This window comes from Strix aluco, chromosome 2 (genome assembly GCF_031877795.1).
Source record: "Strix aluco isolate bStrAlu1 chromosome 2, bStrAlu1.hap1, whole genome shotgun sequence".
Classification (NCBI taxonomy): domain Eukaryota; kingdom Metazoa; phylum Chordata; class Aves; order Strigiformes; family Strigidae; genus Strix; species Strix aluco.
Genome location: NC_133932.1, coordinates 106,860,073 through 107,004,251, shown reverse-complemented (window position 1 = coordinate 107,004,251; position 144,179 = coordinate 106,860,073). Strand labels below are relative to the sequence as shown.

The window sequence follows — 144,179 nt, the reverse complement described above, 5'->3', positions numbered from 1 at the left end:
ACTGGTGAGGGACTACTTCAGACATTTTTGAAAAGTACCTGTTTTCATTTTAAGGTTCTGGCCCCACTGCTCTATTAGTCATACACCCCACTGAGCTGCCTGCACTGGACCAAGCAATGAATCGGTACTGTTCCAAGGGCAGTGCCTTCAGATAGACAATTACTCATGCATAGTGTTGAACTGCCATCCATAGTCTTGGAAGCCAAACAAGTTTGCTGAATTGACAGAAAATGCTTTTCTGCATCATGGTCTTGTTGCTTAGCGAGTCCCCTCTGAGGTTCTTTTCAGAATGGTGGCAAAGTAAATGGGTACCTGGAAGCGTGATCAAGATGTTTGTTTGAGAAGCACTTCTAACACCAGAATATTATTAGTTTTTTGATATTTTTTGTGTTTGATATACAACTAATACACCATTGTGGAAGTACCTGTTGTAAAAGTAGTTTCACAACAAACTCTTCAGGTGTTTGAAAGCTTAGACTTAATTGCTCTAAACCCAAGTGTGAAACTTGCTCGATTGGGAAAAAATGGAGGAAAAGTAGAGAAGACAACTTTCATGCCCCCTTGCAGCAAACAAAGGCAGTAGAAGTAGGGTGTGAATGCCTTTCATTGTGCTGTTTTTTCTCTCAGCTTCTACTTCTGTCATGAGTAGTTTGACAGGAACTGAGCATGTTTCAGGAGTACAAATACACATGAGCACTTCATGAGCTCAAAGAACAAAGAAGAAAATGTGCTCCAATCATGAGACTAGTCACAGAATTACTCTTAGCTGAGAAATCCCTGCCAACACGGTACTATAAAACTAAAATACTCAAGTCCATGAATACTTTTGTAATGATATCGCTGACAGTTTTGGGATGACTTGATGTGATTTACAAATAATGCCCTAGAAAATCGTGCAAACACAGTTTTCCTTTCAGGGAACTGATTGAAATTTTGGCAATTTCGAGAAACCAGAAGCTCCCACAACCAGGAGAGGAGAGCCAGGTAAGCTGACCTTCTAAACTGTATTTCTTTGGGTAAGCACAATGCTTTACTTCTATTTTTTTTCTTATTTCCTTTCATTTTTCTCCCTTTGTCCTTGCCTATACTCAAGCTAATGGTGATGATGAGGTTTTGGCCCCACTACAAAGGCATTCTTCGTCCTCATGTTTGTTTGTTTGCTCGCTCATTTGTTGTATGCTTCATAGGCTATTTTTGCAAACAGGAAGGAATTTTGTTTCATTTTTCATGCAAACAGAAATACTGTTGTGGATGTCGGTTGCTCTTTGCAGCACGATTGAGGGTGTGTTGTTACTCTAGCTAAACTAAAAGTTCTACAAAACTCTTGTTCAATAGATCCTGGAACTGCTGATCCAGAGAGATGCAGAGTTTCAAGAGCTAATGAAGTTGGCAGTTGATCAGGGGAAAATCCATCATGAAATGCAGCTTTTAGAAAAGGTAGTAGAAAAGAGGGATAATGATATTCAGCAGCTGCAGAAACAACTAAAAGAAGCAGAGCACATACTGGTAAGTTCATAATGATGTGTTTGCTTTTGAGCATCTACTTGGGAAAAAGGTGGTTCTGGAGAAAGTTGTGTTAGTTTGAGAAGATTTAAATATTTAAAACTTTGTAAGAGCTTAGCAGTTAGGGTTCTTTTTTTTTTTTCAGTAGTCAAATACTATTTAGTTATCATGGTATTCAGTTTTGGCTTATAATGCTAATTTTCTTGCAGACCTACTTTATTTCTGTGTATTTTGAAAGTGTTCGCTGAATACTTTCTCTCTTTAAAATGCAATTAAATGCAAGGGTTTATTCACAGAGCAGACTTTATGTAGAAGCTTACAAATTAAAGATGCATTGAAGATTTGGTTTAGTCTGTTGTTTTTTTACAACTAGGCAACAGCTGTTTATCAAGCAAAGGAAAAGCTGAAGTCAATTGAAAAGGCAAGAAAAGGTGAGTATCCATGATTGTACACACTACGTACATGCAGTTGTAAAGGAAGTTGCTAGTGAGCTCAAGTTAAGGTGTTGTGTTTTTGTTTTTAATTCTACCATCACAGATTTTGGATGCTTTATGTGTAAACAAACTTCCATTTCATTATGAACCTACAGCCATTTCCTCAGAACGAAGGCAGGAATGAATTATTTTTTGTGGCAAACATCTTAATATTAAACTTAAATTCAAGTGTCTCAACACTCTTCTTGGACTGATAATAGTCTATCTCAGGCGTTGTCAACCTTTCCTTCACCATGGACCCCCTTTAAATACCTTTTGTGGCCGCAGACCACTAAGACTTAATTCAAGATTTAAAGCACTAGATGGCATCAAATATTTATTTCAGTGTTCTCATGAAGGGTCTTCAAATTTGGAGAGACGGGGAAATAAGTTAATCTGTTAATGCACACACTCCTATTATAATATCTTTATTGCAATGATTCCATATGAATTTAAAATAATAGCATCCACGCTCTTCTTGCTCAAATGGCCCATTTTATGGTATTTGAATGTACAAATTGCGAATTTGATGCCAATTTTTACATTAAAATTTGATGAAAAGTTTTTACAGTTCTTCTCACCCGTTCCTTGTTTGTCTGTGTTCAGTCACCATATATTTTTGTTTACGGGTGCAGGGCCACCACTTGGAGGAACAGCCTTCTAGCCCCGTTGTGGCCCTAAAGAGGTCCGTTGGGTTAAGAAAATGTCTTTAAGAGAAAAATTGCCTACTTAAAGTGGGTCTCACCAACCATACTAGCACCTAATATACTAGCGTGTCAGGGCTGGTGGGGGGCGGGGCTTGAGTGTGAGAGGAGTATTGAGGGGAGGGGCTGTGGGAAAAGGAGGTGCAGTCCTTGCTGTGGGCCAGACCAAATGTTTCTGGGCTGGACGTTCCTCACCCCTGCTTTAAGCCTTCACGGACCCCCTGTGATGACATCGTGGCCCCCCGGGGGTCTGTGGACCACAGGTTGAGAACCACTGGTCTATACAATTACCAAAGTGTCTCACCAAATTGCCTCAGTAGGTCTGCTGAGGAAAGAATGTTCCTGTACATGTGCGTTGTGTTGGAAAAACTGACTAGCTGGTGATACTGGTTTGTGTTTGTAGCAATTCCTGCCACTCTGTGGCACTTACCCATGCTAAACTGACTTTTTTGTGGGAGGCACTTTCTTGTTTGTTTTTTTTTTACAGTGTCTTTTATCATTTTGTTATACCTCTTTCATCTAAAAAATCAAGGATTTTCATAAATACATAAAATTAATAAATTCAGAAATACATAAAATATGTAAGAGGTACATATTTAGAAGGGCTTTTACATGTATGCAATTACTAAACAAACAAAAAAAATTCTTTACTGCTGAAAATTCCATAATAAAGCAAGTACTGAAATTTTCTTACAAATTGTGCTTGTCAAGTACACTGCTTAAGAGATTGGTTTGTGTTTTTCACAAGATTGAAGAACTGTTGACATTGAAGGTGTACTGAACTCATGGCTGTAAAATCAGTTCACTGTGAAGCTCATCCTTACATAATCTAAGAATCCTCTAAGTAGTCATTGCATTTGAAGCATGCTCTTAATGTTTGACAAAATTGCATTCCCAATCTTTTAGATATTAGTGTCTATTTTTCTGAAATAATTGAATGAATGATGCAATCTCTTGAGAAGATACTAGCTTCTCTTTCATTCTTCCAGGTGCCATTTCCTCTGAAGAAATAATTAAATATGCCCATAGGATCAGTGCTAGCAATGCTGTTTGTGCCCCTCTGACGTGGGTACCAGGTAACTATTATGTTTATGACAGTAGATTGTTTTTTAATAAAGCATGGTCAGTATCTGGTCTTATAATGCTTTTATACAGTGAAAACCACTGAGGTTTATTAGAATAACATGTTTTCCACTGTTATAGCTAATGTTTTCAACAAAAATGGGTATCCAAAGTCCTGTAGACTTTACGTATGTCTTCAAAAAGCTATGAAACTGCATGCTTCCATTAACTGACTGGCCTCCTCTGCTCTCCTTTGTTTGCTTCTTTTCCCTGAATGTTGGCCCCAATTATAAGTTAGAACTAAGTATGTTAAAGGCTTTTCAATGTGCTTGGTTGTGTTCTCTCTTGCCCCTTATAATATTCTTTTCAGAGCTTGTTAGTAAACAGTAGAGTCAGAAGCAGGGCTTTCGTTATGTCATGTCTCAATTCTGGGAACTATTTTCCTTGTCCAAAAGGAGAATGTGTTTTTTCCAATTCTGCTTTTGCTGCTTAGCTGTGAAGTAGCATGGAGAGCAAAGATACCTTCTAAACGTGTTTTTTTTTGTTTTGTTGGGTTTTTAAATGTGCTTTTCTGCCAGGTTTGAATGAACAAAGTCTTAAGTGAAAGACACAGGCTTAGATTTTAACCAAAGAGGTGTGATGTTCATTGCTGATCCAAGCAAACAGAGTATGGGTGTTTTTTCTCAGGAAAGGCGCACGCTTGCAGGGCTATGGTTTTACTGGCATCAGGACACATGATGAGATGACTCCTGTGATGGGAGTGCTGGAATGGAAGGATACAGGCTCTTTAGAAAGGACAGGCAGGGGAGATGAGGAGGGGGTGTCACCCTCTATGTCAGTGACCAGCTGGAGTGCATGGAGCTCTGCCTGGGGATGGATGAGGAGCCATCCGAAATCTTATGGGTCAGGATTAAAGGGAGAGCAGGGACTGGTGACGTTATAGTGGGGGTCTGTTACAGGCCACCCAACCAGGAAGACCAAGCAGATGAGTCCCCCTCTATACAGATAGGAGCAGCCTCAAGTTCACAAGCCCTGGTCCTCATGGGGGACTTCAACCCCCCCAATATCTGTTGGAGGGACAACACAGCAGGGCATAAGCAATCCAGGAGGTTCCTGGAATGCACTGATGATAACTGCTTCTCCAAGTGATAGAGGAGCCAACAAGGAGAGGTGCTGGGCTGGACCTTGTTCTCAACAACAAGGAGGGGCTGGTGGAGAGTGTGAAGCTCAAGGGCAGCCTTGGCTGCAGTGACCAGGAAATGGTGGAGTTCAATACCCTTAGGGCAGTGAGGAGGATGCACAGCAAGCTCACTACCCTGGACTTCAGGAGAGCAGGCTTCAGGGATCTGCTTGGCAGAGTAGCATGGGATAAAGTCCCAGAGGGAAGAGGTGTCCAAGAAAGCTGGTTAATATTCAAGGATCCATGGTAGGGGGTTGGAACTGGATGATCTTTAAGGTCCCTTCCAACCCAACCCATTCTATGAAACTAGGCACTGAAGAAAAAGTTAATGTCTGCAAGACAATTGTTAAATATTTAAAAACATTCCTTTGCTTTTTTTCTTAAAAGGGGACCCACGTAGGCCATATCCTACAGATCTGGAAATGAGGAGCGGTCTCTTGGGTCAGATGAACAACCCATCCACCAATGGAGTTAATGGACACTTACCAGGGGATGCACTTGCAGCAGGCAGACTGCCAGGTAAGAGAAACTCATTTTTGATTTGCTTTTCTTTATTCCTTGTACAGTCATAGGAATTACACATTTCCCTTCGCAAAGGCAAGTCAGAGTTAAAATATTGAAAGTTATGGCTAATGTTGTTCCCTAACAGTGAAGATCTAGTAAATAGAGTTAACAATTAGAAATTGCATAATTTTATTTCATGCTAAATCATACTGCAGACACTACAACTAAGTCAATATAAACAAAACTCCTAGTTATCAGTAACTTCAATTCACTTACTTTAAATTGCTGTAAATTAAGTGATACCAAATCATATTAGAGGCATTTTCAGAGCAACCTTCTCTTAGCTGTGATGGCAAAGTATGGAATTATGAAAGCTGTACTTGGAAGAAAAGAGGTTTATTGTCATCCCCTACTTTAAGTCTACACTCTATATGGCAAGACTGTTTGCTTAGACATTCTGGATTGAAAAGGCATTGCGAAGGACAACTGATGAGGTCGTACCTTGAGTGTAGGAATTGAGCTTAATGGCTTAGTGAAATGGCCACTTCCATGCTAAAATAGAATTTAGCACTGAATCAAGAATTTAGTGGTTCTGTACCTGTGCAGCATTAATCTACTACGGTTAGACTAAAATGGAAAAAATTCTTAGTTTGGATTCATAGATCTGTAACAGTTCTTACCTGTTAAGCCACTTGCAGGTGTTATGGAAAGCTTGTTTTCAAAAATTATACTGAATATATTAAAAAGCCCTGTATCACGACTCCATAGGAGAAATGGTAAGCTTGGATTTTGTGTCATCTGTCTAATCCTATTGTCACCTCTTAGGAAGTGACTTGAAGTTCTGCATCATCTTGCTTTCTAAACCTCTGGCCTTGGATAAAACGTGTCAGTGAGCTGAATAGGAGTGGGACCCTGACGTCTGCCCACAGCAACCCACCAGGGAAATGCTGAGGATGGGCCCATGTATCTTTTCTGTTTTTGAAATACGGTCAGGGGAGATACTAAGGTTGGGTCTTCCTCATGGAGTCTGAGCATTTATTTGCGTAAGTTTTGGTGGAGCCTGTTCTGGCTGGCTCCTCTGCCTTAGGGATGCAGACTTGCTGCTTTTACTTTTGAGTGCTGTCTCTGCAAGAAGTGAAAGCCCACTCTTCAGGACTTTTCCTTGAGAAGCTGGAAAATTTGGGATTTAAACTCCTTAAGTAAAGTTGTTAATTGAATCTGGGTCTCCTATGTCAGGGGAAATCCTCTAATTACTAGACTGTCAAGTAAGAGGGAAACATGAAAACTTCATTTAAAAGGAAGTAGAGGCTGCCCTGGCATTTTGTGTAGGGATCCCGAATCTTAGGTGTTTGGAGGCATGTCCTGAGAATGCTAATTATGGGATGTAGTCCTTTTAGAGACTTGTGCAGAGAATGGTCCAGTTGCTGAGCCCTTACGGAGTCTGCAGGCCCAGCCACTGGGCTGCTTCATAGCCTTAAAACTTTGGGGCTGCTTAGCACACACATTCCACCTGGTTTGATGGTGGACTGGTTCCACCAATGAATCATGGCCACAGGATGTAAAACACTGGCTTACATTCTCAGCTGGTTCAAATAAAGTTGGTTAACTTCACCACAGATGGGATGAGACCACCTGGTACTGTTGTTGGTCTTCCTAAAGCGAGCATAGAACTGACTGCATCTGCTGGTGGGTTGGATTTGTGCAGCTAGGTAATGCATCTGGTGTTAGGGGACTCTTGCAGTAGTTCCTAAGTGTCATCTCAGGTGTTTGCAGACTTAAAGATCAGAAGCTACTATGCGTGTGGAGTCTGCGTGCTTCTGAGGCAGTGCCTGAGTGAGAGTAAGTCTACCATATATGACTCCCTGCTTAGACAGTGCCCTCTCTTTCTGCACTCAGAGTCCCACATGGGTGGACTTTTGTTCACTCCTGACTCTGCCTAATTATTTTTAATTCTTGCTTTAAGTGAGAGATAGCTGGTTTCTTCTATAGGATCGACTTAGCTACAGCACCTGGTAATAAGTGGAGAACTGAAGCACAGCAGTAGGGGTGTAAATTAAAAGGAAGGGAGCAGAAATGGCATATAGATGTGTAGTGCAGCTTTGAAATGGGAGCCATTTTGGGGACAAGGAAGGGAGAGGCTAGGAAATATTGTGAGGGGAGGGGAGGTTGGTAGGGAGTACAGTATGGGATGCTTTGGAAGTAGCAGGAGAAGAAACTGAGAGCTGGGAGAAGTCAGAGGCAACTGAAGCTGGCCTGGCTGGGGCACAGTGGGGCGTTCTCACCTCTCGAGTATCTCTGTCTGTGGCCCTGGTTTTGTAGTAGGATGCTCTTCTCCTTTGCACTTGATGCACTGTATTTGCTGTTGGAAATATGATAACCAAGGTGTTTCAGCCAAATTTGGGTAAAACCATTTACTCTGAATTTCTATGGTCTACCTTAAATACTTTTTTTGATCTAATTTTTTCATCTATTTTTGCGTACTGACAGAGGGTGACCATTTTCATTATTGCCAGTAGTTGTGAATGTTAAATCAGTTCAAACTGTTTTAAAGGTGAAAAGCTCTGAATTAATATATACTGGTTTAAAGTGGACTGATGAGAGATCAAGAGCCACCTACATAAATGGGTCTCTTTGGTAGAGTAGGCTTTTACAGTGATAGAATGGCTCCATCATGAAATGTTTCCCAGCTGTTACTAAAGGGTTTCATCTGTCCAAAATTCAGGAAGATTTAAGATATGTTTTAATTTTAAATTGGAGTTCCAGTTGAGCTGTCTTGTTGAATTTCTCGATATACAAAGCTGATAGTTTGATTATGCCCCTTTTTTCCAGATGTGCTTGCTCCTCAGTATCCTTGGCAGTCAAGTGATATGTCAATGAACATGCTACCTCCTAATCATAGTAATGACTTCATGTTGGAGCCTCCAGGACACAATAAAGAGAATGAAGATGATGTAGAAGTTATGTCAACAGACTCCTCAAGCAGCAGCAGCGACTCAGACTAGGTACAGGAGGGACAGTATCCCTAGTAGACCTTTCCTGTGGTGAAGGTAGGTTGGATGCTGTTCATCACAAAATGCAATACCCTCTTGTTATGCTGGCAGCCCTGTGTAGGGAGAAGATAATAGCTGGCTCAGAAATAGGGTGACATTTAAAACCATGGACTTCAGAATTCTTTTTTTCATTAGATGTTCAAGTAAAATGACTGGGAGCTTGTTGCTGGAGGTGTCAGATTTCCAGTGATTATGTAAATGTGTGAATGTGTATGTTTGCAAGACATGCGCTCCTGTATATCTATATTTACTATACATTAGATGACAGAAGTTCCTGGGAAAAAAGGTGTAAGGGGAATCCCCTTGTATTGTTAGTAACTTTACTCTTTTGATGATAGCCTTTTCTATGGCACAGAAATGAGACATGAAATTTGTAATTTTAATATTTTTTTTGTTACTGCCTAAATCCATGTTCTTGATCATCTTTATGTGTGCAGAGAACAAAAATATGGCAATAAGGTGTAAAAAGGTTGTAATTATTGTAATATATAATGAATGATTTGTCATAAATAAACTCAGCTTTGATGTAACTTTGTTTCATTTTGCAAACTGAAATCCTAGGTGAGTTGTTCTGTATCTTCAATACTCAGCATGTTTTATCTCAGTATGTGGTAGAATTCTGATTGAGTTTCAGAAGTTTGTACTCCTTTTTCCCCTTTGCAAAATGCCAAGACAGTATTAGAAGCAGCTGAGGAGTCAGGAACTGAAAGTCTGTCCTTTTCAGCTGAGCTTTATCAGGTACACACATAACTGGGCAGACCCTGAGGCAGTGATGTAGAGTGCCCATTCACAAGATTTCACCAGTACTTTGGTTAAGCATGCTGGGACGCTGGAGACAACACGCTTTGGGGCACGCTGCAGGTTCAGCTCCTTTCAGTTCAAAGTGCTCACAGATTCTTTATTCTTGTCACCTATAATTTTTTCATTTCTTCGAACCTGCTAATTTGCTTACTTCAGCACTTGCATTTCCTGTCTCAGCTACCATGTTCTTTCATCTTCCCAAGGCACTTCCCTTGGCTTTCCTTTCCTTGTTCTGTTTTGCTTAAGGAGTCATTTTATGACAGTTACTTTTCTCTTTAGTTTTCTGATTTGATCAGAGGGTTACTTATGTGAACTGTTGCTCATGGCAGTTACAGGTTTCTGCACTGCAACAAGGCTTCCTGAGCACAGATCACAATTCTCTCCAGTTTTCCATTTTGTAGATTCCTCGCGAGAAGTTTCTGATAAATCAGGTCCTTCCTCATTTGGTCAGATAATCTTTCAAATATTGCTGTCAGTAACACTGCCACATATGACCAACATAAGTCCCATAAGGATGTAGAAATGAAAAGGACACATAATACAGGGCAGTGGTTTTTGTTGTAAAAGAGAAATGAGGAATTTGGTTTTGTCTCAGCTGTTCCTTTTGGAAGTATTTTCAGTTATTAAAATTTCACTTCTGTTTGGCAGTCTAAAGTTAACTCATATACATATATATTTTAACCTTTTACTCAGTATCAGTTTTTCCTCTTTGGTGTTTACCCCTCATGTCTTTACAAAGAACTGTATTTCCTCTTTAATTCATGGTAATCCCAATACACCTGGCCTCTCTCAGTTATCCTAGTTAACCTTGCCTATGCCTCTTCTAGTTCACACTTTTTTTTCTTAAACATGTCTGATTAGAATCATACACAGTATTGCAAAGTGCAGTTTCTTAATACTTTGTACCACGGAATTAGTATTTTCTTCCCTAAATGCCCCTCCCTTAATGCATTTTATGATATAGCCACAGGTCACTAGTCTCTTTTGTTTTCTCATTTATAAGGACATCGCTTTCTTGGAATGAAATACAGAGGTAATTTATAGTCATGGGAAGTGTAATGTACAGTCTACCCAAAACAGTCTACATGGCTATATCATGTGATTAACAAATATTGTGGAGGTAGGTGATTGTTTCCAGACATAAATAAGAGTGAACAGAGGCAATGACCACTTCTTTTTCTGGGTTGTGTGCTAGTGTTTTAAAGGATTAAATGCGACCAACGTGTACATGTAAAAGGTAAGAAGACAGCTCTGCCCACTGTTCACTTATGTAATAGATTTTCCTAATTAGCAAAAGTACCAAAAATCAAAGTATATATAACATTTAGTTGAAAGGACTGAGTCTTAGCAGCTTAAAAACTACTGAGAATCAAATGGGGGGGGGGGGGGGGGAAGGTATGAATGCATGATACACACAAAACAAGTTATTTAAATTAGGGATTGCTGATAGCAGCAATGCACTGCAATCATCTAATCAGTGCACTTAGAAGGGATACAGAAACCCTGACATACGGAGGTACTGTTTGTCTCCTCATTTCAGTAACTACTTGTATATTTACAACAGATAGAATGAATATAACCATTAATGGTAACAAAATATTTATTGCATGACAAACCATTTTACAGTGACCTTGTTTTTCCTATCAGGAGCTAGATGCCTTTTAAAATTTAAAATTGAGCTAAATAATTTTTTTTTCTTTCTTCATTATTCTTTGGGACAGATGGGCAGGACATCTGTCAAATCTTCCTACAGCCTCTTTGTTGACAGCTGAATGGAATAATATTCAGTGTACATAAAGTTGCTTTCAGGAAGAAAATCTCCGCTTTTGAATAGAAAAAATACGCTTTCTACAAAGATACAGTAGTAAAGGCATTTTCAGCGATATTTTTCATTTCAAAACTGCTTTATAACATTACCTTCTTTCTTCACTTCAGAGAAGAATATTTGTCCTAAGGGAAGTTGCACATAGTTAATACTTCCAATTCTCTAAGCAGGAGGCTTGCAGTCATCAGTAGCATCCTTACAGCTCGTATCACTCCGATTCTCTAGCAATAAGAGCCATCTCCATTTAAGAAAACATATATGCAAAGGAAGAGCTTTAAACCCTTCAAGCTTGTTTCTTTTAAGAACTGATAAGTCAATTCATAATTTCAGACAATTTTAATCTTTCAGTATTGTGCTTCTGTTTTATTTAAAAGAAATCAAAGGTATCTCAGAACATTTTGTACAAGGGGTATATCTAAACGAAACAGACAAAAACTGTGTTTTTAAAGAACCCTGAAGTGGAAAAAACAAAAGAGCGAGTTATTTTTTAAGTCATGTCCTAAAATTAATTGCTGATGTCCTAATGACTACAGCTGGAAAAGATTCAGGTCTGGTTACAGATTCTAGAAAAACGAAAAATATAAACTGACAGTTTTTGTGTATGTCTTTGTGTATTGTGATTTCATTCAGTCACATCAAACTGAAAACTAACAATTCTATCAAATCCCAGTAGCCATACAGAATGACACCCATCTGTGCTGTTTAATACTGACAACCAAAATTAATACTGACTAGCCAAAATGTATGACTGTCTGCTGTGAACTACACCTATGAGATTAGTTTGTACAATGTTATTTGTGTCAGCCTAGTAGAAGACCTCTCCATCAAACTATTAAGAATTTAGTAACATGATCAGGAATTAAGATCAACTGCAGATAAACACTTCTGCAGATAAATTCTAATGTAACTGAGGCTACAAACAGAACTCTAATGAAAGGGGGTGGCAAGAAGGGTCAGGGAATATTCATTCCCTACAACAAGCCACTGCAACCCTTTCATGTTTATAATACCCGGATTTTCAAGTATATACTACCGTCTGCAGGGGAACAAGGCACTGTCTGTAAAATGTCTTTTTTTTCATGACAGTGTCTTAACTGAAGGTATAAGACAAAGCTAAGTTTAAAAATTGGTCCAACATTTATAATTACAGGAAAGCAGCATAATATATGAAGTAGTTTTACATAGAAACTAGGACAGTGGTTTAAACAAAACAGTTTCTCTTGGGCCTGATGCTGCAACTGTTCCCAAGTGAGTAAGCTTATCTGACTAGTTGTGACCTCCAAAGGGCTATTCATCCATATAAAGACTAACCAGATCAAACACTGTGAGTCTTCTAGAAAATAAAACATTGTTAACCTCTAGAGCTAGAAATAGCTCTGGAATGAGAGACAACTGTTGTGTGAAATATGGTAAAAGCACTGAGACATTTAGCATCTTTTTGGGTTTGGGAAGGGTAATATTTTCACGTGAGCATGATAAATCCTTTTCTCTTTTACACCAAAAAAGCAGGTCTGTCCTTTAGTTTGTTATCTAATGTACAACTGGTTTTTACACTAGTTGGTGGCTTCCCGTGTACCCCTTTAGATGATCGAGCTCTTCCGTAAAGGGATTGTAACCTTGCTCTCTTAAACAGCGTAAGGCCCAGAACAGTTGATCTGCTGGAGGAAATTCATCCCATTTAACCCATTCCCAACCTGTAGGAAAAAGAAAAAAATAAAGTCAGAGTGTAAAATGAATCGTGTAGCAATTCTGCCTCTTCAAGTCCGGATGGACTACGCAGAAATTACCCCCACAAATTCAAGTTCTCTGCTGCATGCAGTTAAAGTTACTCCTTTCCTCTCGTGAAGTTCTGCCCCTCCCGGGAACGCGTGTTCTCTCACAGCTGCAGAACTCGCGGGCCTGCAGCCGCGCCCCGACCTCATTATGTCAGAGCGTGTGGCGATAAAGGGAAGTACAAAACGCATTAAGCCCAGACGTGCTCAAACGCGTATTTTGACACCAGGAGTAAGAGAACGGCCCGACCCGGGGCCTGCGGCTCCCGCCCGCCCCTGGCGCGCCCCCGCGGCGCGCGCCCCTCTCTCACCCTCGTTCTTGTCGGGCTCGCGGTTGCGCGGCTCCGCGCCCGGCTCCGCCTCGCCCTTCATGAGCACGGTGACGTAGTGGTAGCGCGCGGCGGCGCACACCGAGTTGACGGCGGAGGCGAAGCGCACGTTGCGCAGCCGCAGCGCCGCCTCCTCCAGCGTCTCCCGCGCGGCGCACTCCGCCAGGCTCTCCCTGCGGCGGGGGAAGGCACGGCCGCCTCAGGAGAGGGCAGGCCCGGCCCGGGGTGGGCAGGCGGCGTGAGCGGCCCCGGGGCGGGTCGTGTTGGGGGGGGGGCGGGTTCGGGCGTCCTACCCGAACTCCAGGTGGCCTCCGGGGAGCTGGTAGGTGCCGGCCCCCAGCGGGCCTTTCCTCTTGCCCAGGAGGACGCAGCTGGGGTGCGCGGGGCTGGTGACCACCACCCCCACGCCGATGCCGGGCCGCGGCGGCCGCGCCGTCTCGCCCATGACAGCCGTGGGCGCTCGGGGAGGCTGCGCTCCGCCTCCGGTCCGGGGCGCTGCAGCGGGCGGGGGCGGCTCCTCCTGTCGGGCGGAGGCCGAATCCTGGGAGGCCGTTGCCCGGGGCAGGGAGGGTGTTGGGGTGCCCAAGATGCGCATGCGCGCCGCGGATGGTGGTGACGTCGCTTCGGGGCGGGGCCTGTGGCTTAGGGCCGAGGGCGGCTGGGCCGGGATGCAGCGGCGTGTTCTTTTGCCCGCCTCTCCCTCCGCGAGCGGAACCACCGGGTAGACAACCACCGGCGGAGCGTTGAGCGCCGGATCCGGTGTTTGGCGAGTGCTCGGCGTGGCTGTCGGCGGTACGAGTGCAGCAGCTGCCCCTTGTGAGGGAACAGAGAGCTTCCCGGGCAGGCTCGGCACGGGGAGAGACCGCCTGCGTGGCAAAATGACCTTCTGTTCTGTACTGCTGTTTGAGGGGCTCTTGGCTGCTGAATACGAAGGGACTTGTGAGGTCACTGGGAATTGAAAAACCATTTCACAGAATCACAGAATCATCTAGGTTGGAAAGGACCTTGAAGATCATCTAGTCCAACCATTAACCTAACACTGACAGTTCCCAACTACACCATATCCCTCAGCACTATGTCAACCCGACTCTTGAACACCTCCAGGGATGGGGACTCCACCAACTCCCTGGGCAGCCCATTCCAACACCTAACAACCCCTTTTGTAAAGAAATACTTCCTAATATCCAGTCTAAACACTCCCTGGCACTATGTGAGGCCATTCCCTCTTGTCCTATCACTTATTACTTGGTTAAAGAGACTCATCCCCAGCTCTCTGCAACCTCCTTTCAGGTAGTTGTAGAGGGCGATGAGGTCTCCCCTCAGCCTCCTCTTCTCCAGACTAAACAACCCCAGTTCCCTCAGCCGCTCCTCATCCGACATGTGCTCCAGACCCTTCACCAGCTTCGTTGCCCTTCTCTGGACACGCTCGAGTAATTCAATGTCCTTGTTGTAGTGAGGGGCCCAAAACTGAACACAGTAATCGAGGTGCGGCCTCACCAGTGCTGAGTACAGGGGTAAGATCACTTCCCTGTCCCTGCTGGCCACGCTATTTCTGATACAAGCCAGGATGCCATTGGCCGCCTTGGTCACCTGGGCACACTGCTGGCTCATGTTCAGCCGGCTGTCAATCAACACCCCCAGGTCCCTCTCTGACTGGCAGCTCTCCAGCCACTCCTCCCCAAGCCTGTAGCGCTGCTGGGGGTTGTTGTGGCCCAAGTGCAGCACCCGGCATTTGGCCTTATTGAAACTCCTACAGTTGGCCTTAGCCCATCGCTCCAGCCTGTCCAGGTCTCTCTGCAGAGCCTCCCTACCCTCGAGCAGATCAACACTCCCACCCAACTTGGTGTCATCTGCAAACTTACTGAGGGTGCACTCGATCCCCTCGTCTAGATCATCAATAAAGATGTTAAACAGGAGAGGCCCCAAAACCAAGCCCTGGGGGACACCACTCGTGACTGGCCGCCAACCGGATTTAACTCTGTTCACCACAACTCTTTGGGCCCGGCCATCCAGCCAGTTTTTTACCCAGCAAAGCGTGTGCCCATCCAAGCCTCGAGGAGCCAGTTTTGCCAGGAGAATGCTGTGGGAAACGGTGTCAAAGGCCTTACTGAAGTCAAGGTAAACAACACCCACAGCCTTTCCCTCATCCAATAAGCAGGTTGCCCTGTTGTAGAAGGAGATCAGGTTTGTCAAGCAGGACCTGCCTTTCATAAACCCATGCTGACTGGGCCTGATCATGTGGTTGTCCCTCACGTGTTGTATGATGGTACTCAGGATGAGCTGCTCCATCAGCTTCCCGGGCACCAAAGTCAAGCTGACAGGCCTGTAATTTCCCGGATCATCCTTCCGACCCTTCTTATAGATGGGCGTCACATTGGCCAGTTTCCAATCTGTCGGGACCTCCCCGGTCAGCCAGGACTGCTGATAAATGATGGAAAGCAGCTTGGCAAGCACCCCAGCCAGCTCCTTCAGCACCCTCGGGTGTATTCCATCCAGTCCCATAGACTTGTGTGTGTCTATGTGATGCAGTAGGCCACTGACTGTCTCCTCCTGGAATGCAGGGGGGTCGTTCTCCCAGTCTCTGTCCTCTGGCTGAGGAGGCTGGATTCCCTCAATACAACTAGTCTTGTTATTAAAGACTGAGGCAAAGAAGGCATTAACCACCTCAGCCTTCTCCTCATCACTTGTTACCATGTTTCCTCCTGCGTCTAGCAGGGGATTCAGACTCTCCTTGGTCTTTCTTTTGCTACTGACATACTTACAGAAACATTTCTTGTTGTCCTTGATTGCTGAAGCCAGATTAATTTCCATCTGGGCTTTAGACAACCTGATTTCCCCCCTGCATAGCCTCACAGCATCTTTGTAATCACTGTGAGTGGCTAGCCCCTTCCCTTTCTGCAAGGGAGGGGCACCTAAAAACAAAGATACAACTTCAGTTTCTTGGAGGTCAGGGTGCCAGTTGGTTTCTGACTGCAGATTTGTTCAGAACTTAAAAAGTGGCCCTTTTTAGGTTAGTCCACAGTTTCTGCTGGGTGAAGAGTCTGACTGGAGAGTCACTTTGAAATTATTAAAAAAGAAACTACACACTTAGCTAAGCAGAGCTCCAGAGGCAGAATAACAGTTCCTGACTGATAAATAAAAATTTCTGCTAGCGTTTACCTTCATTTTCACATTTTTAAAGTTACAGACAATAAGATGCAAACTTTCATATTCCCTACAAACAACTGTAAAGTTTTTCAGATTTTTCCTTTCCCTGGCCTATGTCTCACAAGACAGACACGAAGTATTGCTCCTTCACAGGACTTTCAAATTGCTTTTTGTAAGGTTTTAAAATACTTGTGTACAGATGTTTATATTTAGTTATGAAGGTTACAGGGCCAAACTTGCTGAAGATTAATCATTACTTTTTGATTAGTTTTCTGAAGTTTAATTGCCTGAACTGTCTCAGTACAGTGTTTGCATGAAGGAAATGTCAGGAGCATTCAGCTGGGTGTGCCAGAAGCAAGGCTGCCCTTTGACAGTAGTTGGCTGTGCTGTTTAGCTGTAATGTCAGTCCACACCTTGAATTACTGTCATTAGTAAATAAAAAAATAATAATCTTGGGCAAATTACCAAACTAACTGACTTTATGTAAACCAAGCTCATTCATTTTTATCTGTCCTCCAGTACAGCTGAAGTATCCTAATCTGCAGATTAAACATCACTCAGTATGTCACTGCTGTATTTACATTTTAAGATGACAGTGATCTTACAAAAGTCTTTACAAAGATGACTCCTCACCAACTAAGCTCGTTCTGGTCCAACGTATTAAAACACCACAAGGCTGTGTGTCTGAACAATGAAAGCGTTCTACTTTCTGTGTAGGCCGTTTTCCTGTACCGTATACCAAACAGCAGTTGCAGACAAGTCTGAGGGTGGCCCACTGTCATTATACTTGTATCTTTTTAAATACAAACAATATTCATACAGTCATTATGCTTGTTAGAATGGTAGCAAGATACAATTTCTTAGAAAGATTATATAGAGTATCAAAACATTCATATTTCTTACAAACAACTGTAATATTTGTCAGTAGGCTAAGCATTTCGCTCTCCCATGCTGTTGATCACAACAAGGATGTGAAGTATAATTCTTTTAAAGGAGTTCAAAATAGCTATTTTTGGGGTAAGGTTTTGAAATCTGCTTTTATACAGATATTTGTATTTAATTGTTTCCATTTTTTCATCTTATGTTTGTGGTCATTAAAGAATACTGCATGAAAACAAACACATTTTGTTGACTGACCCTGTTCTAATGGGTTTTGCTTTAGGATTTATTTAGGACATGGGCATGCACTCAGGTTTTGCATAGATTATGAGGTAAATACAGACCAGTATTTCTGAGTTTGATTGTGAACAGACATACACTGAAGAAAAGATGAGAATAAGCCAAGAATGAGAAAGTAAAAATGCATCTTCTGCTATAGTAGTATATTGAAAAGCTTGCAAGGTTATGATTTATATGCTCTTGTAAACTTGTTTATTAATATTTCATCTGACAAAGTACTTCTGTGAGATAAAACAGTGTATTTAAACCAGCATGCATCCAGGCTGCTATTAAAGGAGAGGCACCTACTTTTTGGGCCCAAGCAGTTGTTCTTCATGCTCGTGCTGTTATTGAAAGGGCTGTGCAGTGAGCTGGATGAGTGAACTGATCTGACTCCAAAAAAAAAATTTTCTTTCATGAATTTGTTTTCTAGCATGCTGTGGACAGTACAGGGAGGGGATGGGAAGAGTTAGATCAGACTGAACGTAGCACGATGCCAAACCTAACTCAGCAAACTGGGAAAAACTGCTTTTTCAGCAGGATGGGTTCTCTAATATCACTCAGGTACATGAGAGTGAATTGGCACAAGGGAGACAGCGAGTGTGAGCAGCTGGGAACAAGAATGATGGGATTGACCGTATTCGTGATGGACCAGATTTATGTCAGATTAAAATGACTACATAGCCGTTCCTTAAGAAGAACACACAGAAAAAACAGGTCAGAAATGCGCACAGTGTACAAAAGCTGCTTGAAAAGCAGCTACACAACCAGAAAACACTGTCTTTCTGAGAATCTCATGCACGTGGTTCCCTGGCTGTGGAATTTACGACATACTCACGTTCGCTTAGCAGAAGCATGAACTGGAAGATGGAAGGATTATGTTTAAATATTTTGCATTGCAAAGCTGGCATTCAGAAGCTGGGTGGAATGTGACAGCAGTGCATGGCATCTAAATCCTGCCAGCAGGCTGAAACGTCAGCTTGGAAGATGTATGGATTTTCCCTCACTTGCATTCAAGCAGCTGGTTGTTATCCTGAACCCTAATACTGAAACTTTAACATTGTTAACTCTTTCCTCACTTGTGTTTTAGCAGAAATATTTCTGTGACACCTCATGCTTCCATTAAATCGCCACGTCTCTTACTATAAATCACCCCTTGCTGTAATGTTACCGCTTCATAGAAATTAGTACCAGAAATTAGGCCATGTATGATATGTTGTTTTTATGTTGAAATGTAAACAAGCTCTGATCATATGTACATAATAAAATCCTGCAATACTTTTTTTTTTTTTAAGTGAATCAATAATATTCTATTGCAATTTTAGTTGGATGGAAAGCACATTTCTACCATTATGTATTACTGTGCAGAGAGCTGAGCTTCACCTAAACAAGCAGTGTCAGAACTCCTCTGATCTGGGAGCTGAAGTGTGTCTCCTGGAGACGGGCTGTGCTCCGCTAGAGCAGAGTGTTAAGGTGAGAGTGACAGAGCACTAGAGGAGGTTGCTTGGAGAGGCTGTGGAACCTCCATGCTTGGAGAGACTGAAAATCTGGCTGGACAAAGCCCAGACTGACCTGCTGGAAGCTGGCCCTGCTCTGAGCAAGGGCTGGCATGAGGGGTTGGAGCAGATGGCCTTCAGAGATCCCTTCTAACCTAAACTGTTCTATGATTCTGTTCTGGCAGTGGGAAGATTTCTGCTTACAAACTCATGTACTCAGTATGTGCAAAAATACAGATACTTGTGTAGGAGTCTGGGCCGCGCTGGGAGAAAGTTAGTGCAGACAGAAGAATGCAAGGACGAAGACAAGGCCAGCAAAATAAGGCTGGCAAAAACACACAAGATAGCAGTTAAGTGAGAAACACCTGTGGTCAGCAAAAGCACACAAGTCTGAGCAAAACAGGGTATGAGATAAGGGAGTTTTGGCAAGTTTTGGGCTTTACGTGCTAATTGCAATTAACCAATGCAAATGCTTGTAGAGGCACGTGAACAGCGCGTGTAGATGACCTGTAGCCTATTAGAAGATAGATGAGTGCGTGTACGGAACTTAGTAGGATATAAATGTAACCAGGATTGGAATAAAAAAACATGGACGACCTGATCATCACATTGGTGTTGCGTCGTTTCTGTTCCCGCACGGAGAAATAAGGACCCCGGCTAATGGTGACCCCAATATACTTGTTAAAAGGTGTGCACCTTTTGATTTAAATAATGATTTTACTTTTTCATTTCATAGAAGCAAGTAGCTCCTAACTCTGACATGAGCAGCTACACTAATTTGAAGACCATCTCCTTAAAGCCATGAAGGGATGACAAAGCTTATAAGATCAGAGAGGCCTGGATCTCTTAAGTCCTTTGGGATCTCCTGGGACGTACAGTGCTACAGAAATATGAACATGTGTGGATGATTTTTATTCCTCGTGGAGATCCCAGGTATAGTTGAAGTTGCTTAGCAGTTTCTAATTCCTTGGGTTTAGTTTTTGCAACTTTACTAACCTAAACCATAAATATTAATCCCATAAATTTCTAGCATGTCATTTTTGTGTATCAACATTTGAAGGTAATTTCCGCAAAGCCAATTCAGTTATTTCTAGGAGATAAATTGGGGAAATGTAATTTGGGTTTGAGAGCAAAAAAGCCTGTCAGGAGGAAAAAGATGCTTAGTGGTCAAAGGATGAAAATCTATTAAAGTTAGTGTGAGTAAATCCACATGCAATTTGTGCACAGAGCTTTTCAAAGGCTTGCTGTTACTACCTGAGTATTCAATCTCACATGGCATATTCCAGTGCCTTCATCTTAAATTTACCCAGTTACTTTTCCTTGAGATGCTGTCGGTTAGAACTGGGAGGTGGTTTTGCCTCACAGCTGAGAAATAAGGACTATCTGCCCTTGTCATGTTCAGTATCAGCAAGTGAGTTAAGTCACCAGAAGTGAGTTTTCAGGCAAAAACTGCTCACATCGTTAATAAAGCCGAGACATGATCTAATGAGCTGTCATCTGCTGCCCCTCAGATGCAGTGGTGGCAAGAGAGTATCTAGTCTCCATGTTTCTGGGTGAAAATCCTGGCATTTTTGCCAGAGTCGGATGCTGCATGCTCTTCTTTAAGACAGGAGCTCTTGTCCCCTTTCACTGCCGGGCTGTTTTATTGATACTCAGCTTTAGTTTAGTCATATACCAGAGTCTTTCCCAAGGATGGCCGGTCTGCTTTATGCAGCTGTGGTTCTGTGCTGATCAGGTAAATATAGCTAGAGCACCACTCTAATTATGTCACTTTTAACACTAGGAAAGGTGGTAATTAGAAGAGATTGATCTACAGCTTCCTCCTATGGGATAGTATAATTCCATGACTGATATTTTTCCTTTTTTTCTCCTCAAGCTTGCTATCTTAAAAACATATAAAATTGCACTAAGGAGACACATTATATTAATAAGGGCACAAAGCTTTACACTTGAAAGTGACAATGCAAATTTTACCTACACTTTTAATTTGTTGGGTTTTTTTTTACATGGCAGATGTAAAATGATTAAATGTAGATTAAATGTAAAGAGTAGCTGCCTTAGACAAAACAAGGAGAGAAGACAAATGGGCTTTATTTGGGTTAACTTTTCCATTTAGATTCAGTCACTAAATTGTCCTTATTCAACAGGAATAAATGCTGCCATGCTTATAAGTAGTCTTACATGAAGTTGGGAACCTGTATCTTTTACTAGGATATTGTGCAATAAGTGCTTTGGAGATTTTAGATAAAACAGGATTGTCTAGTAGCATCTGGTTCTACAACAGTAAAACAGACTTTGCTCTTTGCTCTCTCTTAACTTAAGAGAACTCAGATCCTTGCAAGATACGTCTGAATATTGTATATATTTCTATCATTACTTGCGTAAAACATCACAGAGTAACTGACAGGAGTTATTTCCTATTCAATAGCTTGTCATGCAATTTGTTAAGTCGAGATGCACTACCCTGTGTAAAAATGTGTTGTCTTTTGATCCCTAAATCTATGCTTTTTTTCCTCTCTTCTACACGTGGCAAACAGCTCTTGTGATCTTTAGATTTTTGACAATACATCTATTCTGTTTTAGTTTGCCTTCTTATAACTTGAGATTTTTTCACTTAAATTTCCTTGATACTAGTTCTTTCCAATTGCAAATATGCTTTCATACTGATAATATTAATTGCTTGTCAAATAATTTTTCTTTTCAGTTTATAACAGATTTGAAATTTTGTATGTCTCCATCTAGAATTTCCTGAAGTCCACAAAATGCGTTTTAATAGTAATAAAGAAAAATGAAAGAAGATGGGTGAGAAAACAGTTTTTGCTCCAACTCTAAAAAAACCCCCAAAACACTAAGAAGTAATACCTTCCATTTTTAGTACTTGTGCACGTCCCCCGTGATAATGTCTTGCACCGATTCTTACTTGCAAATAGACAGTTTACTTTAGCATGAACAATAAGCTGTTGAACACATAACGTGTTGAATGTTGACTCTGACATATGTACCTCTGATCTGATTTCCTAAGCTTAGCTAGGATTCAGAACTAAAGATGTAGTCAGTGCATTACGATGATAAAGACAAGCTTCATGGTTCAGTGCTGCAATATTTATCCAAATTTCACTGCAGGAGAAGAAATGAACTCAATCTGCCTGCCTAAACTTATTTGGAAGTGCAGGAAAAAGACGGGTTGACATGGCAGGGTCAGTGGTTAGGTCCCATGTGGCTTGACTTCCTTTCCAGGCTTTGCCACGGCTGTCCAATAGTATACTGCTAGAGAACTTTGTTAGGAAATCTGTGGATAAAAAGCAGGCAAGAGTTCATAGTATCCCCCAGTGTGCCACTGGCCTCTCTGTCAGGGTAATTAGTGATTTGATGGAGTGACCAACAATGAAGCTATGGAGAATACTGAGTAAAGAAAAGAAATAAAGATTGCTCACCTGCAGATGAAATACTGGAATTTCCACAAGTGATCCTTCTACTTAAGAGCTTCCAAATAACAGAAGGGAAATTTTGAAGAAGTTAGCCTCCTTTACCTTTGCGAATGCCCTGACCCTACCTTTATTATAAAATTATGGTCTGCATCATGCTCTGCAATCCTGGCTTCACATCAAACTCCAAACAATGTTTTTTCATTACATTTTTGTATCAGAATTTATGCAAACTATGAGATTTTCTACATGACACAGTTCCTTATCATAGAACAGAAAATCCTTGCTTTTAATATTGTACTTCAGAAAGGGCCTAGCTGAGCAAAAAAAGAAGTTTGATTCCTATAACCTTCACTGGCTGTCATGAACTCCTGTACTTTTTCAATACCAAAATATTCTTTTTTATATCAATGATGGAATTATCATTCATATCTGGCTTAATGAAGAGTACTGTTTGTTGTCAAGATGTGCTGTCAGCCCAAAAGTGGTCAGTGTCTTCACAGCAATTCATAGACAATAATGGTGTGCATATGCAAGAGCAATAGGACAAATTAGAGCCGCACTGTGGTGAGAAATTTCTACTGTCTTCATTGCCTGTTAATTATTTCTTTGCTCTGCTGTGTACAGACAAGACTGAGTCATCAGAATGAGTGTAGGCGGCAAGACAATTATGTTTTATTTGTAGCTCTGCCATTAACGTTTTAAATGACCTTGGGCAACTCATAGGCTGTCAAAGTGGATTGTGCTCCAGCTTCTATGAAACTTCTGGCCGTATTCAATCCCAGGGCAGACTGAGACAGAAGAATATGAAAGTGTCCATTAGCTCAGGACAAAAATCCATCTAGGACAGTATCTGGTGGTCTAGAGTAGATGTCTGCAATATAGTAGGCAAGAAAGCATGACAGAGCTTTTGACTACTCTTCTACAGCCATCTGTGGCTCAGTGACTTCTCAAGGCAGAGGTGGCTTCTGTGTATTTACTAACCCTCTTCTTGTTTCTCTTCTTTAAACCTACCAAGACTCCACCTGAGTCCACGTAAACTTCTATCATTTGCAGCATCCATGGCAAGGTTCTCCACAGCTTAGCTATGGGAAGAATCACTTTTGCAAACAAAATCTTTTGCTTACATTGAACCTTTCACCTACCAGCCTTCCCTAGTGTTTCCCAGTTCTTGTATTGGGAGAGACAGTGAGCTGGTGCTTAATGTTCTTACTGTACCCTGTAGAAAACTGCCCGCATCCAGACGTGAGACTGTGTACATTAAATGCTTGTTCCAAGGACAAGTGAAGATGTCAGAATCCTTGCAGGAGAGACACTGGAGCACCTTCAGGGAAGGACTCTGGATTGCCTTTTCTGCATGACAGTCATTGGAATTACCTGCTCATATTGCAAATGGGTGCAGTGACTAGTTCCATGTTATTAGATGCTCCTGAAGGTCCCCTTAGCAACCTGCAGTTTATCCAGAGTCAGCCATGATGGTGCTCCTGCAGACAAGCAATGCAGAAAGAATTCATTGGCTGCAAGACGTGCTATGTAAAGCAATGTAGACACCACTGAAGTATTATTCTCACTTTGTTTCAAGTTAGATTTTTTTGCTCTGACCTTGGCTAGTCCAGCAGTGAAACCAGTTTACTCACCTACCATACTGAAAAAGTGGGCTCCTCCCTCCTGTCTTCAACTAAAATTGTTCTGGAAAGCTCAGTGAGGTTTTCTCCACAGGTACTGGGATGCTTTTTAAGCCCATGCTAAATCTCTTCTTTTGTTCTTGAAAATTTTCTACCCTCTAAACTCATGGCCTTAGCAGAGGCTTTGGCTTTCTCATTCAGATATCCTTGGCAAGATTCTCTGTCCTAATGTTTTTCAACTTAAATAGCAACCAATGGAGCTTTTAAGATCTGGGAAACAAATCAGATTGTACCATTGTCACTAGGCAGATGTGGTAAATCCATAATAAAGCACATTCATATCTATTTCATAATGCCAGAACCTTCTGGGATGCTTTATTTGGCCTCAAACAGCTGTCTGTCTGTTAAAACATCTTTGCTCCTTCTACCTCATTTGCAATGTACCTTTTCCCTCCTTCTCTATAGCTTTAAATACAGCTTCAGAGAAGGTCTCAATCCTGTGTTAAAAAGCTTATTTTGAATTTAGCAAGAAATCTCACCATTTTAAACTTCGAATAGGAAGGAACCTATATATAGAATTTTCTGGAGATTTAGGAAAACATCTGTATATCTATTAGAATCCTACAGTGTATTCCCCTTTCCTTGCAAAATGTCTGCGAGTGTAGGTCAGGTATTGAACTAGGCTGAGCCTATGCAAAAACGAGTTAGTCTAACTGGACTCACTAGGAATTTGCCTGGCTATAGCCAAGACTGTTATCTTTTCCTGTTTCTCTAAGAAAGTGAAGAAAAGGTCAATGTGTAATTTCCAAGAACTGATGTTTTTTAAGGTCTGAATTGCGGTAACTCCCGACCACCTTGTACTGACAGTCTGAGCCGGATGGTGGCACTGGCGATCAGGCAGAAAGCAGACAGAAATTGATGAGTTTTTACAGTGCATTCCAGTTAGACCCATTCTCACATCTGACAATCAGACAATGCAACATCCAAATAATTAAAGCTCTCCATACTGCTCTGTATCAGACTACAGACAATGGCAGCAGCTGCCACAATCTTTCTAGAAGTCCTTCAATATTGCAAGACCATGCAACATTTCTTCTTTCGATGTATAAGGTAAAAACCTTCTTCATCTTAAAACTGGAAGGAGTCACCTGTACTGAGAAGACGATACAATAGTAGTTGTACTCTGAACATCTTACATGTCTTTGCTAAGGCCCAGAGAGATTTGTCCAACTTTCTTGCAGTAGCAAGAAACTGAGTCAGGATTTAAGTCTGCTTTCCTGACCTGCAGCCAGTACTCGTCTCTGAACAGTAGCTTTGGGCTTTCAAGATTAAGGTTTTGCCAAGCTTCATTACATTGTCTTTGTAAATTTTGTTGCATACCCTTTCTTTCCCTTTCCAGGGGTGAGGTCATTTCGGAGAGTCTCCCGGTGTTATGAGAGTTCCTGAACTCTGCATGTGGAAATGACATACCCGTGATGGAGCCACAGGCAGGCAGGCCTGGTGATTAGCGAAGAGCCACTGTGTGCACAGAGGAGAGAAAGAGCACAAAGTTTAAGTGCCTTTTTCCCCATCCCCTTTTGGCAGAAGCAAGTCTTTTATCAGCTCTGGTGGAAAATTTTGGATGGTCTACCAAAATTTTGCAGCTGCTTACAGGTTCAGTGACATGTACTCCTACCTTGCATGTCTGAACATAAGAGGTGCAGAGCTAAGCGCTTTGCTGAGCTTACTGCAGTGCTAACAAGTGACAGGAACACTAGGAAAGCAGAAGACCAGAACCAAAACATCTGAACCATGGTTTCTCTGTCTTTTGCAATACTCATCCAAGGAGAAGCTATGACAGTGCACTTTCAGTTTCAGAAAAAAACCATGCAACTTGCCTGGTTATTGGATAATTGCAGTTACAAAACTCAGGAGAATCACAGCTCTGGCATGGCTTTCCTTCAAATCAGATCTAGCTTTGACATTCATGATGTATGGAAATAACTGCATTTTTCCTTATTATTGGTAGAGGACATTTCTCATTCTGGTTTCCCAAGCCACTACTCTTTTCCTAATTACTTTTTCTTTTAAAGCAAAAAGCTTCAACTCCTTGTGAGTCACAAGGTCTGTTAACTGGTTTCTGCAGAGATGTCTGTCCCCCGCTTAGATTTGCTAGTGATGTGACTCAAGGCCACCATGGTAAATGTACACATACTAAATTGCAAAGGCAGAGATGCAGCTTTGAGCTGTGCAAGGCAAAAACGGTTTTTGTCATGGGCAGAGAGGCCTGGTATGGGGGGAGTGAAGATGGGCTGCAAAGCAAGTACCTAGAAATATTGGGTCTTCAGTTCAGTTCAGTTCAGTTCAATAATGGATGTGTTTAAGTTGTTGCATGAAGACACCCTGAAATACGAAAAAAAAAATTCCTCAGAGTAAAAATATTGACAAATTTTCCATTTTGAAGCGGACCCAGGGCGGGAATGGCAGAATGGTGTTGGGGCCCTCCTCCTCTCTGACACATACGGTGCCAGCCGTGGCCGACGTGGGTGGAACGGTTGTGGGTGGATTACAGCCCTTTTTAGAATCCCTGTTGGAAAATAACCTTTTTTCAAAACAAAACCGTTGGAAAATGAGAGGCTGGGAAGGCGGTTGGGGCCTGCCCCCCCTCAGTCCGCCCCGGCAGGGGGCAGCAGGGCCGCCCGGGCATGGGCGGGGCCCTGGGAGACCATCGAGTCGCCGCGGGGTGTTGTCATTGCGGGAGGGAGTGGCGCGAGCGCTTCCTGCCCCACCCCGTTCCCTCTGCCCCGGCGCGGTGGTAGCGCATGCGCGCTGGGAGGGGCACCTGAGGGCGAAGGGGCTCAGCCATGGCGGCCTCCATGATCTGCAGCCGGGTGTCGGCCGGGCTGAGGGGCAACGGCCTCCGCGCCGCACTGGGCACCGCCACGGCGAAGGTAGCGGCCGCTCGGGAGCGGGGGTGGGGCGGAGTGGGCAGGGCCGGGCCAGGCCCGGGCCTGCGGGGGTCGGGGTCGCTCCCTGCGAAGCGACGGCGGGAGGAGCGGCCGTCTCGTCCCACTCCTGCCACCGTCCTGCCCTGCGCTGCCCTGTCGCGGCGGCGGGGCTGGCAGCCGTGTGCTCGCCTTTGGCGTACGTCCCCCCGCAGCTGCTCTTCTTGCTTGTGGCGGGTCTTCCCGGCGCGGTTCCCTTTTCCTTTCTTTATAAACCACTTTCCCTTAACTTGCTTGGAAATCCCAATGTTTACATCTCCGCCGTCACCTTACTCATACGAGGGGTCGGGCTGTGCCAATAAACTCGTCTTCCAGCTCGCATCTCCCCAGTGTCTGCTCTTGTTTCCTGGGAATGCCTTTTCGGGGTACGGTCTTGTTTTTGGCTGCAGAGCCCCTGGAAAGCAGTGCAAACAAAAGAGCTAGGGAGTCTAAAGTGTGTAACCCTCCTTGCGCCTGTCTTCTTCCCCCATAAGGAGGAAGGTCGCTTTGAGTTCCCCTCTCGTGTTACGCACGGCCTCCCAGGGCCCGGCTGGGCAGTCAGTGCCAGAAAGGGCAGCAGCGGCAGTCAGCACCTCTCACTTGGTTTTCATGCCAAGGAAAGGGCCTGCTGTTTGCAGAAGGAATCCTTTGGAGGTTAAATAGGCCCTGTCGATTCACTGGCTTGAAATGCTGTAGCAAAGCTCCTGTGTTGTCTGCATGCTTACTTTATTTTGAAACCTTAAAAATCCAGTCTATTAAAACTTCCTAATACAGACTGATTTTTGTGGTACTTGTGCCAATAGTACATACAAAAAAAAAAAAAAAAGGCAAAATTTTGCGTGTATCTAAGTTTGTTTTGTAGTCTTTTTAGCTTGAATCTTTCGGAGCTAATCTGTTCATGGATCAGCTGAGCTCAGTAGGTTTGTTGTTTTGTGTGTATATAAAATTAAGGTCCTCTTCCTATATGGTGAAATATGAGAAATGCAGCAAACATTTTTTTACTTTTGTTGTTGATAATTTTCTTGTTACGAGATACAGTTACTTTGCAAGGTACACTTTGGAGATCCATGTGGTCTTAAAGTCCATGAGTTCTTTTTAAAAAGGCATTGCTTATATGTACCACTTTGGATGTGTTATGATCAAAATCAGTTTCTCCCTGAATTACTTTATACAAAATATCTCTCGGAAATTTGTGGAGTTCTGTACATCACTTTTGCAAATGAAATTATGACTCATTCCATAATGGAACTTCCTGGATTGAATATTAGGCATGTTAAATTTTACTTGGCATTTGAAATGTTAAAGTTATTTTGCACCTTTGGCAACCCTCTGATTCAGTGTAGATGTTTGAAATGGGTCATAGCTAGTTTTTTTCTGTTTCACGATAGTCATATGAAGGCTGAATAGTCTGTTCTGTAGCAAATTAAATTCACTACATACAACCACTGAAGGTGGTGTAAGTTAGTTTCTGCTGCCCCTTCTTTCCAGGGCTTAGTTCTTCATTTGGCAGACAGAAGCAATCTGTCAAAACTTGAACAAACCTATTCTGTGTGCTTTTTTCAGTTCTCTTATGCTTCCAAAATTCCTCAAGGTTCTTTTCCCTACAAATATATTCCTTAAAGTACTTAAATGCTAACTAAATACCGTAGAGTGTTTTAACCCGGCCAGTCCTTGTCAGTGCTAGCAGCTTCACCATCTCTTTCCCGCTGCCCCACTAAAACCTCACAAAACCCAATACCAGACCTGACATGAATGACTAATGTGGAAGGGTAATGTACAGTAAGTATAGAACTAAGTGTTTGAGTGTTTGCATTGGTACACTAAACAGTTCTTGTTCAATAGGTAGACTTTTTTAAACCTAAGCAAAGAGGGCAGTTTTTCACAACACAGTCATGTTCTTGGTTCTTTTTGTTTTCTTTTACTTTTTTTTTTTTCTTCTTTTCCTTCAGGTACTTGGTGGAAGTCCAGGAATACTCAGTAATCATGGATTTCAGATGCAACAACAGCAACAGAGGTGGCTGTCGCTACATGAATACATGAGCATGGGACTGTTGCAGGAGGCTGGCATTTCTGTTCCACACGGACTAGTTGCCAAGACACCAGATGAAGCTTACAAAATAGCAAAAGAAATAGGTATAATATTAAAGAGAACATAAACAATATAGGCATGGGATTGATACAAGTGTAACTACTTTTTCTGTCTTTCCTGGTAAGACATTTCTTAGAGTTCTGAATATACCTTCTCTTTAAGAGAGCGTTTCCTGTGAAGCAACTTTCTTACAGATCTGAGTATTTACTTTGAAGCTGACATTTTCTTAATCTGAAGTTTTCTAATGCTTAAGATTGCTCAGTGCACAAGCACACAGTGAAATCAGTTGAGTGACCTAGTTTTAAAGACACTCTCGGTTGTGTTTTGAGACTTGTTTATGAAGCTGAAATGTGTCCCTGAAATTCCACTGGGGAGGGACTTGATCCTACTTCCCTTAAGGGCTGTGAACATGTGTTTTGAGCACCATCACTCCTATATCCCAAATGCTGCTGATGCTTTTCCTGTAACTTGTGAGTCTTGTTTAGAAAGAATGGGGCAGGTATAAATTGTATTAGCCTAGACTAATACAACTACCTAAACTTCTTTGAGATGAGTAATAGACTCTATTTTGTGCAAATCCTGGATTTCTTTTTGCTCTCAAGCAAGGTTAGAGGAAATCTTGTGTGAAGAGCTTCAGTGGTGGTGGCAGGTAAGGCTTCTGTAGTCCAAGATCTCATATAGTACAGAAGATGCAAAGCATACATACCTTTAGGCTGCAGAAGAGTAAAATCCTATTCCTTTGTGAATGTGCTGTTCTGGCAGAATGCAGCTACTTCATGCAAGAGGGGACAACTTTGATGGCTTGTAGTTTTATGCTAAATTCCTGGCTTATTGATGAAAAAGCTTCCCATCTCCTTTGCCTGGTGCTTAAATACTTTAGAGTTGAGCTTTAATTTTGGACTTGACTCTGCCTATTAAATTGTCACTTTACCTGCTATGTGTCTTAGTAAAATTCTTTGTTTTAATTTGGATGTAATATAGAAGTCAGCTTCTATTGTTTGAGGCATTAATACTGTTGTGGGTTTTGTTTTTTAGTTTAAAGCTTCTTCCCCCCTGGAAAAAATGTAATAGGCTTGTCACACAGTTTTAGTGAAGGACATTGCTTGTTGTATTCCACTTTCATATGCAAATGCCTAAATCTCTTTTCACCTCCAAGTGGATAACATTTGTAGTGATTCTTTGGGTTACAGGTTTTGTTAGATTCAGTTTCAGGTGTAGATTTACTGCAAGAAATGAGATCTGAAAAAGAAGGTAATCTTTTTTCTAGAGCAAGTTATGCTGCTTTGTAACATAGAAAGGAATTGGAAAGCTGCTTTTCCTTCATATCTGACACCCCAGAAATTCAGGTGTTATCTGCTTGCCTTCTTTGTCTTGCTCTCGTCAGAGTAAATGATGCAAAATTATAACTTCATTAGTATGAAAGAGAGATGTTAAAATACTTCTGGTCTGAGAATGGTTTAAAATTCAGACCCTAGCCTTCTGTTAAGAGTGAGCTTGTAGCATGATCTAAACGTCACAAATTGGGCATACCCCTTTGCTTACGTTAATGTCTGCACAGACCTCCTGCTAGTGGCAAATGAGACAACCTTTGCCTGTGACTCTTTAATGGATGGCAGGGAAACTCACCGATCAGGATTCCTTTGGTTTGTTCCTTGTTCAGAGAGGAGGACTATAGCCAAGTAGGTATGTCTGACTGCTGTATAGCTCTGTCTCGTCTGTGTGATGCCATAGGTCTGCCCTTTTATCTGGAGTATGTGACCCTGTGCAACTTCTTGGGGGTCAGAAAAATGAAGTGTATGAGTTAGCATCCTTTAGTAAGCTAGAATAAAGGAACTCAGGGCTTCTGGTTGTCAGCCATATTGTTTAAGTTGGTGTGTATTTGATGCTGTGGCTTTCTTTGGTACTTGAGATGGGGAAGGGAAGACTTCCCAAAAGGAGAACACACTGAAGGAGCTTGAGATTTTTAGGCATTGCTCAAACCTTCCCCAGAACTCATTCTGCATGGTGACAGATTATCCTTTGCTCCAGTGTTTTGGATTTCTTTGTTATTGTGGCCATTTCCCCACTAGTTTTCATTTAGTATGTACTTAAACCAAACCAAACAAACCGAATCTCTAGCAGAATGGAAAAAATCTCACTTTTTTTTTGTCCACCTGCTCATTGTTTGTTTTTGTTGTGTAAGAGTTGCTGCGGGTAGATATGAGATTATCTTTTGCTTCTTTTTATGTGTTAAACTGTTTTTTCAAATGTTTGTCTAAACCATTACATAGATAGTTGGTAATACTGCTTGCTCTGTCTCCCTAGTGCTGATCCACATACTCCTGATAACCTTTAGTCGGAAACCTGCTCTCTGTAAACTTGAGCTTGGCATTGGATTTCTTTCCTTTTGCGAATACCTCACTTCAGTTAGAAATGGGTAACTTTTTATCCCAATGTATAACAAACGGAACCTTCTCATTAACAGAGATTATTATAGTTTAGCTGTGGCTGTAGCTAAATCAGTGTAACCCTGTTCTATGAACAAAGCCAAAGCTTAACTGTACTGAGGGTTATTATCACTGTGAGGTAACTAGCATGTGGTAGAATCAAGCTGAGGCATATAAATGTTGCAGTTTGTCTTAGAGCCTAGTTAGAAGAATGCACTAAATATTCTTCAAATAACAAAACCAATGACATTTGTTGGAATTTCATTTGAAGTTATGCTTGAGGTCTGAAGTTAGATGAAACAGTCCAGAAAAAAGAAAGATTGCTTCCTCTCCACCCCTGCAGTCTTTCCTGTACTAAATATTTTTTTTGCCAAAGTGTCCTAAAGAGAGCAAATTGGTTATCTATATGTGAAGTAATTTTGAAATGCATGTGAAGTAAAATACAGTATTTAAGCTTGGATTGTTTTCTTCCCTATAGCATTTTGCTATTTTTAAAAGAAACTGATGAAATCAGATGCTGTGAGCAACTTTTGAGCAATGATGACAGATCACTTATGGTTTGAATCTTAAGGAAATAAAACAACTTTTTTTGCTGTTTTTTGAAAATATTTCTGCTGCAGCTATCAGATTTCTTAAAATGTTTTCAACTTTGATTTCTGTTCTAGCTGGATTCTGCAAATTATTATTGTTTTGCGTTTTTAAAAAACATTTTTTTTCTGTTGTCATGGGAAGCTTGGCCATTGTAATTACTACAACATTGGTTTGCATACAGCTTTTTCTTTTTCATATTTGGCTGTTTAGAGTCATCATTGGAATTTGTTGCTTATCACAAGCAGCTTTTCCCTATAAAAAGCCCTCCATCTCATTTCAAGTAAATGGTTATCACATACTGGTTCATGAAACTATTATTCTTTTAAAATTACTCTTGAGCAATTCAGTCCCTAGGAGTAGGTTTAGACCTCCTGTATATGTCACTGCTCGCTCACTTTTTCTCCAATAGTTCAGTGTCTCCATTCAAGACCTCCAGATCTCATTTGTGCCACTAGAAGAATGCATTCTACTCAGAGCTGAGAAGACTTGTATCTGATGAAGTCTTTAAAAACTTTATTGATTTAAAAAAAAAAAGTATTTGCAGTTATTTGTGGGGTTTGCAGTATGTGGCTTTTCATATGTTACATGAGCGTCTCACTTAAATTTTAAAGTGAGCTGAGTAAATTCTGTTCCAGAGCGTTGATAAGAGGCTGCAGTATGTCTTAATGATTGCCTCTGAGTTTATGGTTTTCTCTCAGCCTATGCATGCATTCCAGCTAGCACTGTGACCAGTGCTGATTTAGAAGCTGATAAGCATTTGTTATCAAGAACATGACTAATAAACCTAAAGACTATTTCTTGAAGAATAGATGCTTCATCAGTGTGATAGCAGATAGCTCAGCAGAACATGCTCCTTGAAATGTATAGTACTGCAGGCTCTTAAGACAGCGCCTATGAAAGTGTATGGAACTTAAGGTTTGATGCTTCTTGACGCCTTCCTCTGTTCACAGTTGTGTGGAAGGCACTGACATATTGTATGCCTGTAGAAAAGCCTACTTTTCTCTTATAGCATGTATTTCTATTCATGACAATTTGAGAGGTAAGACTTCTAAAGGGATTAGTATCTTGAAGCAGCTTTTGTGTTCTGGTAGTTTTGTAGGATTTTAAGATAGTGAATCCCATGGCCAGACTGTCAAATTTTAGTAAAATAAAAAGCTGTACAGAATAGGAAGTGTTGCGAAACTGAGTGCTTAACATTTCACCTTTCTACACCAGAGTTCTTGAAAGGAGACTGAAAGCTGCTACTTTTGCTATTGCGGTTTAAGAGATCTAGTCCATCCCCTTATCAGTGTGGTTTATAAGGTATGATCTTTTTTGTTATGCTTTCTGCAGAATGACTCAAGTAATTGGCTTGGCTGTATTCCTGCAGACAGTTTCATGATTAATGTTTCTTTTCAGAAATTTTAAGTTCTTTCCAATGTTGTTGTTTTTTTCTCTGTCTATTGCTTAAACATACAACCTGTATCTGTTAATAAAAAAAAAAGTAATGCGTAAACCTGGGTAGATTTATAAATAGACTTATTCATCTCAGGCTTGATTTAGTCAGAAACTGAAGTTTAGTACACTGTGTGCAATGATTTTCTTAGGTAAGGTACTAGCTTTTTCTTTATTAGCTCTTCAAAAGAATAGGTATTCCAGGCACTGTGGCACAAAACCACCTGGGGTGGTTTTCTCCTTAGTGTATACCACACCTTCCTTGGTAGTTTGTGATTAAGCTATTTTTCATTGTTCTAGCAAATTTTTGCATAAATCCCCCAGGTGTTAAAAAAACCCTGTTGGAGTGGTCAGGGTTAAGTATCAAAACTTCTAGATAATCGGCAGTAGTAGTCTAGAAACCAGACATCTACTTGAAATCTGACAAACACTACTTTTTTGGCATCTGAAGCTTACACTTCAACCTTTGCTTTCTTCTGTAGTATTTCACTCCTTTGAAGTTCTAATATCCAAGCATGCTGTTGATAATAATTTACTAATTCAAATAACTCACCTAATCAGTAGATTCCAGTTTTGATTGCTGTATTTTAATTGCTTAACTTAAGCTATTGCCAAAACCAAACCTGTCTTGTGAGTTGATGAAAAACGTGATGCAGTTGATTAATGTCAGGAAGTATTTGTGTAGAAAATAGTATTTTGTAATAGCAAAACATCTTGTTTCCTCTCCTGACTGGTATGGTCCTTTCAGTGTAAGTATGAAGATTCCTGGCATGTAATGATTTCAGTAGTCATACTTTTGATTTGCGTGCAGTGATTCTTTTAACACTCAAAAGTTTTAAATGCTGAAAAAATGTAATTTTGAAGTTAAATTCTAAATAACTATACTTATTAACAAAATGCAGACAGTATACTCTGAAGAGATTCTCTGCCTGTGTAGACAGTTAGGGTCAGCATACTCCTTATGTTGAGACTTCTGTTGATAATGGAGTTAGTTACAAGCCCATCTTTTCCCTCCCTTATTCCAGTAAATACAACTATATTGTTTAAACTTAGAGTTTTTATTATATCTGTGCAACAACAAAAGAAAAAAGGTTTGTATTCTAAATGGAGAAATATTCTTCCTGGAAAAACTTTTAATTACAGAGTAATCGAGGCAAAAGTTATGGTCTCTGTCTCTCCCAGGGTCAGTTTGCAGTTGAAAGGTAGTTGAGAGCTTTATTGGCGCTTGAGTTATTAACCTATCACTGCCTTTTACTATTGTTTGTTTTGTCAGGACATGTTAGGCTTGCATAGTTATCATGAAGGTGTTTATAATATGTGGAAAACAGTATTGATGGTGCAGTCAATATTGGACAGAGAAGTGGCAATTAAAGTCATCTGACAAAAGTCAGAATGGAAACTTTTAATAAAGTTCAGAATGGAACTTTTAAGAAGTTCAGAATGCAACATTTTAATAAAGTTTGCCCTAATCATCAGACTTTCTATTTGCACAGAAAACTTCAGAGATACAACAGAACAAGCCATCTTGCCTCTTAAATTTCTCATAAGATTCTATTTTACGTAGATCAGTGCATGCATGCAGGGAGAAAGAGACCTTTCTCCCAGTTTGAAAGCTTAGGTTATGGAATCCAAAATTATTCCTTCCAATAAATAAATACCAGTATTGCTAGAAATGAAGATTGTGCTGTTTCCTGGCTGTATTGCTCTTTCACTGTGTAGTTAATAAACCACTGTTGAAGGTGAAACCTGTAGTGTTAGTACTGTGTAGATTTTTGTTGTCCTGAACAGATAGATGCTAACTCAGTGTTCTCCTGATTTCAGGCACCTGTTCTCATTGGTATCTACTCTTAGTTTTCTAAGCATTTCCTCGTTCTTTTCAGGCTGTTTTACTTACATATGCTTTTCGTGCTAACTGCCATTAATATGGAAATACAGCTTGTAACAAATGCTTGTTCCCGGTTTTGTGCATTGGTCTGTAGCTTGCTTCCTGACACATCAGCTGTACTGAGAGTTTGTTGGTTTGTTCTAGTGCCCTGTGCTAAGGCTTTACAATTTGCTACTGCTGCTGAAAGCAGATGTCCTGCTTACTTCAGTGTCCCTGTGCGTGTGCTTGTCACAGAGTGCACAGGCTTGCAGAAGTACTGTCTGCTGAATTAGCTTTTGCCTTCGGCAGAGTCACTCTTCTGATACGCTTTAAGGTGTGGTTGTGCCAATGCTCATGCTGGCACAAGAAGGGAGGCTGGAGTGAAAAACTGAGGACAGGAGGCAGGATAGGACTGCTGCTGTTGGTGTAGTGTTGGCTGACATAAACTGCCCTAACTTTGTAAGTGGATACCTGCTCTAGGGCAGAAACTGCTATTTTTCATTGAAACAAAAGCCTAGCAGTATTTCAAAGCAGCGTAAGCAAAACAGAAGGGCACAACTGTTGATACTGAGTAGAAAACTATGTTAGCTGCTGGTTTCCAAATTTTTTTCTTGGGTTACTCTGTATCAGCAGTTCTCTGCTGTGTCAGTGCTGCAGCTGTAACACCGCAGATGAGGTGTGTGACCAAACACTTCTGTCCTCTAGTTTTAGGATCACTTTAAATGGGAACTGTAGGAAAAAATGTTTACTGAAGAATAAACTTTCTGCATGAGTTAAGTTAAGGTTGTCTTGGGACATGTTATCTTAAATTTTGTTTCAGGTACATCTGTGCAGCTTAATTGCTTGTAAACATAGCTGGTCAAACAATCCTTGAAGTGTTATGAGTTTATGCAATCAAGCAGCTAGTTTGTTTGCAATGCTGCAGGAAAACAAATTATAAGTTATTAATATACTGATCATTTAATGCCACAGTTGTTGCATTTTGTTGCGTAAGGGATAGTCCAATGACAACTTTGTTATGGCCGAAACTGATTGTGAAAAGTTTAAAGTTGTTTCTCACACACTTTTTTCTGGATGTCTTTATATGTTGTCAAGGCGTAATCATGCATAATAATTAAATTCTTAAGAAATATCTTATGGGATCAGGGCAGTGGTGCATCCAGCCCAATAATCTGCCTCTCATGGTGGCAAAAGAACATGCTGTTTACGGAGATTGTTAGCCTGGCTGTTTTCTGCAGTCTGTACACCTCATTTGCCTCCAGCATTCATAAATGTTGTCTTAGGAATACCAGAGGGAACATCTCTGCCCAGTTCCCTTTGAATCTTCTATTGTCCCCTCATGTCTCCTGACAGGCTTCACTGTCTTCTTTGTAAAGAAGTGTGCTTTTTTTCTTGCGCCTTTTTAAAACTGACTTCACTTGGTAGGTGGCTTTTGGTTTTGGCTGGTGAGGAGCAGGAAGCGGAATGTATGATGTATGTGTAGTTGTGTGTTCTTGCTCTGTCCCTCACCAGGTATGGGTAAAGACTGTAATCATGTTCTTGCTTTGTGCTCCTTTGATTTAAGGAAGTGACAAGCTCTTTTAGTCCCTTCTTGTAAGGGAAGCTCTTAATTTCAGTGATCATCCTGGTAACCAGTCTTTCCTATTGAAAATTGCTTTTCTGATCATGCCCAGAACTAACGTAAAGTTCCACCTGAGATCTGACCAGAGCTTTAGCTGGCATCTGGTTCTGACTTGTTCAGATTCTGATCTTTGTTGCTAGGAGGAGTAATTGCTATGAAGAAGGTGCCTGTGGGTGAACTTCATGGCTTTCCTGAAAAATTCTCTTTAGAAGCATCTTAGTGGACTTAGTGTAGGAGGTGTAAAGTAAGGTGGAGAGATAGGACCCTCTCTTCTGAACTTCCTAGTCAACTGTAAGTTAAATCTCTTAGTCTTGCTTCCTAAGTATATCAGTTCTGAATCTTTGTCAGGTACAAAACTTCTGTAGAAAGCTCAAAATAGTAAAATACTACTGTGAATATTTTAAATCTTAAATATTTGAGTCACTTCAGATCCTTGTGAAGGAGCCCAGGTGAATCCTCTGGGAGCAAGGGAGTAAGTGTGGGGTTTGGTGTGTGGGTTTTTTTTTTTAATCTCTTTACAGAAAATAAAGTATTTTCCTCTCTCTTTTATACTAACGCTAAGAATTTATGCTCCTCCAAATTTTGTTTTTGTATGTATGCACAAGGTAAATTGTTTTTGAATGGATAGAACTTTATTTTTAAGCTCACACATTTGAGTATGTGGCTTCATTTATCCATGAAGCTACCATTTATAATCTTACTCATAGAGGAGGCTTAGTGTTTCCTAAAGTGAGCTTTGTACTTAAAGTAATTGCATAAAAGTTAAGTCTTTTGTGTGGCTTCTATAAAGCTTGTTAACTTACTTGATTGCCAGTACTTAGTACTGAGTTAAATATTAGATAATAGACTACAGTAAATCAACGTATACTTGTATGCTTATAAACTTCATGCTTCTTGTGCCAAAGAACTTCATACCAGTTCGAATTCAGAGATGTGTTGTTAGTAGACAGTCAAAAAGTAAAATCTACAAGTAGCTACCTGAGATAGTAACCTGAGTATTCCTTTTGCTTATAGCCACCTAGCTTGTGATATTATGCAAGTTTAATTTTAGCTGGTGTGCTGGTTTTGACTGTGGTAATTTTCTTCATAGTAGCTAGTATGGGACTATGTTTTGGATTTGTGCTGGAAACGGTGTTGGTAATTCAGGGATGGTTTAGTTACTGCCGAGCAGCGCTTACACAGCATCAAGGCCTTTTCTGCCTTTCACACCACCCCACCAGAGAGCAGGCTGGGGGTGCACAAGACATTGGGAGGGAACACAGCTGGGACAGCTGATCCCAACTGATCAAAGGGATATTCCATACCATATGGTGTCATGCTCCACATGTAAATCTGGGGAAGAAGAAGGAAGGGGGGGACGTTTGGAGTGATGGCACTTGTCTTCCCAAGTCACGATTACGTTTGATGGAGCCCTGCTTTCCTGGAGATGGCTGAACACCTGCCTGCCGGTGGGAAGTGGTGAATCAATCCCTTGTTTTGCTTTGCTTGTTCACGTGGCTTTTGCTTTACATATTAAACTGTCCTTATCTCAACCCAGAAGTTTTCTTTCCTTTATCCTTCTGATTCCCTCCCCCTTCCCACTGCAGGGGGTGAGTGAGTGAGTGGCTGTGTGGTGCTTAGTTGCTGGCTGGGGTTAAGCCATGACATCTGACCAGGCAAGATGCAGGTGGAAAAAGGAATTAATGCAATTTTTTTGTGTCTGCTGTAATCTTTTTCAGTATGCATAGTGGCTAGTTTTGCTCTAGTACTCAAATTTTTCTCAGGCTTTTCCATGGTTGTCTTTTCACATCCAAGAGAACAACAAGTTCTTTCTTTGCTCCGAAGGACCAGAGTGTCTCAGCTAATGGTGGTATGAGAAAAAACGGGATGTGCCACACCAATGTGAATGGGGCAGCTCTTAACATCTTGCAGTCTATCTGCTCTCTGCAGTGTATTTAATGTAATCGAACTTGAATAATAACTCAGGGCTTTGCTTTTCTTCCTGTATCCTCTTAAATGATCTGATGAGCTTTTTTCTCTGCTTTTTGTCTTTCAATGACACTTTGGAATATCCCAGTTGATTTTGATTATATTCTCATACTTTACTTTTTAAACCCAAATGCAGAGTCTCCCCTACCTAGAAGAATATTTTGTGAAGGATTTTTAAACAGTTAAAGACAACTAAAGGTCTTACTCTGCCTACTCTGGGAAAAATAGTGGATTTGCTTAGGCCTCTGACTTCTGCAAAGCACTTGAGCTTATGCGTCAGTGCTCTGCTGAATGGAAGCCATAGTGGACCTGCGAGTTGACTTAAGTGCCATAGTTATGTATCATTGGTGAGAAGATAGTGGTTATGGATATAGGGTATTTGTACTTGACTGAGCAAAATCTTGGATTATGGCGTGTCAAATAGTTTCATCTTGTTAATAGTCTGTGAGATACTAACTATTTCTTACTGGGTACTTAATCATTTGTGATTCAAACACATGTTAAAGATATATTGGGACACTCAAAGTATCAACACTTTTGGATACTAACTCACCAAGGTTTGTTCACAGAACAGCCTAAAGCTGCAATTTGTGGGTGGTTTGAGACTCTTGGAATAACCTATGTGAGTTACAATACAGTCTTTGATTCATATATTTGTGTTTTAAATTGGGGTGGGGGTGGGTGTGGAGAAGGGGGAATAAAATGAAAACAGCCTTTATGATTCTATCTGGGTCAGTTTGTTTTAATAGTCACAGATGACAAATTTTGGGTTTTCTTTCATTCTAGGTTCAAAGGATCTTGTGGTAAAAGCACAGGTTTTAGCTGGTGGTAGAGGAAAAGGAACATTTGAAGGTGGCCTCAAAGGAGGAGTGAAAATAGTTTTTTCGTAAGTTGTTTCTAAATTATCCAACCAAGTGGAAGAACTTCAACGTTTCACATTATGAATTGAACCTATTGCTTAGTTTAAAATCAGTGTTTTAATTATTAACCTTAAAATAACAAAAATCAGATTTTTTTTCTTGGTGCTACTTCTGTTTTTCCAGCAGTTTCTTTGTCACATTCTGAGCTTCTTTTATTCTAGTCCAGAAGAAGCAAAAGATATCTCCTCCAAAATGATTGGAAAGAAGTTGTTTACCAAGCAGACAGGAGAAAAGGGCAGGATATGCAATCAAGTATTTATCTGTGAGCGCAGATATCCCAGGAGAGAATACTATTTTGCAATAACAATGGAAAGGTCTTTTCAAGTGAGTAATGTTAGAAATAGAAGTAAACTATTTAACTTGCTATAGCTGAATGTAAAAAAAACCCCAACAAACTAAAACCAAAACTGTTTACTGATCACTTGCTTTTGAAAATCAGAAATGTATATGAGCTAAATTTTGTTTCCTAGTATCTCTGACTATATGATTACCTTAGTGTTTTAATGCTTTAAAAAAGCAATGCTACAATATAAATTTAAGGAATAATAATAAAGTATTGGGAGCCCCAACTGAAGTTCAGAGTCATGGCTGAAGGGGAGATGGGCGAAATGAGTGGGTTATTTTCGTTTTGGTTTTAGTTTGCACTTATCTACCAGATGTTTATACTAGAGTTTAGTTTAAAAATACAGCTCTATGTGTGCATGTACATGAACACACTACTTAAAAGTGTCAGGAACAAGACAAGTGAAAGTCTTTTTGAAGAGCCAGTGGTCCTGGATAAATCAAACATCCTTTTTTTCCCAATGTGTGGAGGTTCCTAGAGATGCAGAGGTGTGTGTCTCAATTTTGAGAGTGCTGGTAGCTTTGTTATGCCAGTACTAGTCAGGAACTAGTAAGAAGATTTAGGCCTAGAGATCTGTCTTCAGAGCATTCAGGAAGATGAAAACCATAGTCTCTCCTGCTTGTATGTTCTGTATGTGTGGGTATATAGTTTTTAGGCTACAATTCAAACTGAAATGTGTCAGTGTATTTAGTGACAGACTAGTGTTCCATTACGGAACATAGACCATTAATTGCTAAATAACTTCAACAAAACTGGGGTAAAGCAGGTTTTGGAACTTTATTTTCTGAAGCTCAACAAAAAACTGAGTTTGGTCTATCCAACAAAAAACTGAGTTTGGTCTATCCAGATGCTTAAGAGTTTGCAGAGACACTGATCTTGGTAATTAGGGAAGCATCTCTGACAGGAGTCTGAAATAATTTTCTGTGGAGGAATGAGGAAACTAGTCTTAATCTTCTATTTTTCTGTTGCAAAATTAGGAGTTAAATACTGTATTTGTTCCTTTCTCTTCTTCTATAGTGTTCTTTCTGATAGGAAAGTATCAGTTATGTTAGGTTTTAGTACAATTAAGTGACTTGGGCACTTACACTCTGTTGTACTCTATAATAGAGCAGGGAAGAGTCAAATGTACAGTATGTACCCCAGATTTACCACAAGGTGGCATTAGAATACTGTAAATGCCTGGATTTTATAATCTTAAAATTGTGTAAGCAATAAGCAAGCATCCTTATGGAATTAAAATTTACTGTAACTGATTTAAGCAAATTAGATAAAGAAGGGAAACATATTTTCCTGACTTGTTCTTGCTCTCGTATGAAAAAAAATTAGTGTATATTGAGCATAACAGTGTGGATTATTGTCTTTTGATAGGTATGTGCTTCATTTTTACTGCTGACTTTAAGTCATGTTTTTAGATGTGCTTGTAATTGCTGTAACTTGACTAGGATGCTTTAAGATGACAAAATTCAAAAGAATGAAGTGTGAAGGTTGAATAGCACACAGTTTGTGTTCCTGAGGGTGTTGCAAACCTCTTCCTTTAAAGAGGGGAAAAAAGCCTGTGAAATAGTCAGTTGAAAGTGGAATTTGATGTCTTGGGTGTTAGTCACCAATAGGGGCAAAACTTCTAATGTTTTAAACAAAATTGTTCACTTTGGTCAGTTCTGTGGATTGATGAGTTATTTTTATAATGTGTTTGTATTTTCCTGGCTCTTCATGATATGAAAATCCAGAAATGTTCATTGTGTTGAACCTTGCTATTGGATGTAGGATAGTTCACCATCTATATGTTTCCATTTGGATGGATGGTGGTGGGAGGGGAGAGGTGTGGTTAAGCACATTCTCTGAACCAGTGTCATTTTCTGTAATTAATTGTTAACAGTTATAAGGCTGTTTAAGATGTGTGCTGATATGAGATGCTGCCGTAGTACACCAGCTGTCATAATCCATGCGCAGGTGGTGATAAGGGAAGGTAGGTTGAGATGATAAAGTGAGTATGTTTTTACTGTAAACTGGAGGACTGTGCCCATAGGGAGAAATTTTTAGGTTCCGTGGTAGTGAGTCCTTGATGCTTTTGTTGGTTTAGATAGCTTTTTAAAAAAATCTCTGCTGCAAATGTTATCAATTCTGTTTTTTTCATTTCTTTTATTATTGAATAATTGAGTGCTGTTTTGTCGGAACTCCATGCCTGACTTTCAGTGATGGCTATAGTCACTGAGTTTTGTCATACTACTGAACAGGAGTAGAACAGTTTCCAGTAATTTGTCACTAGGTTCTGCAGACCTAGGTTTGTCCTTGGAGTTGGAGCATGGCAGAATGAATAAATGAGTGCCTGGCATTCAGTATGTGTTTGTGTCAGGGTGAGCAGAGAAGGGGGAGATGAGAAGGCTGTTCTTTTTCTAGTGACACCTAGAAGGTAAAATGCATATGATTGAATTGAATCTTTCTATCAAAATTTAAAACTAGTATGTCTATGTTAATTGCTCTGTTGCTACAGTGTATACAAAGGGAATTTTTCCTTGTTAAAAGAAATTGGACCCAACATAGACCTTTAAATTTGGAAGGTATTATTAAAAGGTTTTATGTAGATAGGTAGTAACGTTCTGCTCAGAGCATACAAGTAAAATGCCCAAATAAAAAAATTTCCAGCTAACAACAAGGTTTTATTTCTGTGAGGTATCTTATAGGAAGAACTAAGTTTCAATTGTGTGGTATAAAATTACTTATGCTTTTTTTTTTTCTTTTTCTTCTAGGGTCCTGTGCTGATAGGCAGTTCTCAGGGTGGTGTTAATATTGAAGACGTTGCTGCAGAGAATCCTGATGCGATAATTAAGGAACCCATTGATATAGTAGAAGGCATAAAAAAGGAGCAAGCTGTTAGGGTAATTGTTAATGTGGAAAAGTACACATTAGCGAGGATGGGAGGGTTGCTTCTAAATTTTGTAAAGTGTGCATGCATTCAACCTGCTGAGTTGTCTTAAACCCTTTTGATATTTTGAAACAGATTTGAACTAGATATTTAAGTATTTTCAGGTGATAGTCAATGTAAATCCTACTCTGCATGGCAGTGCTTTACCTAGCTTTTATATAGCTTTGTAAAGGCATATGATGACGGCTTTTTACTAGCTCTTTTTTAGGATAAGTGCAGTGGTTTTTGTATTGAAAACAATCTTTTCAAACCCAAGAGTTACTTTTTTTTCTCCAGAAAGGCAGGAGAGGTTCTACATCTTCAAATTCAATTGACACAGAAATAATAGCTAAACCAGGACATTCCTAATTTGTAATTAAATCAAACCCTGAACGTCAGTTAACTGATAACTGATCTTTTACTTTCAGCTTGCCCAAAAAATGGGATTTCCTCCTAATCTAGTGGATGAAGCAGCTGAAAATATGATCAAATTATATAATCTCTTTCTGAAATACGATGCTACCATGATAGAAATAAATCCTATGGTGGAAGATGCATCAGGAGTTGGTAATGTTTTTTTTTCATATTCTTCATGTAACAGCTTGACATTTTTGTAAATCTTAGTTGCTTCGTATTGCTAAAACTTCAGCTGTTTACAGCAAGAGGACTTAGCATTAAGATGGTATGTTGAAAAATGAATTTAATAAAACATAAATTTGCAAATCTAAGCATAGTAGATACCTGCTTTTAATTGCTAAGTAGGATCTTAAGTTTAAATAGCTTCCTTTTTGCAATTTTTTAATTAATTTAAAAAGAATACATCTTCCGCACTTGAGTGTTTGGCTACCCAGCGTAAGGCATTCCTAGAAATTGGGTCTTCTCAAAATTCATGAATTGAAACTTGAGCCATCTTGTGTTTTCAAAGTTGATACTGAAAAGATAACCAGAATAGTAGCACCTTTGAAAACTAACCATTCTGCAGCTGGATATGCTAAAAACCTGATAAACATCAAGGTATCACTTAAACACCTATAGTCTTTCAATACATCAAACTCAATCAGTCACTCTGATGCCTGAGTAGTAAAAGCAGGAGATTTCTCAATCTCAGTCAATTCGCCTCCCTCCAAAAAATCGATCTGTGGAGAATATTTGTACTTGAATTCCGGTACAAGAGTTTTAAATTTAAACATTAGTGTAGCTACTTCATCAAAGCTTACAATTACAATCATTGTTTGTTTGTTTTTTTTTTAAATAATACTGCTTAAATGAACAGTATGGAGCAGTCTCTCCCATCTGTTTCTCGTGCCTTGTCATTTTTATATCCTCTGTTTTGATGAAGATGTAGAAATGAAGGCTTACATTTGTACAGACAGAAACTTGGTTCTGATGTAAAGAATACTCTAGGTTTTCCATGTCAGCTGCTATATCTAAGTGAAACTTACTTTTGTGTGCATTCTTCTGATGCCTTTTTTTTCCAACTCACATGTTTTTTCATTGCGTTTGTGTGCTTACGTACATGCACATGCACACTATATATTTCATCTAAAAGCAAAATAGTAAGAGGGAGTAAAAAAGCCCCAAACAGAGACCTTCTGTAGGGATTAATTACCTGCTCATTACTGAAGTGTAATTTGCCCAGATTTCTCAAGCAGTTTATTGTAAGATTCTTTGTTTTTAGAGTGTCTCAAGAAATACAGTTACCTTCACTTTTGGTGCAGTTAAAGGGTCTTAACTGATTGGGTCAACTGGAGGGACTCTTGTATTTACATGCAGTGCTAAGTGTGTCTTTTCAGCTGAACTTTTAAGTTTGGACTGCATGAGCTAGCTGCCAAGTTTGACTTAACATACTTTTAACATATTCATGTAGCGGCTGAGGTATTATTCTAGTATTAAATGATGGTTTGGTTTTTTCTCCTTTCAGTGATGTGTATGGATGCAAAGATAAACTTTGACAGTAATTCAGCCTATCGTCAGAAGAAGATCTTTGATATGCAGGATTGGACACAGGAAGATGAAAGAGACAGGGATGCTGCAAAAGCAGATCTCAACTATATAGGATTGGATGGAAACATAGGCTGCTTAGGTGTGTTCTATTTAATGAATTTTAAATGACCTAATGGATTTATAAACTGAATTCCTAAATGTTATCTTTATTCTCATATAGTCAATGGTGCTGGTTTAGCTATGGCCACAATGGATATAATTAAACTTCACGGCGGAACTCCAGCAAACTTCCTTGATGTTGGTGGTGGTGCTACAGTGCAGCAAGTGACAGAAGCCTTTAAGCTTATTACCTCTGATAAAAAGGTGAGGGAAGAGCTGTCATCTCAAGGTCCTACACAGTGGTAAAACAGGCTATGATTTGAAAGACAATGCTTAGTGCATGTTCTCCAGAAAACATGTTTTTATAAGCATAGAATTTAAAAAGGGAAGAAAATGGAGATGTTAGCTTAATCTTGGTGCAGATGAAGAAGGTCTGAAAACCTATTGAATTTTTTTCACCTTTTTAAAAATAAGTTCTTTGGCTGTGTACTGAGTAGGCAGTTGTGTGTCTTCTGGTGCAAGTTACAGCTGTATTTGAATATTTCCAGAAATCTTTGAGTCAGAAACTCCCCCTGCCTGCTGTTTAAACAGAAACTGTATTCAGATGGGTTTCCTTTTTTTCCCAGTTTTCTTTCCTTTTGGGCCCGTTTTTCCAGCTGGGTCTGTTTTGTGCATAGAGTTGTAGAGATAAATATTCACTGTACTGTGCACAAACAAATTTCTAAGCTACTAATTATATGTAATGTAAGATAAAATAACTTTGTAATGGGCTTGGAAGGGCATTTCGATCATCCTATCAAAAGTTTATTAAAAGTGTTTGAATATTATTAAAATAATAAATTGGTTGAAATTAGAGGAAGAGCTTTACTACCCTGGAAAAACAATGTGAGGACTGGATTGATGGTCTGCATAGAGGCGCTTATCCCAGTGGGAACTTGATGGTGGTTTGGGACTTTTTAAAAAGAAGGAAAAATATGAAAAAGTTAACCAAAAAAGGTTGGGAGTGATTGCCAGACCTGGTAATGGTATGCTAGTTTTGCACCAGAATTTCGTGCACCACTTGCTCATCTTTGGAAGGGCCAGAAACAAATAGTGAGTGATGTTACAGAGGAGCTTAGTCTCTTCCCCATTGGAAAGATTTTTGTGAACAAATGCAGGGTCTGACACACTCTCCCAGAGTGTTACATAGAATCATTTAGGTTGGAAAAGACCTTTAAGATCATTGAATCCAACAGTAAACCTGACACTGCCAAGTCCACCACTGAACCATGTCTACACATCTTTTAAATACCTTCAGGTGACTCGACCACTTCCCTGGACAGCCTGTTCCAATGCTTGATAACCCTTTCGGTGAAGAAATTTTTCCTAATATCCAATCTAAACCTCCCATGGTTCAACTTGAGGCCATATACTTTCATCGTATCATTTGTTACTTGGGAAAAGAGACTGGCAGCCACCTCACAGAGAGTGGCAAAGTCTCCCCTGAGCTGCCTTTTCTCCAGATTAAGCAACCCCATTTCCCTCAGCCTCTCCTCATAAGACTTGTTCTTTCAGCAAACTGAGGGAAAAGTGAGGGACACAGGCACAGAGCACCTGAACTACAGAGAGAAGAGGAGAAGAAACAATGAAGAATCTGGGGGTTGTTGATTTGGGACAGGTTCTTGCAGTGCCAATTCTCTGCTTATGGATGGACAGAGGGTGTCCAAAAAGACTTAATATATATTTCCCTTTCTGCCTGCCTTCAGCTGTTCCCTATTTTATGAAAAAGCGATGACTATAGCTGGGATTCCTGGTGCTGAAAGTCAAACAGCAGTACAGCCCACTGGTGTCATGGCTGGTGGTCCGGGTTCAGTTCAGGGGTTGTTTGGAACAGCCTTCTGGGGTGCCAGTCTAAGTTGCTTCTACCCATTAGTAGAAGGAGCAAGAACAATGTCACACAGGTGAGGTAGTCTAATTGCAAGATAATCAGAACCAAGCTACTGTTTGTTAACCAGTGGCACATTAAGCTTATTCTGTCCTCCAAGGCTGTCTACCCATTTTTGCTCCTACTTTATTCCATCTTTCACCATTGACTGTGATCTTTTTACTCCTCCTTTCCACCACTTGAGTAGGAGAAGACTTTCCCTTAACCTCAGGCTTAGTCCTCCTGAATAAAACATATTTCAGATAGCTTACATCTAAGCTTGCTAGCTTTGAAGTAAACTGTGTAAACAGTGTCTTGTGTATGAGTCTTGTAAATTTTCTGTGTTCTTTACCATGGATTCTTCAGTATGTGGAGATACTAGTGTGGGAGGTGCCTCTGCTGGAGTAATGTTAGACATGGAAAGATAAACAATTGACAGATTGTTACATGACTTTACTGAAGTTTTATCTGATGATTTGTTTGAGGAAAATTAATACAGCTCTCTTTATTAATCATGTGCAGAATATTCTGAAGTAATGTACAGTGTTGAATTTGTACAGAAAATGGGTGTGTGTCTTTTTAAGTAGCTACACAGAATACATGCTGTGAATAAGAGAAACGGCTATTGTCTGCAACTCACGCTGGACTGAAGGACAATGTGGAAGTTTTCCAGGGCAGGCATTTTTGCAGTTGGGTTTTTCTGAAGTAACTGTTTTGCTGTATATGACTTCATAGAACTGTACTTTTGTTGCTGATGTTCTCTAGAACAGAAATATTCTGTATCTTTTGCAGAGTCCCTTATTACGCTTCCAGAGCTTGCATTTTCCTTAGACTGAAAGGCTGAGCGGTGCTTTTATTTGATGTGGCTCTGGCCATTTTTAACATGAATATTGTCATTAATTCTGTAGGTACTGGCTATCCTGGTAAATATTTTTGGTGGCATTATGCGATGTGATGTGATAGCACAAGGCATTGTTATGGCAGTAAAGGATTTGGACCTAAAAATACCTATTGTGGTACGGTTGCAAGGTGAGTGTGCTTCAGTATGTGTTAAATATATTTCTGTCCATAGTGACAAATGTTCTTGACCTTATATATTGTGTACCAAGTTGGCTGTAAGCTGAAGACTGTGGAAAAATAAGGCAAACCTGGAATTCAGAAAGTGAGTGTTGTCAAGTTAATAAAAAGAGATTTCCTGCTTTTATAACTACTAAAATTGTTGTCTTCTAGATTTATTCACTTAACTTACTTTTGAAACAGGCTTCCTAGAAAATATGAGTACTCTGGTAGTAGTAGTCTCCTGTTAAATAAGAATGGCATTTTATCTGTTTCTTAAGGTACACGAGTTGATGATGCCAAAGCTTTAATAACAGCTAGTGGCCTCAAAATCCTTGCGTGTGATGACTTGGATGAAGCTGCAAAAATGGTAAGATAGCTTTTTATGAATATTTGTTTCAGAACATAGCACCCATTGCAGAATATTGAAAAGTTGAAACTCCATTCAGTCAACTAAAGGTAGTTTAGGATAAGTCACAGTGCCAGTTATTATCAGGGCCTGAAGCAAATGTTTTACAAGTTAGTAAGTAATATTTTGTAAGGAGAGGAACTATACAGTCAGAAGCTATTATACCCCAGAAATTTCTGTGTTTGGGACTTTTTTTCCTTTTTCCCTCTCTCTGAAAAGCAGGTTAAAAAATAGGTTTAAAACAAAAAAATAAATCAAGTAAATGACCAGATCAGTCACTCTCCTTGGTAGGGGAATGGCTAAGAGTTTAGCTTTAGTAGCTGGAAGAAAATACTTAAATTAAGGTAGCTGAAAAATGAAATGTAACGCTTCCTTTGATAGACCACTATATTTCAGTGTATATAATTAAAACTGAATATAGTTGATCATCCTGTTGCCTCATAAGGTAATTGGATATTCAGATATTCAGTGAGGTTGTTTGTGATTATTATTTTTTTTTTCTGGTGTGTTATGTTTTGCTTTGTTTCCTGGGGTTGAAGCTCTAGAAGCAGCTGTAGATTGCTTGGATGAAGAACTTGCTTAGCTTCAAAGTATGACCCTCTGTTTTAAGGAATAGTATTAAGGCCTGCTGGCTGATCAAGCTTTGGTTAGGTCAATGGAAATCTTCCCTAGCAGTACGTATGGGTCTTTAAGCTATACTGCATCTACATAATGCATCTTCTAAAGCTGCTGCTGAATCTGAAGTTCTCAGCTGAATCATGGAGCCATGCAAATGGAGTTAAAATTAGTTTTGTAATCTTAAATTATCTGCCTCTGTAGAAGCACTTTTGAAAGGGTTACAGGTTTTTTTGTATGTTGCCCATAAGTAATTCCTTAAACATGTTTATGTAGAATGATGCCATGAGTGGTATAAACAAATGGATGAGGGTAGATCAGAGTACTAAGCTGAGTATTCAAAGCAGTGGTTATAACCAGTGATGTTAAAAGTATTTTTTTTTCTACCTAAATATTCAACAGATGTCTGTAAATTAATCTAGCTAACTAGTATTTTAGCTGCTTTTGAAGTTAGGTAATGTGGATGAGAAAAAGATACTACAAATGTGTAGCAACGGTGAAGATAAAAATTTTTGATCTGAAAAAAATTAGAAGGCATCTGGTGGATTTTGTATCATGGGGAAACTTACAGTTCTGAATCTTTTTTTTCCAAAATAGCCACTTAGTTATAATATTTGATTCTAAGCAGGAAATAATTCATAGAGGTTTTGAGCTATTATGCAAGAGAAGTTGAGGCTTCAAAAGAAGATCCAGAAATGCTTGCAACAAAACTCGGGGGAGAAATAGCTTCTAGGTATATAGAATCTCTTGTGAGTGGGTACCCCAACACCTCCCAAGAAAACAAGGTGCCACATAAAGTTATCAAGATATTTGGTTGTAAATGAGAACCAGACATCGTGTAACCGTGTGAGATGTTTTGTAAAAGACTTGACTGATCTTTCATTTAAAAGTGATTAAGAAGCACTGGACTAAGTAATAATCCCACCCTGCCCCTACCCGCCTTAAGATGTTGCTGATGATTCTCTGGCATTACTTTGTTTAAAAAAATTGGTCCAGCTCACTCAAATTAGGATTGTTTTGAAATTAAGTCTTTATTTTCTGTTTTTCAGGTGGTGAAACTGTCAGAAATAGTAAGCTTAGCAAAGCAAGCTCAGGTGGATGTTAAATTTCAGTTGCCAATTTGAGGAATGTCATGCTGGTGTCTAACATGTTCTCCGAAATACTGTGTTCTGTGGGATATTTTTCATTTTTTTGTGTGGAGGTTTTGATTGTTAGACAGGCGCACAAACTGAAGTACCTGGTCTTTAATGTTAACATTCAGAATGGTCAGAGTTCTTGTAAAAGCGTGTATTGCTGATATTTAGTCCTTAGTTGTTGTTCTCAAGCCTCCAGCTTCTGCTGCAGAATGTCACTTGCAGTATACTTCTGCATTGTCCAAAGTAAAGCTTCTGGTTGAAAAATAATTATTCTGAATGAATTCTGAAGTTATACTTTACTTGTAAATTTGTATTAGCCTTTGTTAAAAGTAAATATGACTAGATTATCTAGTTGTCCATGTGGAGAAATGTATTGAAACGGTATTTTATATTGGAGACAGTTGTACTTAGCAGTATAATGGACATGAGCGAACCAATCATTATTTATGAATAGTGCATTTGAACTTGATCAGAAACATTTTTAGAAGTGCTTCACTGAAGTGGCTGGTAACTCTTCTGGACAACGTGTTTAATCACTACAAAATATACTGTAGCACTTAGATTTTCACGATTTCCGGTCCTTACAAAAAAAGCATCATGTAGTTTTATATATGAACAAGCATTTACCAAACTTCAAGGAGACAGACTACATAGAGAATTAAAATGTCTATTGTACATTGCTAATAAAATTGTACATTAATAAAATGTCTCCCAAAACTTCTACTGTGTTTTCTTTATATGTCACCATTCTGATAAATTGCATATACTGATGGATTAAACCATAATTTAAGATGGCAAGCTAAAAGCTTTTTAGGATTATGTCTACAATAGCACATATGTTAATTTTTTTCCTCCTTGAATTGCATTGCGTGGTTAAAAACACATGAACTCATGCTGTGTTGAAAAGGTTGGACAGATACCATGCATGTAACAGCTTACTGAAGTGGCCGTAACTGAACTCTGCACAAACAAATATATAGGAAAATGTTGCTTTTGGGGAAAATGTTGCTTCTACTAACAAATCTTGTATTAACTGTTAATTTTTGTCATCTTACAATGCTGTTGATTTTGGCATTACATAGAACTTGGAACTTGGATGATGATCCATTTACCACTTAGTTTCCAAATGATGTTAAGTTTCTATGACTCATTTTTTGTTGTAGTTTGTAGGGGTTTTTTTGTTTAAAATGCTATTTTCTTGGCTAATGATAGTGTAGTTTTTATCATGAAGTAATGAAGATTTGTCTGTAGTGGGATTTCAAAATGGGAAATCATATAATCATGAACTAAGGACTTAAAAGGATTATGTGCAATGTGGGGAAACTTACAGTCAATCATATGCGGTTTTGAGGTGGGTAAGGTGATAAATGCAGAAACTTTAAACTAGCATGGTATCTTTCATAGTTTTTTGGCAGTACTAAACAAAATCAGCAGAAATTAAACTCACTCTGAATTTAAACTGGATTCTTTTTGATCCTAGTTGGTCTCACAACTGACTACTGTGTGCTGTTGATCCAGCATGCAAAATTGGGCTTCTGGATATCCTTGGAACTGCTTTTATTCAGAGGCCTTGAATGGATTTGCAAAGATAACTAGTTTGAACAGATTTGTTAAGCATTGAATAATTTAGAGAATATAATTCATTTCTAGCATGTGGGTTTGCATCTAGCCTTATTTTTTTACTTTTAAAATCTGTGTGGAATGATAATGTTCCAGGTTCATAAGGAGATCAATTTTTTTTTTAAACATGCCAGGCTAATTCTTTCTAAATCAGAGCAAGGAACAATGAGACAACAGTGACTTGATGTTGCCAAAACTGACAGATGGAAATAGTCTTTTAGTACAAATACTGGACTAGAATGGAGGCAAAACTACATCCTGCTGTTAGTCCAGAATTTCCTTATACCCTGTTTGAACTGTTAAATGTAGTTGAGTAGGGGAGAGAGAGCCAAGAGAAAGTAATTTCCATCTTTGAGAGGAATGTAAAATACTGACATTCTCAGTTAACATATTCACAAGTAATAGACTTGACAGAAAGCAGTGTTTTGCCATTACGGTAATTCTAAAGTCCATAGTATTCCTTTCACAAAGGATGAGGAATAGGAGTGGCATAGGAAGGTGGCTGCATATAATTTCCTGACCAGAGTGTTCAGAGTGTACCAAATCACTCTTGATGGTAAAATAACCATCTGTAGAGTGGAAGGTAGTTGTTTTAAGTTACTTCAGCAATGCTTATGGCTTTGTAATGCAAATAGTTACTAATTGGAAAAAAGTGGAATTTCCCTTTGGAAACAGCAGTGTGTAAGGGGTTGGATATAGTGTCACAGACAGGATGGGAGGCTTGGGAGGAGTGTGAACAGTGATATGAAGGGCTGTGACCAGGATGGCATATAAGTGGTGTATATAGGTGCCAGGCGTGCCCCTTTCCAGAGATACAGGTCTGGAACATTATTTCTTGTTATTTCACTTGATGAAGAAAACAGAGTTAGTGATTGACTGATTTGTGTTGAGTATCTGGAAACTAGGTAGGGACATGAAGATTGCTTTAATTAAGAAGGTACTAGAATGCTATGGGACCTTTTAATTATGTGTGTGTCTTAATCGTTCTTCAGACTGTTTTGCCTAAATCAAAGTATGTTGCAACCAAGGAATGTTAATCCACTTAGTGTGTAGTCGATAATTTAAAGGCCCAAAGCTGATGTAGGAACTAACTGAATCTACTTAAAACCTTGTAAACAACCTCCTTACCCATACTGTATTGTGATATTAATAATCAAAGATTACTAAAATTAGTCTGTACAGCCAAAAGCAAAATTTGTCACAAAGTAAACAAAACATGAAAAATGTGTAAACTTCTCTACGGATAAGAGCTTCAAAGGAACAGGAATTTTAATGACAGTAAAAGGAGTTTGTATTAGACAACTTGCTGCCTTTTGATTCAGTTATCAGTGCAGAGTTTTGTAACTGTTTTGAGATATCATAAGAGCAGATGCCTTTTTGTAAGAATCGTCCTAATCACTACCAACCTTGAAATTCAGGTATTAGCTGTTCTCATGTTCCACAGCTATCTCGAGTGTTAAGACTTGGGGGATGTTGTGACCAATGTGCTTGAAGACAGTTCTGGTGGATATTAAGGGCGAATGTTATTCCATAAGTATTCAAAAAGATTAAGTTTTTTTTTTTTAATGCGTTATCTACTGAACCAGTTTCTATTTAATGTATTTAACCACTTTGTACTGTGATACTTCAGTGAAATAATTGTCCATGGAAAAACAGACAATAGGATTCTAAGTAGTAGTAATATAGATACTGTTGGTGGACATACTCAAGATTTGTTTAAAACAATTCTTATGCTAGAATTCCAATGTTGGACAGTTGGAAAGAAAAGTAAAAAATGAAGCTTTGAAGGAGCTGGGAATAGAGCTGTATTTCAAATTACTAATAAGTCTAATGCATTTAATGTGGGGAAGGCCTGTATAGTAACCCCCTGAAGAACACCCTGCATCAAGGAGAACAACTCCAGTTTCATGAAGGTGAAACTGCTAAGCTCAAGTAGCTAGCTTCTTACCTTGTGCAGATGAAAGAGTAGCCCTGGATTTAATGGAGGCTTCGTTGCAAGATAATAGTACTATTTTAAAACAAATATTTAAATTCAACTATCAAGCTGATACGAACAAAAGAGAAGGTCGATGCAGGATGTGCCTGAAGCAGTAGCTCACCTTTGAGCTGTGCAGGGACTGTAGGCAGAAGGTAGTGAATTGCCACTGTTTTGTAGTGGGGAACCCATACCTCAGCATACCAAGGCTTGCTTCTAAATCATTATGTCAGTCTGCCTGATTAACCTCTTTGCCTGACAGAGACTATCACTGCAGGTGGTATCTTTAATATCTGCTGTATCACAATCATGGGAAGCTGCAGTGTAAGAAAACTTCTGTACTGGCCAATGTTTTGTGAAAGATGTGTGGTAAGGTTTTCATCTTGTGAGGGGAGCTAGGGAAGAGAAAAAAGTGCAGCTTAGCAAACAGAGACTGGGGCCAAGGGAAAGGAGGAGACATCAACTGTCTCTTCTTCCCAGCAAGTTACCTGTCAGTCAGTTGAAGTACCAAGCACCCGAGGAAGAGGAGAAGAGTTTATTACTAGATTTAACTTAAACCCTTGCCATTCCAGCCAGTCTGGATAGATATCGGCAGCCTTGTTGTGTACTTGCTGCAGAGCTTTAAATATGAACTTGTAAATACCACTGAAATTCAATACCTGCTGTTCTACATGATAGGGACTGACAGCATGGGTCAGATAAAATGTTCACCTAGTTAGGGGATGCCTGGGAAAGGTACTAGATCTGGATAAGCAAATATACTCTCCCAGTCAGCAGCGATTTGGGGTTTGGAGTATTGTTACTCAGAGGTAGACACAATTGAGGCAAAACTACTCAAAACTGGCAGTGGCTGAGCCCTGGAGTTCCTATCCTGCAGCTGAGCTTTAGCACATCAGGTGTGTTTATTTTCATTTGAGGCAAATAGCTGAAATACCCTGCAAACTAAACTATGGGGTTTTTTAGTCAATTGAAATAATTAGTTCTGTAAGATGTAATGTCATAATTAAGCAAGCCTTAAAATGTAATGAAAGAATTTCTTCAAGTGTATGTTAAAGTGCAAGAAACCTAATGAAGGGCTATACACACAGGTGTTCAACTGCTTTGTTTGTGGGTTTTTTTCTTCTCCAATTTACAACCACTGGCAACATATTCCCATAAGAAGGGAATGATGGGGCAGTCAGGTGTGTTTTCCCATGAAGAACAGGGAACAAAGGAGTAAAGTCACTCAGGTATGGTGGATGGTATGAGGCCAGTAAACATTTTTGCTCACAAAAAAAATAAATCTAAAAGACAGACCTTACTGAGAATTGATTTCTTAACAAAGTGGGTTTTTTTTACCTGATTCCAAATTTCATATGTTAAAATACAAGAAACTCTACAGATGTCTACAGAGACAGAGGGAACGATGTGTGAGCAATAGATACACAGCAGTGGGGATAGTTTATTCCTAATACAGAGTTGTGGTCTTTTGTGTCTGCAGGGTTTCACAGGCAGTAATTAGCTCCTTGGCTCTAGGAAAGCAGAAATTCAAATTGTTTGGGGTTTGTTTTTTTTGTTTACCCTCTCTCTCACTTTCTTCTGAACTGGTGTCATGCTCTGGACTAAATGATCTTGTTTGGTCTTCATCTACACTGAAGTTCAAAAACACTGTGAGGGGGCTTTATCAGTGTTCCTGTTTCCTACAGTTTCTGTCTCCTGCTGTAGCTTCTGCTGCTGCTTGAAATCTTCACCAGTCTGTTCCTTTGCAATGATGGCTGATTTCTGCAAATGTCGAGGGGCAACATGTGGAGGAAAATGAGAGAGATCTGAAAGGGTACAGCTTGAATAAAAGACTTCGTTGCAAATAACATGAAACTACTATTTGTATTTTTTTTTATACTTCACCCAGATTCTGAGAGAGCATGCCAGTAGTTTTATATATATGCCTGTGTATATATGTGCATTTGTGTCTATGCATGTGTGTGTATAAATATATTGAAAGTGATATTAATGTATATGAATTTGGGAACAGTGTTTATCAGTTCACTGCGGTACAAAGTACGCTGTATTAATGGTAAGTGTTCTCATTCGTGGCCCAAGAAAAGATGTATTGGGGGAAAGAGCCAATATTGCCTCTTGTTTTGAGCATCACCCGGGAGAGGTGATGTACTGTTGTTGCACTATGCATTTCTCTGCTACTACTAACTTTGTTATCCCTTTAAGTGCAGCTTGCAAAAGGTGTGGGTCAGCAGAGCTGTCAGTAGCTTTGGGAGCAAGCTGTGCACGCAGCACTTAGGAAGTTTAGGCTGTTGAGAGAATGAGTTGTGTTCATTGAAAAATAGCACCATACCTGAGGGACAAAACCAGGACCTGGGACTCAGTCCTATGAGCTCGCAGTAAGAAAGCTCTTTCCTCTTCTTTTTTCCACACTTTTGACCTTTCCTGCGCTAGGCAATGTAAAATCTTTTCACTAAAAGAGCCATACCAGGTATTGGATGTGAGCTGATCTTATTGGCTCGGCTGGGTCTGCTCACTTGGCTGAGCAGGTGGGCAGCATTCATGGTCCTTGCAAAGTTGGCGACTGATGGAAGACCCAAAACTGCTTCCTGGCCAGCAATCTTCAGCAATTTTCAGTCTTCCACTTGCTGCTTTCCCCTTTTCTCTGAACTAATCATCTGACTTGTTCAGGGGAATAGCAAGTATGCTTCTAATGTTTTGCTTATATTCACTTTTAATTTACCATGATCCCAAAGGTAAGCAAGCTGCAGTGTTTCTATTTATGATCCTAAACAGCTTGCGGTATTGTCCTTACACTAGAACGGACAAAAAAAGAAGAAAAGAAGCTAAATCTAGTGAAACTTGCAGCTGTGAGTTACTGGATGGTGCTCTCATTGCTATCACAAGACTAATGTACCCTTCACTCTCCTGGTCTCCCCAGCATGTCCTCAACCTGTCATTGCCATGGCAGGTCTATTGCAGTTTGGAGCAGCCCCATGACTGGTGTCTGCAGTGATCAGACATGATTACCTCTGACACCTGCCATTTCCTTTCCTCTAAGAGAAATTGTGGTCATGATCCCCTATTAGACAGGGTCCTTGAAACACCAAATCACACAATTCCAAAGAAAATGGATTTCACAGAATCACAGAATTTAAAGCAGCTCCTGTCCTTGGTGTTCTTGGAAGGAAAAATAATGCCAGTTAAGCACAGCGCTCTGTCAGACAGTCTCCCTGACAGCTTGATACTACCCTTCTTTAAAAAAGGAAAACAAGAAAAACCTCTCTATCCATGCCTCCTCCCCAAAATAACCAACAACCCCAAAACCCAAACTTTTCAACCATGTATTACTGTTTTCTGGTGTTAGTTCCTTACACCTAGAGCAGCTTAGCTGCATGTTCTGTGTGTTTAAAGCGGACTACTCTCTTTCACTTGTTCTTTGACTTCTCCACTGCTTCTTGGCAGCTTGCCTATACCCATCCACCGTGTTGCTTTGATGTTTGATTGTTTTTTCCACCACAGCTCTCTGTCAAGCAATGCTTTCATACACTGCCTCTAGTACAAGTAATGCCGTAACCCCACTTTCCTAACCAATGCATCATTTGCTGGTTAGGGAATCCTTGTATACCTATCCTTAGGTAGTACCTAATTTATTGTTGTTTTATGCAAAAGGTTTTTTAATCTAAAATTGCTGTTACCAAGATGTACTGGGCTGTGATGGAGTTAACATTCTTCAGAGCAGCCCATATAGTGCTGTGCTTTGGATTTCTGTTTAAAAGAGTGTTGATAACACACTGTTTTGACAATTGCTGGGCAGTGCTTGCACAGTGTCAAGGCTCTCCCCGTTTGTCACTCTGCATCCCCTAGCGAGTAGGCTGGGAGGGGACACAGCTGGGACAGCCAACCCCAACTGACCAAAGGGGTATCCCAGACCATATGACATCATGCTTAGCAATAACATCAGGGATTTTGCTTTCCAAACTGACTTGGTCCAAGACTGTAAGGGCATCAGTCTGCTTGTGGGTGGTTGTAAGCGACTGTCTTTGCATCACTTACTAAACTGTCTCTATGTTGACCCATGAGTCATCTTGCTTCTGGTCTTCCTGTTCTTTCCCCTATCCTGCTGGGGACAGGGACAGTGAGCAAGCAGCTGTGTGGATGCTTGTGGAACTTTTTGTCTGCTAGACAAAAGTTCTGCCTACTTGTTTTGAAGTCATAGACTGAATGATTCAAGGGAAAATGATCACCTAACTTCCCTGACCTAGGGCTTGGCACAGACAGGGCCTTTGAGATCTGAATTGCTTATTTTTATAACAACTGACCCACACTTGAATATGACCTGCCCATCTCAGTGTGTGTCTTGAGTTTTGCAAACCTAGATGGTGTGGTGTCAAGGAGTGTTTTCTCTCTCCTTTTTCATATGCTTGACCTCACCATCACATACTAATTTCTTTGATATCTTTGTGATGAAGTTACTTGGGTGTCCTAGTTGCAATCACAACTCTGTATTACTTAAGCATAACACACAGGTGAGAATGCATGGTTCTTGCCCAGTTCTTTCCAGTTCAACTGGAATAAAGGGGGAAGAAAAGATACATATCCCACAGAGTGATGGGGACAACAGTAGGAACAAGGTGCCTTCTTCCTAGCCCCTTCCTTTTAGCTATTTCTGCTCTCTTCAGCTTTCATTGCAGATGACTCTTCTTTCATATTTAACATTCATCTTCACAAGCCAAGGCATCTCTCAGCCACCCTACATTTGTTTATCAACCTCCTCCTTGTCCTTTTTTTAAAAGTAAAGCTAAAACCATCTCACTCACCTTTGGTTCTGATGTGCTGTCTCAACCAAAATCCCACCTGGTCTCCCTTGCTGGTGGGTAACTGCTCTAAGTAGTTGTGATGTGTATCCTCTTTACAGAAGACACGCCATTGAAGAGCTGCTGCCTCCGTCAGTCCAGGGCCTTGTGAGGCAGCGCCATTAAACAAATGCTTTCCCAGCTCAGGGGAAACCTGGATCTGCCTTAATGGCATGTGAATGGCAGCGAAACATGCTGGAAAATAAGCACTCATGGCTTTTGATAGCCTTGGATGACTTGTGTCAAACCATCCACTTTCCTTCCATAGCAGAGTAATAGGTCTTGTAGATAAAAGAAAAGCTGTAGATACCACGTTGCTCAAGTTTTGTGAGGCTTCTGGTGCTGTCCAATGTCATATTTTCTTATGCAAGCTGGAGAGCTTGGTTTGATGAAACTATTAGCAGCCAGGCAGGCCAACAGTCAAGAAATAGCAGTTCACTGCAGCGTGGAAGGACCCAGGGAGCAAGACCATACTGGGATCTGTACTGGGTCTGACTCTAGCTGGTGTTTTCCTTAATAACATTGTGATGGGAGAATATGCTCATTAAATGTATAGATGGCATAAAGCTAGGAGAGGCTGCATGTGCATTTGAAGAGAAGAACAAAATTCAAAATTAATTTCCAGGGTGAAATTTGAGAGACAAAAAGTGAAGTGTTTCACCTGGACTGTGGTAACAAACACCAGGGAACCAGTAGCCAGACAGCAGTTGCATAAAAAGAGGAAAGGGAGATAGCTAGGGTGTATTATTGTGGAAGAGGAATACATTTTCAAGGGATGAATAAAGAGAAAGATTGCTCTACTCGATATCTTCAATGGAGTAACACAGGCAGTTTTCAGCATGTCTGGAAAGATAGAGCTCAGTTGGAGAGAGTGAAGAGGAGGCCAGTATGACTGGCCCGAGGTATGGAAAACCTGACCTTGGAGGAGAGGCAGAAAAACACTGAAGCTGTTTAGATTAGAGAAAAGATGGCTGAGGGTAGACAAAGTTTACAAAAGGTTGTTAGAAAGAGGGTTAAGGAATAATCTGCTCTCCATGTTTGTGGCAGATAGGATGAGGAGCACCAGGCTTAAACAGTAATCTCTGGTTGTGGTTAGACACTAGGAAGGGCTTTTAATGGTAAGGACTGCAAAGCGCTGGGACAGCTTGGCTGGGATGCTGTTGGGTCTTCCCTGCAGAGGCCTTTAGGAACAGGGTAGAGGGGGTGGATTAGACCTTGCCAAATTCCCTTCAGCCCCGTTTTTCTGTGTTTAACTGCAGTGAGGAACCGTTGCCTTGCTGGTGGTGGTGAGGCAGTCCCTCACCATTCCTTAGCTCCCTTCTTTATGGGACATAGGGAATGTTCTTAGCTGTGGGGGTGTATTTGTTCCCACCCTCCAGACAAAGCCTGTAGCACAGGTGCATCTTCATGCTCCTGGGGCTGAGCAGCTCCTGAGAAGCCTCCTGATGAAACTGCATTTATTGATTCCTGGACTAGCTTTGTTTTCCAGGACTGGTGTTGCTGAAGACAGCTTGACTTCCGTGGTTGTGTCTGTGCTCATAATTAAAAGTCAGGAATAGGTTCTCATTGACCCTTCTTTGGGCTGCCTTCCTCCAAGGCAGATATGTCTTGGAGAAAGCTGGTTAGAGCAGTCCAAAACAGAAAGGCAGTGATCTAAAAAATAAGCAGGGTGAGCAATGAGGAGTCTCAGCTTGATCTGGTTTAGCAGAACAGACATGCATTAGATCTTGCTTCTCCCCTGAAGCACATCCCTTCTTGTTCGAAATGCTTCCTTGTTCCTAGCTGGCAGGGAAGTCCATTGCCTCCCTCAAATTTTCAGCCTCTTTGACAGCAGATATTAAATTCCTTCAATTCCCCTGAGACTGTTGCTCTCAAAAACCCAGTCTGCAGTCCCCAATTATAGAGGATTTAAAGGGAGAGAGAACCATTGTGATGTAAAAAGAAAATAATGCAGAAAAAATGGAGAAGAGCAGTCTGGAACTACGGCTGGATGACCCCTGGGTTTAACTGCATCATATTTGGGTTGCATTATCCAAATGTTTTACTGAAGTCTCTCCTGCTTTCCTAGCTCATGTTGCTCTGCTGTCCTTCACTGTGGGAAGCTGTGACTTTGTCAGAGGGTAGCTGGTTCTGCCCTAGGACTCTGCCTCTGCTGTCAGCTCTCTCTGGCCATGTACCCCCCTGGACAGCACGGCTGCTGGGCTCAGGTTTCCCTCATTCAAGTAGCGCACCTGGCAGCAGAGCGTGGGCATGTTGCATGCAAGCAAGAGCAAGGGCAGGAAGAGCATGACATCATTTTCTATTAGCTAACAGTCCAAAAGCTGAGAGGTTTGCCTCCCCTTTTATACAATTTATATTGCATTGCTCTGTATTATCTGTTTGCTGTCTCATTGGTTTGCATACTTCACACAGGTGAACGTGGCTTCCTACACGTCTACCCATTTACATTGCTCTGAAAAGTACAAGTCGGTTGGAAGTATCCTGGTTTTACTAGTCCCTGCCTGCAATTACACATTTTCATTGGTATTTTTAGTGTTAGCACAGCTTCTCATACCAGATCTGTAGTCTTCTGCATTTAAGGATTCTCGCCAGTTGACATGCACACTTGAGGGAGTTAAATCAGCCCAAACCTGCTGGAGTGGTGTTGACTTTGTGTTTAACCTTCAGAAGTACCTTGCCCATTAGATTAACATGCAGACACAACTTTATTTGAGGCTCTTGTCTATTTTCAGAGTTCATTTTCCTCTGCCTTCATGACCTCTTCATGTCTTTTTTTAATTTGGACAAGTCCATACTTGACTGTTCTGAGGAATTTTGCCCATTTCAAGAGGGGTGGGAGATGCAGGACTTGGTGGTGGCTGGTTAGTAGGGAGTCAGCCAAGTCTGGAACTTTCTAGCTGCTTCAGGCAATACACCCTGCCCTAAGCATGAGCTAACACTAAGTGTATGGCAATGGTTCCTTGGAATAAGTAGAACTGTCTTGGTTTTCATTTGGATGTAGCCTGGAAAGTTAACGAAGTATTTGGCAGATAGAAACCAGGCTGCAGAGAACAGTTTTGATGGTCCCAGCCTGCATCTTGTAGGAGATCCGTGCCATGGAGCCACTTCTGTTGGCAGCACCAGCCTGCTGGGAAGGTGGCCGTCCTGCAGGTCCTGGGTGCCAGGGTCCCACACCTCCTGCAGGCCAGGGTGAAGTGGCTGAGAAGCATTGTGGCTGCATGCCGCTCTCCTGGGCACCTTCAGGAATTAGAAGTTCACCCTGAAGGAATGGAGTAGGCTGCGAAGAGAGAGTCTTTGGCTCCAAGACTAGAGTTGAGATGAGATGATGCTGAGTGACTCAACATAATGCTGCCCAGAAGAATTTTAATCTCTTAGCAAATGTAAGTGTTCAAACTGTTTAAGGCCAGAAGCAGTAAAGTTTTGACACTTGCCGCCTTCTTTGCATCTTTTTGTCTTGTTCAGATATTTGAAACCCTGACTGAATTAAAGACTGAGCTTCTGGTCACATTCCAGGGTCAGATTTTTGTCAGAAACTGCCTTTTCTTAGTATTATACATTTGTCTCATGCATAGAGACATTCACATGCACATGCTGAGCAAATAGACTATCTTTGGGAGCAATAATGAAAATAAATCAAATGCCCCAAGTTCATGCAGCCACTAGGCAGCAACTGAAAAAGCAGAGACATATCTTGTCCCCTTGTTTGTGGTATTTGAACAGCACTCAAGTGCAGCACACAGCTGTGGCTACTCCAAGGAAAACTCCCCTACAGCACATCTAAACCTCTGTGGCCACGTACACACCAGTCAATGAAATGCATATGGGAACTCTTTCTGGCTCTGAGACTGACTGGTGTGGAATTGCCTGTTCCCATGCTGTTATACACTCTTACCCCTCCAAAATGGAGAGGACACAGTTGAGAAATCACTCTGGAGCAGACGTTGCCTTCTTCAGTGAAACAGCGAAATGACTAGCTCAGAGAACAAGGGGACAGCAGTGTGTATTGCTTATCTCAACTTTAGCAAGGCTTTCGATGCTGTCTCCCATAATATTCTCATAGAGAAAGGGATGAAGTGCAGGCTAGGTAAGTTGATAGTGAGGTAGATTCAAAATTTCCTGAACAGCTGGGCACAAGAATTTTTGATTAGCGGCACAAAGTCCAGCTGGAGGCTAGTCACTAGTGGTACACCCAAAAGGCCTGTACTGAGGCCAATGCTGTTTAACATCTTTGTTGATGACCTGGATGACAGAGTGCACCCTTAGCAAGTTTGCTGATGACACAAACCTGGGAGGAGCAGATGATAAATGAGATGGTTGTGCTGCCATCCAGAGGGTCACCAGCAGTTCTAGGGAGCTGATCCTTCCTCTCTGTTCAGCACTGGTGACGCACATCTGGAATGCTTGGTCCAGTGCTGGGGTCCCCAGTACAGGAGAGATGTGGACTTACTATAGTGAGTCCAGTGCAGGGCCATGAAGATGATGAAGGGACTGGAGCATATCTCATTTAAGGAAAGGTTTAGAGAGCTGGGACTGTTCATTCTGGAGAAGAGAAGGCTCAGGGGATCTTATCCATGTGGATGAATGTCTGATGGGAGGAGTAAAGAAGATGGAGCCAGGCTCTTCTCATTGGTGCCTAGAGACAGGACAAGAGGCAATGGGCACAAAGTGAAACACAGCAAATTCTGTTTAAATTCTCTTTACAGTGCAGATGGTCAAACACTGGCACAGGTTGCCCAGAGAGGTTGTGGAGTCTCCAGTCTTGGAAGATTCAAAACCTGCCAGGACATGGCCCTGAGCAACCTCTAGGATTGTTGGGTAAAAGAAGTCTTTGTGAAAAAGAGTTATTGGCATGCTAGTAAATTCAGCTTGAAATGAAGAATACTTTTCCAATGAGACAAATGGCTCTTTTTTAGCAGTACTGATTATTTGTCCTATCTATTTTACCAGTATTTCGTACTGGACAAAGAAAGTTTAGCTTGAAGTGTGGGATACTTACACCACTGATGTCTGTAATGTCACTTTTCACAGAATGAAAGCTTCCAAAATGAGACACGGAAAAATTATTTACAATGAAACAATTATTTTAAACATATTCTTAAGGGTTTTTTGCCTACTTAGGGAACTACTCACTTTCTCCAAACTTCCAGATTCTTGGATGAGCATTTTCCCCATTTTTATTGCACTTAAACAGAAGGAAGGGAAAGTCTGCAGCTTGGCTGGTAAATGCTCTCCTGGGCTATGTTTTTGATTCATATTCCAGCTGCTGGGTCATAAGAGGCAGCTCGAATTGCAGAACAGACAGAGGGATTCCCAAGGGAGGTGGCAGCCCTACTTTTCCATCAGATGAGGGACCGAATGGGGCACTTGAGGGAGCTATTCACCTTCCCAAGGAAGCGGTGAGGAGAAGGAATATCCACCAGCCTCTAGAAAAAGAAACTAAATGAAAAGAATGCTTTTTAAAAGAAGTGACAATCATTTGTTTTAAGGAAAAACAGTGCTATTATAACTCTGCAAATAGAATCATTTGAAATACATAAAGCAGAGCTGTGCTATGGGTAGATCTTCTCTTGCTTATGCTGGAGTTAATACTGGAGTGAGCCTAAATGTTATTGAGGTAAAATATACTCATTATAGATTTTGAAAGTCTGCTTTCAAGATGTGAGGACTTTTTGCACAGAACTGTAGTGCATATAGCTACCTATACCTGCAAGTAGATGCTGTACTGGGAGGAGAAAGGGATAAAAAATTAATTTCAGTAGCAGGAGGACAGTGTCTGGTTCTCTTGATAATCAGAAGGGAAAACTGAGCTTGTTCAAGAGGAGCAGCAGCCTCACTCTAGGTTTTCCAAAGGTGCCTGAGATCTCCCAAGTCAGGCCCCTGTCCTAATTCTGTGCTTAAGAGGAGCCTGTCACTACTGATGATATGAGAGACTGTCAGTATTAGGCTTTATGCCTCTTTGATTTCAGAAGCTACGGGTGCCTGGCAGCTTATTTGGGTAGCTAAGTACCTTTAATAGACAGACCCTTTGCTCTTCATTGGTTTTGCTGTGAATGCCACCCAATTACTGAAGAAATGTCTGGTACTTACTGGGAGTGGGGAACACCAAATACCAGGAACAGAGGTAAGCCCTGCAGATATCTAGCTAGATGGAGATGTAACATGGTGGCCCTGGATGCCTGGGAGAGACCTCAGGGGTTTTGCATGAACACCCTCAAAATGCCAGTCTCTCCACTGGTGGAAAGTGAATGAAATCCCCTAAAAGTCAAGCCAGATTCTAGTTAAAGCAAACAAAAATAGCTAGTTAATGGACCTAAACTAGAGGAAGTCTGTCATACAGATTTATAAAGATATGTTAGGAAAACAAAAGAAAATTACATTTAGCTGATTTACTCTAAGATCATGTTTTCTCCTACTCTGCACTTGGCCATGCTTGCTTGCCCAGCTCACACTTTGCATTCTGAGACTGATTAAATATGCTACTATTTAAACCCTTCTTTGAGGTCTTCAGTGGGATCCCCTTTGGATTTAAATCTTCCCTGGGTTCCTCCTTCAACCCCACTTTTGATGGATCTTTAACCCATGGTGAAGGTCGTGCCTTCTCCATATGGGAAGCACTCATACTCCTGCGGCAGATCAGGTGTCCTCTTAGGTTCTCGATGAGATCATGACAAATCATTAATCCACAAAGAGCTGAAAGTTTTTTCTCTCCCTGAGAAGGCAAGGTGGAAATAGCAAGGTGAAACATCTCTAAGCTCTCAACCTTATGTTTCCTATTACTGTACAAGATGTCAGTCATACCTGATACAAGAAGTTAATGTGAGTGGTTTATTACTAGTTTCCTGCTGAGACCAGGCATGTTGGTACTCTCTTGCCTCATGGATGTAGCAACCAACTGGGGGTAAGTGACTTCTGGCCAGGCCATCTCTGTCTCAGAAGAATATATAACATGACAGAGGGGGACTGTCATGGCTTTTCTCCTTCCCAGTGCAGCCTCAGTCTTTGAAGTACCTGGGAGATAGGGACCCACCATCCTACTGCAGATGGGGACCAAGCATCTTTGTTGTGATGCTGGAAGGATGAAGGCTGGGAATCAAAACCCACCCAGGCAGATGTGCATGAGGATGCTGGAATTGTGCTCCACTGGCCTGGAAAATGAGGGCAAAAAGGTTGGTTCCTCAAAGAGCCAAATGTGCTGTTTTTTAAACAAAAGTAATTTCTTGGCTGTCAGTGACAGCTCCTATTTAGGAGGATCCTGTTTTATAGCTGCAAATGAAAAGAGCTGCTTGGCAGCTGGCCAGCAGCACAGCTACTTAATTTACCAATGAAAACTTTGAGGAAATGGGGAAAGTTTGCTAGAAAGCAGGTCTGCTGTACAGCAGACTGTGTTTCTTCTTTATGCAACTGAAAATCGAAGAAAAATTTGAAGGATCACAGAAATATATTTTGTGTTCCCAGATTTACTGAACTGTACAAAATCTAGCTGCTAGAGTAACTAGAATATGCGGAGCAACTCTGCATTACCTTTGTCCCTCTTCTCCTAAGTGCCTTTGTCCATGACTGACAGCCATGAGGACCACCTTGGACCTCCTTGGCTTTAAGGCAGTCAGGCTCTTGCCCTTTGTGTAAGGGTAGACTGGTTCTAGCCTGCTACATCTGGAGCCCTGCCAAATAAATATATAGATAAAAGGTAATTTCCTGAATGTCTCCTCTTGGGATGCATCTCACTGCCTGGAGAGCGAGTGAAAAATCTTCCCCATTGCTGAGAGCTCAGAGGCCACACCAGGGGGACACTCACATCCAAGCAACCAGGAAGAGACCATTTTATTAATGATGGTCCTTGTTGCTAGAGCATGCTTTCTTCTGGAGATTCTCCTCATAAAAACCACCCTTCATGCTGCCTGCTGACACCTGTCAGCTTTATGGACTTTGCAATGAGTCAGCCACCGAATTGGGCTTAGAAATGTAAATTTGCATTGGAACAATAATCATTATGTGACCCCATTGACATACATCTCAGTTGGCAACCCTCCTTAAGCATAGGCTCATGGGGCACTCCATATCCTCCTAATCTACCTCAGCTTACCCCAGCTGGTGGAAGAAATAAATTCTGTGTTTTTTTTTTTTTACCTCCCAGCATTAGCATTGCATGTTGTTTAATTACTGTTGATTTTGGAAGACCCAGGTACCAAAGTTTGTGCTCCACTTTCCTTCACAGTCAGCTGTGCCTTATGTCCCCAATAACTCCAGTTGCCTCCTCTCCACCCACGCCTATACCCAGTGATTTCTCTAAAACTTCTGCAATGCCTTTTGACATTTCTAGCCTGAGATTCTGCAGCAGAAGGAAAATTAAAATTTAGGGCAATATTAAGTTAATTAAACTTACCATCAAATTAATAACACAAGGAGTACTGTGCAGACTACATTATTCATTTTTCATGTTTTGTTCAGTAAAAACTCCATTTTTAATGCGCTTAGCATTACTGGAGAATTTCTACCCTGCTATGCTAGAGTTTCACGGCACATAGCGTTTCTGGGGTTCTGTATGTAAAGTCAATGTAATTTTCACTCAAGTGGTAAAACATGCAAAATTAATTAAAAAAAATGAGAAATCTCTGGTTTCTGGGAAAGAAAAAATCAGTCAAACATGGGGGACAAAATTCCTATATGGTTAAATGAATTAATTTTAATTCATCACCTTTCCTATTTTCTCGTTTCCTAGAACTCCTGCTATTCTCCTCAGCACCAGTTTTGTCCATAGACAAAGTGACAGTTCACCTCTTTAAGGTTTTTCTAAGGGTCTCGGTGCTGAAACCTTGCTGCACCATTGTGGCACATCCCACTATTATCTGTACAGCTCTGCTCCTGACTACACTGCACAAAGTCATTATTTATTAATAATGCAATGAAATACTACATGGTATAAGGTTAGGACTGTGAGGTTGTGTGCTCCTTAGGACTGTGATTTTTTCTTTAAGCGCAGCCAAGTAATAGCTAAATGACATGGTTCAAAGAACTATGGATCTTCCATTCCAAGGGGACTGTGGATTATGCGCTGAAAGAACTAGCGCAAAATGAAATTATGGGCACAATAACCCAATGCATGCTTTGGAAAGAGGCAGTGGGAATGTAGCTTCCCTTGGAGAAAGGAAGGAAATTAATGAAAACTGAAAACATGGCATAGAGACAGCATTATTAAGAAATAAGGCATAAGTAAGGAATCATTAGGAAATGTGCAGCTATGGCTGCAACACAGCACAAGGGAGAAAGGGAGATCAAATGAGCATATTAGGTGCTTCCTTGCTTAATTGCTACATGTATTAAAGGTTATTGTTACAGGAATGGGTAGACCTTCAAGGAAAAGCTGCTGCTGGATGAGAGTGTTGAGTTTCACTTTAGTGTTCAAACTTAGTGCCTTTCCTGGTGCAACGTGCAGAGATGCAATCAAACTAGCAAAGCCTTCTTCTTGCTAAATCCCTCTGCTCAGAGGAAGAAAGGACCAGGTACCTCAATCTCTGTGGAAAAGCACTCACCCAAACTCCTCAGGATTGCTGTTATCACCCTATGAGTCTTGATAATTTCTTGTATGTGAACCTTCATTCCTCTGAGTTTTTCCAGATACCATCTAGGTTTGACAGGAGGACAAAAAAAAAGATCACTCACTTAATAGTGCATGAAATATTCTGATGCCTTGCTATTAAAAGAGAAGTAGTTTGAAAGAGACCTACGCATCCAGCATGCTGAGTCTGTGGGTCAGTGCTGAACCTGCTGGGGAAGAGGTGGCTGTGGGCAAAGATCCCCAGCATCTGTGGTGGGTGAAGCTGGAAAAGGAGGAGGAATGCTGCAGTTGCTGCAGTTGGCTTTCCCCCACCCAGCTGCCTTTCATTTGGGAACCTGTGGCTGGTATCAGCTCAACTGAGGAACTGTGATGGCATCCAAAGAGCCTTGAGCACAGTGGAGACCCTTCCCTACACCCTGTTCAAGCTGCAAGGTGAAGAGGGGCTTCTGCAATACCATTCTTCTGCCTTCAATCTACTCTCTCCACTGGGGCTAGATCTCCCAGATTATGGGCCATTTGTGTCTGTGGAGAAGTGCAAAGGTGCTGCAGACAGTCCAGCAGGGTTGGATTGATTTAGAGGTGAGACTGCATTAGATGTTGGGTTTGCCAGAGCTGGAAAACAGCTTTTTGCTGCAATACATGTCCATGTGAGTGCTTATGCATGAAGCCTTCTGCATCCAGGACAAGAAGACATCATGTTCACTTCTACTCTTTATCTTTTCCTCCCTTTCATCCTTCCTCTACCTCCTTCTGCCGTCTGCCCCATTTATGTTCAGCAAAGTCTTGCATTTACAATATTATTTTCCTGACAGCTGGAAATAATGTCTAAAATCTGCATTTTTTTAAAAAAATGCAACAAGCACACACTCATTCAGGAGAGCTAAGGTTATTCTTCTAGACCAGAAGAATAGACCAAAGACTTCTTTATTTCCTTTTAAAGCAGAGTCTTTTCTAGTTCTCAGACACTTCATGAATTTTTATCTTCTATACTGGCATTCCTGTAGCACGATGGTTGGTAGACCTTGCCAACATGCTTCAAGCCAGAAGCCTGGGGAGCATCTTTAGCATCAAAAATAAAACTCTGTTCCTGTGGCTGTTTGAAGAAAGGTGTGAAAAGCGGACTTTGGTAGTGTGATATTCAAGTGCTGGAGTGCCCAGAACAGAGCTGCTGTCTCCAGGAGGAGAATTCACAAGGCTGAGTGACACCTAACCAGTGAAGGAGGGAGAGCTGGGTGCCTCAAAGCAGGATTAGCATTCTTCATCAGTCTGAGTGGGGAAATGAGAAAGAACTGAAAGTATTCCTGAAATAACTGTCTACCTGCTACTGTGGTATTTATACCATCTCTTTGATATCTGTAAGCTGGGGCCTTCTCTTCTCTTTAGAAGAGATGGTGTGAGAAAATATTAAATACTTTTTAGTAACTTATTTAGGTTCCTGCTCAGGAAATAAGAGACATGGTTTCTAAGTCATCTTTAATCTGAAAAGGCTTGAATTTATGTTGCCCCTTTCTCATTTTTACTAAACCTTGCAGACAACAATAACTAAAAAAAAAATCCACCCAAGGCTAGTCATTTACCCCATGGAAAAGGCTGGCTCCAAAAGCTGATAATGTTGCAACTATACAGAGATTTCAGGAGATGGAGACCTGTGATAGCAGGAGACTAAAGGTGCCTTCAGGAGATCTCTCTCCTGTGTTCTCAACCAAGTCCAGACCTTCCTCAACATCCACATCCATCAGGATGTTTAACCCAAAACCTGAGAGTTCTCAGTCCTAAGGGGATAGGACAGGACAACTAAGAAGACACAGAATATGGTACAGGGTACAGTGCTGGAATGAGGGTTTGGCTTCAGAGTTGCCATGGGTCTGAGCAAGAGCTGTTGTCTTATATGACTGCAAGCTGGACCCTTGCACATTAGGAAGATACTGCTGACAGCTGCTTGGAGATACTGACCCTGTCACAGGTACCTGCTGGGGTCAGGAAGGAGCTGGAGCTGGGAGGTTCTTCTGCATTTGCAGCTCCTGTGCCCTTTGCTGGTTGCTCAGGCTTGCAAGGCAACTCTTGTGTTCCCCAAGTACTGAGCTCCCTCTGAGCAGAGAGCACCAGCCACATCCCATGGCAAGAATATTTGCCTGAAAAGCAGCAACCTGGCTGTGGGTAGTGGTGGTACAGCAAGTGACCACACGCTGGCCTGCTTTGAGCACTTACACAGAGAGAAATTTTGCCATTGAAAAGTAAGATGAATGTAGCTAATGACACATTGATGTAGTCCCCAGAGCTTCTCAGCATCTTGTGCTTGAAAACATTTGCGTGACCATGCCTTCAAAACAGAGACATATTACACAATGACAACTCAAAAGGATTATAAAACCATGTTTAGTTTACAGCGTGCTGTGTGGGCTCACTGACCTATTACTCAGAGTGATATTTTTCATTTACTGTCCATGTAGCATGGTTTGATTTACAACGTGCAGCTTTAGATACCAACCCTGCCAAAGAACACAATCAGTGTGAAGTGGTCAGAAAAGCCACACTACATGCCTAGAAAGTGGGTCTCTTTCTTTGGACAATGGGCCTGTGGGGTAGATGTCTCATTGAAGGACCTGAGCACTCTCAGCATGGCTTCATTGAGGGGTAAGGGAGATCTGCACCTTCTGCATTTAGCCTGGAGATGAGGCTCTTACAACAGCAACTGCTTTGCCTTTTGCATTGTTGTCTGAGTAGTGTCACTGGGAGAAAATTCCAAATGGAGAGAGCTCGTGGTCATGAATTATACAATTCCCTGCTTTCACATTAGGACTCTACAGCAGCCATGGAAATCCAAGGCTGACAGTTCAAAGTGACTCTCCTGTGTCTCTTGTGTTGCAAACATGGGAAGAGAGGTGATGTTATGTACTCAAGTGGGCTGTTGGACTGAATAAATAGATGCTTTTAGATGCAAAGTTCATACAATGGCATTTGAGGATGTTATTTAGTAATAAATTCTGTGAATAATAAGACATCACTGAAAGCATTCAAAAGTCTACATAGTAACTCAGGATGAGGGCTTTGAGAGAGACTTGCAGCAATAATCATAAATGTCAGCACTGTTTCGAGGAGGCGGGTAGTGGAGGAGTGCCAACTGATAAGCTCTGGTTTTGTTTTTGCAATGTTTACCTTGTTTGTCTGGGTTGCCAGGCTGAAATTCAAGAATCAATCAGCAGGCTATAATGGATGTATTTTCATTATGTCACAAGGAGCCTCAAGTGTCTTTCACTCATGTATTATTCACAGAAATGGATGAACAATTAAGTCATCTACTACAGCATGCAAATCCCAGGATATCTGCACAGCTTAAAACTACACTGAGGTCCAGGCAAAGCCTCCACTGTCCCACAGTTGCCAAGGCAAGACAAAAATTTTGTGTTATTGGAGCAGTGTAACCACCTGACACGTTCCTTTTAACTCACAGAATCACAGAATCACAGAATCACAGAATCATCTAGGTTGGAAAGGACCTTGAAAGATCACCTAGTCCAACCATTAACCTAACACTGACAGTTCCCAACTACATCAGATCCCTAAGCGCTATGTCGACCCTACTCTTAAACACCTCCAGGGATGGGGACTCCACCACCTTCCTGGGCAGCCCATTCCAACACCTAACAACCCGTTCTGTGAAGAAATGCTTCCTAATATCCAGTCTAAACCTTCCCTGGCGCAACTTGAGGCCATTCCTTCTTGTCCTATCACTTATTACTTGGTTAAAGAGACTCATCCCCAGCTCTCTGCAACCTCCTTTCAGGTGGCTGTAGAGGGTGATGAGTTCTCCCCTCAGCCTCCTCTTCTCCAGACTAAACAACCCCAGTTCCCTCAGCCGCTCCTCGTAAGACCTGTCCTCCAGACCCTTCACCAGCTTCATTGCCCTTCTCTGGACACTCAAGCACTGGGAGACTGCTGGACACAGAGGTGACAAATGTCTGTGCTGAGAGGCCTTTGAAGTATCTTCAGGATGGACATTAAGATCCTTTCCATCTCTAAACAGTTCAGGGTACAGAGTCTCACTTTAAGAACTGAGCAGTCACCACTGAAAGACAGAGGATGCTTATATTTGTCTGCCAAAGAAAAGAAATGTTATGCCAGAACTACCTGTTTGTGTAACAGTGGTTGAGGCTAATGTTATATGAGGAACCCAGATAGAACTATTCCGAATTATTCCAATGTTTTCCAAGTGTTAGGAGAAGTGTTTCCCCATTTTTCTTTTATCTGTGCATTAAACGTTTATTCTACCAGGGAACTCGATATTTGCATTCATTGAAAGTCAGCTGGGAAGGGTTTATATGTATTTTCCAGGATTTCACATATAAAACCTTGAAGACGAATTCTCTGCACTGCTTTCTGAAAAGCCCATAAAGACAGGACTATAAACTGCATTTTGTGGGAGACATTGGCTGGTGTACAATGGGCAAAGCAGGGAGCATGCAGGAACAGCCCCAGTGCTTCCTCGGAGAGCTGGATACTGACCCTGCCTCTGCCAGAGATGCAACACATGAATGTTTTTTAGTCGAGCATTTCCCTGCTCACATGCTTCTTATTTTCTGGATAGCTGAACTGTGCCTCAGAGCCTGTATGCTAAGAGCTGAAACTCTGGTCAGTGGGAGATGGCTTTTCTCTGACTGTGCATGTAAAGTGCTATTTAATAGCAACTACTCAAAGATCCGACTCTGGGTCTCCCAACCTGAGGAACTGGAATTTGTAAATGTCCCTCAGTGCCTTGTCCTGTCGCTTCTCCTCCCACCTGTGAAATGGAAAAATGCTCCCTTGACACAAAGAGGCTTCATGCAAAGAAATCAAATGGGTTGATTCTTGTATTTCAGCCTGGCAACCCAAACAAATCAAATGGGATAATGATGGGTCCATAAAAACATTTTCGTAGTCAGAGGAAGGGCTTAAATACTGCGCTATGTGTCAAGGGGTGAACTCTGAGCAACAAGAAGAGACCAACATGTTGACTTCTGTTCATAAGCTGAATGCCATCGAGAGTGTGCAGTGAGTGAGCTGAGTGTTCTAAGGCAAAAAAGAGGCTAAGGCAAAAATTTTTTGATTAAATACTAGCACGACACAGGTAAACAGGAGGGGTAAAATGCAGCCTGCACAGGGCTGCCTTTGCTGTGTTATTTGCCAGAAATTCCCCAGGACACTGCGGCATGTTCCCTGGCTGTTCTCCCTTAGGGCAGCAACAGGCGCTTGAGGAAATGAAGCGTATCCTGAAAATAGTTTCTGGGTTTATTTACTTTGTGTTGACTTTGTCTGTGTTCTTATGGCTACAGACTGGCATGTGACTGCATATGTGTCTTTGGTTTTTTTGGACCCATCCACATCGGAAGGTTTTTTTCCCTTAAAACTACTCAGAGGTTTAGTTGTTTAGCTTGTTTGTTTGTTTGTTTGTTTTATAAAAACATGGTATATTTCTTTACCTTGGTGACTTTTGTTACTCTTTCCTTTTCCCAGTCACCATGACAGCACAAGGCTAAATCCCACTGAATTATTGTTTTCTTTGTATTTTACAGCAAGACTCATAACTCTCCAAATAAGGAAATGAAAAGGGGAAAGAGCTCATGGTTTCCATCTGTTGTAAAACTTCTCACTGAAATTGCTGCCCTATAAAGCTGCACCATGCTACAATTTGCTCTGAAACACTGCTTAAGAGAGGAGGAGGAAATGGACTGCTTTTACAGCATGTCTTTAAGGAAAAGGAAAAAAAAAAAGACAGACATTATTGCAGCCAGATGTAAAGATTTGACCCTGATTAAGGATGAGGTGGAAGAGTCCTCAAGGTCCTATGCGCGAGCCTTTACAGACTGCTGTCATTTTGAAATGTTGCTATGCAGTACACCCTGGCATAGTTTGACTACTTTAGAAACCACAAGTTTTCTTTCTATTTTTAATGCCTTTTTTTAAAAGTTACTAGAGTAGCATAGTGAATACTAATTTTTAAAAAAAGTAAGGAACACTTTAAGAATATGTTTCATTTTGTTCTAGGAAAGAAACGGTCTGGCTTTAGCCATCATGCTCCGTGGGCAAGTAGAGGGATGAAAACTGAAGTCATCCCTTGACATCACCAGCAAATTGAGACATGTCACTACCATTGCTTGATCAGTCAGACCCATGCTGGAATCCCAGGTACCATTCTGGAATCCTTTCAAAAAGGTGCTGGAAAAAGATATCAGAAAAGAATCTCCTCATGGGAGATTCACTTCACTAGCAACCACTGAACTCTGATTGCTACCAGACCAGTTTAAGGGCAGATTGGACTCTCTAGACAACCCACACTTAAAATGGACTCTCCTAACATAAATCTAATAATAATCCAGAAGAAGAAGCAAAGAAAATACAAGACCTAATTCCTTTTCCAGCTTTCTGTCTGTTGCCTGTGGTGACAAAGCATGTTGGTTGATGCATCCATTGCTACTTCTAAGTATGGATTCAAATGAGTTTGGTGGTATAAACTAGTATTCCTCAAACTTTTTGCAAGCCCTATACCTTTTCCACCGCAGCTGTCTTCTTGAGATAACCCTGCTACACCCTTTATACTTTTAGTTGCTGGCAGCAGCTCAGTTCCTTAAAGTGGGATAGGAGAGACAGTTGCAGAGGTGCACACTTGTTTCCCTGCTCTGGAGCAATACAGCTGCTACTGACAATCACTCAGCATAGCTTGATTTCCCTGGTTTTCTTCTCAAGGTTTTAATGACAGAAAGAAAAGTAATACTTTAATAACCGACATGCATACCTCTCAGAAGTTTTTATGACACCTCCGAATTTTTTCTTAAGATTTTTCTAATCTTCTGTGACTCACTTTGAACTTCTTTTGTGGAAGCCTTCAGGATTGCAAATCAGTGCTTCACTTTGCACACACAGAGCACCTGTATTACTTGGTGGGCTCCAGCCTCAGATGTTTGTTTCCATCCTTCCTGGAAGCTGCTCATGTGTCCTTTCTGCATTCTCTGGCATAGCAGAGCAGTGCATCCATCCTTTATAGTCCAGGCACAAAGACAGATTTACTAAAATAAAAGAAGTCATTCAAAGTTTGGGGTTTTTTTAACTATTCTGGATGGTCCAAAAGAACCCTATAGAAATATTTAAAAAAAACCCCTACGACAGTTTTCCTCAGGCCACCTCTGGCATACCAGTGAGCCAGACAAGCTAGTTTGTTTTCAGTTATTTCATTTTGAAAGGTTTCTCACCAGCAGTATTCACAGAGGTTCATCCTTCTCAGATTGCCTGAAACCAAATCAGAAGCTACTTTGTTGTTTAAGAATCATTACTTTAATATCTATCTCACTTAAAACACGTATTTACTCTCCAGTGGATCAAACTTAAACAAGTACAATGGAGCTTGAAGTAGAAGAACAGCATGAAGTCCACAATAAAACCATACCAATTTTGTGGAATCATGTTTTTGTTCAGGGAGATGGTTTGTGTTCACATAAAAGCATCTTTATTATTTTGTCTTTATATTCAGTTGCTACTGAAATGCAATTCACTCTTCTTTTCAGGAAGGTCAGTACTGCAGATCACTAAGCAGTGCCATATTAAAACAAAGCACCTGCCCTTCACAAGGAAACCTAGAGGTAGGTGTCAACCAGCATCAGAGTTTGAAGCAGTGTCTAGGGCAGTCTCCCTTCTCTCCCATCTCTCCCTTGACCTTTTTGTCAGTCAGGGAACTCATGCTGCAAGTTGATCTAACCCTTGGAGATATATTCCAAGTGCTGAGAGCTCTGTGTCCTTTCCCTCAGCCTGGCTTAATTAGCCTCATCCATTTCCCTCCAGTTCTCCATTTGCACAGAAGTGCACTGGCAAGCCCCGTGCCTAGTATGAGTTGATGTTCTGAACTGATTTGAGGTTAATTTCCTTTGTTCTGTGCCTCATAGTCATGTGAGTTGAGCAGAGGTATCATTAGGAACTATGCACAGGATCACTGATGATGCAGACTGGAAGGGACTTCAGGGGGCCTTTATTCCAACCTCCTTCTCAAAGCATGGTCAACATCAATTTCATATCAGACATGATTGATCTTAATCTTTTCCTTCACTGATTATTCTTCAAAAAAAATTCTTTGTACTGTTGAGACTGGTCATCTCCTCTTCATAAACGTGGTCAAGCACGCAGGACAGCAACAATTGCTATTCAGCAGCTATTTCAGTTGCATGAGTTAGATTTCCTACCTGTGACCCACTGGAGAGACTGACTTTTAAAGCAAAATGTTCACATCAGAGATGTAAGAATTGTCTCAAGTTGGCCACAAAGAACTGAGACAGCTGTGATAATTACTTGCTCTTGAAAATTTTGCACATCTCTCCCATAAAACTCCCATCCTCTGAGTTACTAGAGAAAAAATGCTGCAGGTTGTGTCAGGTCTTTCATTTCTTTTAGTCCCACACAGAGTGTTCAGAGGTGGTAAATGAAGAACTGTGTCTTACTAGGTACAGGTATAGATGGTAACTATTTTGAGAACAGGTAGCTAGTTTGATTCTGGACCCCAAACGCTTTACAAATTGTACATCTGAAGTGAAGTATTCTTGCAAATCTGGTGGGAAGAAGAAGCTTTGATTATATATAGTCATGAACAGTGCCCAGTAAAAAAAGCAGTTTTAATGTATTGTGTTGTTTCTAGCAGGCAATCTATCTCTTATCATAACCCCAAGACATCCATGTAATGAGGTCATGTTCAAGTATATGACCCTGTCATTTCTGCAAATAACTGACAAAATCCTATGCACACTTCTGCTATATCTCGTTCAGTAGGGAGCATTCCTGGTTTGATTAACCTAAGAGGGAAGCACTATTATCTCTGGGACTATTGTGCTATTCTGTAGAAGGGATTTTTCATTATACGTAGTAGATATTTTTTAAAAAAGACATTCTAAGCAAAAAAGAAGAGTTATCTTTCTTCCTCTTCCCTGTTACTTTTTCAGAGAGCAAAATTACATCCCTGACTATACAATTCCTTGCATTTAATCATTGCCAGGAGAGATGTTTCAAAAGGATGTTGCTTTTAGAACAAAAAAGAATGCAAGAGACTCCATATAAGACAATTCCACACTTTTTTGATCTATCAGCTTTGAAAAAGAAAACCTTCCAATGTGAAATTCACCCATTTCTCACCACATCTGCTGAGGCTCTGTGATTAAAGTCATTCAAATGAAGATGCTTTAGCTTTTTTGATTCAGAGCTGTCTCCATTTCAAGTGCTCACATGCTTCTTCTCATGGTATCTTCTTGGGTTTTCACTGACGTTGATCACCTACCAAATTATACCAGAGGACAAATACAACGATTTTGTGAGTAAGGTGGGTAAATCCTCTCTGAAGCTGATGAAGCTGCTGAATACCACCCTATGTGTTCACCTTGTTGTGAAGAACAGCTCTTCTGGGTTTGCATTTAACTGATGTCCTGTCATGCTGGCCAGGTCCTTTCTGCTTCTGGAAAGATGACACATCAAACAGCACTCTTACAGCAAAGCCATGGTAGTCTTACGGCACTTTCTGAAACACTGGAAATGGCTACTGAGCTGTTTTGGGCGAAGCCACATAGGTATGAGTTCCCACTGTAATCCCAGATAGGTGCAATATCTCTTGTAACCCTAGTGAAGTATTGCATCTGCATGCTTGTATGCTACCAAGAGATTTTAGAAAGCAGCTCTTCAGGATATATACATAAATACTAGTTTATCTTTTTTCACATCTGCACTTTGTACCTGTTTTTATGCTAGTAGTGGCCATGTTTTGCCTCCCAGTCATTTGCCCCAGGCACCATACAGCTGCTCAAGTATCTCTTGTTCTGCCATCTTTGACCATGTGAGAACTCTTCTCATTTTCTGCTTGTCGCACAACCACCGTATCTCTTCCCACAAGAGCCCTTTATCAATTTTCCATGAGGAACTCTGCAGGTCCTTTTATTGGTTCCTAACCTTTTCTGCTTTGGAATATCCGTGGTGCCTCTGCCCACCTGTGCATTCTCCCTGGCTTGCTGCCTGAAGGACAGGTCATGAGCCCTCCTCTCCCAGGTGCTCCCAAGAAAGGCTCCATGCTCCTCTCAGGGAACCTCCAGCAGGATTCAAACCTTCCCTGAGAAAACTCCAGGCTGTCCCTGCCTAGTCAGAGCTCAACAACATGTCCTACATGTGCATTACTCTCAGTTGTTCTCCTTCATTTAACTGAAGATATATGCAAAATGCTATTGAGGTCTCATTGTATTATTCTTCATTATTGATTATTTGTGTTATGTAGTTGAGAGAATAAGGGTGAAGAATAGCAGAAGAGTCTTGCTGTCAGACCAGTTAGTCCTGGAGTCAGAGAGATGAGAGCAGTGCTGAGAGGTTGAGGTTGATTTCTTGCTTACCAATCTGGGAAGTCAGAAGGCCAGAGAAAGGGAAGAAAGCCAAAAAAGAGAAAGAATAGGGACAGCCCTGGTTAACTTGATAGGCACAGGCTGGGCTCCTGTGCTCTACCCCAATGGAGTCAGACATAATTAACAGTAGAGATGTGACATTGTGCCATTATATGCATCAAACACACATACAATGCCTTTATACAATAAATTAATGAGAAAAAAGGCATCGCTTGGTCTTTTCTTTGCACAATAGCATATGGTTAACACTACTGAGAACAAGCATTTTTATATATATGAAATTCTTCAGAAGGAAATTTCCTACACAAATTCATAATATTGCAATGGCTGGAGAAAGAGATGGAATGTTTCAGAGCTCATATGCATTGCTAACAAGTGACCTTCTTTGTTAGCTGGTTTAATAAGACTGACAAACATAAAGATTTTGTGCAACTTCCCTACTGATAAATGCATGGGAAAAATGTCAGTGGTTGATGTGTTGTGGCAAAATGTATTCATCTTCTTTATAAGCCTTGAGCTGCCAGTCTTTTTCATGCACAGCTTGCAAGAACAGATTTGATTAAGCGATCCAAAAGGCTCAAGCCACTATATTAGTTTCTTTTTCATGAACTTTACTGAAGTCCCCCTGCTCAGGAATAAACACACTCAAACTGCCTTTTGAAAGGCATGAATGGCTAGGGCCAAATGAGTGATGTCAGACTACAAGAATAAAAGCAAAGTATGAAAAGATGCAATTTATCATACACATTGTAACCAGTCTCCTTGGATAGGCTCTCTTCAGCTTTCATTATGAAGATTCTAACAAGTGACTGTCATATTTCTACATTTAGTCTCATTTTTTCTTTTTTTTCCCCCCCTTTTTTTTTTCCCTGGGAACAGAACACCCAGAAAGTACATTTATTTTCTATTTAAAGTTTTTGCATGTTCCTTCCAGTGGAAGTCTGTTGAAAATGAACTAAAGACTTCTTGTGAAAGTTCATGTTCAGGACTTTACCACTTACCTCATGTGGACGTCCCCATAGGATTCCTGGTTCCATTACACAGGGTGCTATGTAAAATTGAAGGAGGACAAAGTAGTCTTCCTAGTTCATAAAATAAAAACTTATCAGCAGCTCATGAATCAGTCTGGCTTTTGGATACCTTTTGCACATATTGCCGTAGTTGTAATTACATTCCCCTAAACAGGCGCCTTCCTCTCCCCTCCCCACAGGTAACTTCTGGATGTTTAACAGTATCTCAAGGTAAATAGAGCAACGGAGGCAGGAATAACCTTCTCAGGCAGGCCACTTGTGCAGACACAGTCTGCTCTCTGTATGCCAGAGATTATACCAAAGTACTCTTGCAAACGGATTGGCAAAGCCCCAAAGGTCAAGCACTATTTTAATCTGAGGAAATCCAGATGGATATTACCTCTGCCTGATGTCAGTGCTGGATAAGACAGACATGGACATGAAGACTCCTCTTCCTCTGAAGACCTTTGAGGACACCTGCCTCATCCTCTGTGCTTTAGGTGGGGAGCTCTGGCACTTATTTTAGGGGGCTAATTCAAGCACCTACGATCTGGATGTGAAATGGATCCCTCCACTGCTTTTGTATTTATAACCAAGGGCAGTAGGAATGAACCAGCTGAGTCATATCCCAGCAATTTGAACCTTACTTCTACCTGGCAGGCTGTCTTGTTGCTATTTTGAAGCAGGTCAAACCCTTCTGGAAGCATTTATATGGCACCAATCATTATGCAATTCTGCATGCGAATGGTCACAGAAAGCACTGCAATATTCAAATACTGTGGGGGATTTTGTCTCATGTCAAATATAAAATATATAACTATTTAAACAAGCTGATAGTTTCTCAGTCTAATATGTGACTAATTTTTGTAAACCGTGTATTATACAAGTCTGTGCTTTAATTTAATTTCCGTACCTCATTAAGGGTTTTAGACTTCAGTCCTAATAAGAACTGGTTTTTATTCTTTGAAATGATGTTAAGAAAATATTCAGCTCTTACTGAGGAATTAGGAAAGAAAATAAACCATTTTCCTGTTTTCCTAGTTTGAATAGATCTTTAATTAAAGTGACATGCCTTGGGCAAAAACCTAATTAATACATCATCTCTCTATAACTAAAATTAATGGAAGGATTATGACTACTGAGCTGCAGAAGGGACTGAAAATTTCTTTCCTCTCTTCTTACTCATTTTTCCTCTGACTATCCATCATTATTTTCTCATTGGAAGAGGGAAGCTTTTTACCCGATCATTCAATTTTAATGTGTACTGATGGATAATTCCCTGCTAGCTCTGCTGCTCCGCCAACTTTTCCATTTTGAGCATTTCCATTATGCCTGAGCAAATGGTATAGTAAGGCTTTGCAGTGGAGGTAGTTGTGGTGGTACAACTCCCCCCAGCTCTTGGGCCACTCGGTCCTTGGTGTGATTCCCCCCTCCCCAGGCCTCATACCAACCTAAGATGGATTGGGAAAGGCAGGGACCAGAGCATTAAGGCACCCCCTTAACACACCTGGCTCCTGCCTCCCCTACTGCTTGGGAACAGTAATGACAATCAATCACCTCCTGGCAGCCCAGTATATCGGTACCTGGGTTGTGGCCCAAAGTGGGTGATACCAGAACTTCACAATCTAGCAAGTTCTGGGCCTGTGCAACTGGTGGAAAGTACTAGAGTATTTCATCATCCAAGTTGAGCTGAAATGGAAAAGTACCTGATGAAAATCTATTATCTCGGACCCTATAAATGGCGACCATAAGGAATTTGAACTCTCCTGGATCGCAGTGGGCCGTGACCAGCATCTCCCCTAAGCTGGGATGCCTCTCAGGCATAGACTCCTTGAGGTTTAAAGACCGTCTGTCAACAAAACTGATGAAGGTCCAGGGTGAAGTCAGACTTCTCGAGACTCAGTTATTACCTGTTGAAGAATGTCAATGCATTGTGAATATTTACTCTAAACCTGAGAAGAGGGAAATTTTAACCATAGGCTAGCGTCTTCCATCCACCTCTCTACCTATCTATGTGCTTGAATATGCACATTTGCCTTCATGAGTGTGGGTGTCTACATTTTTCACTGGATCCAAATATTTCTCTGTGTGTGTGTATGCTTTGTGTTTATACATATGTGCATATATATATACTTTGATTTAGGGTACCTTGTAGTAAGTTAGTGTGAATCTTGTCATTCTTGATTCTGTAACTAAGTTGCTGTTTTAATTATAATATATTCTACCAAATCACCTTATTAATCTTCAAATTGGTCAATCACTAAGTGCTCATAAAATTCAACCTTTTGATCAACCTCACACCATTAATAAATCTTGTATTGCTGCTAATCATAACGGTCTCAAGTAGTTCATCTGTGACAATAGTAAATGCTCAGTTCAGACAATGCTTGCTCAGACAGATAGTTTTCCTTGTGGAAGGCTCATCCATGGGTGTGCTGACCAGTGTGTGGGATATGCTGCCTCCTGCCCTCTTCCAAGATGGCATACATTTGCTTTCTGCTGGTGTGGCTCCTTGGGTTAGGGAGTTTCCTGGGACTGCAGCGTATAAAGCTGCTGGGAACTGCGGGATCTCTCAGTGAGTTCATGGACATCATCGGGAGATGTGTTGTGCCCTCTCCCTGGGATGGGCTTGTAATAAGCTGAGAGGACAGGGAGAAGTGTACATCCTTCTGGCAAACACAGTGGCTATCTCATGGTGAGGCAAATGAACATGGACATCTTTAATGCTCCAATCACAAACCTTTGTCTCTTCCCCCTGTGGCAATGAAACCAGTAGTACCTGGTTAGTAATTAAGATGACAGACGGTGTCACACCATCACCACTTTCTGTGAGGTAATGCAGTAACTATTAGCACTTACAGCCATACAGGACACTGACTTTGTGGATTAAACATTTTTTCTGTGGGATAAGCCTAGTCTAGACATTCCCTTCCTTGCATACCTTCTTGAAAGCAACTGTCTTGAGAGTTTCACCACCATCATGCCTGTCTCTATCTTCTCCATCCTCTTCCTGTTCCTCCTAACTCCTGCCCATTGTTGTCATATGACCAGCTTTCCCACCATTCTGCCCTTGTTCCTGTGTGGAGTGAGCTCATCTGTTTACAATGGTGAGAATAATTTCTTGTTTTGGCTCCTTTGGTGCTATCTACTGCTGTCAGGATGCCTGTGTGTATCAAAACCCATTTATTTATTGAATCGACATGTGTTGTTTTCTGCAGCATTTCTGCTCCGTCCCTCAGATGCTTTGTTTCACCTTCTACTCCTTGAAGTGGTCTGTAAACTCCTCAGGCTGATGATCTTTTCTGTCTGATTTAATTTTTATAGGCTGTAGAGAAACAGGAGCTGATGGTATTGACACAAGTCCAAGATGTGCCAGGATGAGACTAACCCCACAGAGTGGCCAGATGTTGATGATAGATAGTTGAACTAGATTCGTTGTGTGCTGGTGCTCTGTAAGGATCCTGCATAAATGCATGTCTGCAATGCCATGGCAGGAAGTCTTTGCATGAGATGAACTGGGTAGGAAGATGAGAAAAGCAGGACATGAATGAGAGAAAAATGGAGAAGCTGACTTGTCTTTCAGCATGAAGAGGTCATGCTTGAGGGTGAGTGACAGTGAGTGGAGAAGACACCAACCCCTGTTGCTGTGCATGAGGAGAGCTGTTGGTTTCAATGGGGTGGCAGAAATGTGGGGGAAAATCCTAAGAGGCTTCTCCCCTGCCTTGGACCTCATGAGATGAGAGAAAAAGCTGCATTTCTCTAACTTCTTCTGATACTCCTCATGCAGATGCCTTATTCTTTTTGTGTAGGAAAAAATGGTCGTGGAGATCAGTTCTGGGATTTCTGGGCATTAGGGGCAATGGCTGTGGAGAAACTTTGCTCATCTCTCAGCATTGCATCCTGCACCTCTACCTGCTCTAACTGCTGTTCCTTCTCCACATGTGTGCTTTATGAAAGGGGGATGTGTATTCCCTAGTGCACACTGCTCCAAAGACCCTTCTTCAGAACGAAGAGGGGTGTTCAGGCTAAGACCTCAGCTTTCACAGCAAAAGGAAGGAGGAGGTGAGGAGAGAGGCAAGTCTGAGCACATGGGAAATTGGAGAGGCATCTGGTGACAGAAATAAATGAGTGTCAGAAAGGAAAGGAGGGAAAGAGGGGAAGGGAAAGAAGGCAGAAGGATTTACAGTCAAAAACAAAATCAGAATGTAGGGATCTAAGAAATATTAAACATAAATATACTGGGGGCTATTGTAGTTTTCTTATTATCACATTTCTATTTCATGCTGACACAATATTTTGTAGTGAATTTGTTGGATCTTCTCCAGACAATAACTCCTAATCTGTTGCCGGAGTTTTTATGAAAGCCTCTGATATTTCTGCCTTCTAGAGACTGAAGTTCACTTCAGTGAAGATCTGGATTGTCCTCTAAAGAACCTCATGCTTTCCATTACCCTCCTAATTAAGAAGACTTAAGTTATCTGGAGTGAATTGGCACCTTAGTGATGCTTCTCATTAAAGAAGGAAAATGAAGTTGGTAAATCCTGTGATTTAGGATTTAGGATGTTTTGTAACTGGAATGAAACATCACTGATGGGTTGCTCTAAAAGCATCAGGTTGGGTGTTTCAGGCAATTTTAATCACTGGATACTGTAAACCATTATTGCATTCTCCCTCTGGAAGTGGTGTAATTCACAATTAAATTTAGCTTTACTGCCCTGTATGGCAACTGGAATACCTTGTGTAATGTGGCACTTCAGAAAGTTTAATATTAGTTTCGCATTTTTTTCCTGGCTCCCACGGCAGTCAAAGCAGGGCACTCTTGTGCTCTGGCTTCTGTGGCACGCCAACTTTTTTTTTGCTAAAATTTTATATATGTGTAACATTTCTTAGTTCCTGGATCCCAGAAAGGGTGTGAAACATTCAGCATATGGAGAAGCAGAATTATTAGCACAGCAAAAGTGAGAGAAAGGTTTGCTACTCATCAAAGCTTGCAGGATTAGGCAATGGGTGAAGTGAATACTGATCAACTCCAGGGCTGCGTTTCTGCGGTCCAGAAGGCTGCAGACATATGGATGGGGTTGCGGGCATAGCAATTGTCTTTGCTGCTGCTCATCCTTCTTCCAGGATCACAGATGTGCTATCCTAACCCATCGCAGAGTGGCATGAGGTACTTCACACCCATGGTAATACATAGATGTAGCTTCAGAAAGTGCTAATGAAGAGCCTAACTATTTCTTCCTACAGGTGTGACCAGACAGCAAACTAGAAACGGTCTGAGAAAAGCCAGCAGCAGTGACATGGAGAAGAGGTGGTGAGCGCAGTGTGAGAAATGTGAGTGGGAACATGTGGAGAGCCAGAGCAGGGAGAGAAGGAAAATGGTGTCTTCAGCATCCCAGGGAGGAGGGATCTCCCTAGTCCTTCAAGCTGCATGCAGACAGGCAAGGGGGAATTTGGCATCCCACAGACAGATCTGTACTGCACTGTAACTGCAGCACTGAGCTCCTTGTGGGTATAGCTTTGTGGATCTGCCTTCAACACAGCCCCTGGGTTTATTTAGCAGCCTTTAGCAGGAGCAGTAGGTTAGTACACTGGAAAAGACCTTTTTTCCAAAGATAATGTTCAAGTTGCATTTATCAATGTTCATAACTGTATTTCCACTACAGCATCAAACCTTCCTTCTCCCTGACCCACCACACAGCATGAACACATATTTCTCAGTTTGCAGCAGTTTGAGCTGTGTTCCTCAGTATATAGCTAGAAATATATAGCATGCCAGGAAGAGGGAAACATGCAGCTACTTTAAAAACAAGATGCTGCCATTCACAGTAGACTCTGGCTGGGATGCTGTGTTATGCATTGCAGCATATTTTATTGCTGGAACAGCATTGCTTTTGCAGGTAGATGTAGTGTTGAAAATGGAGGCACAGCTGTCACATGGCCCCATAGTCCCTTACTGACCAGCGCACCTGAGTCAAGAGGCACACATTAATGTTACCGAAGCTCTTTACACTGTGTTCTCTCCAGTCTACTAGGGTTGGGGCATTAGGTGCTCTTTGGCATTGCAGCTGCAAATAGAACTTCGTGTCATCACGTGTGGTCTTGATCATGGCTATGGTCAGCCTAAGCTACCATGACTTCTGCAAGTTGCAAAGTTTTCTGACATGCAGGAAAGAACTAATGACCAGTAAAGAAAAGAATCAGCTCACCCAGCTTTACGTAAAGTGAGACATTTGCACTACACAGGTTCTCAGTTTCCTCCGTAATTCATGGCAGAGATAAGCAGTTCCAGAGAGAAGTCATCCCACCTGCCTTAGGTTATGAGATGAGGAATTGCTGTCTACATAAATGTAGATGATTGGTGTAGACTGAACACCTACTTTCTAGGTGGATAAAGATATGGGGAAATGATCTCCCACTGACTTTATTTTTTCGTTTGCAGACTATACATACTTGGACTGACCTTTATAAATGCCTTGTTCAGTGTTCAATTTTTTTTCCCAATTGTCCTGAAAAGATTTCAAACTGTAGCTGTTACTAAAATCTTGCTTCTTCGGAGGACTCTTTTGAGGCTTTATACTTATACCATGTTTTAGCTTGCTGAATCAGTTAATACATAAATAAGTTGACCAGATGTAATAACAAGCATTGCTTCAGTTATATGAGCTGAAATGAACCACATTTAATGATGGAGAAAGTTTGTGCCAGTCACTGTGTGACTTTCTTATCCAATAGAAATGCAACACTCTGCACAGCTATATGACCTGGGACTGTCCTGCATGTGAGTGCATCCCTCAGAGCAATGAGGTCTGGGTATGAGGACTAGGATGCCCCAGATGTCCAGGCACAGGCAATGTATTTCCACAAGCAATCAGAAAAAAAAGGATTTCTAGAAGGGGCTTTCTGTGGGGCTCTGGCACTCGAAGCACACATCCTTACTCAGGACTTCCAATCAGGAAAGGATTTTTCAGTTTTTCATGGCAATTGCAGAGGGAAGGACTCCTTTTTGCCTGGCTGCTCTATATTGTAGGAAACAAGCCATTTGGCTTTATATTTTCTATCAGAGGGATTTGACTTTATTCCTAATACTGAGTTAATAACAAATCTTTGTATTTCATGATCACAGCATAGAAAGAATGTAAAGTGCAGCAAGATTCAGCCATGTAGGCTTTGAGCTCTACATGGCTGAAGGCTCCAGCAGTTCAGGAGTCCAGCATTCATGCATGGGTTGAAGTCATCTGACAGACTTCACATGGGAGAGAACCTTTTCCATCCCCATTTGCTCACCACTTAAAGGATTTTTTTGATCATCAAGCTGTGCCCTTCAGTACTATCAGAGAAATGAGCACTTGCATAACAGCAGAGGGGTTGCTACACATCCGCACAAAAAGGAAGCTTTTAAGATCCTTTTGGCATATGAATCATCCAGTGCCTCTTCTGTTCAGATTGTCGCCAGTCACAGTTTAGCAGGTGTACTACAGGCTGTGCTATGAACAGGAATGGGCACCAATGCTTCCTTGTGTTTGTAGATGTGCAAAGATATCCCCTTCCTACCCCTCCCTGACTTTCCTTATCTGGAAAATCAGTGATATGAAAGGACAAAAGATCACTTATGAAGGCATGAGACAAACACAACTGAAGGTACTCCAAGCAGTTTTTAAGGCATTTGGTTTAGATTCCACCCTTGTACGTTAATAACCGGTGCTGGAGCATTGCCTCAGCCAGTGCTCTGAGAGGGAAGGAAATATCTGGCACCAGTGCCCTGAAACACTAGAAACAAATCTAACTATCCCAGACAGTGCCAGAGATAGAGGGTTATAACAGAGGAGACACTCTGTTTGTAATGTTATATTATTTCATACACAACCTAATCTAATTTTTTTATGGCAATGGCACCACCCATCAGCCAGGCTTCAGCTTTTTCCTAACCTTGGGTCTGAGCTACCTGTCGAAATGACTACTGGAGATGTTCCAGACTGTTACCATGTGCCTCTCTATGGTTGTTTGCAGACTGATGTTGGTTTTCATTGCTGATAGTTTACTTCTTTCATGAAAACCACCTTTTGCTGATTCCTGAAAGTGTGTCTGTATTCCTGCAGAATATGCAGAACTCTGCATATTAATATCCTCTGATATTTAGCAGAATTATTCTGTTCTGTACCCACACGGAGCAACCCCTCCACTCGTGTTAGGAGAGACGCTGTGTTCAAGGCTGAGCCACAACAGAGTGGGCTGTGTTTCCATGGGCTGAAATGTCTAGAAGAGGCTCTTCTGCTTTTGTACTGTTGAGAAGAAGGAAAGTGATACAAAGCCTTCTTCCTTTCAAACACGGGTTTGGTACTTGCTGCTGCATGAACACTTACTTCTAGATTTGCCCAGGGAAAGCACTGAGTGATTTCACCTCCGGGGTGGTGGTTTCATACCTTTCCAGAGAAACTTGCACCCTGGTTAAGCGTGGCGGATATAACACCCGGTTGGAAGTTACACACCTGAGCACTTGGCATTTGTCTCTGCTTTCACTTGGACCCAAAGCAGTGTCTGATCCCGAGAGATGCATTTCCCAGCCAGGGAACTGCGTATGGCTGGAAGCAGTGGAGTGGCTGTACACAGTCACTGAGCATGGGGTATGTTCCCATGTGCCTCTCCACGGTTGTTTGCAGCCTGGTGCTGGTTTTCATTGCTGACAGTTTCCTTTTTTCAGGAAAAGCACCTTTTGCTGATGACCTCTCATTCCTGAAAGTGTGTCTATATTCCTGCAGAACTCCTAATAAAGAAATGCTTTCCTGGCTAAGTGTAGTGAATGTCAGTAATTACTTTCTTTCAGTTTGCCACAGTTCTCAGGATTAAGATTAATAAAACACTAACTCTCAGCAAAGAAGCTTAAATAAAGGATAGGTACTTCAAGTTCAGCCTGTTATACTGATTAGATAGCTCCATTTATTTCCCGCTGTTCACTGAAATAGTTTGAGGCTGTTGCATAGCATAGGCAACCACTGTCAGCTGTGTTTGACATGAAGGGTTTTTGACTCAAATGCCATTGAGAATAAATTTAAAGTGTTGTTATCTAGACATCACAGAAGGGAATAAAATCTAGAGTGTAAGCCCTAAAGTAATATGGACAGATAGCTGCCAGACATGGAGCAAAGGAGGAGGGCTGGTTCTTTAATAAAGCACATCTGACTTGTGTTCTGCCTAGCCCCATGCCACCATAGGCTGGAGCGAGGCAGTTTGAAAGCAGGAGGAAAATGCAGGTGACAGGATTGCTAAAACCACCAAAGTGAGAAACAAACACTGATGCCAAGGTAGATGTGGCAGTGCCTCTGACTGGGTGAAAGAAATGTGTTCTGCAAAGCAATTTGGAGCTCATAAGGGGTAAATGAAGAGGACAGAACAGAGGAGAAGATGACCCAGCAATACACAGGATTGGAAATAACACAAGGATCTGATATCCCACGAAGTGACACATTTTATTGGCACAGTCTAAGACTCTTCCTGGTTGTTTCTCCTGCTGTATAATTTTCAGCAGTAACTGGAAATGCATTTTCACCACCTTACCCATTTCTATCTCAGGGATTAGGGAGCAGCTGAAGTTGTTCCTCTGCTTCTCTGACCTTTTCTGACTTTCACACTTTTATTTAAAGAGGTTGTCTGTTTTCCAAATCTCAGTAGCATCCACATTCAGAGGACATCAAGTGCACACCATGCAAGATTTATATACATGCTCTCTATTATCTCATGTCATCAACTCACAAGTAAAACAGCTTAGGCAAAAACATACAGGTACAAAGCACGACTTTGCTCAGATTAAACTGTTAAAATGTCCCTTGCTCTATGATGTAGTTCAGAGAGACTGCTAAAAACCTGGCATGAAAATATTTGCTGACATTTCTGTGGAAGACTATTCTGTGAACTGGGGGGTAAATAGCATTTTATTCCAAGTTTACTCACCCAATAAATAGTATAAATTGCTCTGTCCTGCCAAAGATTCATCTTTGAGCACTTCATTTCATAAACAATCATAATCCCATCTTTTTTGCCATCTCCAAAACTGTTTTTCAGGTGTACTAAGACTGTAGGTTATTCCTTGGGGACTTGACAGGCAAAAGCAGAAACACCACGATGTGGTATATGCCATACTGAAACCTCGTAGAATAGTCCACAAGTTTCCTCAGGGAGGAGTAGAGGAGTGAAGGAAATGTTTTAACACAACTGGGTACCCAGTATTTGATGTTTTCACCTGAAGTTTATAATGATTTTTTTGGTGTGAACAATTACATTTGTCTATAAGTATGTAAATATATGTGTGGGAAAAATTTTCAGACTGCAAAAGTTTGTTTTTTTTCAAATGTCTACATCCTTATAGGAGAGGATAATTTGGATTATTCTTTCTATCCTCATTTAAAACTGAGGTTTGAGAAAACAACATAATACACACTGTGCTTTAAGACCTCTCACAGCCCTGTGCCTCCTCCAAGGGTACAGTGAGAGCTCCCTGGCTTTGTCCAACCTCAGTCTCTTAGCACTGGGGAAGTGCAGACCATGTGGGTGTTGCTGAAGATGACACCCAGAAGAATGAGGGAAAGGTTTTAGTTACCCTGGAGTCACTAATTACCATCAGCCTGTATCAATCCACTGAACTGCTTTTGCATCACAGAATAATTGTGAATCTCCTAACCAGAAGAAATTCTGAACCATCAGGGTTAGGAGCAGGTGCAAAGGCTGCATCTCATGCAGAGTTTGTTTGGTGACAAATGGTGGTGGTTGCTGTCAATCTGCTCTCCCCTCTTCCTTGTACCTCCAGCAGGAAAGCAATTTGCTGGCTTGCTTCCCATCTGATACTTTGATAGACTTGCAGGATATAAAAGAAGCAGAATTGTGTTTGAAACTTTTTGCTTTTGAAATCCTGGGTGCTTCTGCAAGCATTTACAGCCAAGGGCAGAGCTGAAGGCAGGGAGGGGAGAGGGGCCAATGAACTTTCCTTCTCAGTGTCATATCTGGGGTTTCCCACACCACAGCATTTTTAGTTTAAGGTTTTAAGAGAGAAATTAAAAGACTTCGGGCACATTAGGAAAGAAACAGCATGCATAAAAGACTTCAAAAGCTGACAGTCCACTATTGTAAGGGTCCACAGAAGTGGGAACCTTCCCAAGCCGAGGAAGAGCTTGATGCAAGAGCCATTAGGTGCATGCTCTTGCTAATGCGTGCAGTCCATCAGCTCTCTCTCTGCCTCCCAGCTACTGCTGGTGCTTTTTCTAGCTGAATGACAGATGATGTCTGAGAGGAGGGGGATGAGCTGTGTCACGTTTCTCACAGTGCTGCCTGCACACATAACTAAATGCCTCTCTCTTTGCCATATGACAGTTGTGCCAAAGCATGCTGGGCATTGCACTGTCTGAAGATTTAGAGCAGGAATAAAAGTGAAGAGACAGAGAAGATGAAGAATATGAGGGAATAGTGTTAGTTTAACAGGAGAGTTTGGGCCTGAGAGTGGAGTGAAAATCACCAGCTGGCAGGCTGGTGCTTCCTACTATAACCTATGCATCCCAGCAAAGAGTTACTAAAAATGACATAGACCAGACATGGGGGACACATACCATGTTGTTTCCCACCTCATTAAATACTGCAGCATCTATATTGTTATATTATTGTGAAAAAATTTGAAAGTACTTTGCTTCTTCAGAAAGTTTATGTCTGAGCTTGGTCTCTAATTTTTCCTGAAGACAAAAGAGCACAGCAGGAAAGCACCGTGGATGAAATGTATTTTAACAAAAAGCATTTAAACCAGAGGCTAACTGGGTTGGAAAAGATTTCATAACAGTCCCACTTTGGACATTGCATGTTATGCTTTCTGAGACTGGTTTAGCACAAATATTTGCAAGCTGCTGCAGTTGTTCAATGTTGTCTTTGTCCTAGTTCTTCATAGTGCAGACCTGCTTAGAATAAGCATCTCTTTTCATCTATCTGATCCACCAAAAAGGTATATTTGAAATTCAGGTGCAATCTTGTCAGTGACTTCAGCAAGAGCAACACTAATCCAAAGCTCTGACATGGCCAGTCCATAGGCAGGACAGATGTTTGTTCCCCAGCTCTGTACAATGTCCCTCCACTCATCTATCCTTATTGCATTACCGAACAAGTACTTATACTGGTTTGGCTTTCAGCAGTGCCGTTGAACTGTTTTCTTGTGCTCCAGAATATATGCCTTGACCATAATGATCAAAAGAGAAATTAACCTTCACCTATTATCCTATTCCAGTTTGCTTTCTGTTATATTGGAACCTCTTAGGAAGCATTTAGGAGCACACCTTGCCTATGGCTTTGGGGAGAAGAAGGGACTGCCTCTATTAGTAGACATAGAAAAGCCTGAAGTGTAACAGCATCCTGCCTGCCAGACGAAACTTGGGAAGTGTCTATAATACACAAGCAGGCTGACATTGTCAAGGTCTATCTTGAGATGAATGAAGAAAAGCTGGTTTTAACTGAATTTTACTGCTCTAAGTAGTCAAGATATCATTAGACACTTTCTCTATGAATTGTGGGAATGACATCTATGGGTTCCCTGTGTGTGGATGGAGAAATAGTGAGCAGAAAACAGCAGACCAGAGAGAAGTAGAGCATGTGCAGAGAGGTAGCACATGAAAGTCTTCCAAGTAGCAGTAAGTTCTGGAGAATTGTGGTCCTGTGGGATCTGGAAGAACTGACAAACTCAGGACAGCAAGAGCTGGCCAAATCTGTACAAGGCCACCAGTGCAATTCCAGTTGGTAGCTTGGAAGCCATCCAAGAAGGCACTGGCTGCTATATGCAGAGTACAGGACTACATATACACACCTGAGGAGGGAAAGGACCTTCTTGTTCATTCATGTAGGCCTCCTGTCACCTTTCCTTGACTTCTTGCAGATGGGGATGGACCATTCTTGAAGCTGTAGGAGGTGATTCTTGAAAGTCAAGCAACTCTCCTGCATGCCTTTTCTCTCCAAGTTAATATCCTATGTGATTCTTCCAAGCAGGTCTCTGAACAGGCAAAACTCTCCTCCCCTGAGGATCAGTGTTGTGGTCTTTCTATGTGCCTTGTTTTCTTCTTTCAGAAAATTAAACTCCACCATCTCATGGTCATTGAAGCCAAGGCTGCTGTCAGTCTTCACATCCCCGATCAGTTATTTCTTGTTTGTTCAGGTCAAGCAAAGCACCGTACCTTGTTGGGTCCTCAAATATCTGTGTTTGGAAGTCATCGTCAATGTACTCCAGACACCTCCTGCTTGTGTCCTGCTGTGTTATTCCTCCAAGAGATATTAGAGTGGTTCAAGCCCCTCATCAGTATCTGGGCTTTCAAACTGGAGGATTCTTCTGGTTGTCTGAAGAAAACCTCGTTTTCTTCTTCTTGGTTAGGCCATCTGCAGCATACATTCATGACAACATTGCCCATATTGGGCTGCTATCTAATTCCAACCCATAAATTCTCAACTGGCTCATCATCCATCCCTAGGCAGAGCGCCACAGATTCCTACTGTGTTCTCACATAAAGGGCAACTCCACTTCCTCACCATCCCATACTCCATAAAGAGCCTATCCATCCACTGCAGCACTACAGTCACATGAGCTATCCCACCACATCTCTGTGATCCTAAGGAGATCATAGACCTGTAATCACACACAGACCTCTAAGTCCTCCTCTTTGTTCCCCATGCTGTGTCCATTAGTGTACAGGCATTTCGGAGAGGCACCCAGTCATTCTAGTCTCCCACAAACGTTATGAGAGCTTTCCACATAAAACTGCCCTGTAGGCATTTCCCTATCTGTGTGCTTACATTTGGGGTGGGACCCCTTCAGCCCTATTTTGTTAGTTAGAAGGTCTCTTGTCTATAACACCCTGACCTCTTTGCTTGCTATCCTAGTCCACCACTTCCTTACTTAAATTTAGTCATCATCTGCCTCTGCTGTTGTTCCTAAATTTGAAACTCTCTTCACCACGCTGACCAGCCAATTGGCAAAGATGCTTTTGCCTCACTTAGGTGGATCCCATCTGTTTGTAGCAGTCCTTGATCCTTAGCAGATGGGAGCTGCTGTCCTCTGCAGCAGGGAGTCTCCCATTGCTATCACTTGCAGTTTCCTTCTGATGCTTCTAATGGCAGAATTCAAACAAATAGGGCTATGGAATAATTCAGGTTGGAAAGGACCTTGGGAGGGATCAGGTCCAATCTCCTGCTCAAAGGAGGGCCAGCTTCAAAGCTAGATCAGAAACAAAATGCTAGTTATGTTAAAAATAACAAATTGCATGTTTCAGTTAGGCAGCAATGAATATAATTCTTAGTGGATGCTGTATTCATAAATTTTCGGAGGGAAAAAGGAGGAGAAAACACTTTAGAAAATAACAGTTGTATTTGTCTCTTCATTTGAATTTATCTTCCTAAGCCTTACCTTATGCAGGGATCTGGAGTCAGACTGAACTTGAAGAATGAGAAGATCAGGATAGACCAGATAAACAGCCTGAAAGACAGGCTAGATAACTTGTTTCTTTGTAGACAGAAAGAAAACAGTGGAAAAAGACCTGGAGGGAGGGTATTAAAAAACTCATCTCAATGTAATGACATAATTTCAGTCATATGTGAGTAGAGCTGCATCCTCCTCTCTCCAATGAAAGCATTCAGCAGAAGTCTTAAGCAACCTTGCAGAGGGGGGAAAGCAAAGGTAATAATACAGCCATTTTTCTTCCTTTGTGTGTGAGTAGGATGTGCATGTCTTATAAAGTCCTTCATAGTTTTCTTCCATGTTAGGCTCCTTCCTCAAAGTATGTTTTGAGGGAAGCATCCTCTAAGAAGTGTGATTCACCCAGCCCTCAGTTAGCAGATAAAGTGCTATAATGATTTATAACTTCATAAAGATGGGATAATTTGATATAGAAAGCAGTCAAGCGTGATTACAAGCAGTGTGAGGTAGCCAACAGGGCTGACTTTGACAAACTCACCTGTATGTGAAGGAAGCTGGGTTTTTTTGTTGCTGCAATATAGACCACAACATGGAGAGTCATGAGTACTAGGGGCTTTGTCTGAGCTCAGATGACAGGAGATGAGAGAGGAACAATAATTCTCATTAGTTGCTGGAAAAATTGCAGCTTGTAATAAAGGATTGAAAAAATGTTGTCTGAACAAAAAGAAGCCAAATTTTCAGGTTTTTAATTTTGAACTCTATTGATTTTTAGTTTTATTTTTAATGCTCTGAATGTTAAACATATATTTTCTTTATTACTGCTTAATGTTCAAAAAAAGAGTTCTTTTTATAGGATAACGCTTCAAGCTACAATAAAATGCAGTGTCTCTTCATCCCATTGAAACAGATAAATTTCTGTATCTATATATGTATATTATATATATATAATTAACTTTTAAAAGTATATCCTTCTTTTTAAAGATATTTTAAAATCACACTTAGAAAAAATATCCATCATAATTTTCTATACCTTTAGTGCATGAGCTCTGGTTCTTAAATGCACATCCAGCAGCCACTTCCACACTCCTTTTCCAAGTATACTAGTTACCAGTCTTTGGAGATCAGTTTGTGCTTCACAGGTCATCAGTTCACTGCCTCACTGCCAGAGCCCAGATAATCTACCACTATGATGGCAGCAGTGGAAAATATGGCTGTGGCAAGACTTTGGGTGTGGATTAATCTTCAAATAAGTTCTTGAATGGTATCGAATTCAACTCCTGGTTAGGTACATGGCTGAATCAAAACTTCATCATATGCTCAAGTTCTTTCCTGAATTGACGTCTCCAGCAGCCTCAATGTGAAGTTAACACAGATTCTTGTAGACCCCTTAATATGTATACATATTTTTTGAAAGCTCTGTGTATTCATAGCTGGCACATGTCATTGTAGATGCATCATTATAGGTTGTCTTCCCCAAATGGAGTGTGGAGATGCCCAAGTCTCTCGATAGGAACACAGTTGAATCTCAAAACTCCAACTGTGACTGATTCATCAGTGTAGATATAAATACCAACTCTTTCCTGGCATTTTAAATTTACCTAATTATTTTCTAGTAAAAAAAAGATTATTACTTATTGCAACAATTAGGAAAGTTAAATGATACAGTAAGCAATTGCTATGAGTTTATTATACTTTCTAAAGAAGAAATGTAGTACTTTCATATGTGTCAGGAATACAATTAAAGCAGAATATTTTCTCTTCACTTGCTCCCCTAGATTTTAATTACTGCTAGAACCTGATTGCTTGAACACAAGAAGGCATAGAGAAATAAAGGATGTTAAAGGAAGAAGCAAAGTGTTGGAGTGGTGTGTGAGTTGTAAATGCACTTGCCTTTCACTTTGCTGACAGGCACTGGAACTAAATTTTAGCAAGAGTATGGTCATTTTCTGAACAATTTGTAGCAATTTCCAGCTGCTGTTTCACTTTGGGTAACGGTACAGTTTTATGTGCAGCTGTCGGTGTGAATTGTTTTAATGTCTTCTTGGAATTACTATCTTTCACTTCACTGAACCAAGGGATATAATTACTCACTTTATAACTAGCTGTGTAGCAAGTGAAAATTGCAGTAAACATTTGAATATTTTAAGTGATGTTGTCAAGAGTTAGGCCAATTCCAGGTCCATTCCCTACATTTAGAACCGAAGAGATGCTGTAATTTTATCCAAGGCAAACAAAAAAGCTGACAAGGGTGATGATTGCTATTTTTGATGTGCCCTTTGGTTGTGATTCCAGACAGAGAATTTCCAGGTGAAAACATTTCCAAAGGAGGTCACTTCTTCATCTATAGCTACACCGACAACATTCACTGCACTGTAACATACCAAGCACCACCTGACATTAATATTATATGTTATGATTCCAGTTTAAACTCGCAGGACCTGGTCAGCTTGCTGAAGACTATTTCCCAGCCCACTTTTTTTTTTCCTATGAATTTTAAAACACCACTAAAGAGTTTACCTTTCATAGGTTTTGTAATTGTGAATGTTGTTCATGCTCTGTAGTGGGTCTGTGTGTTGCAACTACTAATCAAATCCTATTATGTACCAAAAGGGTGTCAAACACGTTTGAAATTTGCACACCTCAAGGGTTTTTATGTTTCTTTGTCTTAAATATCTAATTACTTTAATGTGGGAAATGTTCAGGGGGGTGTTAATGCAGTAAAGCAATTTTCTATCCCTGTAATTTCCCCAGCCTGCTTTTTGGCAAGGTATGTTGCTTCAAGTGTCTTGAAAGATAAACAACTGCATACTAAAATACTGCTAGGTACTGTAGAGGATTTTTGAGCTGGGAATGGAAGATCTTCTGTGAAGTGCCATGGTTACAATAAAGGGCCTCCTTGCCTACATCTTCTTGCTATTGATTAAATAAAATTACATTATTGTCAGCAGTGTCTGCATGCTTTATGGATTTCTTTTGACCCAGCTAAGCCATGGTTGCTTTTCCTATTTAATCATAAATACATTATTTTGTATGTTTGAAATGATGAAATTGCTTCCTGTCATTTCTTTTTTGAAAGAGCTGATATTAATAACTCCACGTGGTGGAGAATGACAGGTATGTATTAATTACACCATGATTATTTCTATCTGCACTTTCTCTTTGTTAAAAAGAAGCAGGACTTTGTGTATCCCCACCTTGGTGCAGGCAGTGTTGCTGGGCTACTGCTGTGCTGGCTGGCACAAGTGAGCAATATCATTCAGCTGTGAGGATCAACAGCACCTGAGCCACCAGCACACGTGGCCATCTCCTTCGTGTACGTGGCTGAGGTGACATAATACCTGGGCCTCAGAATGACATAACAGGGATGGAAGGATAAGAACAGTTAAAAACAAAATTAGGTACTGCTGTTATCAAAGAAGTAGGCTATGTACATTGCCCTGTCCTATGTGCCCAAAGACAAAGTGCTTAGACTACAGTAATCTTGCATGGTTAGTGAATGATCCCCCTCCCAAGCACTGGGACAAGCTGATCTAACAGCAGGTGAGAGACCGTGCCTCTTCACCCCATCACCGAACCTCCCAAGCACAAAAGCCACTGAAGATCTCAGACACCCCAAGTGGGACTTGGGCAACATTTTCATACCTGAATGCAAACCCACGTGTCCCTGGTGCCCAGACTGCAGCAGCCCTTTGCTGATAGTGTCTGTGGGTGCCACTGAGACTTCCTGGAGGGCCCCAAGCCCATGGGATGTAGCCATGCGTGGTACTGGCTGGTGCCCACGACCTGGCACAGAGCTGCTCATCCACTGTGAGAAATGCAGAGAAATCTCCCTCCTGCCAGGCTGAGCAGCTCCAGCATCTGTCCTGGAGCTGTAAGTACAAAAAACTCTTCCCAAAAATACAGAAGACCTTGCACAGAGCTACTCTAGCTGAATACATAATTTAAACAGTACTTCAGTGCTGAAAACCTTGCTTTGGTGGCTGTGGCCTCACATGGTTTTTGGGGCAGTGTTTTACCAGTTTGAATGAAGGGTGAGCTAATCTTGGAGTAGCCTAATGTGACCCTTCTGAAACAGGAGCAGAAGGACTGCTATTGACCATGTTGTAAGTGGTGCTAATTGAGCAGATTTCAGACCATGAAATCCACTTGCAGTATGTTTGGTGTTGGCTGACAGTGTGTGTTTGAGAATGCAAACTAATTAACCTAGTACTTAAGAATTCACCAAGCACGGTCATTTGAATGCAACTTTTTTTTAATTGTTGAGAGGTCTCATTAGCAAGTTTAAATCCTCAAGGAAGGCATCCCAGACACTTCTGTGTGTCTTAGTCACTAATAATGACAACTAAAATTAGCAGCAACGGCAAGTAATTTCATTACAAAGGGCAGAGAATTATCTCTATTTAATGTGTCTTTAATCTGATATACAGGAAAATACAGACACATCCACAGCTGTCCTAGGCCCAGTCCCCATGCATAAGATCTCACCAGCCTGCTTGCGAGTGTCCTGGCACCTCAGGTACCTCTACTCAAGAGCCATGTGCACATTCAGCTGCTCTTTGTGGCAATGATTCACAGATTTTTGTCCACTATTTAGAGTGTTTCCTGTTCCTTGAGGTTTGTTGGGGTTGCATTTCCTTCACAACCTTCCCAAACTGTCACATTTCTTGCTTCCTCAACTTTTTTTGTCCCCTGCTCTGCCTTAAATTGCAGAGGGGGAGTTCCTTTTCCTGTTGCTAATTTCTAGTAGATGTTCAGTGGTAGATTACTTATGCTAAGTGTTGCTGATACCTGTGAAAGGCTGGTTGCCTACTAGAAAAAGACTTGAAATTTCTTCCACCTTGCCTCGAACATGGGAGCAGAGATACCAACCTCATGTACACATTTCCAAAGCTGTTATTATTCTTCTACAGTAGTTGGGGTAGCTTAAGATAGTGAGATGAGAATGCCAAAGGTACAGTGGACAAGGGACTCATTAGAGACATGGCTTTAACCACAACTCTCTACCCAGCTGTCTACTTGGGATTAGGTGCATGTTCCTTTTTTGAGTGTTAAGGGGAATGAGGGCACTCTGCTCTAAGCATGTAACTTTCAGCTCATGGTTTGCACATGGTCACTTAGCACTGTTTTGGGGCACACCTGAGTGCTCCTAAAATTCTTGCCATCTGACTCCTCCTATCAACCCCATTCCAAATGACCTTCTAAGATTCCTAAAAGCCAACACCATTGGTTTTTTAGATTATAAGGAAATTATCTGAGTTTCCTTTGTCATCTTCCAAAAATCCTTGCTGGACTGAGGCTGTATTGGGTTTGTGTGGCAAGGTTTTGGTGTCAGGAGGGGCTACAGGCATGCCTTTTGTGAGGAGATGCCAGAAGATTTCTCCATGTTCAATAAAGCCAATGCCAGCTGGCTCCAAGATGGACCCACTGCTGGCCAAGGTCAAGCCCATCAGTGATGGTGGCAGCGTCTCTGGAATAACATATTTAAGAAGGGGGAAAAAAACCTGTACAAGGGCAACTGCAGACAGAGAGAAGAGTGAGAACATGTGAGGGAAACAACTCTGCAGACACCAAGGTCAGTGAAGAAGGAGGGGAAGGGGGTGCTTCAGGCAGTGGAGCAGAGATTCCCCTGCAGCCCCTGGTGCAGCCCATGGTGAGGCATGCTGTGCCCCTGTAGCCCATGGAGGATAATGGTGGAGCAGATCTCCACCTGCAGCCCATGGAGGACCTGTGGTGGTGCAATTCCTATCCCCCCCACCCTGTCCTTGCTGGGCTGCTTGCTGCTTGGTGTGACTCCAGCCCCCATCCTGGACCACATACCAACCCAGGGCAGTATGGATTGCAAATGGCAGTGGACTGTAATGTTAAGGCACGCCCTTGATGTGCCTAACTCCTGCTCTCCCTATCACTTGGGAATGGTAATAACAGTCCATCAACTCCTGACAGCCTGGTACATCTGTACCTGGGACATGGTTGAGGGAAGGTGATAACAGAACTGCACATCCAGCAAGTTCTGGGCCTGCGCAACTGGTGGAAAACACCAGAATATTTCATCACTTGAGTTGGGCCACTTGAGTGGAGAAGTATCTGATGAAAGTCAATTATCTTGGACCCTATAAATAGTGATCCCAAGTGAGACCCTCTGAGCTCTTCTGGATTGCAGTGGGCCTGTGACCAGCATGTCCCCTGAGTTGGGATGCCTCTCAGGTACCAAAAAAACCTTAAGGTACCATTAGAGCCAACAGGAGACCAGGGCAAAGTTGACCCTCTTGAGTCTCAGTTATTGCCCATTGAGGAATGCTGATGCATTCTGAGTACTTACTGTAAACTCGGAAAGAGGGAAATTTTAACTTTGAGCTAGCTTCTTTTTCACCCACTCTCTCTACCTATCAATGTGTTTAGGTATACACAGTTATTTTCACGAGTGTGGCTACATACTTATTTTACTGGATTCAAATACTTTTGTCTGTCTGTGTGTTTGTACATCTTGTGTTTGGGAATGTGCATGTATGTATGTATTGATTTAAGGACTGTGGAGTAAGTTAGTGTGAATCTTGTCATCTTTGAATCTGTAGTTGTCACTATTTTAATTTTAACATATTTTACTCAATTATTTTGAAAATCTTTAAATTGGTTAATGATTAAGTGCTGCTAGTCATTAATAAATCTTCATTTGCTGCTAAATCATTACAGCGTTAATATTTTCATCCATGACAGGGCCCCACGCCAGAGCAGGTGGATGCACCCGAAGGAGGCTGTGAGCCTGTGGGAAGCCCACGCTGGAGCAGGCTCCTGGCAGGAGCTGTGGACCCGTGGAGAGAGGACCCCACGCTGGAGCAGGTTTGCTGGCAGGACTTGTGACCCCCGTGGGGGACCCACGCTGGAGCAGCCTGTTCCTGAAGGACTGAACCCTGTGCGAGGGACCCACGCTGGAACAGATCGTGAAGAGCTGCAACCTGTGGGAAGGACTCATGTTGGAGTTGTTCATGGAGGACTGTCTCCTGTGAGAAGGACCCCACGCTGGGACAGGGGAAGAGTGTGAGGAGTCCTCCCCCTGAGGAGGAAGGAGCGGGAGAGGCAACCTGTGATGAACTGACCACAACCCCCATTCCCTGTGCTCCTGCACCACTGGAGGGGAGGAGGTAGAGAAATCAGTAGTAAAGTTAAACCCAGGAAGAAGGGAGGGGTGGGGGGGAGGTATTTTTAAGATTTGGTTTTATTTCTCATTATCCTATTCTGATTTGATTGGTAATAAATTAAATTAATTTTTTTCCCCAGGTTGAGCCCGTGACAGTAATTGGTGAGTGATCTCTTCCTGTCCATATCTTGACCCACGAGTCTTTTGTCATATTTTTCTCCCCTGTTCTGTTTAGGAGGGGAGTAATAGAGCAGCTTGGTGGGCTCCTGGCATCCAGCCAAGGTCAACCCACCACAGAAGTTAACATTTATTTCCATGCATCTGACTGAGACACACATGGCACTTGATAACCAATGAAGTTTCTTCCCTGTGTGCCCAAAATACAAGTGTATCAAGACAACTGATCGCTGTCAGAAGAGTAGGTTTGGTACTTTCGGTATAAAATCAGCCAATACACTTAGGGAAACCATGGCAGAAACAGGAACAACCTCTTTTAATCCCCTTTCTGTCTCCATTTTTACAATGAAGAATGTGTTTTTAAAAATGTATCAGACAATGTAAGAGAACAGCTTATACGTGTAAGTTAGAAATACTTAATTTACACCTGAAAATCTCTTGAAGTGGGAGATTTAAACAAAAAAAACCATGTAACTTTGGCTCTCAGTAGATGCTTTGAATATTTGATTAACTACCTAGGTTACTTCATTACCCTTTAGACATGATATTTCCACGTCAGCAGTCATTTTGAAAAGGAATCTGAGGATAAAGCCCCAGGATCTGCCATTGTAACAACACCATTTTTTCTCTGCTGCAAAAGATGGATTTTTCAGTGAAAGAGCAGACACTGTTGAGATTAAGCTTGTAAGCTATGGCTTAAGACCTTGGACTCTGTTTCAGTTCTGCTTGGAGGCTTTATTTATAACATCAGGAACATCACCAAATTTTTGGGTCCCTGTCCTCTATTCATACATGAGATATCCTTTCACCAATGGTCTGTCTGCTTCATCTGTCTGAACTTTCCCTAATGTTTGTGCTTCAGTGGATTTCACAGGGTTCTCTCCTCTTGGCAGGGACTTTTAAACATCCCTATATAGAGCAACAACAAAACCAGAAGCAAACCATGAACAACCTGAGAAGGAAAGTTACAAAGCTGAAGTATGTATTCTACCCAAGGCAGTGGAAAAAGCATACTATATATTGCAAGACCCTCTCTATTTCTGTTGTCTGTCTACCTCTGTCTTGGATTTACATCTCTGTGGGTAATGTCTTACTCCTAATAAGCACCTGATTGATAAAAAAGAAATTAATTTGCATGCTTGCCTGCACATGTCTTTTGGAAGGCAGTATCAGGAATAGCTCCTTGTCTGAGTGCATACTTCAGAGTAAGAATAAAGCTGGCTACGTTAGGGAAAAGCATACAAAGTTTTACCTCAGAGTTGCCCTGTTCTCACTGAGGCTGCATGAACAAAACCTGTGACTGTGTCTGCTTTAGATAGCTTTTTGCAGCTTTAAACTAGCCAGCTCACATCCCACTGATTGCAGCACAGGGCTCGTGGGGACTCCAAAAGAACATGTGGGGATGCCAGCTACCACAAGCACCCCGCTCCCAGAGGCTATGCTGCTGTTTGTATCTTTGCTGGCTGGTTTCAAAGTATGGTGGCTGCTTTTGTAAGACTTTATTTCGTCCTGCAGAAATACCTAAATCCTTGTGTAAAATGGCTCACTGATGGCTGCAAGGGGGCTTCATGGTTTTACTAGTGACCAGTACTCTGAGTGCGGCTCCCCTCTGTGCCTATAAAATACAACATATTTGGCCAAACATCCTAAGGGTCTTAGTAAGTATCATTTGAACAGCCTTCCCTGTGTTTAAAAAAAGTATAAGATGGAGACCCAGCCTCACTGAACCTTTTGTACCAGCCCTGCAGAGCTGACTTTGGTAGGCACTACTCTTTGAGCAAGACTCTGTCCACTAATGAATCTTCCTAGGTAGCTTCAAGAGCATCTGATAAATAGCTAAATTGGACTGTAAAGCACTGGACTGAACATGTCTATTTGGTCTCTTGAGCTGTGGATTTCCACCATTCTCTGGCTGCTGAATGAAGTAACAATGATCAGTACAGGACTGAGGTAGTGTCTTCACAACAGGCGACCAGTAAACTCAGTTGATTATTTATAGTACAGCTGGAAAAAAAAGATTGTTTTCCCTAACGTGTTTTTTTTTCCTGCAGTTGGCATAAACAAAAGAAAAAACACTCAGATTTTTTTGCATACATAAAAAAAATATAAAAAAATTTCAAATATAAGCTTAAATAAGTAAAGCTGGTGTAGATTTCAAACCATTACAAAAATTCAACTAAAATATTCCTGCTAATATGAGATATTGTGAAGGCTCCTTTTGCATCAATTCCGAATTATGCATTGAAGTCAAAATTGCATTAAACGTAAGGGTTCATTGTACAGGATTGGCAGAATTGGCTGACTGAACCCAGCATCACCTGGAACCTTTCTAGACATATCTTTAGTGAAGGAAATATCTTTTGGATGGATCACTAGCATCTTGAAAGTATTACTCTCTTCCAAAATACTTTAAAAAAGAAGGCGGTATGATTACTGATAGTGATATTTTCTGTATTTCCTTTTCTTAAGACCTGCAGCCCATATAACTCTTCAAGTATATACCGCAGTGACTTCAAAAGTCAGACATCAGCTTGAATCAAATCCAAGATGCACACAAAGAGTAAATTAGAGTCAGATTTTATTACAAGTAGTGAGGGAAGTCTTCATGTGAGTAAGTAGTGGGGATTGTATGTTGTTGCCATCCCTGGACAGAGAACTAGGTGAGCAAACCTTGCGTGGACCTGGTCCCTCCTGGACCACTGCTTGCTTGGGTTTTCATACCTGTTTACAGATATTTTGTGCTTGGCTGACTAGTTGATTAACTGAATCACTACTTTTCCCTCTCAGTTTGCAGGAATTAACTGTATTTCCTATTAAAGATATGCTCTGGATAAATTGATGCTTTAGATGCAGAAGAGAAGATAATCTCATGTGAAATGATTAACTCTTCAAGTGAATTGCACAGTTAGTTCCATTAGAAAACTCTCTTTGCTGTTTGCTTTTCTTAACTGCTCCTGCTTACATGATACACTTGTAAAGCTGCAGGTTTAGAATAGTGGATTTATCTTAGTTTACGACTGTGCTGCTGTTAATTATGTTAATGGTAATGTAGTCTTACATTTCTCAGTTTTCATATGTGATGACCATTATCCTGCATCTGTTCTTCTTGCTTCATGTTTTTATCTCATTTTTGGGGTATACACCAGCATAATAATATGTCATTGAAATCAGAGCCAGGACTTATTAGGTCTAGTAATTGCCATCTTCCTCTGCCCTGGAGGCTTAGAGCATCACTCCTCTTCCTACTCTTAGCCAAGCCTTTCATTAGCACATCCATCCACAGCATTACCAAACCCACTTGGAGCAATAGGCTGCTGCTATGTCCACTCAGAGTGTATGGTTGCTCTTCTCTGTCAGGGGATCTCCTCCCTCTCCCGTCATTGAATCACTGACATAACAGCCAATGCAAGCTGCCAATGTACATTTGAAAATCTCCCTCATTATGATTACTTACAACTTCTTTCCACAACCAATTAGAAAATATTTTCTCTCCAATACCACTCAGATTTCTGCCCTTTGCTTCTTTCTCCACAGTTTTCACTAATCTTTTCCCCATGGTAACCTTCTATTGCCTCCTTCTTTCTCACCGCTTTCTGGGTATCCTTCCTTGCAGCAAACCATAATTGTGCTTGATTTGCCTCACATCTGCATCCCACCTCTTGAAAGGATCAAAATTAAAATTAATAAGAAGCGTATATGACTGTTTAGAAGCTGGAGATCCAATGTCCCAGAGACTTCCTGCTTGTCCCATCATTTCAATTTGGATTGAAATGCAGGCTGGAGAGGCAGACCTGGGGACCCTGTTTCTTGTCATGCTGTAGATTTACTGAAAATCATTGCAGTAATGTGATGTCCTGTAATTATCTGTGCTTTGCTCATTCTACTAAATATGTTTTATTTTGATGGAAGTTTATTTAACACATTTTTGTTGAAAGGGGTTTTTACCACTCAGTTGTGACAAAGGAATGACAGTTGGGTTTATTTTCTTGTTGAAACATAACATAGCTAAGATTATCTTTAGTGTTAGCAACAGATGACTACTTCTTCCTTCTCTTTAAAACCATGTGGGATGGGAGGGCTGTTATTTTTGGACACTGAAGATGTTCCCTTCCCTCTGAGTTTCTGGGGTTAAATGTCAGAGTTTGGTTTTGATTTCTGACTGTTGTATATCAGTTCTCTCTCCACCGCAAGCTTTTCTCCTGATAGACATTACCCTCTCTTTGGGCATCAGAGAAGCACAGATTATGAAGAAGAAATAGAAATGAATGGTTTGCTTTGTGGATCAAATCAGCCAGAGATCATACATCATGGGGAGGAAGGCACAAAAGCAGTTGTGCAAGATTCAGTAGAGGTACAATCATGTGGTCTATCTCCACTCAAACCAAAGCTAGAAGAACATGGAGTCTGAGCTCACGTCAGACCTGCTCCTACCAATCCAAATAGATTGGTCTTGTTTCCTGAAACCTCGGTGAGCTATGCAGACAACTTTGCTATAATCTGTGGATGAGGTGTAATGTTTCAAGATCCAATCTGAATTTCTACACTGACAGAAGTGTTGCCCTGTATTGTATGTCATTGTGCTGGATCAAGGGTAAGGCCTTCTAGGGCTGATTAGCACTGCAAAATAGCTTCTGATGTTTTCTGTTAGGAAAGTGACATCTAAAGTCTTATGCCATTAACTAGAAGATTAAATGGAACTAAATAACCTTTTTTTTTTTTTTTTTTGAGATGATTAGATGCTGTTATAGCATTTACATGTATTTCTGTCATACAAGCAAACGCATTTACATAAAAATAAAGCATTCTGTTAAAGATGAAGGCATCATTCTCAGCTAGGAGTCCCAGTGGAGAGATTTCTGTGGCAAAGCATGTGTGTCGTTTGCTTGGCTAGACCTGCTTTGTCGTATTCTTGGAGAGTAGAGGTCAGACCACGAAGGGCAACAGATTGGCTTGTTTCCACTGATGCCAATGGATCTGTCTTTCAGTTTTGTTTTTGTGTTTTTGTGTTGTTTTGTTTTTTTTTTTTTTTTTTTCCCCTACACTGCTCACAGGTCTAGATCTTCCTTACTACAGGTTTTTCAGAGACAGAATTGGATAATTATTGCCCACAGCCAGATAAGAGGTGTTTCAAACCTTAGAGTGGATGCTGCCTCTAAACCTAGCTAAGCTGGGAGAGAAGGTGTGTATTTATACAAGTCTGTTTCCCTCTGCCTCCCCTCCTTAGGCCACTCACTCCACCATAGTGGGATGCAATTGTCTGTCAATTGTACCTATGAGCATTGGCCACAACTCTCACATGCTTTGTGTCATATGAACTTTAGAAGTTCAAATAATATTTAAGATGGCACAAGACATGCAGGATCTGAATCAGTTTCAAGGAGCAGCTTGTTTTCATGTGTTGAAAGAGAAGTGGTGGTTTCAGATCTGTGAGCTTCAAAAATATGCTGGAGTAGGTTAGTCTGGAGCTAACCCATGCTTAAGTCTACTACTGTAGGTGGAATTGTTCTAGAAGCACATCTGATCTGCCATGGCCCTCATCCAGTAAGGTATGTAATCATATGTCAAACTTTAGGCCAATGAATAACTTTCTTCAATCAGGTTGCTTCTTTGAAGCTAATAGAGCTATTCATGTCTCCAGATTAGGCATACACATTCAAATATCTTGCTTAACTGGAGTCCATGATTCCTTATATTGGCCAAGATCTAGGTGAAAGGATTTTATTAACAATGAAGTCAAAATTACATATTTCAAGTTCTTTTCATTATCTCACCGGGAAGCATTTGTATTGTTAATTAATGAAATGATTATCTCAAATCAGCTTTAACAGTGCTTGAGAATTTTGCAAGTATCACAGTGTAAGTGTAACTAACAAAAGGAAGAGATCAACTCTGTCAGCATAGCTAAACCTTCAGAATTTATACATTAGATCATAGGGAATTTAATTTAACATTTTCTAAATAGTTTCACGGATCTTTTTCTGCAAGATATTTTTTCCTATCCATCTATTTTAGAGCTGTGGTTTTGCACTTCTATTCTAACTAGTTCATTTTTATCCTTAAAGGCACACTGTATTTTTAAATTTCTGAATCTTCCACACATTTTCACTTCCAAACCTAGTAAAACCCTCTTTTGGAAAAATATGTTATTCATTTTGTATTTGTCAGAATGAGTTAATAACACATCATGGTGTTATAACTAATGCCTGCAGCTATGTCAACCCCCGTACTGGAGAAACAACTTGGTTTTTAACACACTGTAAAAGGTGGGAGGCCACCTAAACTCTTGGTTTTCCTTCTCAGGCCTTGAAAACTCATGTGCCTCTGCATGTACAGGGACAGATATCGCACTATTCAACCAGTCCTGTGCAAAGTGAAGTTGCTGGTGTAGGAAGCCATTTGCAAGTCTCTCTTGGTTTGATTTTCAGACTATCTTATCAATCTGTACTGGCTGTCCAGGCCACACAGGGCCAGACTTGGAGGCCCTGATTTGTAGATTATATACTCTGAAGTATAGGTTATGACTTTTAACGATGAGGGTGGATTTGAAAAAGGAGAAGGAGCCAGTAGGGCAAATTTAAGATTTTTTTTCCATATGTCTTTTTGTTGGCTGTCTCAACATGGCCTTTCTAGCCCCAAGGTGTCAGTTTAGACCAGTTCACATTCAGACTAGAAAATGCAGTGTGCATGTTGGCTTTGGTGAGCAATGAGCTTTGTTCTTCATGTCAGTGGGTGCCCCACTTTGTCTACACCATTTCACTTGGTGTCTGTTCAGGTGACAGTCTGATATCTCCTCCCACATGACAGCACCTCAAGCTTCCCTTGATACAGCTCTTTTCCTGTCTTCTTCCAGTATGTGCCCAGGTGGTTTTGATATTCAGCCCTTATACTATTACTGCTCCGTGAGACGACTCAAGCATTCCCCAGGAGGTGTTCTCATAAATCCTTGGCCCATGGGCAGGGCTTTCGAGCTCTCCTTGAGTGTCCTGAAATGTTGCCTAATATTTGCTTTCAACAAGCTGGTATGGAGCATGCTGGTAGCCACCACTTTTTTCTGGAAGACTGTGGGTTTCTGGCTGAGTCCCTTTCTCTGCATGTCTGTGAAATTCCAGGTGGGTGAAATAAACCCTGATTCCAGCATTGCTTCCCTTAAAAAAACCTACTGTAGTTTGAAGCCCTCAGGTTATAAATTGTTGCTTCTCTGAAGTGCATTTGTAGCATAGATGTACTACACAAAAATCATAGAACAAGAAGACATCCCTATTTTCAACTTATTGGAAAGTGAAATAAATGTAGCACATTGAATGTCAGATTCTTGATTAGCTATAAGAAAAAAAAAAAAATCCCAGACAGTACCGGCTGGCTGAATGATGTCTTCCTAGAACAGAATTAATTTTTGCTGTGCAGCTGAATTGACTGATGATAGGATGACCAATATATGATGGGGTGTTGCTGTCAGCAGCATGGCAATAAAACACAGCAATAAGGGACAGGGTGAATACTCAGACAGCTGAGCAACAATTCGTAAAAGGTAATTCTACAGCTTTGCAGTTGCTGAAACCATGTGCTCTGATATGCTAAATTGGCATATAAGCTCAAAGGCAAAGGTTTAAAACACTCAGCACTGCAAAATAGTCTTATGGTATTTAGTAAATGGAAATGACCTCCAAAAGAATAGCAAGAGCAAAAATGGAACAGAACAGACCTTTTATGAGAAGAAAATGTACCTAATGATGGCATTTTTCAGGGCCTTGTGTCACACAGACAAATCCAGTGAGGGTAAATGCTCTCTGTTATCCCAGGATAAGATGGCAGATCCTGGAGAAAGACAGTCTCGCCTTGCAGCAGCTCACTCAAGCAGTTCACAGCACTGTAGCTGGGGGCAGACTGCCATGTCTGCCTGCAACCCTGGGCAAGTGCTCGGCAGCTTGTGTGTGCTGGGCAGGAAGCCGCTGCCCGGCCTTTCCCCCTGGAAGTACTTGGTTACCTAGGTCTAGCCTGGAAGTGATTTTTGTGAGCTGCAGACTTTCCCCTACCTGCAGCTCTAGACATCCCTGGAGGAGTTGAAAGAAGTGTGTGCATGGACATGCAAAAGTGAATTGTGAGCTTAAAGCTGGGCTCCTGACTTGCCTATGGCATTTTTAATGGCCAATTTTTGATGGAACAGTTCAACAAACTTATTGTTGATGCTTTCTGATAAAGTGATTCTCACAGGCCTCAGTTCAGCCAGGCATTTCAAGACGTGTTGAAATCCACCGTCCTTTAGAAAGGCACTGGTACATTGAAGTCAGCAGTTGTAAACATGTACCTAAAACTTAAAAACACCAAATCTTGTCTGTGCTGCTGCACATTGTAAAATACCTACATGGGAGACAAGTGACTCAGGTGCCCAGATGTGGGTGTGTAATACTTTTTTAGATGCCCCTTAGCACCCAAGACACATGGCAAAAAAATTATGGAAGACTTGAATTCATCTACAGCTGGAGGCCCACGGGTGTATGCTTGAAATGCATATCTGAGTTCTCACCTCCTTACACATTCTCAGTGGTGTAAACTTAAATGAATGGTAAAGTGGATTGTAAAGTGAGAAGTACTCTTATGAAGATATATTTTCATTTCCAGCTCTTAAAATTCTTTTTGAATGTATTTGTTGGTGTAGATCTTGATATATTTCTAAGCAGTCATCTTCTAACCCCCTAAAAACGTCCCCAATTCCATTGTGATGCTACTGTAGCATACAGTAAGCTAGTAAGGGAATTTGCTGCCGTTTTCTGACAGTGTTAACCTGTTTCATAATATCAGAAAAGGTCTGCACCTGCCTATTCTGCCAAGGAACCTGTAAAAGGCTCAGGAAACTCAAGAGGGAAAAGGCATTGATAATTGATGTGACAAGGACAACCCTTGCAGAGACAGAGGGAAGAAAGGCTTCTTCAGTTCTGAAGTAGCTTACAGGGATTTGTAATTCTGCTCTATTTTGGGAGAGAAGTGGTGGAGGGAGATTAACACTTTACTAGTGAATAGAGGCAGTCACACAAGCAAATAAACACTGAAGGACTTCAGTAATTTAAGAGTCTGTCTCTTTGATTTTAATCAGTAGTGATTATGCCACAGTAGTCAAGAGACAGAGTGTGACAAAATGAATGGTTTTTCATGCTTTCCTACAGTTCAAGGTTTCTCAAATTTACAACGTTTGAAGCACCTCCAAATAAATTACATCAAAACCTGACAATGTTTGCAAGATTGTATAAGATGCTTGTTATCAAAACAAGGGAGGAGGACAAAGACTCGTTACTCAATTGCAGCAGTTTACGTTCACTGATAACCTCTAGATCCATGCTATATTCATGCTATACTTACATAAAATACAAGCAATGAATGGATGATGATATCTCTGCTGAGCAATAGTGATGATGTGAAATGAGAAATGTCAGATCAGCAGGCTGAAGCACTCTTATGTTTAAACAAATTTCAGGAATGGGCACTTGTCTGTATAACATTTGCTTCTAACAATGATTCCACCCATTAAATATGTCAAAGCAACTTATAAGGACAATTCATTACAAGCTCATGTGCAGTCAACTCATTGAACTTTCAAGGCACTTGAGCCTTCTTGCAACACTGGCATGCTAGTTAATTCTATTTTGAGGTATTTTATTTAAGCATAGAAGGATTATTATCGTCACAAAGTCATTTAGGTACTGGCAAAACAGCAAAATGGGTGGGGCAGAAAGGTGCTTGAGCAAGTGTATAGGTGAAAGAGTGGACTTTCCTAGGGTAGTAAGCTCTCAAAAGTTCCCAGAGGGCCCTGAATGCCATCAGTAAAATTTCCATTCACATGGAGTCTCAAGTGTACTAGTCTTGTTTTCTTTATCTGCTTTGTCACATTTCATTTGTCTGTCTTAAATGAGAAGAGATTTGGTACTCTACCACAATATGAATAGAAAAGCTATAGTAAGATCCTGACTATGTTGTTGCTAACTGAAGAAGCTGAACTTCCATGAAAACTGATATCTTTCATGCTCATCTTTTGCATGTTTATAGAGAAGGATATAAAAACACTGACAAAATTTACCAGAAATTTGCTCTTTCCAGGTGTGTGTTCTTCATACTTTAGTCTGGTTACCTGTACAAATTTATTGCTCTAGTCTCATCTGACTTCATCTTCTGTTGTAGAAACACATTTCACCAGTCTTCATTTCCACTGTCTTCATTGCTGGTAAATTGCAATAAATATAATATTCTCTGTCAGGCCTGGTGAATGAGTTAGCTGTGGATGTAGATTAAGTGCAGATCAATGCATGCATTGTGTATGCTAATTCTTAAAAAACAGGTCAAGATTGTACTGCTGTGCTTCATAATCCACAGAGAAACAGTTATTGCACCAAATGTTGCAGGACATAACTTCTGAGAAGTGTGTAGGAGTAGGTTTGTAGACACCTTGGAAAGTATCTGTTCTGCAAATTTGGTTGTGATTTGCCATTTCACCATAAATTAATGCAGAAATAAAGCCAACAGATCTGAGAAAATTTTATATTAACCTTGCAGGTGAGCTCTAAATACTAGGAACTAAAGGGAGTCAAGGTTCAGGGTAAATTGTATTAAAAATGCCTAGCAATATAAAAACAGAATTACAGAAATCTAAAAAGAATCACGAGCAGAAGTCCCAAATGGAGAAACATCTGAAAGGACATGATTCCAGGGCCTTATATAAGCTCCCACCTGCTCTTGTACTGACTCAGTGACACAACCATGTGGAGACCACCTCCTGCTGAGGAGGGTTGGAACAACCATACTGCCCGTTTGTACATTTCTATATGCCTGGTCCTGTGTAGAATCATAGAATTTAGATTGGAAAAGGCCTTTAAGACCATTGAGTCCAACCGTTAATGTAGCACTGCCCAGTCCACCACTAAACCATGTCCCTGTGCAGACACAGACCATTTCCTTACATGTGATTAAACACAGGAAAATATTGGGCACAGGGCAGAGGTCATGGACTGTTAGGCAGACCTTCTCAGGGATTTCATCTAGCTGGCACCATGAACCTTTCATCAGTCAAGTCACCTTACACCTGAGCTCTGCTGGACCTTGCCTGGTGGATGCTATAGCAGCTAGAGCATCTGATGCTTACGTAACCACGATAATTTAAGAAATTAACAACTTTCTAATTGGTCCTTCCCCTACTCTGTGAAGAAGAGGAGGAAGTCTGTCTCAGTCTTCAGAAAAGGCAATGACAGCCATGACAGATGGATTGTGTCCCTTCCATAACTACTGGTTTTGGCTGGGGTAGAGTTAATTTTCTTCATAGTAGCTCATATGGTTCCATGTTTTGCATTTGTTACCAAAACAGTGACAGTAACACACAGCCATTTTAGTTAGTGCTGAGCAGTGCTTGCACAGTGTCAAGGTCTTTTTTTTCTGTTTCTCATGCTGCTCCATGAGAGAGCTGGCTGGCAGTGCACAAGAAATTGGGAGGGGACACTTTTATCCCTCTGATTCTCTCCCCCATCCCACTGCAGGGGAACGAGCGAGTGGCTGTGTGGGGTTGAGCTGCCTACTGGAGTTAACCCACAGCAGTAACAATCTTCTGAAAGACCTTTGGCAAAATATAAACCATGAAAATGGCCATATTTTCCACCATTTTATGCAGTACAATATGTTTCAAAGGACTTGTGCAAAAATCTGGAATTGTTGTTAGCAAAGTCAACTTTGAAAGGCTTTCCCTCTATGCTGGAACCTTGTGTGCTGGCTGCTTTCTTCAAGAATCATAGAATGGTTTGGGTTGGAAAGAACCTTTAAAGATCATCTAGTCCAGGAAGTCAAAGATCATCTAGTCTAAGAAGTGATGATTCAGTCTTACTATGTCCTTTGGTGGAGCCCCCTCTGTTGAGAGCAGATGTGTTATGAATGACTCAGGAAAGTCACTTCACTGGGAAAGTCTGAACTTCTGAACCCAGTACTGGTGATTCACTAACATCTGGCAGCCAGCACCATAATCGCATTGGAGTAGGAATGAAAAAAACCTGGTGCTCAGCAAGGGTTGTTTAAGCAGTCATTAGAACCTCAAATAAATATGGTGAAATATTTTCTTGCTAAAATATTATTTGCAGTAATTACGTATTTTATCTTTAACAGCTCAGTGTGTTTGTTACCTGCCTGATTTTTTATTCAGGCTTAAACTGTAACAGCTTATTTAAAACTGCATTTATTATTTTTCTTATGCAGGCTGCATAAATGAGTGTCAATAGTAGAAGCATGGAAATGAATCAATTTGTAATTGCAATAGCATTAAATATATTTTGCTTGTGTCTGAATGCAAAACATTTCAGATGAAAAATTAATTCCACCCACTTGAAACGGGAAATCAAAAGTTGTGCTTTAGTCTTTGCCCTTTAAAAATAGCTGCCAGTCAGCTTTTTTTATTTTCTTTTTTAATATTTCAGCTTTTCTGTGAAAATGAAAGTCACTGTTCTTTCTTTAAAATGGAATTATTTACAGAAACAAGAATAAGGTCTGTGTTGGAGATATTTAATACCATACTTCAGGAAAATGTAGCTTAAACTGCAAAGCACTGGTAAATAAGTTTAGTTGGTGAATATACCTGAAAAGGATTTCTCAAACAAACAAAAGGCAAATGAGGTACCCACAGGTATTTTGTGTTGTTGTCCAAGTCTCATGACTTATGTACGTCTTCCTACTTCATGTGAAAGACAGGTAATTGCAGATGCAAGTTGTCATCTGAGTGCTTAAGGGTCCAGCTATGGAAGCAAGTGTGAGGGAACAAGAATATACATATGTTCATATATTCATATACAGCTTGTTCAGCTGTCAGTCAGGACAACTGCCTGCTGAAGAACCCCATGTTGAGAATATGAACTTGAGGTAATAGCAGAACCCCTACAAATAATGGGGGAAATGACTTAATAAAAACATTCTTAATGCCAGATCCATCCCAACTTAATTAGCAAGTCATGCATAGGCTGTCTGTAGTGTTGACTGGGAGATTAATACTTTGGATATAACAAATTATATGTACCATAGTTTCCTAAGCATATTATGAATAGAAACAAAAAAAATAACTTGAAAGTAAAAAATTCATGACAAGAATGCAAATAAAGAATATTAGAAAGGAAGAGAAAAGCCCAAGAACAAGGTGATGGGGCAGATGGCGTAGTGCCTTGTTTCTTACAGTTTGCATGTGGCATCTTGAAGCCTAGTTGCAGACAACCAAGTTCCGTGAGGGTGGAAAGCATCTGATAGAGACTAGTCAAGGCCACTTTGACATATGGGAGAGGGAATGAATCCATGTCTTTGGCTTCATGCTGGTCCTGGCAGCCATTTAGTGTGGCAACTGAGGCACGGACTCCCGAAGAAATCCAGAAAGAGAGTGTTTATTGTTACAACAGTACATACTTATGCTCTCGGATGCTGTCGGTAAAGCTCTTACTTCACAGTTAACAAATCAGCAATTAGACAGCTATCACCCTATTCTCCTATCAGCATAAGACCTCTCTAACACGCGCTGTGCTGACCAATCACCCTCTTGTTCACGCGCTGTTCTCGCAGTAGCATCTTCTCGCAGTTCAGTACTTTTCCACAGTTTAGTGTTACAGCTGTCTGTTGTTTTTCCCTGACACCTTGGCATAACTCAACAGCCTCTTATCTTTCTTCCAAGGCCTGTTTTTCATCAAAGCCTAGCACTTTCTCAGAGGCTGTGCAAGGCTGGCAGGCCAATGCCTCCCACAGTTTAGCAACAGCAAAAAGAGAGATGTGGTGCTGGGAAGAGTGTACAGGAACCTGGCTATGAGGTGGACTGGGGAATAGGGCCTGCATTATTTGTTTCATAAATTAATTAAGATGTTGAAATGATTAAAGAAATACATCATTGTTAAATGAAGTCTAGAGAACCACTTTCTGTTTTAGGCACTTGTAATTCCATTTCCTAATGTGAAATTACAGGTTTAACTGTTGCCTTATTACAAGAAGTTAATTTTTTTTCTTTGTCTACAAAACTGGACTTGGTATTATACAAACAGGATATTCTACTCCTTCGTGTGTTGCAAACTCAGTGTAAATCCATCCCTGTGTAATTTTCTGCAGAGCTCTTCTCTTCATTGGTGGCTGAGAACCCTGTCCTCTTTGCAAAAGGCAAAAGATGATTGAAGATGAAATGTAGCTCAAAGGACAAAGGATAATTAGGATAATATTAATAACGGCATAAAAGTAAAATAATGAAATAATTTTAATTTAAGAACTAAAATATTTTTAACAATTTATTGTCCTAGGCATCTGAAGATGGAGTCTGGCTCAGCACAAATGAAGGAAAACTGATTTAGTTTCCTGAGATTCCAAACTGAGAATGAAGGTCCTCCGAGGGCCGACTCCCAAAGTCAGTTTTTGTTGTTGTTGTTGTTTAACCCCAGCCAGCAACTAGGCACCACACAGCCACTCGCTCACTCCACCCGTAGTGGGATGGGAGAGAGAATCAGAAAAGTGAGAAGACAACTCCTAGGTTGAGCTAGAGGCAGGTTAATAAGTAAAGCAAAATCCAAGTGCGCAAGCAAAGCAAAACAGGGAATTGATTCACCACTTCCCACCAGCACACAGGTGTTCAGCCATCTCCAGGAAAGCAGGGCTCCATCAATCATAACGGTAACTTGGCAAGACAAATGCCGTCACTCTGAGCGTCCCCCATTTCCTTCTTCTTCCCCCAGCTTTGTGCTGAGCATGACATCATATGGTATGGAATATCCCATATATGGAAATATGGTCAGTTGGGGTCAGCTGTCCCAGCTGTGTCCTCTCCCAACGTCTTGTGCACCCCAGCCTGCTCACTGGTGGGGTGGGGTGAGAAGCAGAAAAGGCCTTGATGCTGTGTAAGCACTGCTCAGCAGTAATGAAAACATCTCACACTAAATCCAAAATACAGCACTATACTATCTACTATGAAGAAAATTAACTCTATCCCAGCTGAAACCAGGACAGATGTCAGTGACAAAATTGCAAGTAGTGCACAATGACACAATAACCATGTCAGAACTGAGAAGCTACTGTTCAGCTGAGGACATTGAAACTTTGGTGTTCATTAATGTCTTTTTAATGTATTTCCACAGAAATGCTATCTGAGGCAGTCTCACTGACAAGTAGGAGAGAACCAGATTGTCCTTTTTGCAGTAGTTTTCAAAATGTTAAATTTTTTTTTAAAATAAAACTGTCAGTTTTTGACACTTCCCATAAAAATAATTAAGAAATAGTTGGAAATCCGCTTGAGTGTTTCAGTTTAGTGATAACACTAAAATGCTTTGAGTAACTTTTGCTTTTTAATACCATGACATTGCAAAATCATGTGTCATTTCAAGCTGAAGACTCAAACTTTGTGTTTTGAAAAGGGTTGGCAGAATGTCCTGAGAGGACTGAGTTTTTTCTTTTTATTTAATTTTTTTTTTCCAAATTAAATTTCATTGCAAGTGATATGTGCCTACAGAAAGGTTCCGTTTGTCAAAGCATTTTTTTCAGTGGAAAAAATATTCTGCAGGAAAATGTTTGACTGGTACTAGTCCTCAGGACTTGTTGATCAGCAAATCTTTAGGTGCTTAAATCTTATATAACCACTGCATAATGCATGATTTAAAGAAGATAAGGTTTTACAATTTTTTAAGACTGACAGAATGAACTGCAGTGATAATAGGCTTAGCCTGAAAATGTTAATCCTATTAACATACCATATGCCAGTAATGTCTCTCCTTTGCTATTTTAGACATGTGGTTCTGGCCAGCCAGAAGGAATGGCTCTATTGTTTTCATTTCTGTTAGCTTATGGTATGGGTTAGTTTTTCAAAAAGGACCCTTAGCAGCTCCGTTTTTGCCCATATGAAGTTACATGGAAAGCTGTATTTTGGGCATTTTTTTGTGCCTGAAATGTGCTTTGACAGCTATCTACCACAGCTTCAGCTGCAGCAGGCTGTATCCAGATTACTGCTGAAAGGACCATACCCTTTGTTTGTATGGATGCAAAACCCAGGCAAAGGTATTGAAGAAAAGCAGGTACTTACATGAATGCCATTTGAGATGAAGTTCTCAAATACGTCCATTTTCATACCCAGATATTGATTGCTATTCACTGCTTAGTTATTAGACTTGGGTAAACTACACAGGGGGAAGGACAGAAAGGCCATTACACAAAATGTGTTCCAACTGGTCAGGTTTGTTAAAGGCATCAAGAAAAGGCTGTAAGAATGCAGGACAAGGAAAGAGCCAAGCATACCAGGTGACATAGTGCAGGCTAATGTCTTCAGTTCCTTTTTCTTTTCCTTTAGTTTCTCCCAAAAGGTTAACTGTGAGTGCATATTTAATGTAGTGAGTTATAAGAACAAGATACAAGTTTACACTGGAAAAAGGTCATGATAAAGATTATTTATATTCAAGTAAATTGGAGGCTGGTCCCAAAGCAGCCCTCCCATGGGAGCTGAGAAAGGAACTGCAGCAGTCTCTGATCCACTCACAAGCACCTCCCAGAGATCCTGGCAAAGTGGGGTCCAGAGGACAGATGAAGAACATCGCACTGGTCACCAAGAAGGAGAAAAAGGAGGACCTAGTGAATAAAGCAGTTTAAAGGCCCATACAGAGAATAATTTGGTGATATATGCCAGCTAATATGGATTAGTCAAGAACAAGTCGTGTTAAACCATCTATTTGGCTGATTAAGGTGAAGTGAAAGGTGTGATATATCTTGACCCGAGTACAGCTTTTGGCGCTGTCTTGCATAAGCAAGTTAGGGAAATATGATCCAGATGAAACAATGATGAGTTGGGTGAATAATTACATTAAAATTGCTCTAGAAACTGTTAAGAATGATTCCATCTTAAATTAGCGGCACATTTTAAGTGGAGTCCTGCAGAGGTCTGCCTGTTTTACTCAGTATAGACATTAATGACTTAGAGGATGGAATATGACAAATTCGTATAATCTTTTCAAATGAAACAAAATTTCATTTGACGAATGAGATGCAAGAATTGAAAGTACTTTGACAGGCCGGATTTCAGTTCAAAATAATCTAGATATATTGGAGAAGTGATACAAAATAAACAAGATGGAGTTCAACCAAGACAAGAGCAAAGAACTGTGGCTAGGAAAGAAAAATGTAAAAGGCAGCTATAAAATGACAATATCTGCCAGTGCAGCTGTACTGTGAAAAAGCATTTGAGAGTTGGAGTGGAGTAAAAGCTGGATCCTTTCTGGAGATGTATTAGCAAAAGTGTAATGTGTAAAGCACACGGAAATAAATGTACGTTTTCCACAGTGCTGGTGAGACCTCAGTTGGAGTACTAGTACCAATCTGTAAAGTGGAATGAGAATATGTAGGAGACATACAGAAAACAGGAACAAGAATGATAAAAACTTTGGATTGTATAAGAAAAGTCTGAAGGAATTGGGTTTTTTCTGGAAAAGAAGGTCAGTGAGCAGACATGACAATTGTTTCCAGTGTTTAAACTGACTGATACAACTAGAATGGTGATCATTTTTCTCTGTAACTGGGTGTTAGGATAGGAGCTAATCAGCTCAACTAGCAAAAAAGAAGTTCAAATGTGAACTGGAAGAGACCGCTTTGGGTATTTGTCAGATCATTGTCTTTGGACAGTATTACAGATAGTTCAGGCCAGTACCTATTAGAGAAGTTTACCTGGTGATTAGTTATACCTGTGTGGGATCAGAGGAAGGACTTACAGAGCATTACCCAGCCCTGCTTTTTAATGATTTTGTTGATTATCGTTACTTCATGGGGATACTCTATTGGAGAAGATTTTTAAAGATAAGTTAACAGCCTTCTTATCACTCAAGGACTGATGGACTGAGAAGGAGAAGGTGCCAGCATGTGAAGACCTTGGTGCATAATGTCACATGGTACCTGCTGTTTGCAATGGATGGCTGCACAAAGGCATCAGTGTGCACTGTTCTTGTCTGTCCGTCTCAAGGCTGGCAGAGTCTCTGAGGAAGGAGCAATTGCTTTGACTATGTAAATTCTATACTTTAACTGGGACAGTGTTCTTGCTTGGGTTTTAAATTAAGTGACTAGAATTGGGCTGTGTGGAAGGAAGCAGTTTTTTATCACAGAATGTAATCCTTGTGAATCTCCTCAGCTGAAGATAATCAGAAATAAAATAAAAAGTTCAGTCAGCAAACTGACATTGTCAGTTGCTAGCAGGAATGCATGCAAGGAGAAATATATTCTTTACATGGTCTGCTTTTACATCCTGTGCTGAATGGCATCACCTCTTACCTCTTGCATCTGTGAAAATGTAGAACAGTTTTCATTTCCTTTGGGGAGTCTTCCTTACCAGATAGATAACACCAGATACATAGGGATACTTCAGATACCGAATAATCAAGATAGAAAGTAATAATTCATAGGTAATAGTGGAAAGCAGTTGGTTTTAAAGCTGTCAAATCCTGAGGCTAGTGTTTGGTGATAATGACCTACCTGAAACTGCAGCCCTGCCTTGCATTAGGCCTGATGCAGTTGTCTTTTCTTTGCCTGGGAGAGGGACAATCTCTTGTCCAAAATGACACCAGAACTTGGGCTCATTAACCTTGAGATCAAGCCAAAGTTCAGTACCCTGGGGTATAACTGCCTCACACATTGGGTCAGAGATGACTTGTGAATATTGTTGGCAGGCAGCAGAGGAAATCAGTTTTGGGACTGAAGAGTTGCAAGCTCATAAATCTGAGATGTCTTAACACTGTTGTCTGCAAGGTAAAAGTGAATAGAAGCGAGTTCTCTTACAATTCCTTTTCTTTGAGGTGGTCTGTGAATAGCCACAAAATCTCTTAGCATCCATCCTGGATTTATGTGCAAAGAAGATGAATTTGTCCTGTTTCAGCTTCTACTGTATTTCATTTGAGGGTAGGAGGAGATTTAGCCAGCCAAGTCGGTGGGTAGTCCCTTTGATCCTTATCATTGTAGGGTGCTTTCTGTACTAAGGTTGTAATCCTGTGATCTGTTGGTGAAAACTTTGTGCTCTTTTCTGCTGTACAGGACTAGGACTGAGTGGCTGAATGTTGACTTGGTATGTTTTAATCAACAGACCATTTCTGGACAAAAAGTTTGTGTAAATTTTATATGTGAACATGTCTTAAAATAAAGTCACTTGCAGGGCTAGACCTGTGCTTTTTCACACTGGTCATTGGTCTCTCTCCAAATCAATAAAGTAACACTCCAGTTTAATGTCCACTGATAAAAGTAGAAAGACTCCCTTTACCAACAGTGAGACTTTGGCTTGAGCCCTTGACAGGGTATTTTTTAAGCATAGAAAATGATCACTTGATTATTTACTCTTTTCTGTATCATGAATCAGTTTGATGGACAAGCTGCTGTGTGAATATATATGGTGGTAATATCAAATACAAGTGAGCTCAGAGAGTACATCAAAACAAAGTAAGACCTGAAGGCATAGTGAAAAAAGATTGCTCCTTACTTTAATGTAGCTTTTTAGGGATTTGTGCTGAACAACAACAGTTATATGCTGTTTCCAGCTTCTGGAACAGGTAGAGAATCCATCTGTAACTGAACTCCAGTAAATGCATGGTGTAGACAGTGTCAAAATCACCAGGAAAAACAACAGATAAAAATGCTTTTCCAAGGAGTAGCTTAAAATTATCTATCCTGTCTGTACTCCTTGATGCTTTGATTTCAGAGAAATCTTTTTAGTGCAGATTTGCCTTTAGGTTGTGAGGACATGCAAGTTTACTATAAATTTTCCAGATTCTGCTGAATAGGAAATTCTGTCATCTCAGAAAACCACATAATCCATGCAAGAGGCTCTGTGAGACGATCTTGAAGTTCTTGCTTGCACTTGCAGTAAGGTCAAAGAGATTTTTTGAAATCAGAAGATTCCATCCAGGAAAACTCTTCATCATGTGCAGAAACATACCCCTACTCAGGAAAGTACTGACATGTGTACTTTAAATTAAGTAGATGTATTGGCAATACCTACTTCAGTGGGACATCAGGTTATGCTTGGCGTTAAGGAAATGACATAAGCAAGTGTTCAATAGGTATGTTTTGGTGGGGGACTTATGGAAGGACTTCAGGATTCGGTTTCATGTGAAGCCTGTCTTTTTGGGAGAGCTGAGAAGATCCTCTCCTCTTTTTAAACACTTTTGCAAACACAGAAGCCCAGACCCATCCTGCTGAGCCTAAAGAAATTTACTGAGGGCTAACACAGCACGTTGGTCCCCCTGGGGACCTTCCCAGTCAGCAGTGCTGGCATCCATTTGGATGTTGACTTTCTCTTTGGAGGGTCTAACTGTCACAAATTTGGGTGGCAGAATCTCACCTTTTGTAGCAGAAGTCAAATCAGACCTAGTGAACTGATCAAGCCCTGTGCTGGTATAATGGATAGTAGAACATTGCAGATCCTCACAGAAGAACCTTCAGTCAAGAAAATAAAATATCTGTCACCTTACAGCCCACTGTGTTGCCACGTCCCAGGACTGAGACATTAAAAAGCAACAGCAATGAAGTCCCAGCAGGTTTACAATCATATGAATGTGCTCAATAACAAAGCTTGGGAGTTAGTGAAAAGGTTGGAAACCACAGGTTTTCATTATTTTTTGGAAAATCTCTTGCTTCTCAAACCAAGCTCCTACCTTCATAGAAAATGGCTCATGACTTTGACTCCCTCAAGGATGGTATTACTGGCTCTTTGCTTTTCAGTGCCAGTGACATAATTACAGACTTTTACCTATAGGCCAGAAGATGGTACTAAACATGATGAGCCTACAGAGTGTCCAGGCTACACTATGTTTGCATGGTCCCTTGCCTGCCCATGTCACTTGGTCAACATGCCCACAAGCAGAGTTTGAAAGGCACAGTCTCTCAGTAGGTCCAGGCTCTGTGCCTTTGCTAAATGTAGCTGTATGGCTTCTAGACAGCAAGCAGCATTCATCTGAGTACAGGCACAGCCTACCAGGACCATAGCAACTGAAAAGTCTATAGGCCTGGATGCTACTGCTCTGTGGTAGGGGTGGACAGGTAAGCTGCTGTGGCTACACAGTGTGATGTAGAGCATAAGAGCATGAGAGTCCCTTTTAACTCTTCTCCCACTGTAAATCCACACTTGTGGACCTCTGAAATAATAGCAGGACTGTCACAAAGTCCCGGAGACTTAATGGGGATGCCTCAGGTTACAATTTTTTAGGATAAAGCACTGCTGAGTTTCTGAAATGTTTTGCTTCATTCTAGAAACAGAGATCTGACCTTTCTCAGCAATATGGAGAATAAAGCATCTACAAAATGTTTAAGCAAGAAAATAAGAAAGGGATGGGCAGTAGACAGAGGAAAGAAGGAACACCTCCATGAGAAGTGACAGGAATTTCTTATTCCTGCTAACTGTATAAACCTTCAGTCCACATGAAAATTACTGGGCAGGTGACAAAGGGATTTGTCCTGACAGCCTGCAAGGCTGATGGCTGGTGTTTGAACCCAACTGAAGAGTGAGCTGCTTAGTGGAAGGAGTAAAATTACAGTCATTAGAAGGAAATAAGAGATTTAGATGAAACAAACAGGTGCTGACAAACATTGCTCCATCTTATTTTGGCTTGTGCACTGATTCTTTGAGGCATCTACTATTGAGTCACAAAATAGAATTGTTTTCCTAGCTAAACTTTCTCAGTTGCTGTGTTTAGGCTATTTCATTAATGGTGCAACAGATGCCAACACTGTTGTCTGAACTGTTGGGATTTGGGCATTAGAGAAACTGGATAAAGCATTCTGTAAATTATTTTTGCTGTTTTCCCCTCTCTCAGTTGAAATATTAGTAATTTCCAATAACCTTTAGCAAATACTTACTCATCAACTCTTAACTGTTTATTTGTAGGGTTCTAAATGCCTACATTTCCATTTGCAGTGTTTCAGCTTTCTCCCTCTACCTCATCTCTGAAAACTCTGCCAAGGCAACTTTGAAATATATCCTTCAAAATGTATTTGGAATGTCTTTTACTTTCAATTTTACCTTCATTCTCTTCTCTATGTCTTTTTCATCCTTTTAAAAAATAATAATTTCCCTACTCTTCCAGCTTGCTAATTGATTTGTTTTTCTTCAGAAACTGTTTGAGTGTTGTATAATGAAGCTAAAATGAATTAGTTTCAAACTCTTCCATCATTCTCACTTCCCTTTGGAATCTTATTGTTGTTGTATTCACTTCTAAAACATCTGAATCTCAGATGGAAGAAGGTTTCCAAACAATAATTCGTCTAAATGTGTCCTACTCCATAATTTCTGTGTTCGTGCTTGTCTCTGCCTCATACGGTTTACACAAGGGACTACTGGGTAATGTAGCTGGAAGCAGAAGACAGATTTTTTCTTCACAAAAATTTAATATTGTACTCAGTACCTTCAGTACTTTCTGTAATACCTAAATTAACAACTAATTTAAATTATGCAGAAGCCAGTGAAATCTAGGAGTAAGCACCCTGCACTTGGTAAAACAATGACAATGCAAGTTATTTCTTTCTAGCATTGAGGCAATAAAAGTAATAATGATGGATTATTTTGCAGTGCTTTGCAGACACACAGCATGCATGAAGTATTATAACATAACTATTGTTTTTGTTGTTGTTTTGAATACAGATAACAAGTTGTCACTCTTCTTGGTATCGTCCTTACTTTAAACAAGTATTTGTGAAAGACTGTAAGCATTCTGAAATACATATGGGAAGAGTTCACCCTCCTCCAGTTTTGAACTATGAATTTATAGATCAAGGAAAAATGTTGAGTTTTGAAATCTAGGAGGAAAGTAAAAATATGAAGGTGAAAAATTCACCTTTTACTAACGAGCCCTTTTTTCTTTTTCTTCTAATTTCAGAACTAGCTCTGGAAGTTTGAAGACTTTCTTTTCAATCAGCAGTTCAATATCCTCCCAACAATAAGTAACACAGTTTCCTAGGAGAGATTCTTGTTGTTCAGAAGAGGTTTTTCAGCAGACATGAAGCCCAAGCTGGCACCTCTCTGCCAAAGCTAAACTTTGAAGCCTGGTGCAGCTCCCAGTGGAAAGGAAAGGGACAGGATAAAGTTATCGGGCCAGTCATGGGATTTGCAAATAAAGACCTTTAAAGTGATTTAGCTTATTAAGCAGGCAGTGGAGAATATGAAATGCATCTTTAATTTATTACTTTGATATTGTCTTTTGCTGAGCAGGAATGTATGTCTATGTCACATGTATTTCAACAAGGTCTTCATCACATATCCACTGGGATCCTTCCATGATTTTAGTCTGAAGGCAGATCCTTGCTTGGTCCTTGCCTATTATTAATGCTCTGGTTTATCAGAAGCGTCAGAGTTTATCATGCATTGTTCCTGGCAGTTCAGGAGATTAGAAGAGAGCAGAATTATTACCCCATATCCCATAATGCTTCCGCTTTTTAGGAAAGAAGAAGCATCTTTAATGTTTGTCATTCAGATGTGATATCTGCATGAGTTGGGGTGGATATGGGTGTCTGTCTGTGTTTTAATCCGTGCTTTTCCTTTGTTCAGCCAGTGACCTGTATGGGATAAGACACCATATACTGAGTGCAAGAGATGGAGCTTTGGGTCTTCACCATACAGGTCTTCATCATTAGGCTCTTGTCCAGCAGCTGCCCACATATGTTAGGTATGAACAATGATAACCCTGAGCTCTATGGGATGCCCCCAAATACTTCCATGCTTAGGGGATATGAATTGTTATCTGCTTGCTTCCCTTTGAGATCACTAGGGGAGGGAAGAGCAGGATCAGCTAAATGAGATCTGGTCTTTTCCTTCCAGGCGTTTCAGTCAGTTTAGTAGACAGTGATGTAGGCTGCTGACAGCTCTGATGGTGATCACCGTGGCAAGTTCAAAATCAGCTGAAACCTGGAAAGTAGCTTGTTCAAAGCAGTTTCCTCTTACAGAGGAACACAAAGAGAACACTGTCTGCCAGAATGTACAGCTAATGTACATCACAACTTTACATCTTTTTTTTCCAAAATATCCTGGTCTGCATCTACCTTCCATCCTTTCCCCAAGAAAAAGTCACAGAGGAATCGTCCTGATAATTTGGGAACAAACACATCAATCCATCTGTCAGCGACTCTGACCAACATGACAGAACGCAAAGAACGGCATGAAGTGGAAGCAGCATAGCCAAAATAAGTGTTAGTCTAAAGGGCATGAGTAGTACATCCCCATAGAAACATTTTTACATCACTTGCCATCTGAAGCAAAGAAGTGTGTTTTTTTCTAAAAGCCAGCTGCTATTTTTCAAAACAGAGTGGTCATGATTTTAATTCCCACACCCATATTAGGTCTATCCAGTGGCCAAACTAGGGTGATACACAAGGCATTCTGCACTGGCCCCCTTTTTACATATTTTGTAGTAAATAGGAAGAAGAGGTTCCAAAGTTGGATTCCTGGCTCAGCCACGTCTGAAAAATATTCAGCAGAATATCAGCAGCCATAGAAATGGATTAAAGGGAAGCTTGCAAGTCTTGTGGAAAAGCATTCAGAGAACAGACTAGCAGGCAGAAGGTCTGCAGTCTTTCAGAGGACTAACAAAAGCCTATTGAAGCTTTTGTGCTTTGCACATTGCTATTGTGCAGTAAGAAAACTTACTGGGAAATGTCTGAATATGACATCAAATATGTTTTGTATGAACTGGGACATATGCTGAGATTGCTAATACCTAGAGACATGACAGAAGGTGATAACCCATAGGAAAATGCATGACAGTTGTACCCTATGGGTTATCAGCTTCTGCCTAAGGAGTTTATTAGAGAGCACACAGAGGGAAGCTGTGGCTTGGGCCTTTTGGATTCAGGCAGCTGGATCCTGATGGGACTTTTTTGTCATCAATATGCGGTGGCATGTTGTGACATCCTCTTTGATCTTGACACCCTGTTGGAATAGAAGATGGTACATCATAGAATCATCATCATAGAACAGTTTGGGTTGGAAGGGACCTTAAAGATCATCTAGTTCCAACCCCCCTGCTATGGGCAGGGACACCTTCCACTAGACCAGGTTACTCAAAGCCCCGTCCAACCTGGCCTTGAACACTGCCAGGGAGGGGGTACATGACAAATCTGTTTTGAAGGGACACTTTGACTGAAAATATTGGAGTGAGCTGGGGTGGTGGGAGAGGCAGAGTCTGGAACAGTCACTATGAATATTCATCCTTGGATGGAAGGGGACCTGGTGGGGATCCCTGTAGAGCAAGCAGGGGCCTCTGAAAGATGCACTAGAAAGAGAAAACAGCCAGCAGTTAATTTAAATAGTTGACTCCTGGAGCTTCCCCAGTGGAAGGATGCTGGACAGCAGGGTATCTTTCCTTAGTTCCACAATATTGATAAACTGTCAAAGCCGGCTCCCAGCAGAGTCCACAGCATGGTGCTGATAACGCTTTAACATGAACAGATCTGCTACAATCTGGGAAGCCCCAGGACCTCTAGGAACAAAAACATAGGAACTCCATCTGCAAATTTCAAAACACAGATAATTATACAGAAAATAAATGGTAACAGCTTTATGACTGTAAACAAACTGCTTCTCTGTTTTGTCTTACCAGGTAGCTACGGCTGTGATCCAAAGCAACACCAGTAAATCAACACTAAGGCAAGTCTTAAATTTCCAAGGCTTCCATTATTTTCTTTAAACTTTTTCTCCTAACCTAGGTCAGATTCTGCAAAGCACCATACTGACAGAAGACTTCTTCTGGAGCAGTGCTGTGCAGGGGACAGGGCAGGAAGGTGGGGTAGCTCCAAAGATGATGCAAAGCTCTGGTAAACCAGGTTTTATTAACTCTGCTGGGCATGAAACTCCTCTGTTTCTTAAACTTGCTGTTGGCTACATTGGAGGAGGAAATTTCATGTTGTTTTCTGGTTCAAAAGTGACAATGCTTTCCTCTGGTTAGGAACAAAAAAGATTGTAGATATTTCAGAGGAAAATATAAGAGCTTTTGAGGGACACCAGAACAAGATCTGGTTTCCTCCCAGATGCAAAACCAAATGACATTTGTCCCTTAACATCAACAAGGCTGTAGACAGGGATGAATCAAATATATTTGAGATCCTGCATTTCCCTTTTTCAGTGAAAAATACAGGTATCATGTCATCTGCTGATTAACATGGAACCAAACTGCTCACTTGCTCTGAAGGGATGGGGCTGGTATCCATTTCCTTTTAGAGGCACAAGCTCTCCTTTTGAAGTTTGAATGTGCTGCAGGGTGGATGGTGCATGCTCTGAGCCTTTTGTGAAGAAGCAGCTGAAGTTAACTTGGGTTTGGATTAATAGGAGGTTTCAGCACAGCTGCTGTTTTCCTGGGCTGGCTGTATTCAGTCCACAGGGGTTTTGGAGAAGTTGTGAAGGAGAAGAACTTTTAATGAAACTAATTGGCCAAAAGATTTCCAGGTCCTCTCTGGAAATATTTGGGCTCCTTTGACAATAGAAATACCATGTCCTTTTCCTCCTCGGTGGCTCTTTGTTTGTACAGACAGCTCACCCAAGAAGTAGTTATTTACACTGCATTGCCACACAATTTACAACTTGCACCCAGGGTTAGCTCTGACAGTGGTTGTACTCAGCACTTGTTTGAAAACTGAGAGAGGTCAGATTTGGTCTGCCACTTTTCCATCATGTGGGAGAAACGTCAAAGGGTGTCTTTCAGATTGGGGTTAATGGGTTTAGAGCTCATGGCCCAGAGTAACTTGTGACTGGAAAGGTAATGGCCAAGGGAGGTGCTGCAAAGGAAGGATGTAAATGAAGAGTCGGTGTGGGGCTAGATCCTGCCTGTAGATACAGACACATAGCCTTCCTTGGTTCAGGTGAGATCCAGGTAATAACTATTTTCCTGGGCAAAAGGGGTGGGGAAGGGGGAGGAAGAGACAGTGAAGGTGGTCAGTGACACTTTGTTGATAGAGAGTCTGAGATGAGCTTTAGTTACATACAGTTTATTATTTTTCTTAAAATTTGCCAGCTTTTCTCCTAGCTACTTACCTTTATTTCTCCATTCTCATTCATGTTTTATGTGTGTGTGTTAACTAAGTGTTAAACAACATGCATAAACTCTAGACAGCTCGAGTGGAATGAGATGAATCCCACTCATGTATGTATGGCTTAAATAATAAAAAAAAGCATCTAAAATCCTTAATTGATAACTTGCACCATCAAAATCCCTATTCAGTTGTTGTGTAACTCTTAAATGCTCCTTTTATCCACCTGTAACTTTCTCTAAGTACTGGCTTGTCTTCTTCTGACCAGATCTACGTATATCAAGACCACATAAAGCAGCAGGTCCTCAAGCTCATGCCTCGGTCCCAGCAGCTCTCACAAGCAATACCATCTGCTGCCTGTATTTTGGCATGCCTTTGCATGGTAGGTGAGTTTAGGGCAAGCTGACTGCACTGACACTCAGAAGAAATACAGAAAAGGAGAAAGTGATATCCCTTTCTTCTCCACTTAACTCCACATCTCAGGGTTTACAACACTTGCTGGGGGATTGGGGTGGGGGGGTGGGGGCGCATCTCCCTCTGGCCAAGGAGTCCTGAGCCCTCTTTGCTCCCTGTGCCCCAACCTGATGCCAAGCAGCAAGCAGAGGGGTGGTGGAACACCTCAGAGCCATTGGGGTTTGCATAGACCCAAGAAAACTGTGAGAAGGGGATGGGCTCCTTGGGTCTACCTGGGGAGGATAGTTCCTTCGTGTGCCTATTCCTCTTCCACAGGCACCTCAGGACAGAAAATAACAAAACTTACTGGCAAAAGGAGTGCAACCCAGATTTTACCTCATCAAGTGCAAGTCAAGCCAGTGAATCTCTCTTCCCTGGTTCAGTGGAAATTTAAATGATTCCACTCAAAGTGCTTCACAATTTAATTACAATAAGTGAGTAAACCCATGGACTATGGGATCGAACAAGGTCACTTACCTCATCCTCTGGGTTTAATATAGGAAGAGCAGGCATAGACAAACATGGGCATGAATATGATGCAATTCCTGAATTGTGAAAATTGCAGCTGATGAAAGCTGTCCCTCAAAAACTTGAACAGGTGATGGGCTGAATCATTCTTGAAATGGAAGGGGAAATCCACGTCAGCACTGGGATAAGCAGGAAACATCAGTCTTTTTTCCCCAGGCTTCTGTGATTCTGCAGAATCTCGGAAGACTTCTATGACTTCTGTTGTTCAGATCACAAATTCAATGTTTTTTCCTTCTTTAAAGATAACTCTGGAATTCACAGAGAAAAGCAGTGTTCAGTTCAGCTGGTGTCTTTTCCTTGCTGGCAAGAGCTGTTAAGCATTATGAGAACAGATAAGGATTTACATTTTGGGGGACAAAGTGTAAGACTAGTCTGTCCTGAGCCTTCAATGCAATAAAAAAACAGGAAAAAAAGCACAGGTGGGACAACCATGATCACCATCAGTTTTGATGGTGATTAGACGTAGCTGTGGGTAATCCTAGAGAAATGAGCATTTTTTTGTTTTACAGTTAGATTTTTTTGCTAAGTATTGGTGAAAATTGAAACTGAAGACTCACAACAACATTCAAGTACATCTGATGTTTACAGGCTGTTCAGTAGTGCCTGTGGTGAGACTGGCACCTTGGCAAATCTGAAGATATATAAAACTAATAGACATTAAGCCCTCCAGCATAACACAAGCATTCAGTTTTGTGGAAAAATTTTGTAATTTCTGGAAGAACTGCAGCAAACCTTATAGAGTAGTAAGTATAAAAATTGCTGCATAATGTTTATGTCTAATTTTATGCATTCCTGGGACTGCATTTTTTAAAAAAATTAATGTAAAAAGAGATTTTTTTCGTTTCACAGAGAAATTTTCAGGACTTAATGTTGCATTTTCCAGGTTAAATCCTTTTGGTAACTATTTTGTTTTAAGAATTTTTCTCCATACGTTGCCAATTTCCATAATCCTATTTCCTTCTGTAGCAAAAAACACAGTTAAAATGAATTAAATGAAAGAGTTTCTACATTCAGGTCAATGGTATTTTACATCCTTTTTAAAGACAGTTGTTAATATTGAAGTAATTTAAATTTAGCAAAGCATATTCCAATGACTGGTGCTCATGAACATTTCATTCTTTGTGCTGGTTTAAATATCACCCTTATCACTTTACATATAATAGTTACAAATGTGATAATGCTGTATATTAATATTTGAACATCCTTTTCAATATTTACATTTGCTTTATTTTACTGACCCTGAAATTTCAGAGGACACTCAGTACCTCTTATCTCTGTTGTCTGCTGCTTATCTCCACATTTGCACATTTTCTGCTTTGGAGTTACAGATGGGGGAATCAGCCTGAAAAGCCTGTATCCTGAAGACACACTCTTGCATTGAACTTCTAACCTCCACAAACCACCAGGAAAATCATTGCCAGATATGAATAAATAAAATGCTAAAATCTGCACTGGAATTTTTCTAAGACAGGTGATTGCAGTTAGGATCCTAACTGCATATTTAAATAAATAACTCATCCAGATTTCAGATGCAGGTTTGAACACCTATTGACATTACTGACCGAAGCTACTAGAAGTAACTGGGGCACTTCTCTGGGGTATGTCAGTGCTGTCTACAGAAAGCAGGCCATTATCCAGTTGAACCACAGAAGACTGTACAACTGCCGTGAAAGGACACATCTGCCTGCCTCCTCCTTGTTGTCCTTTTGGTGCTCCCTGTAGTTGTTCTTTGGCAGAAAGTACAGAGTCAGGGTCTTCCCCACACCCATAATTTTTGTGCACGTGCTTCAGGAACGGTGACTCCAAAATAGGAACTGCAGTTGCTTAATTCTTTAGGGTATCCTAAAACAGTCATCTGACAGAGATGATGTTAAATGAGATTGGGTTTATCCACAAGAGGAAAGGAATTTGGCATGGCAAAGTGAACAAAAGAAAATAGCTGATTTCAAAAGCATGAAAATTTATCTTAAATAGAATCTACCTTGCAATTTCTCCCTATTTCCAATGGAAAGAGGTAGGCAAACCCCAGGGTGAGCTAAGTTTTGTATGTGAGAGAAGCCATTTTGCTGAGGATACACCCTACCCATGCATACCTTGGGATGAGGTGGCTCATTCTTGCGGAGATGTCTGTTTTTCTCCATCAGTTCCAGGAAGTCAAGGGTGACTAGCTGAGATTTAGACATCACATTTTTAGCTATCAAAAGCTAGATAATAAGTATTTTGATGTCTGTTTATTTCTTTCTCATTGATAAAAGGCAGCCTTACAATAAAATTCTCTTCTTTGCTGCATCTTCCCTTTTTGCACATTCAGATCAAATGGGTAGGCACTCTATTCCATGCAGTCCTTTTATTAAAGTTATTATCAAAACTGATCTTATATTTTTAGCATGAAAAAATATTCCCTTCATAAAAAGCCTTTGAAAAGACACTGAATGCTGTAGACCTCAGTGATAAGTTTTGTTTACCATTCTCCTTGAAATGATGTTGATGAAAACTCAGAACAGGAAATGCTATAGCAAAGTAGTAAATGCTGCGGAATGGGAAATGAATCTGCCTTGAATCTAGTGACAGAAATAGCTTTGAGCAAGGCATAAATGCAATTGTTTTGCATACCATTTCCTATCCCACCTCTTCTGTCACGGTCTTAGAAATACCCACACCTCTGTGCACAGTGACATCTCTTTCCTCCCTAGCTTCTGCTCTCCCTTCCTCATTTGTTCATGTCATCAAGGTGTTTTGTATACAGGCACACACTTGGACTGCCAACTAGTTATTTATGTATAGCCCTTACCAGAATTACAGTAGGGAAAATATCTATAGGAACACTTTCCTTCACATAGGCGTTGAGGATGTAAAACTGTCTTTGTTGTAAGAATTTTGTGTGTATCCCTGCCCTACAGTGTCAAAACTGACTGGCAGAGAGGTGACAGTTTGGTGAACCATTTAATTGCATGGTTGGCTTCAAGCACCTGAAAGTCCCATCAGAAACGCTGGTATTATATAGGTCTGTCATGGTTTGAACTCAGCTGGCAGGCAAACACCACACAGCTCACCCTCCCCCCACCTGGTGAATGGATGAAGAGGGTGGAGGGACACAAGGAAAAACTTGTAGGTTGAGTTAAAAAAAACAGTTTAGTGATGGTAATAAAACAAACAATAACAACAATGGAAAGTACAAGCGGGTAATGCACAATGTGACTGCTTATCACCCTTATTGATCCTGCCTGCTTTATACACTGAGCATAACATCCCACGATATGGAATGCTCCAATGGCCAATCCAGGCCCAGCACTCCAGCTGTGCTCCCTCCCAGCTCAAGAAAATTAACTCTATCCCAGTCAAAACCAGGAGAAGATCTAATCATCCAGGTCTGTGCATCCGTGTGCTGCAGGGCTGGGGTCCTCTGCTGCTATAAATACAGAGCAACTCCACCAGGTTACTGAGTTATGTTGAGTAGCAGCATGGGACAGAGAACAGTCATGGGGAGTTTGGATATTAAGGTCAGTGGGAACAGCAAAAAGCAGCAAACTGCTTTGGAAAGAAAGGACTTGACTTGCACTTCCACATGCAGATAGAGCAAACTATATTTGGGAGGCTCCATAAATCATTTTGCCCTTGCATCCTATTTGCTATATTGTGCAATTTTAATCTTATCTTTATGGCCCAAAGCTGTTTATTCCTATTGATTATCTCAGAAAGCTGAAGGCTCTTTCCAAGTCAGCTTTCTGTGCTCATTCTGCCTCTAGTCAAAGCCTCCTGGTATTGATCAGTGAAAGTTTGCTAAAGCAAATGAAAATTGTGGTTGCAGTGAGCAGGGGGCAGATTGTACCCTGCAGAGGTCTAAGGAGGGGACGCCGTTTTCTGCAACTCCCCATGTTTGCAGACAAAGATCACAAAGATCCCAGCATATCCTGTGAGCTCTTGGAAAATGCAGACTGGTTTGGGTACAGAGGTGAAGGGGGGATGTTTGTTGCATTAAACTTCTCTCTATGATGTGTCAGGAGAGGCCGTGTGGGCTTGAATGAAGGTCTCTGTTGTGGCTTGCTTTCTGTAACAAAGCTCCTGTTGACAGAGGGTTTCCAGGAAAGCAGGAAAGCCCTGGGCAGCGGGACGGGCTGACTTGCAGAGAGCAGGGGTGAGGGCTGTCTTTGGGTCTGAAAGGAGTATATAGACAAACTCATGCTGCTGCAGCACTTCAAGATTTTGGAGGGGTGTGTTAATTTTAACATACCTCAGTTATAGAGTTCAGGTGTCTAAAAAACTAGAGGTTCCTATAAGTAAATCTAGGAGGTTTCTTTTCCAAATCTCCAGCACTGAATTTCCTCACAAAACAATAGTTTTTCATTTGTTTCTTTTTCAGTGTTCAGTCTCCTGTGCTTTTTGAACAAGTTTGATCTATTGTCTCACACTAAAATTAGCAGAAGGAGAAATTATTGGCAGAGAACAATTCTTTTGTTATATTTTTATCTTTCTTCTGCTTGAGAGTTGTCTTTGCACAAATTATAATATTAATAGGTCTGTTCCTTGTAAGTGATGTGTATGCAAATACATTTTACTCTTCAACTGCTTCTGGACTAATTATGACTACTAAATCAAGACTTTTCCATTAGGTTTGGGGGAAACTTGTCCTCTGTGAAGTGACTATCATCAGAAAGAATATGTTTATAATATGTTTAAAATATTTTTGTGAATGAGTTTGGGCATATCTCTTATATTTGAAAAAGAGCATTTCCAGAGGAGCATAGCAATTGATAGAAACTATCGAATGCGAATACCATCAAAATAAATGCATTTTTTTGTTTAACAAACACACTCTCTTTGATTTGGAGTGATTCCTTATCTCTTCTTCCTATAACAAATACATGATTTGCTTTACAATTAATATAGGTATTTTTGCCAGAAATTAAACATTAGCCTTACAATCATAGGAACAACAAAACAAGAAAATACACACTTAAGAAGCATGGAGCTTTACAGTAAAATACACTTAGCATTACTAACTCCCTCTTCTCTTATTCATGTCTTCTCTTATTCACCCATTAAAATGAACTCACTGAGAGAATTGCTATTTTCTCTCTGAAAGGTATTTTTCTTTTGATTCATTGAAGTGCCCGGTACGAAACTATAGGTATAAAATTTTGGCGACTGGCCAGATTCTCAGCCACTGTAAGGTAGCATAGATCTTGTTAGAAGACAGCAGGGAAGAAATTTTTCGAGGTGACAAATTGTGCTTTTAAGAAAAGGAGGACAAGGAACTTAATGGATATTTATTTAAAATTGGAAGGGAAAATATCTGCGGGCAAACACCTCTGACAAAATGCATATTAGCTGTGCTTCATTTTCATCCATTCATTTTATAGAGTGAGCAGTCACTTCTGCAGGCTGAGATTGATCAGCTGAAATGGCAAATGTGGTGAAAGTACTCAGAAACATGTGTGGGATGCAAAAAAGAAATGTGGTGGGTAATTTTGTTTACTTGATCTCTTTCTCCTAACAGAAGGGGAAAGTTGAGGATCTTGAATATTGTAGGTTCTTTAAAAATAAACCAGAGAATATGCAGAGTGATTGGGATCATGAACTTTTAAAATCAGGAATGAAATGATAACCTCAGATTCAAGGCATTTTTCCTCATATGTGTCAAAAGTTGAGAGCCTGAGGGAATCAGGGGTTTTAATGCCATTTGCATGGTGAAGGAGGTAGTAATGAGTGGAACGACCAGCCTGGAATGACATATTGTTCAGAGTTCATTGAGAACTCCTACAACACAAGTGGTCAAGCTAAGTCAGACCTAAGGTCCACCTAGCTCAGTATCCCATTTCTGATAGCAGACAAAAGCAGATGCCTAGAGGAGACCATATGGACAGTGCAACATATATAACCTCCTCTGAGTGCTATCCCAACCTTCAACCATTTGTAACTCAAAATATGATCCTAAATCAGCTCTGCTCTCCATGAAGTGGTCCCATGAGCAGGACTAAGAATGTGGCTGGATTGTGTGGGTCTGAAGACTACAAGCATAAATATCGAAAGATACGTGGAAAGAAATTCTGCATTTCCTGGTGTTCCTGGCAAGAATTCCCCTTACCCTGCTAGGCTCAGAAATTCTCTGTCGGCAGTCATTTACATGTGTATATGAGACAGTAAGTGAGGGATATACAAAAAATGGTTGAACTTGATGAGACAGTGGTCTAGCAAATTTTTTTAAATTGAGAAGTCTCAGCTCTAGTCTGCTGCTGCAGCCTGACCATCCTGTAGAGAGTAAATTGTATCTCATTAGGTGCCACTGACTTCCTCTCATCCATAAGGAATCTAGTTCACACACCCTGAGATTGCTGAGTGATGTAGTTCAGCATGAAATTCACTCAAAAGTGCATTCCTGCCCCCAAATGCTAAAGTAAATACATACTGCTTTTGCTTGTGTCCCACACAAGTTCTATCATCCACAGTATTAGAAAAATTGCCTGGCATCCAGTATGGTGTTTTACATACACTAACCATATCCAGGCAGTATGTTATCATAAGTAATATTGTCTTGCTTTGAGTGTTTTGAAGGATTCATAAAATAATCAAATGCAGTACTGGCTCTTCCCTTCTACTCTTCTTTTTTGGTGTCATTACATTTCTTGAAAATTATAGATGCTAGATATTCTGAGGCAGAATATGTAAAAGTCATAAAGGACATATCCAAGCTCAAGCTCAAAAATGTCATTGTTGGCAATGACAGTGGCAATATTCAGTGAAAATCTTTTACTTAAGGAGAAATTAATTCATCTGGGAAAAGACGGGATCTGAGAAAATCTGCTGACCTCATCTGAAATGAAAGGACAATCTGGCTTTTTTGTTTTGTAATTCTGAAAGACTTTTAGATAGAAACTCTTTAGCCTGAGTCTTGACTGGGCTTCTTAAACTGGTTTAAATTTCTTCCCTCTGGCCTGAAAAGTTTCCCTGATTCCACTGCCCTGTCTTTTAGCATCCATTCAGCCTGGACAGGGAGATTTCAGTTTGAATTTACAAGCTTTTAAAACCACAAACAGCAACAGCTGAGAACCCACAAAATCAGGTCAAGGTCAGTTCAAGTCTCCTCTGACATGTGGCCAACCCCAAATTTCATCATTCTTAGGATAAAATTACCCTCTGTTGGTAACTACTCACTCCTTACAATTCTGTCTCCACAAACAGCAGCAAAAAACCAGCCTGTTTTTTCAGGATTTGACAGCATCATTCCAAGGCTTTTGGCATTCCTGATAGGGTGCTAGCCTCAGCAGTCCACACCTGTGGTATGAAACTTATCAAAGCTCACATAATTTCTTTCAGGATAGAAAGACAGAGTTTTGGAAAGAAAAATAATTTGGTGAGATATAAGGCAGGAGAAAAACTGCCAACTCATTGGCAGCATTTGGGGATGGTTCCCAGCTCTTGTGCATGGCTCTGAGGCAATATGGGGATTGATGAGAAAAACTGATTTTATTGACTGTGTCAAGGGACCAGGCTAGCAGGAGAGAATTATGGCTGTGTTTTTGTGTACATCCATTCTCACATGACTCAGTAGTAAACATCTCCTTCTTAAAAAGTAAATTCTAATTTAAAAAAAAAATCAAATACCATAGCAAAAACATTAATCTACTGCTTCCAAACTGCTGCTGTGTATCTATGAGCATTAAATTTTATCCACAATGGCTATTTGAATGACTGACCATTAATGTTATAAAAGATTGCTTAAGAAAAACTCAGCTGTTCTAGATGATATTGGATTTGATTTTTTAGAAGGAGCAGTGTTTGGGAGAGGGGAACAACCAGTGTTCTTGGTCCTAATTCTCAATCTAATCCTCTTCCTACTGAAGCTGTTACAGGTTTTTGCTGTTGACTTCAATGAAAAGAGGATCATCCCTGTTGGTTTTATGTGGGGGTTGGCAAGAAGAGTAAACATGATCAGCTGATTTGAAGGATTTATTTCATTACAAACATTTATTTAATCTCAACAAAGTAAAATCATTAAATGCATTTTTCTTCATAGTAATGGCAAGATATCTTCAAAAGACAAGTCAAGATAATAACATTCAAAATCTTGCTGGATACTAAAAAAGATTTCGGATCTATGTCATCAGGTTTTCCTCCTCCCTTGCCCTACAGTGTTTCAGTGTCCTTCAGGTGATAATTACTTGGCTTTCACTGTTAACCTTACTATCTTTTGCTAACACTCCTTGTCTCTGCACATACCTGCCACCTTTACTCTGAAATCATCTGCTTAATTAACATTAGCATGTTAAACTTACAGCAGTTGTTTCCAGCCTGTGCTTTGCTTGAAGCCCGTGGCTCCTGTCCAGGATAGGAAAGGTAGTCCGTCTGCCCGAAAGCTTTGTTGTGTTTTTCAGCTGCCTAATAAGAGGACTTACCTCTCTCTACAAATCCTATTTTACTTCTAATATATGGCGGACAGAAGTGTTCAACAGAGGCTGAAAGGAAGCTCCTTGCTGAATAAGGTCTTGTAGGGACACCAGACAAGTCTGATTTTCTGGATTCTTATGGAACGCATTTCCCCCAAAGTCAGCATGCTTCAGGTGGATGTGAGAAACCCAGCATTTGATCTTCTCCTGAACGCAGACTCCTAATACCACCCACAGCTCCCATGTCATGTGCATCCTCCTGCACATGTGGTGCATTCCTGGAACAGGGATGTTCCTGTGTGGTCCCTGATGCATGGGACCACCACCCTCAAGTGAGGGGGAACAGACAGTGCATGTGAAGGAAGCCTTGACCAACCTTTCTTGTTAGGCCTTGTCTTATATGTGACATCTACTGTGAAGTCTATTCTATTGAGATTTTTATAGATATTATTACTTAGTGTCTGAATGTCTTCCAACAGCACTTTATGCAACGTGGATAACATCTGTCATGTGTTGTTTGTTCATCTGCACTTGGGGAATGGAAATGAATTCAGTGACATCCCAGAAGGGATTTTAAAGAAAAATAAACATCTATTTACATGTATTTATACATATAGAGATGAGAGAGTCAAAGCAACATTTTTTGTCTGGAAGAACCATGTGCCAGGGTTATAATGGTCCCTACCTACCAGGGTACTTCACTTCATTACCTGACTCAGCGCCCACAGACACTGTCTTTCCTGCATGAACAAACTTGACCCCTTTTCTAGATACCTGCATTGGCCCCTTGAATATAATTGCCAGCCACAGCCTTCATACTAAGAATTTTGGAAAGCATTTTTTCCAGACTATTGAAGACTCAGCAAAGAAATCAAAACTGCTACTCTGAGTGAACAGAAATTGATTTGCTGATCAGTGTTGCTGAAGTGTAATGTGCAATTGGTCTTCATGTATTATTACCTCAATTAAGCCTCTCTTTTGGAGGAAAAAATAGGTTATTTTTACTTTAGGCAACAAGATATAGGAACCTTGTAGCATGGAGTGACACAGTCCACCAGCTGATTTACCACCTCCTCTGCTTATCAGCCAGCTGAAACAGGATCTAGGAACGCAGAAAATTTATGATAACACTGGACTGAATCTGTCAGGAAAGAAGGATTTTTTGCCTTTCTTTCTTTCCTGTCTTAACAGACAGGACTGAAAAGGTTGACCTACTTTTTCCTGAGCCTAATAGAGAAAGATGATGCTCTGGGGGGACTGGAGTTCACATGGAAATCCTGGGGTTGTTTTGTTTGTTTATTTTAGTCCCATTCTGGTTTAACATGCTTTCCAGCCAGCCTGGAGGAAGGTGTGTAAGGAAAATCTGGAGTGATCTTCTGGGGCTCCTGTAGCTTTCCACACCAAGCTGGAAGGACTTGGCATCAATGAGGACAACACAAGGTCTCCTAATTTGTAGGATGAAGTGATCACCAAGTGGGCCCCTATCACAGAAATAACACTGTTCTCTGGTGTTAGACTCATCACTGTCTTTGCTCTGCCCACCACCGGCATAGAGACAGACTTGGATCCTGCTTACTGTTCTTCATCTTATCTGACCTTGCCACAGCTTTTGGTTGATACGGTGACAGGAAATGTCTGTATCTCATGGTGGGTAAATCTCCCCTGCTTATTGCTGATGTTGTCTCACTTGGTCTCACTAGTTTACTTGGGGCTGCATATGCCTGCTAAGAAGGACCATAGAGTCAGTCAGCCCTTCACATTTCTGCAAAGGAGGTGCAGATTCAGTTTTCTGTGAGCACCTCTTAAGTGACTCTCCATCAGAAGAGGTTCTCAGTCTGTTATACCTTATTAAATTAGATTACCATCACTTGTCCTGAGACCTTACCCGTGCCAAATGGCCCAGGAGGATGAGAATAGATATCCCTTCTTTTCTTCATGGAGGAAATTCCTCTATCAGTGACTGTGATCTGATTTCATCTCTCAGGGCTGGTTTGAATCCAGATTATGTTGAGATTAGAGGACTAGATTTGGTTAAGTGCATGTGTCAGTTGTTTTTCTCAGGAATAGGAGATATTTAGTGAGAACCTGATATCCATGTGGCTTTCTTCAGTGATGATCTTTATATGATGCACTGTTCCTTGAAAACATGATAAAAAATGAGAAATCACTGTTGAATTGTAAGTGTAAGTAGGTGTAAACCAGATGCTCCTAGAGAGTGTGTTACCATGTTTTGCTTGTAGTTTAGGCAGTCTGTCTAGTCCTTGCATTATGCCTTCTTACTAGAGTGGGCCTCAGTGAGGCATGAGGGTCAGGTGGGCAGTAGATGAGGGGAGAACCTGGGTCTTGAGCATTCATTAGTTACAGATTGGTCATCAAAAAAGGCTTATGTCTGGAGCAACTGTATGTAAAACCAACTTAAAGGAAATGCAGCAATTCAACCTTGCCTCTCTTGTAAGTGAAAGGAGAAAGTACTACAACTTATTAGCTTGATTTAAAATTACTACAGTTACGTTGTTTCCCATCAGGATAAAAAAGAATGTTCAATGTGTTTTATTATTACAGTAAAGAAAGCTTATTGTCCTGAATACTAATCCAGGTCTTTTTAAAAAGGCATATCATGTCACATATGTTTTGGCACCGAAAAGCATTAGCACATTTTTTTTTCCAAAGACCACATATCTTACAGTCATTTTACAAATTGGGTCTTCGAGAGTGGATTTATTACAAAATGGAAAAAGCAAGTGTAAATTTTAGAGAGTTGTCTACATACAGCCATCTACATTTGCATCAACTGCTATCACAAGAAGGATGCAAAAGTCAGATGAGAAAAATCAGCACCCCTTTGTTAAAGCACTACTTTTGTGTCATGAAGATCACTCCTCCTACAAATTTGACCCTATGCTTATGGCCTAATTATACTGCTAAAAAGGAGATCTTTTGTAAAAGAAAGATAGCATTTACTTTCTTTTTTCCTACTGGGAAAAGGGGCCTGCAGTTGGAAAAGTAGAGCACTGAAACTATTTTAATGATCAGCTATGTTTAGCTCCCTTGTCAAAGAGACGTTTGGAAGAAGACATGTAACTTTCCTGCCTGGCCATGAAGCTCAACCATGAAAGAAAGAATGATTATTTTGCACCAGTTTTTGTGAATATTGGAAAAAAAAAAAAGCACCAAATGGGATTTGCATTCTGAAAAACTGTTCAAGTTTTTATAAAATTACTATAAAAAAAAGTCTCTGGTCATATTTTTGATGTCTGGACACATTCTCATAAATGCAGTGAAATCATAACAGAGTGTGAGACTGCTGATCTTGAAGGATAACAATGACATGACACACTGTAATACAGACCTATAGTTTCTCTTAATGCAACCTGATTGCTAGGAATGAGGAGAAACCTCATGGGAGTAATGATTTGAAATCTCACACCATGGTCTGTAAACACCAGGAACTCAATTGAGTTGTCTAAATGGCATTTGAGGCATCCAGGAATAGCCTGTCAAGGAGAGAGCTGGTGAATAGGATGCAGAACCTATGGGATATCTGTGATCTTCTGGGCTAGCAGCTGATGACAAGACAAAATAACCTTGGGCACACCAAATAATCTTATGTGGCTATGTATGGGCAATTGTATCTTTCTGTATCTAGGGGATGGGCTGAACCTCCACTCAAGTGTCATCTTGATGGGAATCATGTAATGGCTGTCTTTTGGGGACAAATTCATTCTCCCAGCACTACCTGGATCATGGACACCTCTAAGCTGTATCTGGCAGTGTGTGGCCCTCAAGGCTCTATACTGTCTAGGAAATGTGAGAGAAATACATAGGATATTTCTGAGATCTGCCCCTCAATAGTGGCTTAAGGTAGATTACTTTGCATTTTTCACAGGTCAGGAGCCCTGGTGATGTTCTAGGTGGTGCTACTGTCACAGATGTGCTGGGATTCAGCTCCACTGTGTGGGCATGTCAGTTCAGGTGTGTAAATATAGATGTGTCCTGTTATAGTCAGTGGAGGTTCAATTCCCTACATATAGTCATCTGGTGCTCTTTGAAATGGCCTTGGATATCTGAGACTTCTTCAGGGATCTAGAAGATATGACATGGGAACTGCTGGAAACGTGTGCCTTTCTGGAATGGCAGCTCCATCCCCAAGGACATCTTAAATGGTGTTACCCGCTAATTGTGGGGAGCTGGTCTGAGCTTGCAGGACAGCTTACAGGACAATTCAGCTCAGTCTGAAGTAGATACACACATGTGGTCATTGGCTTACCATACTCCACTGGCTGCATTGCTCTTACATGACAAGGTCAGTAGATGTTAAACAGTACTTCAGCCACGGCTTTTCCTACTTCTGTAGGAAATGCCTTCAGGTTTTGCTACTGGAAAGAATAAGAAGCTCCTGAAAAAGAGAGGATGGATTGGGCTCAGATAATGGTGCTGCACTCCATGAGCTGAAGACTGTTTAGTCCTATTCCTCACCCAGGGCAACAGATGGCTGTCCAGCTGCCTGCTGACCCTGCACTCCTACTGCTTGGAGACACAAGTGCTCATTGACATCTGTGGCTGTTCTGCAGTGGGTGTGAGGGTTACGTTTCACATGTGAAGAACTACACTGAAGAAACAAGACATTCAAAATGTACAAAAGGAAGATGAGCAAGTTCTTTCCCTTCAAGCAGTTATTACTTGAGTTACTTACCTATTGAGAAATTAGCAGCACATAAATCTATACAACTGCCCATAGATGAAGGAGATTTCTTTCCTTCATTGTCTTTTACCATGGATTTCTTTTTTTGCCAACATGTAAAGTCAGAAAGGGCTTGAGTGTCTCACCACCTGGCCTATTGAACAGAGATGGCTTTTGCCTTTGAGTCTGGGTCATCACCAAAATGATAGGATTTAAGATACTGAAGACCAAATCAGTTCACAGGCCTCTGAGTTGAGAGTTTGAGTTTCCTAGAGAGGTATAAATAGCCTCTTTTATTAGGACAAATGACTGTCAGCCTTTTTTTTTGGCTTGAAACTGGCCTATGATCCTTAAAGAGGTTTCTACAATTTTTAGGAAAAATGGATGTGACCTATTTTTAGTTTCGAAGCTCATATCTATTCAATTTAAGAATCGTATAGATATTGTCTCAATATGTTTCCACCATAAAAATCACCACCAGAAAAACAACACCAAGTGCAATTTTTGAGAAATTTTTTTTCCATTACTACATGACAATGCCACTCACAGTGTTAAATATTTTGCTTTATTTGTCCGCTCCTTTCCTTGAGTTTGAAGCATGCATCTCCAAGGTGCATAATGCACAGTGACTCTGTGTCATGTAGGGGACAGACAATGGCAAATGGCTCTCCAAATTAAATTCAATTGCTCTTCAAGGGCTGCTGCCCTAGTTTGAACAGAGTGCATGGGTGAGAGTTGGAAGTACTGCAAATGCATGCTTTTAGAACTGCGATTAATCTCAGTTAAAAGTTTGACTCCTCTCCCCCCACCTTCCTTCTTTATCATGTCTCCCTGTGGCACAGAACAATGTGGCTCTGGCTGGCTTGGAGCCACCAATGGTAAATGAAAGAGAGAATGCAAAGCCCGCTGATGACAGCAGCAAAATTCAGCATGGCAGTGGTTTGGTATGAGGGTGCTCCCTGTGTCAGGAAGGTTTTAGTGGGCCAGGACATGATACAGGGAGGATTAGTGGAGCTCTGGGAGGTGTGAGAGGAAAAGGATGGAAGGTACTTTCGTCAGGGCAGTTGAATCTCTCAGTATACTGCCTCCCTGACCTTCAATCCATCTCCTTCCCACCTTAGTCCTCAGACAATTTGGTATTTCTGAAGGGCTAAGACCCTTCCCTGGGTAACTTCACCTCAGAAGTGTTCATATTCTGGTATACTTGCTCCTTCAGTTCCCATGTCCCTCTGAGATGTGAGATGCCCTATGCCTCAGGCTCACACCTACCCTGTACATGCATTCAACCTAGCCATGCTCTAACATGCTCTGCTCGCCTCCTCTACTCCCTCTCTGCCAGTGCTGGAAACCTAAGTTGGCTGAGGAGGACCTGTAAGGTCTTGGTACAACTCCAGGACAAAATCAGGGAGAACAGAGCCAGGGTGACTGGCAATGGCATGTCACAGCTCAAGACAGCCATATCCCCTGACCCAGCCTTGGGAGGATCCTGCTTAGAGACTTGTTTATATACTTTTCATGTTATTCCCTGCACAGGGGATTATAAAAGTAAATGGAGTGAGAGTGCCACACTTTCAGAAAAGCATGTTCTATTTTAAAGTGGTCCTTTACAAAAAGGACATTGAATTACTCGAGCGTGTCCAGAGAAGGGCAGTGAAGCTGGTGAAGGGTCTGGAGCACATGTCGT

At 40.9% G+C, this 144,179-nt stretch overlaps 3 protein-coding genes and 2 long non-coding RNA genes across 6 annotated transcripts in view; 2 read left to right on the top strand and 3 right to left on the bottom strand.

The window, feature by feature from the left end:
* Positions 1–9,006, top strand: part of MED4 (mediator complex subunit 4) — a 10,570-nt gene extending 1,564 nt beyond the window's left edge. The window contains exons 2-7 of the mRNA XM_074815681.1: positions 918–984; positions 1,336–1,506; positions 1,877–1,934; positions 3,670–3,756; positions 5,310–5,441; positions 8,256–9,006. Of these exons, the coding sequence (XP_074671782.1) occupies positions 918–984; positions 1,336–1,506; positions 1,877–1,934; positions 3,670–3,756; positions 5,310–5,441; positions 8,256–8,428 (688 nt within the window). The 3' untranslated portion in view covers positions 8,429–9,006. The remainder of the gene's footprint in view (positions 1–917; positions 985–1,335; positions 1,507–1,876; positions 1,935–3,669; positions 3,757–5,309; positions 5,442–8,255) is intronic.
* A 1,853-nt stretch (positions 9,007–10,859) lies between these two features.
* NUDT15 (nudix hydrolase 15) lies at positions 10,860–13,788 on the bottom strand. The gene is made up of 3 exons (XM_074815680.1): positions 13,497–13,788; positions 13,186–13,376; positions 10,860–12,796 (listed from the first exon to the last, which is right to left on the bottom strand). The coding sequence occupies exons 1-3, from the start codon at positions 13,646–13,648 to the stop codon at positions 12,651–12,653; spliced, it is 489 nt and encodes a 162-aa protein (XP_074671781.1). The 5' UTR covers positions 13,649–13,788; the 3' UTR covers positions 10,860–12,650.
* Positions 13,789–26,832: 13,044 nt separating this feature from the next.
* Positions 26,833–51,054, top strand: SUCLA2 (succinate-CoA ligase ADP-forming subunit beta). Its single transcript, XM_074815679.1, has 11 exons — positions 26,833–26,984; positions 28,967–29,150; positions 39,797–39,896; positions 40,092–40,254; positions 43,021–43,149; positions 43,604–43,742; positions 45,097–45,258; positions 45,340–45,482; positions 48,030–48,150; positions 48,459–48,547; positions 50,251–51,054. Exons 1-11 carry the CDS (start codon positions 26,898–26,900, stop codon positions 50,323–50,325), a joined length of 1,392 nt encoding a protein of 463 aa, XP_074671780.1. The 5' UTR covers positions 26,833–26,897; the 3' UTR covers positions 50,326–51,054.
* A 16,995-nt stretch (positions 51,055–68,049) lies between these two features.
* Positions 68,050–75,558, bottom strand: LOC141920267 (uncharacterized). Its single transcript, XR_012622280.1, has 2 exons — positions 75,090–75,558; positions 68,050–68,386 (listed from the first exon to the last, which is right to left on the bottom strand). It is a non-coding gene; the product is annotated as an uncharacterized LOC141920267 (long non-coding RNA).
* Positions 75,559–76,644: 1,086 nt separating this feature from the next.
* On the bottom strand, positions 76,645–79,897 carry LOC141920266 (uncharacterized). Of its 2 annotated transcripts, XR_012622279.1 has the most exons (4): positions 79,710–79,897; positions 77,706–77,780; positions 77,465–77,602; positions 76,645–76,886 (listed from the first exon to the last, which is right to left on the bottom strand). It is a non-coding gene; the product is annotated as an uncharacterized LOC141920266 (long non-coding RNA). The 2 variants fall into 2 exon arrangements; XR_012622278.1 differs by lacking the exon at positions 76,645–76,886 and having other exon boundaries at positions 77,387–77,602.
* Positions 79,898–144,179: the final 64,282 nt, after the last annotated feature.

Bases quoted from the DNA above. Each gene is read 5' to 3' on its own strand.
- SUCLA2 (XM_074815679.1), top strand. From the start codon at position 26,898: ATGGCGGCCTCCATGATCTGCAGCCGGGTGTCGGCCGGGCTGAGGGGC. The intron at 26,985-28,966 runs GTAGCGGCCGCT...CTTTTCCTTCAG, and splicing joins TGGGCACCGCCACGGCGAAG to GTACTTGGTGGAAGTCCAGG. The intron at 45,259-45,339 runs GTGTGTTCTATT...ATTCTCATATAG, and splicing joins TGGAAACATAGGCTGCTTAG to TCAATGGTGCTGGTTTAGCT.
- NUDT15 (XM_074815680.1), bottom strand. From the start codon at position 13,648: ATGGGCGAGACGGCGCGGCCGCCGCGGCCCGGCATCGGCGTGGGGGTG. The intron at 13,377-13,496 runs GTAGGACGCCCG...CCCCCGCCGCAG, and splicing joins GGAGGCCACCTGGAGTTCGG to GGAGAGCCTGGCGGAGTGCG. The intron at 12,797-13,185 runs GTGAGAGAGGGG...TTTTTCCTACAG, and splicing joins CGAGCCCGACAAGAACGAGG to GTTGGGAATGGGTTAAATGG.